This window comes from Oncorhynchus masou, chromosome 2 (genome assembly GCF_036934945.1).
Source record: "Oncorhynchus masou masou isolate Uvic2021 chromosome 2, UVic_Omas_1.1, whole genome shotgun sequence".
NCBI lineage: Eukaryota > Metazoa > Chordata > Actinopteri > Salmoniformes > Salmonidae > Oncorhynchus > Oncorhynchus masou.
In genome coordinates this window covers 25731106-25853001 of record NC_088213.1, presented here as the reverse complement: position 1 = coordinate 25853001, position 121896 = coordinate 25731106, and the positions used below count along the sequence as shown (strand labels likewise).

Below are 121896 nucleotides of genomic sequence, written 5' to 3'. Positions count from 1 at the left end.
TAAGGGTCAAGGGTCAACACACATGGTCAAGTGGGCAGAAGCCATGTTCCCCTGAGTCTATGGTCAGGACCTTCAGACAAACTGAGGCACTAAAGAGCAGACCAGACACTGCATGTGGTCTTGAGGAGAAAGTGTTGTATTAAATATGATATTACTGCTTTATTGCTATGTTATTAATGTCATTATGTCTGCAAATACAACATATCAATTTTTTTAGGTACTGTAGCCCTCAAAATCTAGGAGATATGAGGGGACTTTGTATCTGGATTCTGAGGTGAGATATCACTTGTCACTTACAATCACTTTGGTGTACACTGAACAGACTCATCTTAAACATGTTGTATCACACTGCAGCTGCTGATCACCCACTATGCATGACTCAATTTAATAATTTTGTTTTAATTGTCTCCATTTAAGATTATAATGCTTTTTCTCTGTAAAAAAAGCTGTTAAATGTATTATAGCTCAGTATGCTATCTGTCACACACAGAGTTTCCATGCTTCTGCTGCTGCTCAGGCCATATCCCCTGGATTGCCAACTCACTATAGACCACAGGAAGGTCAGTAGAGTGGCTGGGGGTCAGCAGACGGGAGAAGGGGAGCAGGGAGGGGGTTGTGCTGGGTGGAGTTTTAACATGTGTGTGGTCTGTTTGACATCCCCAAGCGCAGGACGATAGACCTCCCTCATGTGTTTGCAGCCTGAGAATCAATTTTTCACTCGCCTTTATCATCATCTCACGCCGGTTGGCACAGACGGAATCTGAACTGCCAAAGAAGGCATGATCTTGTCTTCCGATCATAACTGTAGCCAATTAGCACCTTCCAGTTCACAGAGGATGCATGTCCTTTCAACTGTACAGGGGAAGTTTATAGTGTCTGCTGCCGTGATGATATTGTTCAACCACAAAGCCATTAAATACAACGCTATTCTATCTCGGGCCATTTAAACATGCAATCAGTCATTGAGGAAGGATGCCCCCCCAGGGGAATCCGATCCGGGTGTAAATCTGTTCACTCACAGGAGAGCAGCAGTGAAAATACGCTGTCCAACACTGGGGAACATGTAGAGGATCAAGCCAGCAGTCAGCAATACATCCCCTTCAACCTCAGTGCTATGAGAAATGAAGAGTGGCTTGGGAAGGGGGGGAGGAGAGGGAGAGGGAGAGGGAGGGAGGGAGGGAGGGGAGAGAGAGAGAGAGAGAGAGAGAGAGAGAGAGAGAGAGAGAGAGAGAGAGAGCAAATGAATGATGGACCAATATTTATAACTGTACTTTGTGGATAGTGTTGATGGACAGGCTAACTGTCGGATGGGGCATTCCTCTCTGGGAGAGAGTTTGTCTCTGTTGGCCCTTTGCGTTTCCAGGAGTCTAGCTGTTTGACCCATGGCTGACCCTGGAGATGACAGTGGAGTAGAGTTACAAAGGCTGCAGCGAGGAGGAGGCCATGGTCTGAGTGATCTCTGAATAGCCCCATGTCGGTGACTGACAGAAGGATAGCTATCTGCCAACTCTCCCTACTATCCCTACCGTTTGGGTATTCTCTTACAGTCTTCTCAACGCCAAAGGGAGGCTGAGCCTTTGCCATGTGCATGTGTAAGCTCACAGAGGACAGGATGAATGTAGACAAAGTGGCTCTTAAGGAGCTGGATTTCCTTCTTTGCGGCTCCTCAGGCAAAGCTGGCTGGTGTAGGGCAGGGTTGGCTGGCGCAGGGTCCTGAGACAGAGAGTGCAGTGATAGCCACTAAGATGCTAATACATCTCTGGCAGCTTTACACAGAGGGCTAGAGTCAACAGAGGATATGCAGGTAGTCAGTAGGGGATGGGAGAGTAACAGACAACCTCTAATCAGACAAATCTGGGTTTTATCCGACATGAACAGAAGCTCATCGAATACACAGCGAGGGAGAGAGAAAACCGTTGTTGATGACATGAGGTCATTGTCTCATTGGCTTCAAGTCTTTCATGAATAATGATGTTATTCTTTTTCTTCTCTACTCTGCTCTTAAGTGGTATCTGTTTCATGTTATCCATGCTGTGGGTGGTGTAGGGCTTTAACTCAGGATGTTCCTGCAGGTTCCTCAAAGGGCAGAGCAGCAGGAGGCTGAAGGAGTGCAGGGTGGGGCCCCAGGCACCTGGGGCTCCTGGGGGCCTTGGTCCTCCTGCTCCCGCTCCTGTGGGGGAGGGGTTCAGGAACAGAACCGACCCTGCCTACCCTCCCACACCCCCTCCATAGGTGCTGTTGCTTACCCCTCCAGGCCAGATGGCCACCACCCCAACCAGAACCCAGGCCATGTAGTGTCTGCCCTAAGACCCACTGTCCCACTGCACCGCACCAACCCTGGGAGACCCCCACCGTCCAACAGAAACACCAGCTTGGCCAGCCGAGGAGAGCTGAGAGACCAGCAGAGAGACAGAGAGGCCAATGCTGGACGCAGGTACAGTATCTATCACACCATACAGACAGGGGCCTGTCTCTGTCTTTCAGTCTGACCTGTGTTTAATGCCCTGCATGTTGAGCAGCCCAGTCTAAAAGTGTCCCTGTGGAGCTCCAGCTCACCCCATGGTCCATTGGACTCCCCTCCAGTGTAAAGCTATTCTTTTATGGATGGAGTCAATGGCTCGGCTTGTGCTTGTCGGGTTTGTGGCCTCCTTCCTGTGAGCTCGAGTTAAAAAGCTTTTAAATAAATAGAGCTGACAGTTGAGTAATGGGGGTTGTTGACGTAGGAATCCAAGTCTCCAGACAAAGCGCTCTCTGCTCGGCGCTTGTTTGCTGATAGTAATATCCATCCGCTTCCATCCGCTGTGTATTTTTGACATTTTGTTTGACAGTCTTTGATAGTCCAGTCAACACATTTTGAATGTAAACAAGTGCCGTAAGTGGAGGTTATTTAGCACAGACAATTGTCTTTACCCGTGTGTGTGTGTGTGTGTGTGTGTGTGTTTTCAGGAAGGGCAGTGACAGTCCCATCATTCCAGGGAAGTATGGCTATGGGAGGATGCCTTATGTTGTGTCTCTCCAGACAGACACAGGCCAGAGGTCTGGGATAGAGACAGGGACTGGTCTCTCCCACAGACAGAGACGCTCCCCACTCTCTGACCCCAGCCCGTCAGCCACCAGGCACGGAGGCCACAGGCCTAACCCCTACCGTCCGCCTTACAACAACCCCCATCTCCACAGCTACAGCCCAGTCCATCACCAGCCCCCAGCCCCCCAACCCAGGTCTAACCCTAACCCAGCCTCCCTTCCCAGGTCTAACCCTAACCCAGCCACCCCTCCCAGGGCTAACCATAACTCTATCTCTAACCCTAACCCAGCCTCCCAGTCCAAGTCTAACCCTAACCCAGCCTCCCCTCCCAGGGCTAACCCTAATCCAGCCTCCCAGCCCAGGGCTAACCCTAACTCTAACCCTAACCCAGCCCCCCAGCATAGGTCTAACCTTAATCCAGCCTCCCAGCGCAGGGCTAACCCTAATCCAGGCTTCCAGCCCAGGGCTAACCCTAACTCTAACCCTAACCCTTACCCAGCCCCCCAGCATAGGTCTAACCCTAATCCAGCCTCCCAGCACAGGGCTAACCCTAACTCTAACCCCAACCCAGCCCCCAGCCCAGGTCTAACCCTGACTCTAACCCCAACCCAGCCCCCCAGCCCAGGTCTAACCCTGACTCTAACCCCAACCCAGCCCCCCAGCCCAGGTCTAACCCTGACTCTAACCCCAACCCAGCCCCCCAGCCCAGGTCTAACCCTGACTCTAACCCCAACCCAGCCCCCCAGCCCAGGTCTAACCCTGACTCTAACCCCAACCCAGCCCCCCAGCCCAGGTCTAACCCACCCTGGTCCTCCTCACTCTACCAGCCCAGCCAGAGGCACCAACCTAGGCAGGAGCAGCAGCACTCATCCAGCCAGGCCTCAGCAGCTCAGCAACCCTTTGGACGGCCCTACAACCCACTGCCCACCTCCTCCTGTGTGGGAGAGCACAACCAGTACAAGATTTGCAACACCGATGTAAGAACAGTTCAGCCATCACTTATGATCATTTATGAATGAATCCCTCACTGTAACCCACAGCTAAACAGCTAAATCAATCATGAAGGGTAAAGCATGGAGGTTATAAAGGAAGATGAGGTCTGATAAGACAGATATAGTGAAGATGTTGCCATGGTTGACAATGCTGGGCTGCGATTGTAAAGACTGGAATTTACCTTGGGGGAGAATGTGGCCATTTCTGGACTTAGTAGGCCGGGGGGACACATATTCACTCTCTATCTGTCTATATGTCTGTCCAGGCCTGTCCTCCAGCCAGCAGACACATCAGAGCGGTGCAGTGTTCTTCCTACAACAACTATCCCTTCATGGGTCGTCTGTACGAGTGGGAGCCTTTCAATGAAGGTATGGGAGGGTCTTGTCATGTTTTTCATATTGCCTTGGTGTTGGACAATATTATCCAAGGTGTGAGGTGATGTAAGCACCACAGTATGTCACCTGTCGCGGCCATTTTGATGAATGTCCTGAGCTGCCAGATGTTGTTTAGCTGTTTAGAGATCTAGGTGTCTTAAGTATCCAAGCAACAGTCAAAAGACCTCAAGGATAAACAATTACTTTCAGGATACTGATTAACATTTGATGTTTTTCTTCTCTCTGTTGGAGTGAATGGTATTTACTGCAGACGTATGACTAGAATAAAGCTCAAATAACTTCACTTTAGTTGATGAGGACAGGTCAAGTTTGCTTGATACCTATCTCAAACACATGAACATGCAATTACAACACTTTTAGCAGTAGCTGTCCTTGTAACCTCATGAGCTAATGGACAAAACATCTGAGTGAAGTCCAAGTGCAGGTGGATTACAAACCTGACGTTACATACACCCCACTGCCTGCCAACTCCCAATGGTTTCCAGGCCTGGAGGGCATCTGCCTCCCTCCCACACAAGAGACAGCACCCAGAGATCTGTGGTTCTAATTACCACTAATGGATCACCAGAGAGGAGCAAATAACCTGTTAACTTCCCTTGATCCCTTGGATTTATTAAGAATTTGGTTAGCTTTCCTTGAATCCCTCGTTGTTGCTTGGCATTACATTTCACAACACAGCATTACTGTAGAAGGCACACTGCAGACATTGATTTACTCATCACTTGTAATCACAGGATAATTGTGAGGACGTGCCAGTATTTAGTCCACTCCATCAGTTGCTAGATGGCAGCATGGCTCAATGGAAGAAAACAACAACTCTGCATCTCTTCACCAATTACTGCACTAGATCACAATTCTAATGCAGCAGTCTACCCAGCTAGTCCACCTACATTGAACAATGTACATTTACAGCCCTGCCAGGCACCCTACCAGAGAGAGATAATGTTTTGTACTCATAAATCAAATCAAATCATTCATTTCTGTGTCTCCTCTGTCACAGTTTCAGGGGACCAGCGTTGTGAGCTCAACTGTCGTGCGATCGGTTTCCGCTTCTACGTGCGTCAGTCGGATAGGGTCATCGATGGGACGCCGTGCGGCCAGAACGAGACTTCCATCTGTGTGGCGGGGAGGTGTCAGGTAGGACGCTTAACTCATTTACCAGTGGCCTGGCCAGGCCTGTGTACTCCAGCCAAACCACTCAGAATAGAACCGAACAGTGACAGGATGGATGGAATCAGAGGAAAGAAAAGCTTAATTCATTGAGATGAAATGTTGACATCATTCCACACAAACCTTCATACACGAGAAAACACGGCCCCAAAAGAGTTCTCAAGATCAACTGCACCCAAATGCAAGATGACAGCACATTTTATTAAAGACATTTAATCAATTATATATAACCAGCAGAGGGCAGCAGAGTATAACACTGTTATCTGTCCATAAGGAGTTAAACAGAGGTCAGCTTGGGGTGATTGGGTTCTGAGTCCAGGATCTGGGATCTCAATGAAGGATTATGATGGACATATTTGTTCCTTTGACTTGATTTTTTATATACATCTCTAAAACACACCTGTGGCCAGAACTTGGAAAGACAACAGTCCCTGTGTAAACCTGTGCTATTGACTGGCCGTGTCCAGTGTGCAGCTGGATACGTTTTACTTCTTATTTCATCAGGATTGAACCCTTAGAGATGTTTTTCCAATATGATTTTAAGCCACAATTCTGAGTGAACCCTTTCCAAGTTGCGCTCTAGGAACTCGTGCTTGCCTTTGAGTCTCCCTTCAACCCAATTTGCTGCGCTCTCAACCACATTTTTTCCCCCATGGAGATCTTTACTATATTAAGATTTAATCAAGATAAAGAGTCCCTCTGATCTCATATTAGCTTTAAGTAATTTCCACTTTTAATACCAGTGAAATTGTGATTTATCACAGGGGCCAGTGTTCTCACCAGACCTCCAGCCCTCCAGCCGATAGATCTCTGGGCAGTGTGGTGACTAGCTGACCCCATGGAGGGAGTGGTCCGCTTTTATATGGCCGGGGTGGGATCTCACTCAGTATTCATGCAGCTGGTCTGTGGGTGTGGTATGGACTGCAGTGTGCACTGTACTGTACTCTACTGTACTGCACTGGACTGAACTGGACTGTACTGAAACTTACACTGTTGTGGTATGGACAGTAGTCTGGACTAGACTTTCTGGACTGGACTGCTCTACTGTATTCTACTGTATTGGACTGTACTCTACTGTAGCTTATACTGCTGTGGTCTGTGGGTGTGGTATGAACTGCAGTGTGTACTGTACTCTACTGTATTGGACTGTACTCTAGCTTATACTGCTGTGGTCTGTGGGTGTGGTATGAACTGCAGTGTGTACTGTACTCTATGTGTCTGGGTCCTTTTTGGCTCTCTGTCTCTGATACCCTGCAGTGAGTTTCCCAGTAGGTTTACTTGTGTATAACACGGTCCATCTCTGTCCAAGGCGGACCCTGGATTTGAACCAACGCCAACGTCAACACCACTTACCCAGAAAGCCTAGGCATTTCCGACAGAGCTTTAGTATTTCCGACAGTAACTTCACCATCTGCTACACATTGTGAGCTAAACCAACCAGGGACCATTCTGTACTCTCTCTCTCTCTCCCTACTAGGGAACGTATTGAGGCCTGATTTCGGTGTATACTCACCTAGGGAATATATTCAGCAGGTCAGAGCACATCCCATAGAAGCAGTGAGATGCTGTCATAAATTATATTGAGGAGACCAAAGTAGACTGATGACATAGACACTGAAACATCTGCTTTTCCTGCCTTGGCCCTTTTTGCTTACGTACAATAAAATCACATCTCCTACTGTAGCTGTAACCAAAGGCTCTGTTTATTCTGCCCTCTGTGTGGAGCTGGAGTCAGTTTGCAGCAGGCATCTCTTTACATTGTATGGTTAAACTTTGACTCTCTTATTTCGCAAGGTGTCTGCAGAGGCTTATGGCTGCATTCTCTTTGAGCTCAATCAGATTTATCCTATCTGAACTCTGTGTTGCTGTGTTTTATAAGCTCAGGGTATGTGTGAGTGTGTATGTGTGTGTGTGCGGATGGGGGTGATTTTCAAATGTGATGAGAGGTTGTGCTGGAGCGAGTAATGCAGAAGTATGTGTGTTTATTTATGTGTACCACACACACAGTAGATAAGTAGAGTTTCCCACTGCAGATCCTGGAGAGCTTGGCATCCTGCACACTCATACCCCTATAGCTCTACAGTCCTAAATACACACTCCAGACACAGACAAGTTTGACCTAAATTAGGCTCAGTGACAATCCCTGTATTATTGCAGTAGATAATTTGTTCTCAATAATTTACCTGGCTAAATACAGGTTGAATAAATAAATATTGATCCTCTACTCTTTCTATTAGTCTGGCTAAACACATGCCTTTTGTGTGGTCCATCCCGGATCAATATGATAAACAACCTAGCTCTCAATCTGACCTCTGACCTAAGGTGTCCCTGCATGCTTCTTGCTTATGTTCCTGACCTACTTTGATGATATATCAGTCAGCCTTTATAGCTCAGTAAACACGGTGACATTTCCTTTAGGTCCATGTCTCAGAGCTCATACTGTTAGTCAGGCAGTGAGTTGAGTATCAGACTATTAGAGAATGTCAGAAAAACGGAACATCTTCTTTCTTCAAAATGGCCCTAGATAGTATAAAAAAAGGATTTGGCAGATATCCAGTAGTCATCGGTTAAAAATGCCAGTCAGCCTGCTTATATTGGTCCCTATTAAGTCCCTGTGCTTACTGTGAGACAGGCAGGCTGCATGCTGAATGTAGGAGAGCTTAGCTGGCTAAACACTTGGTCTGTTCTGTAGTCTCTTTGTGCTCAGAGTCTTGCTTTGTATTAAGATTGGTCTTCCTACAGCTGTGATGCCTTGTCTCCAATGAGCCGCCTCAGGACTGTGGAACTGGGTTATATGCAATGCACTCTTAGTTAAAAAGCTCAACATAACTGTGGAATTGCACTACACACTTGATTAGATAGCTCAACATAAACGGTGAAATGAATGACATTGAATGACTCTTGGCGTGTGGCCCACTGTGATCTCCTAAGGCTCGTAAGAAATTTAACGGAATGGTGCCAGGTTTCATAGCAGCACTAGAACCATCCGGCATGGAGGTATTCTCAGAGCTAGAGAGGTGTCTATCTCTGTCAGTGAGAGAGTAGTAAACCATATTCTACTACCACAGTCTTGTTACAGTCCCGTTAGCTCAGTTGGTAGAGCATGGCGCCAGGATGGTGGGTTTGATTCCCGGTGCCACCCATACATAACATTGTATGCACGCATGACTGTAAGTCGATTTGGATAAAAGGCTTTGCTAAATGCAATAGATGTATTATATACAGTGGGCTCAAATTACTGGCACCCCTGAATGGCAATGCACAAACAATATATATAAACAATATCATTATAGCGATAAACTCAGAATACAAATGTGAGAAATACTGTACTTTATTAATGTTTCAATTAAACCCACCAAAATCATTTATTGATTTCATAAAAAATCTATGTCCTCCAAATCAAGGTTTCACAAAATAAATCACATCTACCAAAATTTAACCAGGAATTAAATTCCTCTTATTTAAGTCATAAGGAACTATATTGAGCCATTACTTCACTTCCTGTTTCACGAGGGTAGATGAGTAGAGATGAGTAATGTAGGGTATGTAAACATGTTAAACAATGCTACTTAATATCATGTTTACATACCCTACATTATCTCATATGTATATACTGTACCCTATATCATCTACTGCATCTTTATGTAATACATGTATAACTAGCCACTTTAAACTATGCCACTTTGTTTACATACCCTACATTACTCATCTCATATGTATATACTGTACTCGATACCATCTTGCCTATGCCATTCTGTACCATCACTCATTCATATATCTTTATGTACATATTCTTTATCCCTTTACACTTGTGTTTTTATGGTAGTAGTTTTGGAATTGTTAGGTTAGATTACTCGTTGGTTATTACTGCATTGTCGGAATTAGAAGCACAAGCATTTCGCTACACTCGCATTAACATCTGCTAACCATATGTATGTGATAAATAAATGTGATTTGTATAAAAATGAGGTAACACGCATGCAATATCCCTTTGTCATCCAACACCATGAAGGAAACAAAATAACTGGCAGTTCAAAAGAGACAGATGGTTGTTATCCCGAACGTCGTCAGGGAAATGACCGGACCAAGGTGCAGCATGGTGAGCGTACATTTCTTTTTAATGTTAGAAATGTCGCTAACAAAAACAAGTAATACCAAAAACGATGCTTACTAGGGCAATACAGGCCACTAACAAAGTCAACTACCCACAACGAAGGTGGAAAAACAGGCTGCCTAAATATGATTCCCAATCAGAGACACCGATAGACAGCTGTCCCTGATTAAGAACCACACCCGGCCATAACATAGAAACAGAAAACATAGAAATAAAGAAACTAGAATGCCCACCCTAGTCACACCCTGGCCTAACCAAAATAGAGAATAAAAGCCTCTCTATGGCCAGGGCGTGACAGTTGTAGACCTTCATAAATCTGGTAATGGCTACAAGAACATCCACAAACGATTGTATATACAATTGAGCACTGTCAGGGCAATTATTATAACATTCAAAAGATATGGAACAGTTGAAAACCTCACGGGTAGAGGACGCAAATGCATTTTTGCCCCCCAGGATAGGGAGGAGGATGGTGAGAGAAGCAACAAAATCCCCAAGAATCACTGTGAAAGAATTGCAGGCCTTGGTGGCGTCTTGGGGTCACCAGGTTTCAAAAAGCACTATCAGACGTCACCTCCACAACCACAGGCTCTTTGGAAGGGTTGACAGAAGAAAGCCCTTTCTGACCCCAAGACACAGACGCAAGCGCTTGGAGTTTGCCAAACGTCATTTAAATTATGACTGGAAGAAGGTGCTCTGGTCAGATGAGACCAAAATTTAACATTTTGGTCAGATACAGCATCAGCATGTTTGGCGTTTGTAACGGTTTTCTTTACTTGAAGGAGAGGAGGATCAAAACGCAGCGTGGTTATATTGATTCATGTTTAATAAAAAACACTACAAACCAATAAACGTGGCAAACCAAAAACAGCCCTATCTGGTGCAGAGACAGGAACAATCACCCACAAATACACAGTGAAACCCAGGCTACCTAAGTATGATTCTCAATCAGAGACAACTAATGACACCTGCCTCTGATTGAGAACCATACTAGGCCGAAACATAGAAATACCCAAATCATAGAAAAACTAACATAGACCGCCCACCCCAACTCACGCCTTGACCATACTAAATAATGACAAAACAAAGGAAATAAAGGTTAGAGCGTGACAGCGTTGAAACAGAGATGCATACAAGGAGAGGCACCTCATACCCACGGTGAAATACGGTGGTGAGTCAGTGATGTTTTGCGGCTGTTTTAATTACAGAGGTCCAGGAGCACTGGTTAAGACTGATGGCATAATGAAATCCACCAAGTATCAGGCAATTTTGGCTGACAATCTGGTTTCCTCTGGCAGACGGCTGGGACTTGGCCGTGTGTGGACTTTCCAACAAAACAATGACCCCAAACATACCTCAAGATCCACACAGAAATGGTTCTGTGACAACAAAATCAATGATCTGCCATGGCCATCTCAGTAGCCAGACCTCAGTCCAATGGAAAACCTGTGGGCTGAGTTGAAGAGGGCAGTTGGTAAGCGCAAAGCCGAGAATGTGAAGGATCTTGAAAGGATCTGCATAGAGGAATGGTCCAAAATCCCTTCAAATGTGTTCCTTAACCTTGTCAAACATTACAGGAAAAGACTCCATGCTGTTATCCTTGCTAAATGAGGAGTGCCAATAATTTTGAAAGTTTGATTTTGGTGAAATGTATTTTGTATTAAATAGTTGTATGATTTTATTTGGTTCCATTGAAACATTAATAAAGTACAGTATTTCTCACATGTTGGTATTTTGAGTTTATCTCTATAATTATAATGTTTATATTTTTTAAAGTATTGTTTGTGTATTGCCAGTCAGGGGTGCCAGTAATTTTGGAGCCCACAGTACATTACTTTAGACTGAGAACACAGTTCTTCTCTCTACACGGGTGCTTTTAGTTGATGCTTTCCATGGGATGCCTTAAATTCCACAGGGCTCACACACATCTCACTCAGATCCATGGGACACATCCTCAAATCCACCATTCTTGTCTCATGGCTTTTTGTTACTGGACACGGTACCCATACGCTCTACTATCTACTCTGGTTGAGTTGATGTGATATTTCTACAGTACACTAGAGGACAATCTTACATAGGGTGTAGGGATATCTCTACAGGTATTGTAAAGTGACAAATGTGTTATTTGGGGTCTTTGATATGAGGAAGCAAAGAGTAAGCAAAGAACAGAGAGAATGAGTTGGAAGCAGCTCTTTTGATCAGCATTACTACTAAAGATGGCAGCTGGAAAACTTTGTGGCTTCTTCTATGGCTTCTTCTATGGCTTCCTGTATTTTCCCTGAAACAGAACAATTTGGTGGGAACTGTTTGAACTTGTCATGAGTGCATGTGCTACTGACTCTACCTACCAAGAAACGTGTTATTTCAGGTGCTGTTTCTCCCCTCTGTATAACACAAAGAGGAAAAGTTACATATTCCTACATATATTATAGTCAGGATATCTCTACTTGTTAACAGATGTTTGTCTTCATAAAAAGCCTTCATCATGAGAGTGAGTACAACAGTGTTAGTGTAGTGTGCACTGTAAAGTGTGTTTGACCGATGCATAGAGACTAAACGAGGTCTCTTTAGGATACCCCTTTGTCTCTTAACAGTGGAAAGACTGAGCCCTACCTATGAATCATGAGCTTAATGTGAAAGGCTTGGACCTTGTCACTGAATACGGTGCGCCTCATACACGATCCAGGTTTTACGCTGAAAGAAGGAAAACCCAGATTTGAGCCACAGAAAACGTTGAATGTGGTTACACATTTCAGATGGATGCTAAAATAAAGCTGATTTTATGGCTGGAATTGCATTGAGCTGCTCTTTCTCTTTACATGACAAGGATAGGCACTTGAGAAGGGTGTGTGTATTTTTGAAGGGCAATCTCTGACCACACACTTTTCTGCTGGCGGGTGACGGTGGGGCTGAAGATCCACCTCAAGGAGGGTGTGTTTTGAGTGCTCTGTGGATAATTAGGAGATAAAGCTTTTACCACATCTACCGTAACAGTAACTTAATGAACCCCCCCGATCCTCAACATCCACTGATGGCCATTCTGGTCAAGACTTTCACATGCATTATACCTCTCTTTTTATTTCACATTTGCTGTGTTTTTATTGAACACTGAGGATAGAGTACTAGCCTAGGCCCTATACCCTTTACATAACAGATGACCCTCCTGTTCCTTCCTTTAAACTTTCTTCACACCAGTTAAAGAAACATTTCCCTGTGAATGTATTCAATAGTACCATATGGTTTCGTATGGTTTCAAACAACAAGAGTATAAGGGTAAAATGACCTCTTAAAGGCTGAAAATAGTGTGGTTTCAACATGTAGGCTAACACAGGTCCCAGTTCTGACAGGGTAAAACCATAGACTCCTACTACTGTAATTCAGCGGTCTCTTCCCCAGAGCCTTGTCTTGGCGGTCCAAGTCAGCTCCTCCACTGGTGTCTTTGCCAGTGCTCTGTCTCTGTTCCATATCTCACTTTCATTATGTGTTTGAGGTGAGATTGTGTGTCTGTGTGAGTCTATGGGTCCGCCCTGCCCTGAGTCCTGGGTCAAGAGCTTGGCTGCCTGGCCGTTGCAGTGGCTCCCTCTCCTCTCCTCCCCAGTGCTGCTGTGGCTGGCCTGCATCCCTCTGCATCCCTCTCTGCCAGGCTCACCCTAACACAGCCAAGTCTCCCGTCACTCCCTGCAAAACTCCTCCACCAACCAAGAGACAGCTGCATCTGTTTTAGGCATTCCCCACGCGGGGAGCGACTGACTTGTTAAAATGGGGATGAGAGGTTCTGAAATACGGCTGGCACAGACTGTCTCTCTCACGACAGGCCCCAACTACAGGCCCCAGCATGTTATCCACCATTTTCTGGGTATGAAGAGGCACTTTAGTCAAAAGAGCCTGGTCTTACATTTACATTTTAGTCATTTAGCAGATGCTTTAATCCACTTTGTACATTCATCTTAAGATAGATAGGTGGGACAACCACATTTCAGTCATAGTATCTACATATTTCCTCAATAAAGTAGCTATCAGCAAAGTCAGAGCTAGTAAGGGGGGAAAAAGTCAAGTGCGAGTGTTAGTTCACGGCTTTTTAATTGTGTATATATATATATATATATATATATATATTATTTACACAAATTGAGGAGGGGTGCGAGTGGGGGTACTGTGGAATTCTTTAAGATACTCTTTGAAGGGGTAGGGTTTCAGATGTTTTTGGAAGATGGGTAGGGACTCTGCTGTCCTAGCTTCAGGGGGAAGATGGGTAGGGACTCTGCTGTCCTTGCTTCAGGGGGAAGATGGGTAGGGACTCTGCTGTCCTAGCTTCAGGGGGAAGATGGGTAGGGACTCTGCTGTCCTTGCTTCAGGGGGAAGATGGGTAGGGACTCTGCTGTCCTAGCTTCAGGGAGAAGATGGGTAGGGACTCTGCTGTCCTAGCTTCAGAGGGAAGATGGGTAGGGACTCTGCTGTCCTAGCTTCAGGGGGAAGATGGGTAGGGACTCTGCTGTCCTAGCTTCAGGGGGAAGATGGGTAGGGACTCTGCTGTCCTAGCTTCAGGGGGAAGATGGGTAGGGACTCTGCTGTCCTAGCTTCAGGGGGAAGCTGGTTCCACCATTGGGGTGCCAGGACAGAGAAGAACTTGGGCTGGGCTGAGGGGGAGCTGCACTGCCCTCTTGTAATGGACCAGAGGTGGCAGAACAGATTGCTTGGGTTGTAGAGTTTGAGCATAGCCTGAAGGTAGGAAGAGGCAGTTCCTCTTGCTGCTCCATAGACAAGTACCAATGTCTTCTAGTGGATGCGAGCTTTGACTGGAAGCCAGAAGTGGGGTAATATGGGAGTATTTAGGAAGGCGGGCTGCAGCCTTTTGGATGAGTTGCAGGCGTTTGATGGCACAAGTGGGGAGACCAACCAACAGCGAGTTGCAGTAGTCCAGATGGCCTGAATTAGGACCTGCGCTGCTTCCTGTGTGAGGTAGGGTCGTACTCTACGGATGTTTTAGAGCATGAACCTGCAGGTACTATTCACTGCTTTGATGTTTGCAGAGAACGACACAGTGTCATCCAGGGTCACGCCAAGGTTCTTTGCGCTCTGGGAGGGGGACACTGTGGCGTTGTCAACTGTATTGGAGAGGACTTTGAGTGGGCAGGCCTTCCCCGGGAGGAAGAGCAGCTCTGTCTCGTTGAGCTTGAGGTGGTGTGCTGACATCCAAGCTAAGATATCTGCCAGGCACGCAGAGTTGCGTGTCTCCACCTGGGTGTCAGAAGTGGGGAAGGAGAAAAGTCATTGAGTGTCATCCACATAGCAATGATAGGAGAGACCATGTCAGGATATGACAGAGTCAAGTGACTTGATGTACAGAGAGAAGAGGAAGGGGTCTAGAACCGAGCCCTGGGGGACACCAGTCGTGAGAATACATGGTGCAGACTCAGATTCTCTCCACGTCACCTGGTAGGAACGACCTGTTAGGTAGGATGCAATCCAAGAGTGTGCAGAGCCTGAGACGCCCAGCCCTGAGAGGGTGGAGAGGAGGATCTGATTGTTTACTGTGTCAAAGGCAGCAGATAGATCTAGGAGGATGAGAACAGAGGAGAGAGAGCCAGCTTTGGCAGTGTGGAGAGCCTCCGTGGCACAGAGAAGAGCAGTCTCAGTTGAGTGACCCGTCTTGAGCGAGAGAGATGGTCAGAGACCGCACACCCAAGTGTTTTGGAAAGAAAAGAAAGGGATACCGGTCTGTAGATTTTGATGTCAGAGGAGTCGAGTGTTGGTTTCTTTAGGATGGAGCGACTCGGGCCATTTTGAAGTCAGAGAGGATGCAGCCAGTAGTTAGGGATGAGTTGATGATGGAAGTGAGGAATGGGAGAAGGCCTCCAGAGATGGTCTGGAGAAAGGAGGAGGGGATCGGGTCGAGCGGGAAAGTTGTCGGGCGGCCGGACCTTACTAGTTGCAGGACTTAATCTGGAGAGAGAGATTAGAAAGATGTCAAGGCGTAGGTTAGTTCTGTGTGGGACCAGTGGACTAAGTAGGCTCAGAGAATGAGGAGCTGATTTTGTCAACCTGGAGGTGGTGGAGGATTAAGGAGGGAGGAGAAGGTGGAAAAGAGTTTCCTAGGGTTAGAGGCAGAAGCTTGAAATTTAGAATGATAGAAAGTGTCTTTAGCAACTGATACAAAGGAAGAGAAGGTAGAAAGGAGGAAGTGAAAGGATGATAGGTCCTCCATTTTCGCTCAGCTGCCCGCAGCCCTGTTCTATAATCTGGCGATGAGTCACGGAGCAGGAGGGTAGGACCGAGCCGGCCGGGAGGAAAGGGGACAGTGCGAGTCATAGGATGTGGAAAGGGAGGAGAGTACGGTCAAATATGCAGAATCAGGAGACAGGAGGGAGAAGGAATTAGCTGAAGGGAGAGATGATAGAATAGAAGAGGAGAGAATAGTGGGAGAGAGAGAGTGAAGATTGCGAGGGCATATTACCATTTGGATAGGGGCTGAGTGGCTAGGGTTGGAGGAGAGGGAGACAGAAAAGGAAACAAAGTAGTGATGAGAGACCTGGAGGGGGGTTGCAGTGAGATTAGTAGGTGAACAGCCTCTAGTAAAGATGAGGTCAAGCATATTCCCTGCCTTGTGAGTGGGAGGCGACTGGAAAAAGGGAAGTTCAAAAGAGGCAAGGAGAGGAAAAGAGAGTTGGAAAGAAATTAATTGAAAGGCAGACATCGGGAGGTTGAAGTCACCAGATATGAAGAGCGGTTAACCATCCTCAGGAAATTAGCTTATCAAGGTGTCAAACTCATTGAGGAGCTCTCCAACGGTATCTGGGGAGTGACAGCCGGTGCCAAAGACCAGGAATTCCACATGGGTTGTGCGTGCAGGATACACTAAATTAGAAGGGTTGCTGTCAAGGGGTGTGGGGCATCTGTAAAGCCTACAGGGAGAGGAGCAAACAGGTATAGAAAACACACACATAGTTGCATGAGCCAAAGGAGATCATCTGAAAATAACTAGGTAAGATACTCAAGTGAGCCTAGTGGTGTGGATCCCTCTCTTTCCTTTCTCAGAACAACTCTGCAGAACCGTTTTTGTTACTGTGACAGCCTTAGTGTGGCAACGAGTCCGCCTCTGTCACGCCGCTTACAGCTGCTGCTGAGAAAACAGGGGAACCGGAAGTACTAATTGCTAATTTCCTTGCAAAGGTGAAGAGCACATCTCTCTGTACTAATTGCTGATTGCCTAGGAAAGCAGAAACTACTCCCCCTCCAATATAGCCATTGATTATCCAAACAACAACAGCCACAAATTGCCCTGCCCCTTAATCCTGGTTGATGCGTCAACAATCATCTGAAAGTTATGAGCGGTCAGCAGTTCACACACTAAGTAGGCTACTGGGAAGACAGACCACACTTAAAGTAGATGGCCCTAGCTAGGAAAAAGACAGTACTAGACAACAGCAGATAAAGACAAAAATCAGGAGTCCTCTAGTTATGGAATGAAGCGCATTGAGAGGGAGCCTGAGAAGCTGGTTATATACTCAGAAAAGAGGTGAAATCACTCCCCCTTCCAATACAGTCACTGATTACCAAAACAACAACAGTCAGTGATTGGGTGAGTTAGTGTATGTGCTGTAATAATTTCCAGTAGGACAGGCAACATGTGTGCATCAGTGAAATACAGCAGGTAGCTTGTTCTTTCACTGTATGCATGTTAAAGTAGAGGTATATGATTTAGGCCAGCCGGATGAGAAGGAGATGATAGACACTTAAATCACATTTTAGTCATGCATTCATGTCAATGGGAGACTAAGTGAACATTTGATTTAAGCAGAAGTTAAGATTCTCCCCTAAGTGTGTCATCTCAGCCTCCCTGGTCCCGTTCAGCCCTGGTCCACCTGTTTCGTACTGGGTGACTGGCCTGTAATGTTCCGGCTGGATCTGTGGGTCAGACTTCTGCTGACCAATTCTCAGGGGTTGAACACAGAGCTCATAAAGGATGTGTCTGGAGACAGGGGAGTCTTTGACCCTCTGAGTAGGGGCACGTTAAATCCTTCACGCTGTGAACAGAAAGTGTCTGCTTTCAATATGACTCAAACTTGATGCATTTCCAACACTCTGTTAGTTCCGGTCTCCACCTCCTGGCTTTTACATTTAGAAAGACTCATTTCCTCTGAATACAATAAATACATTTTTAGCTCTGTGTCTCTGAAGTCTCAGATGTTTTCCCTGTTTGATTATTTGTCTGGTAGATGAAGTGAGACTATTTACTCTAAATACAGTAAGTACACTGTACAAAACGGTGTGCATTTAATATTTCCATCATGATTACATTTTGAAATAAATAATACGGTAATTTACATGTACAGCCAAAGGGCTGAACCATTTGGACTCATCCATTTGCTGACTGCTTACTGTCTGTGACAGCTGCTGATGTTCTGGCTTGACTTTCTAAAAGAGACACAGGCTTCTCCACTGTGTGAAACATCCCCTGGTCTCTATGGCCTTCACTGCCCCCGGACCTCCATGTTCATTTCCTGCCCCTGGTATTCAGCTGAAATATATGTCTCCTTTGTACTATGGGAGCTGTCAGATCCACTGAGCTTGAACAAGCCATACATGAGCGCAAGATAGACCTGAACTATAGTACACCTCTGGGGACAGGTAGTGGAGCAGAACAGAATACTTCCAAGGTAGTGTTAAAGACTCTCTGACTGCTGTTGCTTCCTCTGCCAGGTTGAAACGAGTGCTAAACTGTCTCTTTCGACTGGAACAGTATCTTTACAGTACAGTACTCGGCAGGTCATATACTAATACTCTCTTATCAGTCTTTGTTATGAGTCAATAGAAAAAATCTAACACTCTTTTTTAGTTTTCTGGGAGACTGACCAATGTTGATGAACTCCTCTAGTGATTGGTTTTTGGTATCCTGTGGTGATTGTTGTTCACTATACCATAGCCTAAGTAATATTATAGTTTTGGTAGTATGTGGTTATGGGCCATAGTGCAGTTGTACCTGAGAGATGAACATATATATGAGGAGACCCTGTAGGGTCATACAGTGTTATTCTTTACATTCAGTCAGCAGCCACACACACTGACTGACTGCTGTTGACAGTGATTGGATTGGCTGTTGTCTGGGTGGTTGTCAATGTCAATTGAGGAGCTAGTTGAATGGATTTGAAGCTTCAATAGTTTGTTTGTTTCATCTGAAGGCCATTCAATGAGTGGTCAAGGTTCGCTGAATGGCAGGAATTTATGGTAAATTGAGAGGGAGGCATTGTGTGTTTGTGTGTGTGTGAGCGCACACAAGTGTGAAAGTGCATGTTTGAGCGTGCATGTGTTTGTGTGCTGCATGTGTGTGTGAAAAAGGGGGTAAGTGCATTGGTACATACTTGTCATGTCTAAGTGAATGTGTCATCAGTGCTGCAAGTGGGCTGCCCCCAGAGGTCAACCTGGTCATGAATAATCACCTTATCTGTGTCTCCTAACGACTTCATTACCATCAGGCAATTAGCAGGTGTGTCACGCAGGAAAAAAACACCAGCATAAAAACAGGATCAGTTTTCCCACAGAGCTTATATCCTGTCTGTCTCTCAGCTACATCCCACATGGCACCTTATCCCTATACAGTACCTTCAGAAAGTATTCAGACCCCTTCCCCTTTTCCACATGTTGTTACGTTACAGCCGTATTCTAAAATGGATTAAATAGTTTTATATTTTCATCAATCTAAACACAATAATAATCTACACCCCATAATAACACAGAAAAACCTGCTTTTTAGATTGTTTTGCAAATGTATACACGTTTTAAAACTTAAATATCACATTTACACAAGTGTTCAGGCCCTTTACTCAGTACTTTGTTGAAGCACCGTTGGCAGTGATTACAGCCTCGACTCTTCTTGGGTATGATGCTACAAGCTTGGCACCCATGTATTTGGGAAGTTTCTCCCATTCTTCTCTGCAGATCCTCTCAAGCTCTGTCAGCTTGGATGGGGAGCGTCGCTGCACAGCTATTTTTAGCTCTCTCCAGAGATGTTCGATTGGGTTCTGGGTGGGACACTCAAGGACATTCAGAGACTTGTCCTGAGTGCTCTGGAGCAGGTTTTCATCAAGGAGCTCTCTGTACATTGCTCCGTTCATCTTTCCCTAGATCCTGACTAGTCTCCCAGTCCCTGCCGCTGAACAACATCCCCACAGCATGATGCTGCCACCACCATTCTTCACCATAGGGATGGTGCCAGGTTTCCTCCAGACTTGACGCTTGGCATTCAGGCCATTCTTCCATTTAAGAATGATGGAGGCCACTGTGTTCTTGGGGACCTTCAATGCTGCATACCTTTTTAGGTAACTTTCCCCAGATCTGTGCCTCGACACAATCCTGTCTTGGAGCTCTACGTTCAATTCCTTCGACCTCATGGGTTAGTATTTGCTCTGACATGCACTGTCAACTGTGGGACCTTATATAGACAGGTGTGTGCCTTTCCAAATCATGTCCAATCAATTGAATTTACCACAGGTGGACTCCAATCATGTTGTAGAAACATTTCAAGGATGATTAATGGAAACAGGATGCACCTGAGCTCAATTTCGAGTCTCCTAGCAAAGGGTCTGAATAAATATGTAAATAAGCTATTTCTGTTTTTAATTTTAATACATTTTCTATAATGTCAAAAAAACTGTTTTCGCTTTGTCATTATGCAGTATTATATGTAGATGGATGAGGAAATGTTTTAGTAAGGTTGTAACGCAACAAAATGTGGAAAAAGGCAAGGGGTATGAAAACTTTCAGAATGCACTGTACAGTCGTGGCAAAAAGTTTTGAAAATTACACAAATATTAATTTCCACAAAGTTTGCTGCTTCAGTGTCTTTAGATATTTTTGTCAGATGTTACTCTGGAATACTGAAGTATAATTTCAAGCATTTCACAAGTGTCAAAGGCTTTTATTGACAATTACATGAAGTTGATGCAAAGAGTCAATATTTGCAGTGCTGACACTTCTTTTGTCCAATCCTCCCTGGCATGCTGTCAATTAACTTCTGGGCCACTACTTTTGCATGATGGTGGCCCATTCTTGCATAATCAATGCTCGGAGTTTGTCAGAATTTGTGGGTTTTTGTTTGTCCCCTGCTCTTGAGGATTGACCACAAGTTCTCAAGCGATTAAGTTCTGGAAGTTGATGCCATGAAGTCAAAATTTGAGTGTTGACACTTAGTTTTCAATTGCCTTATGACAAGGTGCTCCATCATGCTGGCATTGCTGTCACCAAACTGGATGGTTGGGCCACATCCTCGGAGGATGGTTGGCACCATTCTTTATTCAATGCTGTGTTTTAGAATTTGTGGGTTTTTGTTTGTCCACCCTTCTCTGAGGATTGACCACCAGTTCTCATGAATGGTCTCAGGATGTTTACTGTTGGCATGACACAGGACTGATGGATGTTTGTCTTCTCCGGACAACTTAGTTTTCACTATTGCCTTATGACAAGGTGCTCCATCATGCTGGAAAATGACTTTACCCCAGTCCAAATCCTGTACATTTTGCCAAAGTCTGGATGTTTTTTGGGAGAAAGTTGCTCTACCCATCTTGACATGGCCATTGGCAACATCTTTATTTTTGGCTTGTTTTTAGGCAAGTCAGTTAAGAACATATTCTTATTTTCAATGAAGGCCTAGGAACATTGGGTTAACTGCCTGTTCAGGAGCAGAACGACAGATTTGTACCTTGTCAGCTCGGGGATTTGAACTTGCAACCTTTCAGTTACGAGTCCAACACTCTAACCACTAGGCTACCCTGCCACCCCTTTGCCTCACTGTGTGTGCAGATGCACTCACACCTGCCTGCTGCCATTCCTGAGCAAGCTCTGTACTGGTGGTGCCCCAATCCCGCAGCCGAATCAACTTTAGGAGACAGTCCTGGCGCTTGCTGGACTGTCTTGGGCGCCCTGAAGCCTTCTTCACAACAATTGAACCTCTCTCCTTGAAATTCTTGATGAGCTGATAAATGGTTGATTTAGGTGCAATGTTACTGGTAGTAATATCCTTGCCTGTGAAGCCCTTTTCATGCAAAGCAATGATGACTGCACGTGTTTCCTTGCAGGTAACCATGGTTGACAGAGGAAGAACAATGATTCCAAGCACCACCCTCCTTTTGAAGCTTCCAGTCTGTTATTCGAACTCAATCAGCATGACAGAGTGATCTCCAGCCTTGTCCTCGTAAACACTTACACCTGTGTTAACGAGAGAATCACTGACATGATGTCAGCTGGTCCTTTTGTGGCAGGGCTGAAATGCAGTGGAAATGTTTTTGGGGGATTCAGTTCATTTGCATGGCAAAGAGGGACTTTGCAATTAATTGCAATTCATCATCACTCTTCATAACATTCTGGAGTATATGCAAATTGGCATCATACAAACTGAGGATGCAGACTTTGTGAAAATTCATATTTGTGTCATTCTCAAAACCTTTGGCCACAACTGTATATCCCTATGGTCTCTGGTGAAAGGTAGTGCACTATAAAGGGAATAGGGTGCCATTTGGGGCACATCGCTCTATCAGTGAGTCAGTCAGTCAGTCAGTCAGTCACAGTCCCATGCCCCACAATGAACCTAATGTAGCATACCGTGGATCTCCATACCACTGTTTTCCCCACAGGATGACCCTGTTATGCACAGACAGCTGGCTTTATGAGCCAAACAGGCCAAAGAATAAATAGTGATTGCAGCTATGTTCCCCGAACCCTAACCTCACCTCCACCACACCCCTCATTATCCTAACACTCTCACCTGTTTTATTCATTAACAACCCACTCTCTCTGCCTTCCTTAGTCAAAGACATTGCTTGAAGGAAACAATCAAGGGACCTACATGCCTGGCCTTGCTGCAGCTAATATGTATCCCAGATGCACAAAAATCTGTTTTTTTCTCTCTTTCTGCTCTACTACTCGATATTCAAACTGTGCTCTTCCTGACACAGTCCACTCCAATAGGTCTTTCTAACGTACAAGCAGTTCATGTTTGGGTTTCGGGTTTGAAATGTATAGTAATATGGAGAAATAATTTTTAAATATACGACATATTGAATTGAAATCCAGAGTAGTGTTTGGTTAGAAAATGGTTTTTGAATATGTCTGCTCAAATTGACAGGATGTGAAAAAAGCAAACATGAATACACCCAGTGTATGAATCCTTTTGTAATGCATCATAATACCATACAGTAATGGTAAGACCAACTGATGCTGTAGGCTAGTGCATGTCTCTGGTGTGTGTGGATGTGTGTGGGTAGGAGACTTCAGGAATCAGACATTGTGAGCCAAGGCTGCTGACCTGACCCATATGTTGAAGGAAACACAACTCCAACCAGAACCAGGCCATGCTTTACTTTTCAGTCTGTCTGATCCAGCAGCCGGTCTCGGGGCGTTAAGCGGTACTGTTCAATATCAGTCCAGATTAGTATACAGTATATCAGGAGAGCATTAGTAGCTGATGTGTCTGAGATAATAGAGATATATATGCTGTTGAAAGCTCTCTTCCCCATACACTACGTTCCCTGTAAACATGTGTGCAGCTGTGTTGCTGCAGAGGCTGCTCACTGCTCACTCACTGGCTGTCAGTCAGTCTGCTTCTGGGAGAGAGAGAGAGAGTGCGAGCGGGGAAATACAAGAGAGTGCCAGTGACTGGGGAAATACAAGAGAGTGCCAGCGTGTGGGGAAAGACAAGAGAGTGCCAGCAGAAGCCAAGCCAAGTCCAGGTGTTGAGACGCCACTATCTAAACTTTCTGGCTTTTTGTCTGTCCATGATGCCTTTGCTTGCCGCTGTGAAAGATTTAAACACAATTGGAGATGTAATGTATAATTAGATGCATTCAATAGGTGCTGATATGACTTGTTATCCTGTTCAGTGTTCTCAGTACTCTCATTCATATTATGCAGTGACTCACTGCTGGCTTTGCTTAACAGGGGCAGGCCATTTTTTGTGCTAAAAAAGCTTATTTTCTCTTAATGGTGTGTAAGCACCTGTGGCCCAAAGAAGAGGGTGTGTTCACTAACAGCCTGCTGGAACCCTCTCTCTCTCTCTCTCTCTCTCTCCCTCTCTCTCTCCCTCTCTCTCTCTCTCTCCCTCTCACTCACTCACTCACTCACTCACTCACTCACTCACTCCTCATAGCCCAGCTGAAATACAGAATTGTAGTGGATACAGTAGTTTGCTGCATGTGCCTGTTTAGGTCTCCCTGTACTGCTTTAAAATCTGAAAATATTGCGTTAAGTGAGGATGGCTGCAAAAATGCTCTTTGTCTACAAATCAAATACAGCCACAATGCCCTGATGCACCCAATATGCTCATATAATTTTATGTGAAAACCAACTGTCATAGTCTGATGAAAAGCGCACTCATAACTACAGTGTGTCCTGATGAATTAGGGTTTAATGTTGTGGAAACAATGGTGCAGAAATAGGAAAACCATATGATGAGTTCAGTCTTTTTGGCTCCGGCTTCTTTACTTCCAGCCTTCCTTGCGACGTGGCTCGCAATTAAGTGCTTGAGTATGCTTGTATAAGAGAGAGTGCAAAGGGATCGTATTGTTGCAGAGTTTGTGGTTTCTCCATGTTTAAGAACATGAAATGCCGTCCGTAGTCTGTCTATTTCAGTGTTAGAATGTCCACTTGACCACAACGTGTTTTGGGCTGTTATGTTACTTTACTTTGGCTGTCTGCTGTGTTCCATTGTCAGTGGTCTAGATTACATTGCAATGGTATTCCATCAAGTCCGATTAAATAATGATTAGCAAAGGTATTCAGTTGAGTTGTCTCACCAACACCTGTCCATTGTTGACTACACAGTAGGAGGCTTCATGTTCCACCATTCATAAATAATAAATACTCTTCCTCTTCCCTTCCCAAATATTTCCTTTTTCTTTTAAACATCTCTCCACTAATCTTCTTTCTTCTCAGATATACCTTTCTCTCTCTCTCTGTCTCTCTCCCTCCCCCCTCCCGGCCCTAACTTTTCCTCTTAAATGCCCCAGCCTCCCCAGCTGCGCCTCCTCCAGCTCAGTTTACAAGGCTGTGCATAAAGATCAGCAGAGTAGTGGTTTTGGCGTTCACTGCACTACAGGGGCAAGGCGAAACAGCCAGGAGCAGCTACCGTTTTCTACTGGACCTGTCTGAATGCATGACTGAGAGCTGCTGGTCAATAGTTCTTGGCCACATGAGAGAATGCTATCAGGTCTGGCTCTTCTGCTGCTTGTCTGCCTCCTCCACATGTTGGTGACTGCGCAGGGGAACCCGTGGTCACAGGTAAGATTTAAACCATACCATGGTCTTACTATGGACCCTCTCTCTGCTTTTCCACAGGTTGGGCTGAGACTGACCGTCTGGGACTGGCTACTCATCGCTCCCAGTCCCAGCACCTTTACACGTCCCAAACAGACACAAGAGGGACTCCCTCTAAAACTATGTCCTGTATAAATCTGTATTATGAATGTAATTATCCTGTTTAGCCCGGTGCTCTTCTTAAGTAATTCTCGAGCTGCTGAACTGTAAGTTGATAGTCTGATTCTAATAGATAGGTTTAATTCTAAGTTAGTTCATGCCTTGGCTATGACTGCAGACTATAGATCATGAGGAGGAAGTAGGGATCAGATTAGGTATTTACTGTGTGACTATTTTCACTGTTAAGCAGCTTTGGCAGTCTGTGCTGTTGACTCTTTAGCACATATAAGGCAGGCTGTTATATAGTTATAAAGGACAGTGTCCTTCAAAGTTGTACTTAGTATAACTGTGGAAACTCTAAAGGGGATGTCTGGCTTGTAATAGGGCATAGATTGGCACAGCTCCATGTGTGTGTGTAGATGATTGACTACATGGCTGTGACATCACTGTGATACTGCTGCAGACAGGTGATGTACAGTCATGAAATAGAATGTCTCATTCTAGTGTGTACAGAATCCTGGTTGGATCTGTTCATCAAGGTCATATGCCTTAATGAAGTTAATTGTGACCAAAATATTACATGTGAATGAATGGAGTCCATGAAACCGGTTTGCTTTGTCTTCTGCTAAACATCTAAAATGTGTGACGTCAGGCGAAGCTGCAGTTGGTCATTTGGCAGGAGTTGAGATTGGTGTCTTAGAGAATGATTGTATAGGATTACGTGCTCCCTCTATAATACTCTCACTATAGGGCACCTTTCATTTCCACATGTAAACATGTAGGTGTGTCCTTAAGTTGTCCCTCACCCTGTATTTAGGCACTTTTTTAAAATATCCATTCATTATGTTCCCAACACAGAATCTCTACAAACAGATACTGATGATAGAGGAAACCCTCAGTGTTTTAAAGACTGTAGAATCAACACGGTTTGTGCTATTTCAGAGACGTTTACAAGCAGTGGGCATTTATGAGGCTGCTGTGCCCTTGACCTGAGGCCTGAGGCTGGGAGAGAGGTTTGAGAAGTTTGTGGGGTATGTGAGAAAACATCCCCCAGTCATGACCAGTATATATCACTGTACTCTTCACTGTTGAGGACCCCTCTCTTATCTAGGAGGGGTCCTCAACAAGTATTGACTTACTATAGCTTGTTGCCATACTATTATCATGTTATTGCCACTTTATCCTGTATTGTATCCTGTGCTGATGTGACGTGCTACAGTGTAGGGGGTGTCTTTAAAAGGGATGGAGGAGCCCAATAGCCCTACTCCTCTCAGTGGGAAGAGTTATCCCCACAGTTCAGTCATTATTCCTGGTTGTTTTGGATACCCACTTGGGGTTTGAACCATGTAATGATTGATTTTGGGAAATGTAAACACTTCTTTTAGTGGTTACAAGCTCAGATTATTGCCTTGGTTGACTTCCCAACACATCCCTCAGAGCCTGGTTCCTCTCTAGGTTTCTTAGCCATCGTGCTTCTATATCTGGGGCGGCAGGTAGCCTAGTGGTTAGAGCATTGGGCTAGTAACCAAAAGGTTGTTGGATCAAATCCCTGAGCTGACAAGATAAAAATCTGTCGTTCTGCCCCTGAACAAGGCAGTTAACCCACTGTTCCCCGGTAAGCCGTCATTGTAAATAAACATTTGTTCTTAACTGACTTGCCTAGTTAAATAAAGGTTCAAATAAAAAATCTACATTGCTTGTTGTTTGGGGTTTTAGGCTGGGTTTCTGTAGGGCACTTTGAGACATCGGCTGATGTTTTATAAATACATTTGATTGATACAAGTTCCAGGGATGAAACCAGAGGAAAAGTCTGTGATTCTTGAAAGTATGTCTTCCATTTACAGACAGATTGTGACAGATTGTGATGGTCCATTTGTCTATTTAATTTTGTGAAGCAACATTTTTTTTAAGTGCACATGCATGGAAAGGTTATAGGACATAAATAGATTTTCTAGTTCTTTGTTGAAGGCTGCCAATTTTCCCTCTATTCTGTCATAGCAGTCAGAACGTCCATATTTCCTAATCTCCTTTTAATGCTGCAATCTGATATGGAAATGTCAATTGGTATTGGAAGTTGTACAGTACCACAGCAGGTCTAGCACTACTATGGGAGCTGCCCTTCAATGTCTGATGGATGTAGTTTACAAAGTGACTTCATTATACTGTACGCAAGTGAAAATCACCTTTCACCTTGTGATCACTGAGCAGTCCCCAGCATTACAGTAGCCTACCTCCACCACAGCTGCAGATGTGTTTCCAGTGCTGACGGTGTTGAAGGCAGTGTGTGTTGTTAGCGACCTCACCCTCATTAAACACTGTTCTGATAAAGGAGCCTCTAAAGGGAAGGTAGAAAGGAACACAGCATCTCACCATGTGGGAGACAGATGCTTGTGGCCTACGCCCCTGCCAACGGTCGGCCACATGCACTTCACATGGACCGACCAACTGAGCGGAGGGGGTGGGTTGTCATGCCATACTATGACGTTATACTGGATTCTGTGTGAGAAATGAAATAGGAATCAGTGGTAAAACACAAACAGACACTATTATATGGGACATGTGGCTCTGTATTTTCTAATGATATACAGGATGCCAGTATGGTCCTATTCTAAAAGCTGCCCAGTGTTTCAAATCAGCAGGTCCAATATTCAGTGTTCACAGGGTTTGCATTTGTCCTAGCCTTGGTAACAATTTAAAAGCTGATGGAATTTATCATTTTGTTATTTTCTAAATAATCACCTTTACTTTATACCTGTATTGTGAATACTATTCAACAACAGCAGCAGCATAGAGGGGTTTGGTTAAATGTGGAAGACACATTTAAGCTGAATGCATTGTACAACTGACTAGGTATTTATCCCCCTTTCCCATTAGAGCACCTTTAGCCTTCAGTCAGAAGTTGAGCTCATCAGACAGTAATGAGCATAGTAGAGTGAGCCTCTGTCCTGAATCCCTGCTTGCCTGCCTGCCTGCCTGCCTGCCTGCTTGCTTGCCTGCCTGCCTGCCTGCTTACCTGCCTGCCTGCCTGCTTGCCTGCCTGCCTGCCTGCTTACCTGCCTGCCTGCCTGCCTGCCTGCCTGCCTGCCTGCCTGTCTGCCTGCCTGCCTGCTTGCTTGCCTGCCTGCCTGCCTGCCTGCTGTGGCAGAGAGCACCTCCACCTCATTGTGCTGTAGTGTTAAAACAGACAGGAAGGAAAGCGTACATGGACGGAGATTAAATTAATGGAATGACTGACGCATAGCTGAGGTTTGCTGCCCGCTCCAAAGCCAAGCCACACCGCTTCCTGACATCCTGTAGCTGGCTGGCGTACCATACATACACCAACCCCAGGCTGCCTGCCTGGGAGACTCAGCGGTAGCTGGCTGGCGTACCATACATACACCAACCCCAGGCTGCCTGCCTGGGAGACTCAGCGGTAGCTGGCTGGCGTACCATACATACACCAACCCCAGGCTGCCTGCCTGGGAGACTCAGCGGTAGCTGGCTGGCGTACCATACATACACCAACCCCAGGCTGCCTGCCTGGGGGAGACTCAACCCCAGGCTGCCTGCCTGGGAGACTCAGCGGTAGCTGGCTGGGCGACCATACATACACCAACCCCAGGCTGCCTGCCTGGGAGACTCAGCGGTAGCTGGCTGGCGTACCATACATACACCAACCCCAGGCTGCCTGCCTGGGAGACTCAGCGGTAGCTGGCTGGCGTACCATACATACACCAACCCCAGGCTGCCTGCCTGGGAGACTCAGCGGTAGCTGGCTGGCGTACCATACATACACCAACCCCAGGCTGCCTGCCTGGGAGACTCAGCGGTAGCTGGCTGGCGTACCATACATACACCAACCCCAGGCTGCCTGCCTGGGAGACTCAGCGGTAGCTGGCTGGCGTAGCTGGCCATACATACACCAACCCCAGGCTGCCTGCCTGGGAGACTCAGCGGTAGCTGGCTGGCGTACCATACATACACCAACCCCAGGCTGCCTGCCTGGGAGACTCAGCGGTAGCTGGCTGGCGTACCATACATACACCAACCCCAGGCTGCCTGCCTGGGAGACTCAGCGGTAGCTGGCTGGCGTACCATACATACACCAACCCCAGGCTGCCTGCCTGGGAGACTCAGCGGTAGCTGGCTGGCGTACCATACATACACCAACCCCAGGCTGCCTGCCTGGGAGACTCAGCGGTAGCTGGCTGGCGTACCATACATACACCAACCCCAGGCTGCCTGCCTGGGAGACTCAGCGGTAGCTGGCTGGCGCTACATACACCAACCCCAGGCTGCCTGCCTGGGAGACCAGGCGGTAGCTGGCTGGCGTACCATACATACACCAACCCCAGGCTGCCTGCCTGGGAGACTCAGCGGTAGCTGGCTGGCGTACCATACATACACCAACCCCAGGCTGCCTGCCTGGGAGACTCAGCGGTAGCTGGCTGGCGTACCATACATACACCAACCCCAGGCTGCCTGCCTGGGAGACTCAGCGGTAGCTGGCTGGCGTACCATACATACACCAACCCCAGGCTGCCTGCCTGGGAGACTCAGCGGTAGCTGGCTGGCGTACCATACATACACCAACCCCAGGCTGCCTGCCTGGGAGACTCAGCGGTAGCTGGCTGGCGTACCATACATACACCAACCCCAGGCTGCCTGCCTGGGAGACTCTGGCTGGCGTACCATACATACACCAACCCCAGGCTGCCTGCCTGGGAGGCTGGCGTACCATACATACACCAACCCCAGGCTGCCTGCCTGGGAGACTCAGCGGTAGCTGGCTGGCGTACCATACATACACCAACCCCAGGCTGCCTGCCTGGGAGACTCAGCGGTAGCTGGCTGGCGTACCATACATACACCAACCCCAGGCTGCCTGCCTGGGAGACTCAGCGGTAGCTGGCTGGCATACCATACTTACACCAACCCCAGGCTGCCTGCCTGGGAGACTCAGCGGTAGCTGGCTGGCATACCATACATACACCAACCCCAGGCTCCCTGCCTGGGAGACTCAGCGGTAGCTGGCTGGCGTACCATACTTACACCAACCCCAGGCTGCCTGCCTGGGAGACTCAGCGGTAGCTGGCTGGCGTACCATACATACATCAACCCCAGGCTGCCTGCCTGGGAGACTCAGCGGTAGCTGGCTGGCTTACCATACATACACCAACCCCAGGCTGCCTGCCTGGGAGACTCAGCGGTAGCTGGCTGGCGTACCATACATACACCAACCCCAGATGATACCACTATGGCATGTCTAACTTCAAGTCTACACCAAACCCTTATGATACTGTACCACTATCACAAGTCTAGCTTGGGAGACTGACAGGATGTCAGGGTGAGAGCACTTCTAGCCGTTCACATCACAGTCAAGGAAGGTTACAGGAAGGTCTGGTTAATTTCCTTGACCACAGTGCCAAAGTGCTCTGTGATTTCAAACCAGGCAGACAGCGAAGGCATCCTCAGTGAGTGGGAATATAGATAGAAAACCATAATCAGTCTCAGAGGGGATGTTATTTTGGCATTTCTATAGATCTATACCTTCGTCTTTCCAACCCAGTCAGCAATAGTCAACTATGTTTATTGAATGTAAGTATTATTTTGTGCATTGGGGAGTCAAACTGAAAGAGTTTAAGTTGGCCCAACTGATGTAGGATTATGTAGACATAATTTCTTGCATTTGGTTTGATTTTAAACACTTAGAACCCACATATTTCTCATTGCCTGCACTTCTAATACGTATACAGTATGACCCAGTTTACTATTTACTACTACAATTTCTTCCAGAGCAATGAGTAACATTTTTGATAAAACAGACAATGATCCCCACTCATCTTTTTTTAATGTTGAGATTGTGGTCAGTCATTGAGTTTTCTATAGATTTCAGCATAATGTCATTTCCATTCGGTGGACATCTTGCTGTAAGGTCACCTCCGCTATGAATTATTATCTGGTATGACATTGCCTCAGAATTCTCAGCTTGGAAGCCCAGTAATGTAAATATTACATTTCCAGATGAGCTGGCATATCATTGCAAGCCAAGTCTTGATAACAGCAATGGCAATGCTCCAGCAGAACTCTCTGCTGGCTGTACAGCAAGTGAAGAGTTAAAAATGTTCTCATAATGTTCACGAAACAACGTTTGTTACTCTTTGGTCGTAAATTTGGTCGACAGGGTGTGCGTGTTTTTTTTAAATGTCAAAGTGGAGTGTTATCATTTGAAAATAAAGGGAGAATTCCTTTAATCTGAAGATATTCTCATTAGAATTTAAGTTGAATCAAATGTCATTGGTGAAGCGAGGCCAAACCATTGAGCTGATACTTCATTCCAGAGCCTGTTATTGTTATTAATATGTATTCCATTAATGCAGCATTCATTTAGTTTGTTGTAATTTGATAAACATGTTGTGACAACATGTTAGGTGTTAAAATATTAGATGTCATGTTAAATAATATGCAAGATTTCAACCTTGGAACATTAAACAAAAACTTTTAGTATCGGTGCCCAGATACAGCTGGATGCATAGTTTGTGCACTCCAAGTTTATGTACCCTGTAATCGTGTTAAGTGTGTTAATATATTCAAATTCAATCTTTATAAACTCAGCAAAAAAAGAAACGTCCTCTCACTGTTAACTGCATTTATTTTCAGCAAACTTAACATGTGCAAATATTTGTATGAACATAACAAGAGGACCTGCAACAACTGAAACATAAACTGAACAAGTTCCACAGACATGTGACGAACAGAAATTGAATAATGTGTCCCTGAACAGGGGGGGGGGGGTCAAAATCAAAAGTAACAGTCAGTATCTGGTGTGGCCGCCAGTTTCATTAAGTACTGCACTGCATCTCCTCCTCATGGACTGCACCAGATTTGCCAGTTCTTGCTGTGAGATGTTACCCCACTCGTCCACCAAGGCACCTGCAACTTCCCAGACATTTCTGGGGGGAATGGCCCTAGCCCTCACCCTCCAATCCAACAGGTCCCAGACGTGCTCAATGGGATTGAGATCCGGGCTCTTCACTGGCCATGGCAGAACACTGACATCAGTGTCTTGCAGGAAATCACGTACAGAACGAGCAGTATGGCTGGTGGCATTGTCATGCCGGAGGGTTGTGTCAGGATGAGCCTGCAGGAAGGGCACCACATGAGGGAGGAGGATGTCTTCCCTGTAACGCACAGCGTTGAGATTGCCTGCAATGACAACAAGCTCAGTCCGATGATGCTGTGACACACCGCTCCAGACCATGACAGACACTCCACATCTAAATTGATCCTGCTCCAGAGTACAGGCCACGGTGTAACACTCATTCCTTCGACAATAAACACAAATCCGACCATCACCGCTGATGAGAGAGAACCGTGACTCCTCAGTGAAGAACACTTTTTGCCAGTCCTGTCTGGTCTAGCGATGGTGGGTTTGTGCCCATAGGAGACGTTGTTGCCGGTGATGTCTGTTGTGGACCTGCCTTACAACAGGCCTACAAGCCCCCAGTCCAGCCTCTCTCAGCCTATTGCGGACTGTCTGAGCACTGATGGAAGGTTTGTGCGCTCCTGGTGTAACTCGGGCAGTTGTTGTTGCCATCCTGTACCTGTCCCCCAGGTGTGACGTTTGGATGTACCTATTCTGTGCATGTGTTGTTACACGTGGTCTGCAACTGCGAGGACGATCAGCTGTCCAACTTGGTCTCCCTGTAGCTCTGTCTTAGGCATCTCACCGAACGGACATAGCAATTCATTGCCCTGGCCACATCTGCTGTCCTCATGCCTCCTTGCAGCACGTTCACTCAGATGAGCAGGGACCCTGGGCATCTTTCTTTTGGTGTTTTTCAGAGTCAGTAGAAAGGCCAATTTAGTGTCCTAAGCTTTCATAACTGTGACCTTTTTTGACCAACCATCTGTAAGCTGTTAGTATCTTAATGACCATTCTAAGGGTGCAGGTTCATTAATTGTTTATGGTTCATTGAACAAGCATGAGAAACAGTGTTTAAACCCTTTACAATGAAGATCTGTGAAGTTATTTGGATTTTTACGAATTATCTTTGAAAGACAGGGTCCTGAAAAAGGGACGTTTCTTTTGTTGCTGAGTTTAGGATCATGTATACAGTGAGCAGTCTTGGTGCTCTCTCAGGAACTCATTGAGCGATCTACCTTCCTGACTCCCTGGTAGTTTCTAGGCTGGTGGGTCTGGCATGGCACCCAGAGTATAATATCATGGGAACCCCTAGTCTAAGCTCTGACAAGACCCAAGTACATTCTGACCTCAAGCCATGGACATGGCAGAGATCAGAGATCAGAAGAGTTATGGTCTAGGATCAGTTACAGCAATGACTGAATAAAAGTGTCTGGAGTCCCTGATATGCAGAGTGTGTGGTTGATAATGGATCATTTGTGTAGATGGGGCTCCTGAAACAGCTGCATGAATCTGGATGTATTTGTGCACCATAGTGCTCCCTGATAGGCCTATACAGTACAGCCGTCTGCACATGTTAATGTCAATCACTCGTTAGCTTAAATCTCCTTGTCATTAGTGTATTTCTCTGTCTAAACATCCACTCACAAACAGTCTCCATTTAAACCCAGGGTCACAGTCCCACGCATGTGAGAAACCTGAGCAGTCAGTCCACTGATGACTTTTCCCACAACATCTATAACTTCCTTTACAGAAGATGGGGTGGATGAAGGTCTCGATTCAGTCAGAACTAGTGTTAACCGGCATTGGCAGACATACGCATAGCAGATGTTTTGGTGGTGTTGGAGGTGTAACTGTGGTGTGAGCTGACAAATAGGTGAGTGGCTGATCTTGTGTCACAAACCACTCCCTTCCTTATTATCCCCACTGCATTAGAAGTTCAAAACGGCGATAGAAACTGTAGGCTTCTAATGCATGTTTTCAATTGAATTTGAATGGGGGGGTTTATAGTCTATCCGTCTAATCGAGGTGTAGACAAAACAACATCACACATTTGAGTGTTAGAACTTGTAATGTGGCTGCATGCGATTTGGCGGATTATAAAATTGGGTGATTTTGTTGCCACGATAAGCTAACGCAAGGAGCCGCTTGTGGATCTGACAGCTCTAACGTGTTTCTATCAACAACACCGCCAAAACAATCGCTATGCGGGTGTTGACTAGCGCAGATCTAATAGAATCTAGCCCGAAGTCTTTACAGTCAAAGAAGGTGGGGGCTGGTCGACTTAAGGACTGTAAGATGTTTCTAACATTCCTGTTGACTCCAGCATAAAGTCACTGTGACCACTCATTTTATATTCATATTCATTCCTTGTGGGAAACCACAAACCAAGGTCCCCCACACAGTTAAAAGAAACATTATTTCAAGGCAAGTGTAACCTGCGCCAAGCCTGTGGGAAAAGGATCAAGTGACATGGAGTGTCTTTGCAACTGTTTATTGACAGTTTGTGCATGTTTGTAATGAAATAAATGTTGGTTTTCATTCCTTCTTTACCCACTCAATTAAAGTGCATTAGGCACTTATTTTAAAGCTCCCAAACCTTGATTTCTGAGAAGAGGCGCCTCTGTGCACAGCTGAGGACATGCTTGAAATTGGGATAGCTTTACCATCATAGTGAGACAGTAGTTTAAGGGTATCTAATAACCTTATAAATGCAAACTCAAACATTTGTTATAAAGTGGTTACTGGTATGATGGAAAGAGACCGATAGTCTGCTGGTTCAGTTGTGTAGAATTTCATAAATTCAATTCAATTAAACTCAACAAGGGATTATTATCCCTATCATGACAAGCCAATTCCTAAAAGCACAAGACCTTACATCTATTGTATCTGGAAAAGTACTGCTGGGGTTTATTGGAAGGCTAAAGTTGTTTTCATCCGACGTTCCTCACTTTGACTGGAAGTTGACTACTATCCTGACACGTCTAACCATTTCCAGATGAGGTGGATTTTAGTGACATTTAAAGGACCATTATAGTCCTACTGAAAGGGGATGTCGTCCAGTGCCAAGCATAATTATAAACCACCCACAGAGAGCAGATTAGAAAAATGCAATGATGTGGTCTCTTAATAAATTGAGTACTTAAACGCTGTGAATCTCCTTGAAAGGGAAAAACTAGGATTCCTCCAAACTTGGTTCAGTGGGACACCTCGTTTGGATGGATTCGTGATGCAGGACCTTTTATATTTGATATATCAAGGACAGCCTGGATGACTGTTTTCAGGTTTGGGAGACAAATGACTGCTGGCTTCACTGTTTTGCATGGGCTATCATCTGTTCTCCAAAGTCTGTTTTGACAGTTTATGATTTGAAAGATATACTGTACATTAACAGTGAAACTATTTGATATCAAATAATACCATATTAAAAGGCTTGGAAAACCTTATTGCACAATGTTTCTAAAAACACTACTGACGCCTCTTAGTCACATGATATTTCATACATTGACGGATGACTCAGATTACGGGTAATACATTATGTGACTCTATATTCATACGTTAACACACAGTGATTCAGAGCTTTTCTCTGGAAAATGGCCACAGACAGCCATTACTCGCCAAGCTTGTCAAGCTGTAGTTTATGAGGGGAAGGAAGGAACAGTTTTCTTTCTCCTGGGATTAAGGCTAAACATTGAAATGATATCTGTGATAATGTTGTTGCTTAAAGTCAGGGTGTTTTATGGTGAAAATTGAGGAGACCGATACCACTCACTTAGTATCCCAATTTTTTTGTGATAGCCTTGCATACTGTATATGTGATGTATGAAAATAAAATGTGTAAACTCATATGGAACAATCTGGTTTTCATCATATACCATTCTTACATTTGAGTGCCTATAGGCTACAGTATGTATCCATAATTCCACATAGGCTAATATAACATTTACCCTGTTTGGTCATTTCTCAGGGCTCTTAGTTTGCTATTCCCTCTCTCATCGCTTATTTCCTGTGTAGAAGGAGGTGGTGTGTATTTGTTTTGGCCTGGGTGGAGTGTTGGCCCAATGCAGACCTCGCTGCAATGGGTGGGCGAGTGCCAGGCTTCTGTCTCCTGAGCCTACCCCAATCTCCTCAGTCCACCCCTAGCCCTGGCCTGGCTACCATCTCCCCTGTTCCAGCCACATGTCCCAGCCTGCATCCAGCCTGCAGCTGACTGTCTTCCTGCAGCTCCAGGAAGAACTAAGTCCGCTGAGAGAGCATGAATCTACAGCAAAACCCTTTTTAATTACCACTGTAGACTGCTCTTCATTTGTTTGTGTGATTATTCTATGTAAGTCTAGTTATGTCCCGTGCTTAAGGGCCACACACAAAATGTTGTGTAATATTTTTTATGAATGTTGGGACTTAATATATACAGTTGGTCTGAGAAAATACGCCGGTTTAGCAAGGCAAGATCCCCATTAGTCCTGGTTTGGGATTGGGATGAAATTGTTTGTGACAGGGTTTTGTCTAAGAATGGGGGGGATTATTGACTGGACTGCTGAATGTAACGTTCCCTGAGAGATACTGACTGACTAAAGACTAACATTGGCAACCGTCCAATCACAGAGGAGCTTTGTGTCATTAAAACAAAACAGTTTTTTTGTCCCCTGCTGACCCCTCCCTTGGTCGTTCGGTTCGAGGTTCGAGTGGTGACTCTCCACTGCCCAGGGGTCTGCAATTATAGAAATACGGTGGCCTGCTGGGATCAGTCCCAACCAGGCCCCTGCCTGCAGCACATGTTCACACAGCGAGCTACTTTTATGTCTGGATTGGCTGGATTTATCGACTGCTGATTTGAGTGTTCTATACTAACTTTATCCAGGCTTCCTGTAATTTATGAGTGCCAATGTGACAGAGAAAGCTAACACCCTCGAGGATTTGCTTTGGGAGCCATTACTACTCTAGCATCATGCCAAGAATATGCCTGTTGTTGGAATGAAGCCGGCTCAGGCTAATTGGTTGTTGTGTTATGGTAGTTAATTATGTGCAGCAGGTCAGGGAGTTAGAGAGGTGAAATAACATGGGTTTGTTTATGAATATGCTGGATAGGCTTTGGTTTATTATCTCTCATTCTCCCCTCTTTACTTGATTAATGAGGTTGCTCATGTTATTTACTTTTCCATGCACTTCAGTGGTAAAACAGTTGCCTGTTAAAACAGATGTCTCAGTAGCTCAACAGTTGAACATTGCTTCACCTCAAAAATCCTACAGTGCCTCTGCTTACAACAAAAAGCGTACAGTACTGTTTGTAATGTACTGGTATTGATTAGTGAGGTGCAATACATGTCTTCTGTCCCCTCCTTTAACCTCCTCTCTCTCTGACAGAGTCTGGGCTGCGATGAGTACCTGGGCTCAGGCAAGGTGATGGACAAGTGTGGGGTGTGTGGCGGGGACAGCACGGCCTGTAAGCTGGTGTCAGGGCTCTTCCAGCAGCACAGCCTGAACAAGGTGGGCTACCACAAGATAGTGGAGATCCCAGAGGGAGCCACCAAGATCAATGTCACTGAGACGTTGAAGAGCAGGAATTACCTGGGTGAGTAGGACTGTGACTGCCCAGTGTTTTAAACCGGGTCAGAATGTGTTAGCCTGCTGAGCTAAAGCCTAGACATTACCCACTGGGTACAGATGTCAATTCAATGTCTATTCCAAGTTGGTTCAATGTAATTTCATTGAAATGATGAGGAAACAACGTTGATATGCCCAGTGGGTAGCTTGGGAGTCTTCATGTCTGAGGCAAGGTTACTCAACACACAAGCATGGTTCCAAACCACCTCTGTTTAACTACAGAGTTACCAGCTCTTTATCCACTGCCCCTTAAGGCTCCATACATCTCTGTCTGAATCAGACCCATGAGCTATGACACATGCACTAACAATTTTAGGTTTTCCCTTCGACCACGTTAGATTATGTTTCATATTACATTAACAGTACTAATAAAAAGTCACAATTTAAAGATAAGCTTCAGGTTATAAAACATCTGACAGCAGTAGCTATTTTTGAAATATAATTTAGGTCATGTCTTGCTACATCCGTGCTGTGAGCCTGGTATCAGGCAGCAGGGAACAGCTGCTTCTTAAATTGATTTGATTCATTTAATTAAAAGGCAGCTCAAATACAGAGCAGGAGGGATTTTTCTGGAATTTTGGATGTGAGCATTTCTATGTTGTCAGTAGTAAGTAACCACACAGTGTACTTCTGGTTACAATCTGTTATTTAATTAATTGAATAAATAATATCTTGTCTTTATATGAGATCATAACAGTGTGACACAGCAGTGGGTCTATTGTGTTTTATTGTTGGAGACATTGGTATATAGATAAAGAGAGAGAGAGAGAGAGAGAGAGAGAGAGAGAGAGAGAGAGAGAGAGAGAGAGAGAGAGAGAGAGAGAGAGAGAGAGAGAGAGAGAGAGAGAGAGAGAGAGAGAGAGAGAGAGAGAGAGAGAGAGAGAGAGAGAGAGAGAGAGAGAGAGAGAGAGAGAGAGAGAGAGAGAGAGAGAGAGAGAGAGAGAGAGAGAGAGAGAGAGAGAGAGAGAGAGAGAGAGAGAGAGACTCACTTACTTCCCCTGGCCTGGCTGCTCCCCTCAGGGGTAAGTATATAAACACACTTTCATTAGAGGACCTTTTCCTCTAGCCTTCCCATCCTTTTTAATTAAGGTGAGGAATTTCACTGCTGCCTAGAAAACCACCACTACTGACTGAACACAGCGATGAAACCTACTTTGAAACTACCTTTCTAAGTCAAAACTACTAACTGGAAGTGCCAAGTTATGCCTTGCTTTTTTAATATGAGTCCCCACTCAACCCCTACACAATACTTACTCAGTGAGTAAGCACCTAAGCAGGAAATGTAGAGTATGCGTGAACAATGGCTCCTTTCTGTGACTGCTGTTCCTGCGTCGCCTGGCGTTGTTGTTGGAAGAGTTCATATATCAGTGGGTAAAAGCGTGCTGTGATGCAACATCCTGGGGATAAACAGGACTGAGGATTCTTCCACGGAACTACTTATCATTACCCTTATCCCCTGATGTTTGCCCCACTCTCCTCAACAGACTTCTGTTCTAGTTTATTTCTGCATGCCTAATATGTTCTTTAAGTTGTCCAAACACTCTTATATTCAGTAGTCTTAATGTTACTTGTCTAATGTTCAGCATTTAAAGAAAAATAGCTCACTCCTTTCAAAATACAGAAATCCTCAGAAAAAAAAGCTGTGTCTTTTGTAAATGAGCAAACCTGTTAGTAAAGAGCTGGCAAAGCTTTATGTTCATTGTGTAGCTGAATCTCTCTACAGCCAGTTTGGAGAATTCCATGGTTAGGGCAACAGGCCATCTGAAAAACATTACAGAAAAGTTACATATCTGAAAACTTGAGTGCTGGCAAGCAAAACATTTTGGGACAATGTCAACAATGGACTAATGAAACAAATACCAAAATATTGTTTTTGGGGGCAGTTTTATTAACGGTCAACCATCAACTCATGGTCTGTCTGCAGCTCTGAAAAGCCGCTCAGGTCGCTCCATCATCAATGGGAACTGGGCCATTGACCGGCCAGGGGAGTATGAGGGGGTGGGCACCATGTTCACCTACCGACGACCCAATGAGGTCACCAGCACCGCCGGGGAGTCCTTCCTGGCTGAGGGGCCAACCAATGAGATCCTGGATGTTTATGTATGTAATCAGTCAACTTGTATGTACAGTAAAATGTAGCTCATATTGGCACATATTTCTCTGGCAGTTTACACTGGCACATTAAGTTGTAATTAACTTGTTCACTGAATAATTTTTTTGTCCTCAGGTGATCTACCAGCAGCCCAACCCAGGAGTGAGCTATGAATTCATCCTTCCCTCTGACAACCCTCCACAGCACCCCGACCACAGACCTGGAGGTGAGGCTCCGCATAGTTACTGATGCATCTGACTGGGACTGTATGGCCTAAATTAACTCTTAGTCCACAAAGGGAGGGGGTCGACAAGCATCTCAATGACTGAGATTTCCCCTGTTTTTTTTTGGCTGAAATACCATGTTCGATCTCTCAGGGAACACTCTGTATGGGCAAAGTGGGAATGATCACCGGGGCAACCCCAACCAGGATGGGTACGATCCAGCAGGAGGGGGCAATTACCCTCCCCAGGTACCCAACAACCAGGTACCAGCAGTCCTGCCACCCAGACGTCAGAGAGAATACAACTGGAAACTGTCTGGGGCAACAGAATGTAGCGCCTCCTGTGGCAGAGGTAAGACATGGCATGTATCTTTGTCTGAACTGAAGCCCCAAAAGGTCTCAACCTCTGATGCTATGATTGATACTAGTTGATCAACTAGGTTTAACAGATTCCCTCAGTGAGTAGTGACGATGCAGTATTGAGGCATGAACATCTAACGCTCTTCTGTGTATTGGTTTTCAGGTAGCAGGTACACCATCTTCCGCTGTGTCCACAGACTGAGCCATGAGCAGGTACCAGAGAACCAGTGTGACAGCAGCACCAGGCCCAGTTCACAGGAAGAGCCCTGCAACCTTCAGTCCTGCCCTGCCTTGTGAGAGACCCCTCTATCTCAACCACACTTACATTACATACAGGGCTCTTAGACATTACACACACTGGTTCAATACATACACGGAGCTTTAGCAGAACTCATAGGACCCAGATTTCTATATTCTTCATGAAAAGTTCCTGACCCGTCCTCTTTATAGTCTAATAATTAGATCATAATTAGAATCTAATTGGACAATTGACCATGTTTTATTAGCTATGTTGGTACCACATAGCTATTGTGTCCCTCTGAATGTGGGGCCTTGTGTGTCCTACTGTGCAGCTGGGACATTGGTGAGTGGTCGGAGTGCAGTAAGACATGTGGCCTGGGTATGCAGCACCGCCAGGTCTTGTGCAGGCAGGTGTATGCCAACCGGACCCTCAACGTCCACACCAGCCGCTGCCGCCACCTGGAGCAGCCCGAGACCACAAGTACCTGCCAGCTGAAAATCTGCAGCGAGTGGCAGATACAAACTGAGTGGAGCGCAGTGAGTGAACGCTGTCAATCAATATGCTTCAAATAGTATTTGTTTCAAATACTTTAGCTGCACTTGTTTGAGCTTGCTCGGCGCATGGAACTATTAGAATAGTCTTAAAAGTGTAAACCTACCCCACCCACCTGAGGCAGGCTCAATCAAACGTTCAAAGTACTCAGACAAGATTTAACCTACTGTATTAGAAGAATGTATCAGAAAGTACATGAACCCCAATTAGATAAATGTTATCATTCCTCTAAAGTTGCTAACATTCCTTATCATAAATGAAATCCAAGCAAGTATTCTATGGAGCTTTTTCCTAGTTGTTTTCACAGACAACAGGTTACATTCATCAGAGAGAACTGACCATTATTTACACTGTGAGATGACCTGAAAACTACCCCTATAGTATTTTTACTGCCCCTCCTGTGTTTCCCCAGTGCTCTGTTCCCTGTGGCGTGGGCCAGAGGACCAGGGACGTGCACTGTGTCAGCAATGTGGGAGACTTTGTGTCGGACGAGGAGTGCAACATGAAGCTGCGACCCAGTGACAATGAGAACTGTGACATGGGGCCCTGTGCTAAAAGTTGGTTCTTCACCGAGTGGGGGAATAAGGTATGTATGTGTAGGACTGAGGACATGGACTCTCAAGATCACCGTCTAACACTTTTCTAACCTAATACTGTAGTAATTGTTGAACTTGATTGGATTGCATCTACTACAGTATTATAGATGCAAGATTATAATTGAATACAAATTGACTTGATGCTAGTGTTAAAAATGGGGGTGATACATTACATTACATTTACATTTAAGTCATTTAGCAGACGCTCTTATCCAGAGCGACTTACAAATTGGTGAATTCACCTTCTGACATCCAGAAAAACTAAGGCCGGGATTCAATCAGTTGGCGTTTTGTCAGCTTTTGTCAGCTTTGCACCTTTTAAAGGCAATGTTCCACATTCACAGTAAACGCTGCATATGCCGGCTCAATTGGAAATTACCTTTGAATGTCAAGTGCACTATACACGGATCTGCCGCTGATCGGATTGAATCACGGCATAGGTCAACTGTTTGTATTGCCACTTACCATGTCTTTGCTCTCTGCAGTGTTCTGCTGAGTGTGGGATGGGCATCCGGACCCGTGGCGTTCTGTGCCTGACCAATCACATCAGCAGCTTGCCTCTGGAGGGGTGTGGCCATGAGCGCCCCACTGACTCTCAGGTCTGTAATCACGGCCCCTGTGAGAGTCGCATCGAGTGGTTTACAGCCCCCTGGAGTCAGGTAAGACAGGACAACACGGGGTCAAACTGGGCTTGTAGGGACACATCATCTGGGAAAAGATTAGGATGAGGATTTGCTGCTGATTTTACAGATGTCTCCTATCCATTTCTTACATTTTTGCTGATGTCTCATGTCAGTGTTGTAAAGAGGAACACTCAGATGTTACAAATCCATTGTCCATTATTTCCATTTGAAATAGCTTTTTAGTTCAAGACTAGGCTTAATCTCTGTCCGGGAAACCAGCCCTGTAAGTAAGGTGTACCTTCTATAACTCAGGTCGGCCAATCAACTGAGCCAATGATGCCTTTTTCTTTTTTTAAATAAAAAAACAAAACATGTTGAAACAGTTCAGATGCCTCATGTCATGCCCATGTGTAGTACTACCTATGGTATTTTCTCCTTCCCCCAGTGTTCAACGGAGTGTGGCTCGGGCAGCCAGCAGAGGGCAGTGGTGTGTCTGATGAAGACTGACGAGGGGTTCAATGTAATGCCGCCCTACGAATGTTCTTCTCTAGACAAGCCTCTTAATCAGCAGAGCTGCCACCTAAAGTCCTGCGGGGCCAAGTGGTACCACACAGACTGGAGCGCTGTGAGTAACTGTACACACACATGCCCACACATGCATGCACTCACACATGCTTTTATGTGGAGTTGTGAAATACACTCTCTTGAAAGTGTAATTGAAGAAAGGGAGAATGAGGTTTGAACTGTATTCTCTGTCCCTGCAGTGTTCTAAGACGTGTGAGGGGGGCTTCCGTGTGAGGGAGGTGCGCTGTCTGTCTGATGACATGCTTTCCGGTGAGGGCTGTGAAGAGGAGCTGAAACCAGTGGAGAGAGAGGAGTGCAACCCAGAGCCCTGCGTCCCACACATAGGTCAGTTACTACTGTGTAGTAAACATGGATCTGGGGCCAAGGCACCTCCACTGGAATGTCATACAGTTGGATTGGTTAATGATGGCTGGTCTGGTCCTAACTACTGCCAGACAGTTTTAATGAGGATTAGAGGGGATTTTAGTCTGAAATGGTTCAACATTTATGAAGATCTTATTCCATACAGAAAACTTGTGAAAATACTTGAAGTTTTCTAAAACTTAAAATCACTGATCATCACTGACTTTCGATGTTATGATTGTTTTTCAGACGAGAACTGTCGAGACAAGTATTTCAACTGCAATGTGGTGGTCCAGGCACGTCTCTGTGTGTACGACTACTACAAGACAACCTGCTGTGCCTCCTGCACACGAGTGGCCCACAGACAGTCACAACACAGGGCACTCAGCTAGCCCCCTCTCCCCAGGCCTCAGACCTCTAGGGGGCCTGACAAAGCGCCCCGAGCAGGCCCTCAGTCCCTGGGCCAAACACACTGACCCACAGTGGAGAGGACAGCCTAGAACCTGACTCTGGGTGGACACTGACTGGACACTATAATATGAGTGCTGAAAAACTGAAAGACTGCAAAGAAAGGAAGTGAAAGCCCAACTTGTTTTTGGCATGTGAGGAGATTGCCAATGGGCAATTCGTGAAACCGAATGGTTCATGGAGGATGGTTTTGAAGGACACGTTTAACAGGGCTATGAGTGGAGGAGCTCTGGTGAGGCGAGATGATAGACAGGACACCAAACCGAAGAATCTGGAACCACTTTATGGACTGTAACCAGAATCCCCTCCAATAAAATTTCCCGTCTGGGTTTATATTGTGTTTCATGGGAAGCAGTTTACCGCTGCCATTCACCTGAATGGATTAAGGTCTTGAAAAAGGTCTTTGGCCGAAACGTTGACAGAATAAACTGCTACCGCATCTGTGATGAGACTCTTGACTACCATGGCTCTCTTGGATTACATTAAAAGAGAGGAAGCTACAGTATGAAAGGAAAGCAAGATTGTTTGTTTTGCATAATGTATAGACTGTACACATTTTAATAAGCTTCTTTACGCTCTAAAATCCACCATATTTATGATCTAATTAACTACATGTAGTATTAAGTTGCCCAAGCTTGCTCTTAAATCATCCCCAATTACGTATCATGAGGGCTCTATTCAATACTCTCCTACACAGCAGTTTAGTTGACCAAAGATTTCACTATTTCACAGGAGGACGTGTCAAACAGTAATTGCTCAGTCCAGATCTATGGCTCTATTTAATCTGTACCGGTGAAGCGTTACAGATGGAGCAATATAACTGTTAAGGTCATTTCTGATTGAGCCAACATATGCAGTGTTTACCGTGATGCAGTCTCTGCTAATACGGAACATTGCCTTTAGATTTCAATCACGCTGTAACGCTGAACTTCTGCGATACGGATTGAATAGAGCCCCAAGTTATGGTGCTATGACAACTTAAGTTGTAAAGTGTTTTTAAGTGACAGCTCACCAGTTTTACACAGCAACCCTCTAACAAATTAAGCTCTAAAATGTTATGTGTTGTTGTAGTGTATCATATATTTTGCATCACTGCTGCGTGTATGTACTGTGTATATACAGAACCAGTCAAAAGTTGACACACCTACTCATTCAAGGGTTTTTTATTTTTACTATTTGACACTGTAGAATAATAGGGAAGACATCAAAACTATGAAATAACAAGGAATCTTGTAGTAACCCAAAAAAGGTTAAACAAATCAAAATACATTTTAGATTCTTCAAACAGCCACACTTTGCCTTGATGACAGCTTTGCATTCTTGGTATTCTCTCAACCAGCTTCACCTGGAATGCTTTTCCAACACTCTTGAAGGAGTTCCCACATATGCTGAGCACTTGTTGGTTGCTTTTCCTTCACTCTGCGGTCCAACTCATCCCAAACTATCTCAATTGGGTTGCTTGTGGAGGCCAGGTCATCTGATGCAGCACTCCATCACTCTCCTTCTTGGTAAAATAGCCCTTACACAGCCTGGAGGTGTGTTGGGTCATTGTCCTGTTGTAAAAAAAGATAGTTCCACTAAGCGCAAACCAGATGAGATAGTGTATCGCTGCAGAATGCTGTGGTAACCATGCTGGTTAAGTGTGCCTTGAATTCTAAATAAATCACAGTGTCACCAGCAAAGCACCCCCACACCTCCTCCTCCATGCTTCACGGTGGCAACCACACATGCGGTAATCATTCGTTCACCTACTCCGCATTTCAAAATTACTCATCAGATCAAAGCACAGATTTCCACCAGTCTAATGTCCATTGCTTGTGTCTCTTGGCCCAAGCAAATTTCTTCTATTGGTGTCTTTTAGTAGTGGTTTCTTTGCAGCAATTACACCATGAAGGCCTGATTCACGCAGTCTCCTCTGATGTTGAGATGTGTCTGTTACTTGAACTCTGTGAAGCATTTATTTGGGCTGCAATTTCTGAGGCTGGTAACTCTAATGAACTTATCCTCTGCAGCAGAGGTAACACTGGGTTAACAGTTACTGGGTTACTGGGTTTTGGTTACTGCATGATTTGATATGTGTTGTTTTGATGTCTTCACTATTATTCAACAATGTAGAAAATAGTAAAAATAAAGAAAAACCCTGGAATGAGTAGGTGTGTACAAACATTTGACTGATACTATATATATGTGATTGAGTGAGTGAGTGAAGTTGCTGAACTGAAGGAAATTCAGCAGGTCCTCCCAGTGACTGAACAGAGCAGAAAGCCCTCTATTTATTTATTGGGGTCCCCAGGGAGGGCACCAGTGGCCCCTTTTGGCTGCAGGGTTAAAACGTCTGTTACCTCTCCACCAATCGCTGCCTAGGAAAGGGATGTAGGCATTCCAGAGCCCACTGGATGGTTAAAGCAGATGGTTAGAAATTCTAGAACACTATACTTCTTAAAGAGAAGGTAAAATAACTACTACATTTGCGTGAGATAAAAAGATTACACCATTGTACATTTCTATGCTCATGGGAAAATTGAAACATTAATTCACTAAAAGGATACTGGATTATTCATGACACTTTATAACTGCAGTAATGTACCACAATTTTCACAAATAATTTTAAAAAAAAGTACATTTGATTAAATTGAACCGGTTACTCATGTAGGCCTGGTGAACATCTAAACAAAGGTGATAAATTGACCAGGCCAGTAAAGTATTATGCCCCACTAGTTTGTCCTTTATCCTGTATTGTACCTCAAGAGCAAGGAGTTCCCTTTTGATTGCATCCATCCTAGTAACATTCACTGTAAGAAAAGGTTTTGAGGATTCTCATCCTGTATGTATTGTATGTGTAATCAGATGCAATGTCTGGGATGGACTCAATAGCTAAAAACATGAAAATACAGTGTATTCAATGCAACTTTGAGTTAAAGGGAATTAACGGAATTTGCCAAATGCCAAGTATTTAAGTTTAATGATTTAACACCATCTTTCTCTCTTTTTTTATTATTAAATCAGACACATGGTGTATGACTGAAATGCTATACTTTAGTATTTGGAATTCTAATGCAAACATCTGCAATGTACACTACTTCAGAATTGAAATGGGAAAGGTTTGACTGACACAGTTTGAGAGAATAGGTAAATAAGTGTTTATACTTATTTAGTGCATATTTGTAGTCATTCCATTTATTTGAACACCAGTTCACTGGTGGTGTGAATCAAATCTGTAACAAATAAGGGCATCGATACAAGGAAACACTTCTTACCAGAGCTACATGAACTTTACAATGACTTAAGGACCCCATCTAGTGAAGACTGGCAGTATTACTACACAGTTGTAGTAAACCAACCCACTGTTCCATGACACTATGATCACTGGCATTTACAACTGGAAGCACACTCTACAAATGTCACAGAACGCAAAACTGCAAGTTGAGGGGTTTATTTACTTCAATTGCACTGTATTTTATGAGAATTGTATAAACGTCCAAGAAAATAAAGTCTCTATTACGCACAATCATAAAGCAATTAACTCGGCACTGAAATATTGTCAACCGTCAACACTGTTTTTACGTGGCAAGATGGCCACAGCAATTTAATTCACTGCATTTTCACAATAATCATCTTTATCACTAAGAGCTTCAAATAGTATAGGTAGTTTAACCTGCATTTGTTTATTAGTGTGTTATGCTAATGATACTGCATTCACTGAGATTAAACAGACACCTTTCTAGATTGAAAAGTTCTGCATCTAATGCATCCATTATTGATTATATATGGCATTATGTAGACTGGCAAGATATCATTAGAGAAACTGCATCTCTTACATCAGAAAACAGATATTCTCTCCACAATTAGGACTGAAAATACCATTTGGTTAGATCAGCTTGGATATGAGCAACGTTATTTAGAAGGATTTTCCACGGTCGGCCATGAAAGCCTCAATCTCCTCCACTGTACGAGGGACACAGGTGAGCAGCTCCATTCCGCTGGCAGTCACTGCAATGTCGTCCTCAATACGCACCTGGAGAGAGGAGGAAATATCCAGGAAGACGCATGAGGGTCAGAGCCAAGGTTAATAATCAACAGCAAATAATAATCAGGGGAAGCAGTTATAGCAGAAGACTTAACAGAACAGCATAATGTGTATATTATTTGCTGCCATGGATTAGATTGAGACAAATGGGTTTCTATGTGCAATCTTTGGGTAGTTGACATAGACCATAAAACCAGCACACTAATGAGTACAAACTGTCTGTGGATAGGTAAACGTACCCCTCCAAAGCTGCGGAAGCGGGTCAGCACTTCATTGTTGATGAAGCAGCTCTGGGCTGGGTTGGCCAAGGCCTGGTCCAGCAGGTGGTTGATGAAGTAGATACCAGGCTCCACAGTCAGGACCATGCGTTCCTGCACCAGACGGCCCATCCTCAAGCTCTTCAGACCGGGCTCGTTGACCCGCTCAATACCCTGTGTAACCAAGAACAAGCGGCATGACACGGACGTTAGCTTTGTTGTTAGAACTTTCTGTAGCACTGATCATTGATGAATAGAATACTGTATCCATCTCTCTGGTACTGACCTCTGGGTATCCGCCCACGTCGTGCACGTCGATGCCCAGCAGGTGTCCCAGGCCGTGGGGCATGAAGACAGAGCCCATGTGGACCTTCAGCATGTCCTCCACATTCCCACGCAGGATCCCAATCTTCACCAGCTCCTCGAGGTGAACCCGGTCAGCCAGACGGTGCATCTCTGTCCACTTGACCTCTGAAACACAAGACCACCTTCAGTCAGGTTTTTAAATCGGATGTTAAAAGTTTCAAAGCAGCATAGTATGCAGGTGATAATGACCGGTGGTGAGGATATGGCATGTTCTGTGGTAGTCTTCAGTCTTCAACAACTCCCTATTAGTCAAACCATGGAACAAATTAATATATTAAAGGTATAATCCTTCCTTGTGCCCAAGCTAAGTATGTACTGTATGTTTAGTGAATGCTTCCGCTGTCCTGCCTGTGTACAGTAGGATCATACCTGGTTTAATGGCAGCCATGACAGCCCGTGATGACTTGAGCACAGCCTCATAAATGGCCTTCTGGTCTGGAGTGAACTTTCCATTGGCTGGGAAGGAGCAGGTGATGTCAGAGGAGTAGCAGTAGTATTCTCCACCCATGTCAAACAGACTGCAAGGAAAAACCACACGTCACAGTTAGATCAGTGTTACTGCTCACCCAAAGGGCTCTACAGCCATTCCGGCATCATTATTTCCAAACATAAATCAGAGAAATTGTTCACAGCATGTACATCAGAATGAATACAACTTTTGCCTTTCAAAGGTACTCATGTTATGTCACCATGGGCTCTCCACACAGCCACTTTAAATCTCCATCAGTAGCCCTATGCACACAGCAGCCTGACTTATGTTCAAAGCCAGTCCAAGCTGTTCTCCGTCTATGAGTAAACCCATGGGAGAGCCACTCAGTGGATCCAGCTGACAGCGAGAACCAAACAACACCCTACTATACTAATGACAGCAGGGGAGGTGTAGCTCGCTGAGATGTACAGTATTCCATTAAACAAAACAGATCACTGCAAGTGTTTTTGATATACAAATTCAAGACAAAATTAAAACACAGAATATAATAAAACCAAGCAAACAACCCCAAAAGGACAATTGAGGAGTGGAATAACTTCACATGTGAAATGATCGCCGACTTACCACATGTCTCCGTCATCGATGGTCTTGTCATTGGGAGCTCCTGCATGGCCGTAGTGCAGGACTGAGCCGTTGTTTCCACTGATGAAGATTTAAGCATACGAGTAAGTCATTATAGAGGCACTGAACACACGTCAGATAGAACAATAGCACCTCATTTCTGCATGTCAAAATGTAACACGGATGATGTCACGCATTTCAGATATGTTCTCCATTAAATTAAGTGAGTGCCTTACGTTCCACAGATACAGGTGTAGGAGGTGTGACGCATTCCCCCATGAGAGTAGCAGTAGTGCTGGAACAGGCTGCAACAGAAAAGCACTGACATGAGCGACCGTACAGTTCTAACAATGAAGTGTAATCAAAGGTTAACCTCCTTTTTGATATTGATTAGCCTAGAAGACAAGAAAAGAGTCATCTAAACCTCCCACCTTGAAGATCTCCATCGCCTGATACTTAACTGGAGGATAGTATAATAAAAGCATTTGGACTCATCTTCATTATTGGTTTATTCACTGGAGACTTAAGTCAGTGATGACATTTTCTCTGCTGCACGTTCTTGCTGCAGTCAATTAGTCAGATAGTGGGCTGGCGAGGGGCACTGCTATAGTAGCTCAGATTATTTACATTCTTCAGCCACCCAGATGAAGGTTTAATTCAAAACACAAAAAGCTGCCAGCTAGAAACAGGAAATTGATTTGGCTCAGTGAGTGGCTGTTACTTCATCGTAAAATACACTCCCCTCCATATGTATTTGGACAGTGAAGCCATTTTTTCCATTTGGCTCTATACTCTAGCATTTTAGGTTTGAGATCAAATGTTTCACACGAGGTGACAGTACAGAATGTCACCTTTTATTTGAGGGTATTTTCATGCATACTGTATCTGTTTAACCATTTAGAAATGAAAGCAGTTCATGTATTGTCCCCCCCATGTGAAGAAGTCATAAGTATTTGGACAAATGTGCTTAGTGTATCAAAGTAGTCAAAAGTTTAGTATTTGGTCCCATATTCCTTGCACACAATGACTACATCAAACTTGTGACTCTACAAATTCATTGGATGCATTTGTAGTTTGTTTTGGATTATGTTTTGCCCAATAGTAACAGAAAGAAAATGATCAGTCATCATTCATAGTGAGTAGATAAAGATATTTCTTATAAATAACACTTCTAAATAAATCCTCATAACACCATGATTAAGAAAAATCATGAATGAATAATGATCAGTGAGATGCTGTTCAGAGGCTACAAAACAACATGCTAACCCCTCACCATTACCAGTAACAAGGTTAAAAATGGGGGGGGGGGGTGATATTTTTGCCTCTAACCTTTTCTCGATTCATTCATGATGGTCGATTATCCTGGTAGCATTCACATGAATATAGAAGTGTTCAGAGGCATCTATTCTTACTTATAATAAATGCATTCAACACGTTTTTAGTCACAAGCTTGATGTCGTCATTGTATGCAAGGAATATGGGACCAAATACTACACTTTTGACTACTTGAAAACACTATGTGAATTTGTCCAAATATACTTATGACTTCAGTAGTGATCAGATCAGACGTGCTGTGAGTGTAGTTTATCCAGAGGAACACACCTTGATAGATAAGGAACGTACTGTTTTACCGTCACCTTTATGGTCAGACGGGACATAGTACACCACCTAGCCTTTTGTCATACAATATGCCTTCATACGGTACAAACAGTTCAATATAGCTGGCAAACCCTTCATGATAAAAAGCTCCACTCACCTCTCCATTTCATATTCTTTCTGTCCAGGTCTCACATGCTTCATGATCTGAGGAGAAAGACAACAGCACTTCAGGTTGGCTATACCTGTGATATACAAGGCTGCAAGTGGGCAATAATGACTATGTATGTATTATTTTAGCTTTGTGATTATATTCATATATTAATCATGATATAACAACATGGTGAGCTCCAAAAGTATTGGGACATTGACACATTTTGGTTGTTTTGGCTGTGTACTCCAGCACTTTGGTTAAAGTGCAGACTCCCAGCTTTAATTTGAGGGTATTTCCATCCATATCAGGTGAACTGTTTAGAAATTACAGAACTTTATGTACATAGTCTCCCCCCCGTCCCCCCCATTTTATTTGGACAAATGAACTCATATATACTGTACATGTGTTCTAAAGAAGTCAAATTCAGTATTTGGTCTCATATTCCTAGTACGCAATGATTACATGAAGCTTGTGGCTCTAGAAACTCATTGGATGCATTTGCTGTTTGTTTTGGTTGTGTTTCAGATTATGTGGTGCCCAATATAAATTAATGGTAAATAAAGTAGTGTCATTTTGGAGTCACTTTTATTGTAAATAAGAAGAGAATATGTTATTAAACACTTTTACATTCATGTGGATGCTACCATGACTACGGATAGTCCTGAATGAATTGTGAATAATGATGTGTAAGAAAGTTACACACAAATATCATACCCCCAAGACATGCTAACCTCCCAACATTAAAATAACAGGGGAGGTTAGCAGTTTTTGGGAGGTATGATAGATGTGCGTCCAACTTTCTCACAATTGATTCAGGACTACTCATAATCATGGTCGCATCCACATGAATGTAGAAGTGTGTAGAAACATTTTCTTATTTACAATAAAAGTGACTCCAAAATAACACAATACATTATTTACCATTACTTTATATTGGGCACAAAATCATCTGAAACTCAACCAAAACAAACAGCAAATGCATCCAACAAGTTTGAAGAGTCACACGCTTGATGTAGTTATTGTGTGCTAGGAATATGGGACCAAATACTAAACTTTGGACTACTTTAATACATATAAGTGAATTTGTCCCAATACTTTCGGTCCCCTAAAATCCAAAATGCACAGATCAAATGAGATGAGTCAGAATCTGGAGCTCCTTCTCCCCCTGTGGCAGGTATGTCTGTCTGTCCTGCAGGATTTTACCTCTTTATGGGCTTCACTGGAAATCCGGTTAGTGTATCGCAGAACCTCCAGCTCCATGTCAGTCTTAGTCAGCCGGCTGCAGGAAGAGAAGGAACAAGGAGTCAAGTGCCTCTTAGATCAATAGGCCAGGTGTATATCTCTATATTATAAATTGGGTGGTTTGAGCCCTGAATGCTGATTGGCTGAAAGCCGTGGTATGTCAGACCATATACCACGGGTATGACAAAACATTACTTTTTACTGTTCAATAACGTTGGTAACCAGCTTAAATAGTAATAAGGCACATCAGGGTTTGTGGTAATATAATATACACAATCTGTGTTCTGTCCACGCCAATATACCATAGCTGAGGGGTGTATTCAGACACTCCACATTGTGGCGTGCATAAGAACAGCCCTTAGCCGTGGTATATTGGTCATATACCGCACCCCCTCAGGCATTTTTGCTTAATTTCATCATGCACAAACACGTACTAGGCTTGGCTTATAGCACCCAGCCAGAAACAAAAGATTGATGATCAAAGCTAAAGCTCTGTGTTTATGTGTGTGCTTTATATTTGGTAGCTCATAATGAATGCAGAAATAATACCTGTATTACTCATCCATTCCACACTGCCGGAGGAGCCTTACACTCCCCTCTCTATCTTTCAGGAAAATCAGCTTCTTACCATATTGTTAGTGAGGTGTTTTTCTGATTCTATTCTTGGTTATGGTTTCTAGCACCATTTATGTCTTAATGATTCTCTTCACATTAGACATGCAGTCACCACCTCAGATGACTCCGTGTGAAACAGGCACAGACTAATACGTTTTCACAAAAATAGTTCCACACAACAGAAAAGCAGCAGCAAACAATGGTTACGAGCTGGATATAGTATCATACAGTACTTACCATTCCACAATGACTGGATGCAGAAGAGTGTTGTTCACTTGGAATCTGAAATATCATATCATATTTATCAAGGTAAAACATTCAAATAAATTAGAAATACAAAGTTTCAAATGGACATCAATTGATGCCAATTAAACGTACTGGCTGATTCCTTCAAAGGAGGCTTCGCGGCAAGTACTCCCACTATCTGTGTTCTGTCCACGCTGGAAGAAACATGATATACTTATCAGGCCCACTTTCACGTCTCTTTTAAAATGATACTTTATCTAATGAATTTCTACTGTAAACCATTATCATAGCATCAACAGAATATATTAAGGACATACCAAAGTGAGAAGAGCTCCAAGCTTCATCTTGGAGAAGACATCAGCAATCTGTAAGAGTTCAGACAGAAAGGCAGAATTGTCGATGGATCAGAGAGCTGACACTATCAAATAGAGGGAAACGAGTGAAGCTACAAGATCACAAGCTAAGCTACAACACTACAAAGATGGGTAAGGTGTACAGTATGTGCATGCAAACGCGCCACACTAACTTACATCACAGGTGTATTGCACCTCATCGACTGCGTATTTCTCCTTGAAGTATTCCCGCGGATGGATCCTGTCAATAGACAATGACACAATCGGTTTTAATGAGAAGGCCTAAGGAGTATTCTTAGAGTGTCTTTGTGAGTCCATGATGCTGAAAGTGGTAGGCTGTCTCCTGAGGCTGATCACATTCACATATAGTTTGAGTTACAGTCACTGACTCACTCTCCCATCCAGGTTGCATAGCTCTCAGGCAGCTTGGGGACAAAGAGGATGGATTTTCCTGTGTCCACATCGATGGCTCCGTAGCAGTCGGCTTCAGTCACTCCAAAAGCCCAATGGAAGAAGGACTCCTACAGAACAGAACCACGAGTCAAAAGAGTCAGCCAGGGTCTGCTCAGTCACACCTCTATCCATCTCATCAATGTGTGATCCTATGTGGCTCAGCTGGTAGAGAAATGCTAGGATTGTGGATTCAATTCTCGCTGGGGTCATCAATATAAAAAAGGTATGCACTTATTACTGCATGTCGCTTTAGGATAAAACAATTGCATATCTGTAACGGACTGTTAGGGCTAGGCCCCTTTTTTCTCCACTTCCTGCCTGAATGACGTGCCCAAAGCAAACTGCCTGTAGCTAAGGCCCTGAAGCCAGGATATGCATATAATTGGTACCATTGGAATGAAAACACTTTGACGTTTGTGTAAAAATGTTAAAATAATGTAGGAGAATATAACAGATATGGTAGGAGAAAATCCAAAGAAAAACCAAACAGAATTTTGTTTTTTTTGGAGAGACCATCCTCTTAGAAATGCAAGAGAAAGGTCATATTGAAAATTAGCTCCCTGGATGCAATTCCCATGGCTTCCACAGAGTGACAGCAGTCTATGTTCAAGGTTTCAGGCGTGTAACTTTAAAAACAAATAAGAAATAACAGTTTTAGGAGAGGGACACAGTCTTGGAAATTCATGCTTGCGTGCGTCATGAAGCCATTACGCATCTGCTAAAATCGCTTTCCTATTGAACATACTTCTTTCCAAAATAAATATTATAGTTTGATTATATTTTAGGGTATCTGAGGAGTAAATAGAAACGTATTTTGACTTGTTGAAACAAAGTTTAGGGGTAGATTTTCGGATTAATTTCTCTGCAAATTGAAAGAGTGGATTACTCAAATCGATGGCGCCAACTCAACAGACTTTTTGGCATATAAAGAAGGACTTTATCTAACAAAACTACACTACATGTTATAGCTGGGACCCTTTGGATTGCAAATCAGAGGAAGATTTTCAAAAAGTGTGTGAATATTTAATCATTATATGTGAATTTATGAAACCTGTGACGGTGGAAAAATATTTTTTGGGGAGCCATCCTCAAACAATCACACGGCATGTTTTCACTATAATAGCTACTGTAAATCAGACAACGCAGTTAGATTAACAAGAATTTAAACTTTCAGCCAATATAAAGACAAATGTTTCAAATCCATATTTATGATTATTTGAATTTTGCGCGCCCTCCATTTTCACTGGAAGTTGTCCCGCTAGCGGGACACCGATCCTTACATGTACCTGTCTGAAGAGCATGTCTGTATCGGTGCAGTATCTCTGCTTCTGCTCCCCTCCCTGCAGCACGACTACAGACTTGGGGGCCACCCCATCCGTGGCCTTCATGCCTTGGCACAGCCGCCGCCGGTTCTCAGCAAACAGGGCTGCTGACACTCTCAGGGTGTCTTTACCCAGCCAATACACAGGTCTACAGAAAGACAGCATTGGGAAATGGGTTAATATGTTGTACATTACTGTCTAGTACTTTTTTATTTTCAGTTAGCTAACCCAATTGCCTGCCTTTGTTTCAGTTCGGCTGATTCTATCTAAAACAAATCAATAAAAATACTTAAACCCCTTAGTAAATATACAATGTAAAAAAACAAATCATTGTTTATCATTATACTGCACAGTTATGAAAGTTACATTTTTAGTGAAACTTTAGCAGAAGTGGTGAGGACATAGACGTTGACCATTTTTAGGACTCAGAGTTTTACACTCAACAAAAAATATGATTTTGCACAAACTGTAGAACAGTACTGCCCTAAATGGATCTGGTTTCAATGATCCCCAGTGTGTGGTAAAGATAACACTTGATCTCTGGAGAGTGCTCCCTTCCTTGTGTGATTTAGTAACAACAAAGACCGATGTACATGATCAAAGGTCACTAAACTTAGAGTTGTTGATCACCAACCTGCCTCAGATTTTGTCAACTCGACAATAAGATGTCTAAACACTTCTGTGATCATGTGAGTGGGTTTCAATGTGCACTTCCTGTTTTAGAGATGTAGTACATTTAAACAAGAAACACGAGCTATGATAGGAGGATAGAGTATAATGCATCATATCACCTCTATATTAATTAATAACAATTGGAGCATTGACATATTGTAGGGATGGGGAAATCGATACAGTAGAGCAGTGGTCACCAACCAGTCGATCTTCTACGCATTCCTAGTTGATCACCAAACATAACATATCTGTAGAAAAGCCAACGATAAAGGCTTGCGCTCCTTTATTTATTTGACTTTGCGCTTTTGGCGGAAGGTGCACTTGATTCAGAAGCCCTGCATGCCAGGTAGGCAAACTGTTCTGAACCATTTCAAACTCCACCTACCCAGCGGACCAGAAGGGCTGACGTTAAATCAAGTATATCAGAATACCGAAAAGCATTGCTGTTTTTATGAGTGAGTTTGTTTAAAAAAAAATGGCAGCACTGTCAACACTTTTACAAAACGCGCTTCTCCCTACTTCCTCACGTGCCACAGCTGCAATGAATTAGTAGCTAAGTGTATCGATAGGCCTGCATTTTTATTATTAGCAGCTCGTCATGTCTATTTTAATGTTGAGGAATATTTCACTTTCTCTAGTCATACAGTAGGAACATGAATTTGTGCATGAGGCAAAAACAATGCATTGCGACTCAAGTTTTGCGAGTCCAGTAAAATAAAAAAGCCAAAGTTCTTCAACTTATGCTTAGCTATGCCTCGCAAGTGGTACAACTGATCTATTTTGTTATCAAAGCTCGAGTTTTTAAATATAATATGGTCTTATAAGAACAATATTGCCAGGCCAAGCACATATACTGTAGCCAATATGATGCGATAACGTTTCTGGCCTACTGCACAAACTTAATTCCTACAGAACTGTTTTTATTAATGTTGAATAGGCTTACATGTTTTTAAAATAATCTGAGTGGTAGATCTCAGCTTGTTTTTTGACTGCAAAAGTGATCAAAAGTGCTACTACCAATCGTGATAACATCGTATCGTGAGGTCCCTGGCAATTATTCCGGAAACAACCCGTCTGTAGAGATACTAGCTAATATTATCCACAAACTGGAGCTGTAACCACCTGTTTTTCCCTATTATGCGAATAAATGTAGTCATACAGGTATAGTTAGTTAATGGCAACGTTGCTCATTGATGTCTGAGTGCCAGCCTGCAAAAACTACGCCGCTATTTTCTTGTGCTTGACAGCTAGCTCCGGTAACGAGAGTTACCTTAATTGATCAGGTTTATGCAGATAGCAAGCAAACAATTCGTGCATTATAATTTGTTTAATTCAGAATCAGTGGCCAAGTACGCTTAACAGAAAGATAAATCACAGAAATAATACAAAATAGAATATACTTACTCCTGTCGTGCAGCCATGTTGCTCAAGACTGGAGGTGTCATGTGACAGTGGCTTCGCTTGTGAAACCGATCAGCTGATTATGGCTGAACAAAATGTATGTCGGCAGTATGAAATATCAAGCGGCAAACCGAATGATGCTTGAAATAGTATGGCCATTTATTTGATCCACTAACTTGAAATATGTGTTAGGGTTGTATTGCATGGCAAGGTCTTTATAACTGTCTTTCAGAAAACCCCCGGGGAGTTGTTTCAGTTACAAATCCACTTTTTTTTTAAATCAGTAAACGTCACACAATATTTAAATGTTTGTGTTGGATATATACCTAGTGTTCAGATTTTAGTTTTTATTATGAACCAACTTTTGAGGTGTTATTTCATTCTTAATTTCATTGTCACTCTTCAGTGAATATTCTTGACATATTTTCTCACTGATAACTTCTACAGAAGTCTGTGATCGCACACAAGTTATGTAACTTATTATGGCCTTTCTTTTTATCAGAAGCAGCAATTATTTCAACACTTAGTTCAAGGTTCAATAAAGCATTTGCAGATACTGTGTGACTCAGGCTGCATTTACACAGGCAGCCCAATTCTGATCTTTGCCAAAAGATCTGATCTGATTGGTCAAAATACCCATTAGTGGCAAAAAGATCTGCATTTGGCTGCCTGACTGTCATAAATTGAAAATGCATCCCAGCCCTAACAGTATTGACTATGATGGACATGCCCCACTTGGATTAGGAGGGCAGTGGGGTGAATTTGTTTCAACTGCACAGATTCATGTAACCCATTTCAGAGACCTTATTACAGTGTAATTATAATGCAATAACCCATGTTAATGTGTACTAGGTAGATAAGTACATGCAGTAAAGTTGTACTTTCCACCGCTAAATTCAGTACTGTACTCCGTACAGCATGTACTTCCTAGCCAGTGTAAATGCATAGATTATTCTCCTGACAAGGACCCCGCTCCACATCCTGACCAACACCAGACATACACCATTAGAACTACTGCTATAATATAGAAATATAATTAACATATCAATGAGTTGCTGGTGCTTGTACTCTGCCTGGATGCTACAGAGTACAGATAAATGACAGACTGCACCTTTAATTGAGACTCTAATTAACCTGTGCCTGCAGTCCAAACACTTAAAAGACACACCCTATGCCCTCAGCCCTCAAATTAAGTGGACACTTCTGAAGACGTATCATGACGTCTGACGAGTATACACTTGCAGGGAAAGGGGCGAGGAGGAAGGAATGATTTTTAAATGAACCCTGAACCCTGATCATCCCCTGATGATTGTGTTTTCAGGCACCGGTAGCTTTATATGCACTACAGTCAATTATGAGTATGTCTACTTATATTAAATATATCATTATTAATAAACACCTACTGTATGATAGCTAACAAATTCATTTGCTTACTAACGTTAGCCTGCCTAGCTGGAACTTCTGAAGAAGGAAAATGTTTTATTTCTACAATTTCCAAAAGATAACCAAACAAAAACATATTTACTTTTTACGAGATGTGGTTTTGCCATCAAGGGCATTAGTAGCACAATCTCTAACTTTTCTTAGCAGATGTACAATAGTTGCGTATTGAATTACAGTGCCTTGCAAAAGTATTCATCCCCCGTGGCGTTTTTCCTATTTTGTTGCATTACAACCTGTAATTTAAATGGATTTTTATTTGAATGTCATGTAATGGACATACACAAAATAGTCCAACTTGGTGAAGTAATATTTTAAAAATGACTTGTTTCAAAAAATTATAAAAAATAAACAGAAAAGTGGTGCGTACATATGTATTCATGCTCTTTGCTATAAAGCCCCTAAATAAGATCTGCTGCAACCAATTACCTTCAGAAGTCACATAATTAGTTAAATAAAGTCCACCTGTGTGCAATGTAATTGTCACAGGATCTCAGTATATGTATATACACCTGTTCTGAAAGGTCCCAGAGTCTGCAACACCACTAAGCAAGCAGCACCACCAAGCAAGTGGCACTATGAAGACCAATGAGCTCTCCAAACAGGTCAGGGACAAAGTTGTGGAGAAGTACAGATCAAGGCTGGGTTATAAAAAATATCAGAAACTTTGAACATCCCACGGAGCACCATTAAATCTGTTATAAAAAAATGGAAAGAACATGGCACCACAACAAAGAGAGGGCTGCCCACCAAAGAGAGGGCTGCCCACCAAAGAGAGGGCTGCCCACCAAAGAGAGGGCTGCCCACCAAAGAGAGGGCTTCCCACCAAAGAGAGGGCTGCCCACCAAAGAGAGGGCTGCCCACCAAAGAGAGGGCTGCCCACCAAAGAGAGGGCTTCCCACCAAAGAGAGGGCTGCCCACCAAAGAGAGGGCTGCCCACCAGCTGCCCACCAAAAGAGGGCTTCCCACCAGGGCTGCCCACCAAAGAGAGGGCTAAGGGCTGCCCACCAAAGAGAGGGCTGCCCACCAAAGAGAGGGCTTCCCACCAAAGAGAGGGCTGCCCACCAAAGAGAGGGCTTCCCACCAAAATTCAGGGACCAGGCAAAGAGGGCATTAATCAGAGAGGCATCAAAGAGACCAAAGATAACTCTGAAGGAGCTGCAAAGCTCCACAGCGGAAATTGGAGTATCTGTCCATAGGACCACTAAGCCATACACTCCACAGAGCTGGGCTTTACAGACGAGTGGCCAAAAAAAGCCATTGTTTAAAGAAAAAAATAAGCAAACACATTTGGTGTGTGGGAGATTCCCCAAACATGTGAAAGAATGTACTCTGGTCAGATGAGACTCAAATTTAGCTTTTTGGCCATTAAGGAAACGCTATGTCTGGCGCAAACCCAACACCTCTCATCACCCCGAGAACACCATCCACACAGGGAAGCATGCATTGAGCATTGAGACTGGGACGGAGGTTCACCTTCCAGCAGGACAATGACCCTAAGCATACTACTAAAGCAACACTAGAGTGGTTTAAGGGGAAACATTAAAATGACTTGGAATGGCCTAGTCAAAGCCCAGACCTCAATCCAATTGAAAATCTGTGGTAAGACTTAAATATTGCTGTACACCAGCAGAACCTATCCAACTTGAAGGAGCTGGAGCAGTTTTGCCTTGAAGGATGGGCAAAAGTCCCAGTGGCTAGATGTGCCAAGCTTATAGAGACAAACACCAAGAGACTTGCAGCTGTAATTGATGCAAAAGGTGTCTCTACAAAGTATTGACATCGGGGGGATGAATAGTTATGCACGCTCAAGTTTTCTTTTTTTTGGTCTTATTTCTTGTTTGTTTCATAATAAAAAATATTTTGCACCTTCAAAGTGGTATGTTGTGTAAATCAAACGATACAAATCCCCCCAAAATCCGTTTTAATTCCAGGTTGTAAGGCAACAAAATAAGAAAAATGCCAAGGGGGATGAATACTTTCGCAAGCCACTGTATGCGGAGTTTCAGGCCCCAGAGTGAACATAATTGTACACTTGCAAAGCCAACTAAAAACAAGGGCAGAGGGGTTTACGTTGCAAACTTCCCTTGCTTGGCTAATCATTTGGACCGCCCTCCAAGATGGCAACGGGGATTCCCCCAAGGGCATAAGGCGAGTGTAAGTGGACAAGGGTGTGTCTTTTAAGTGTTTGGACCACAGTCAGTGTCTCACCCTGGATGGTTCAGGAAGTACTGACATCTGGGTAGCTGCCCACTTCATGCACGTCGATGCCCAGCAGGTGTTCCAGGCCATGGGACATGAAGACAGAGCCCATGTGGACCTTCAGCATGAACTGCACACTCCTACGCAGGATCCCAATCTTCACCAGCTCCTGACAAACCCGGTCAGCCAGAAGGTGCATCTCTGTCTACTTGACCTCTGAAACACAAGACTCATCCAGGCACGTTTTGTGGACTGGATCTAGTATTTACTATTAAAGGCATAGCCCATTTTATTTGCTCACTAGCATATATGAATGAAGAGAGTTGACACTTGATTTAGACATATTTATAAGTATGCATGTGTTTTGGGTGGGTTGAGTCACTGATGTGATCTTCCTGTCTGGGCTGGCGCCCCGCCTTGGGTTGTGCCGTGGTGGAGATCTTTGTGGTCTATACTCAGCCTTGTCTCAGGATGGTAAGATGGTGGTTGAAGATATCCCTCTAGTGGTGTGGGGTCTGTGCTTTGGCAAAGTGGGTGGGGTTATATCCTTCCTGTTTGGCCCTGTATGGGGGTATCATCGGATGGGGACACAGTGTCTCCTGACCCCTCCGGTCTCAGCCTCCAGTATTTATGCTGCAGTAGTTTATGTGTCGGGGGGCTAGGGTCAGTTTGTTATATCTGTAGTACTTCTCCTGTCTTATCAAGTGTCCTGTGTGAATTTAAGTATGCTCTCTAATTCTCTATTTCTCTCCATCTCAGAGGACCTAAGTCCTAGGACCATGCCTCAGGACTACCTGGCATGATGACTCCTTTCTGTCCCCAGAACACATGGCTGTGCTGCTTCTCCAGTTTCAACTGTTCTGCCTGCGGCTATGGAATCCTGACCTGTTCACCGGACGTGCTACCTGTCCCAGACCTATTATTTGACCATGCTGGTCATTTATGAACATTTGAACATCTTGGTCATGTGCTGTTATAATCTCCACCCGGCACAGCCAGAAGATAACTGGCCACCCCTCATAGCCTGGTTCCTCTCTAGGTTTCTTTCTAGGTTTTGGCCTTTTCTTGGGAGTTTTTCCTATCCAACGTGCTTCAACACCTGCATTGCTTGCTGTTTGGGGTTTTAGGCTGGGTTTCTGTACAGCACTTTGAGATATCAGCTGATGTACGAAGGGCTATATAAATAAATTTGATTTGATTTAATGACCTGGTTTAATGAGAGCCATGATGGTCCATGATGACTTCAGCAAAGCCTCATAGAGTGCTTTCTCCACCCATGTCAAACAGACAATAAATTGTTCCCAGCATGCACATCAGAATGGATAAAAGTTTTGAGTGGAGGAGGTTTGCCTTTCAAAGGTGCTCATGTTGTGCCACCATGGGCGCTCCAAACAGCCACTTTAAATCTCCATCAGTATCCCTATGCACACAGCAGCCTGCCTCAGGTTCAAATACAGTCAAGCTGTGCTATGTTTATGAATAAACTCATGGGAGAGCCACTTAGTGATATAAGACTCTAAAGGATCCATCTTCTATCAAAATTTTAAACCTGCTCAAATTTCAACCTCTAAGACAAACGTTCAATAAGAATCCAGTGGGTATATTAAAGAGGCTTTCCAAGAGTTCCCCTTTCAAGCACCATCGTCTTTTTAATACCCTCTTAGATGTTTAGTCTTTCAGTGGTTCTGGACCAGTTCCGACTGACAAATAATGCCAAAAAGCCTGGACTGGATCTAGTATTCACCCAATAAATATTTTGATTGGTACCATATGTAGAAAGAATTTCAGTCATTTCAAGTGCTATTGCCCCACTTTTGTGAAATAGGAAAAAAATAAAACCATATAGACTGAACAAAAATATAAACACAACATCCAACAATTTCAAAGATTTTACAGAGCTGCTGTTCACATAAGGAAATCAGTCAATTTAAATTAATTAATCAAGCTCTAATATATGGATTTCACATGACTGGGAATACAGATTGGCCACAGATACATTAAAAAAGGTAGGAGCATGCATCAGAAACCAGTCAGTATCTGGTGGGACCAACATTTCCCTCATGCTGCGAGGCACATCTCCTTCGCATAGAGTTGATCAGGCTGTTGATTGTGGCCTGTGAAATGTTGTCCCACTCTTCAGTGGCTGTGCGAAGTTGCTGGATATGGGCAGGAACTGGAACCCGCTATTGTACACATTGATCCAGAGCATCCCAAACATGTTCAATGGGTGACATGTCTGGTGAGTATGCAGGCCATGGAAGAACTGGGACATTTTCAGCTTCCAGGAATTGTGTACAGATCCTTGCGACATGGGGCTGTACATTATCATGCTGAAACATGAGGTGATGGCGTGACAATTGGCCTCGGGATCTCGTCACGGTATTTCTGTGCACTCAAATTGCCATTGATAAAATGCAATTGTGTTCGATGTCTGTAGCTTACGCCTGCCCATGCCATAACCCCACCGCCACGATGGGATACTGTTCACAATGTTGACTTCGGCAAACCGCTCACCCTCACAATGCCATACATGCTGTCTGCCATCTGCCCGGTACAGTTGAAACTGAGATTCATCCATGAAGAGCACACTTCTCCATTGTGCCAGTGGCCATCGAAGGTGAGCATTTAACCACTGCAGTAGGTTATGATGCCGAATTTCAGTCAGGTCAAGACCCTGGTGAGGACGGCGAGCATGCAGATGAGCTTCCCTGAGACGGTTTCTGACAATTTGTGCAGAAATCCTTCAGATGTGCGAACCCACAGTTACATCAGCTGTCCGGGTGACTGGTCACAGATGATCCCGCAGGTGAAGCAGCCGGATGTGAAGGTCCTGGGCTGGTGTGGTTATACGTGGTCTGTGGTGTTGAGGCCGGTTGGACGTATTACCAAATTCTCTAAAATTATGTTGGAGGTAGCTTATGATAAAGAAATTAACATGACATTATCTGGCAATAGCTCTGGTGGGCATTCCTGCGTGTTGTGTGACAGAACTATAAATTGTAGAGTGGCCTTTTATTCTCCCAATGCATCTGTGTAATGATCATGCTGTTTAATCAGTTTCTTCATATGCCACACCTGCCATTTCTGGGATCTTTTATTTCAGCTCATGAAATATTGGACCAACACTTACATGTTGCGTTTATATTTTTGTTCAATATAAAATCACATTTTCATATTTTCATAATATTTGTACTTGAGCTTATGTTCTCAAAAGTGAGTACACCTCAGCCAACTATTTTACCATAAAGATGAGTTCCAGACATTTCTAAAACTATGCAACATTACCAGTTATTGTTTATGGCCATCTCGTGTAAAATAATTATGTTTGGGTATGTTTATTTTGGCACAAATCTAAATGTTGCCCCATCATTCAACTGATATTAAAGCTGCCACTTTGTCACATAAAACTAATCTAATAGTGTTTATGTAATAATAGCTCATAATAAATATATAATGAAACATCTTACAGCTTCAATTACACTCTAGGGTTAGGCTATATGATGACTGAATCTAGGGTCAGATCACATCAGGGACAGCACTGCATCCATCATGTTTCCTAAAATAACAGGGGAAAACTACAGTAAGACACCACTATAGTATGGACAGCAGGGGGAGGTGTGCCTCTCTTTGACTGTACAGTACTGTATCCAAACTAAAACTGAGAAACAATGGATCTCTGAGAGTATTTCTTGATACCAAAGGTAGCTAAACTACATGAACACCCCAGAATATTTTGATTGTGGGTACAGCAGTGGATCCCAACCTTTACTGTACCACCAACTGAATTTGACTCTTTATTGATTTCATTTCACCTTCAATTAACCAGGTAGGCCAGTTGAGAACAAATTCTCATTTACAACTGCGACCTGGCCAAGATAAAGCAAAGCAGTGCAACAAAAACAACACAGATTTACACATAAACAAGCGTACAGTCAATAACACAATAGAAAAATCTATACACATTGTGTGCAAATGTAGTAAAATTAGGGAGGTAGTAAGGCAATAAATAGGCCATAGTGGCAAAATAATTACAATTAAACATTTAAGTGATAGATGTACAGATGATGATGTGCAAGTAGAGAAACTGGGGTGCAAAAGAGCAAAAAATAAATAACAATAAGGGGATGAGGTAGTTGGGTGGGCTATTTACAGATGGGCTGTGTACAGGTGCAGTGATCGGTAAGCTGCTCTGACAGCTGATGCTTAAAGTTAGTGAGGGAGATATAAGTCTCTAGCTTCTGTGATTTTTGCAATTCGTTCCAGTCATTGACAGCAGAGAACTGGAAGGAAAGGCAACTAAAGGAGGAGTTGGCTTTGGGGATGACCAGTGAAACATACCTGCTGGAGCGCGTGCTACTCGTGGGTGTTGCTATGCTGACCAGTGAGCTGAGATAAGGCAGGGCTTTACCTAGCAAGCACTTATAGATGACCTGGAGTCAGCGGGTTTGGCGCCGAATATGAAGCGATGGCAGTGGTGGGTAGTATATGGGGCTTTGGTGACAAAATGGATGGCACTGTGATAGACTACATCCAATTTGCTGAGTAGAGTGTTGGAGGCTATTTTGTAAATGACATCGCCGAAGTCAAGGATTGTTAAAATTGTCTGTTTTACGAGGGTATGTTTAGCAGCATAAGTGAAGGAGGCTGTGTTGCGAAATCGGAAGCAGATTCTAGATTTAATTTTGGATTGGAGATGCTTAATGTGAGTCTGTAAGGAGAGTTTACAGTCTATCCAGACACCGAGGTATTTGTAGTTGTCCACATATTCTAAGTCAGAACCATCCAGAGTGGTGATGCTAGACTGGCGGTCTCGAGCGCGGGCGGGTACGGGCGGGTGCGGGCAGCAATCGGTTGAAGAGCATGCATTTAGTTTTACTAGCATTTAAAAGCAGTGTTGTATGGAATTGAAGCTCGTCTGGAGGTTTGTTAACACAGAGTCCAAAGAAGGGCCAGAAGTACCACTGAAGTACCCCCTCGTGCATTTTACCAGTAGGCCTATGGTCTCATGAGTCTTTCAAATACCCCCTGTGGTCGTAGTAACCCTGGTTGGAAACAACTGAGGTACAGCATATACAGTGATTGCTGATTCACCATGTATCATCCACTATAGACTTGTCATTGGGAGCTCCTAGATGACCATAGTACAGAGATGAGTTGTGTCCTCTGTTGAATATATAAAACATTTATCATCATCAACACAGTGGGCATGTGGGTCAAATAATAGAATAGAACCACATTTGTGCAAGATTGCAAAATTACCTTCTTTTTTCTTAAGATAAAGAGAAGCTCATTATAACAACAGTTTACAGGCCAAACTGTAATCATCATAATTACTTAAAAACATTTCATCCAAAATAGACTGATGTTGTTCACCACCAGCAGTAGCAGTCCTGGACCAGCAGAGAGGAACTGGATCTGCCAGTAGCACAAACAGTACAGTAAAGCTTGGGCTCCAAAATGTCAAGACACCCCGATCCCTGCATACAGTGCCAGTTCCCCTGAATCCTAAATGTTATCTCTACTGCCAGCTGCATGTTCTGATGATACAGTTGAACTGTAGAGCTTTGAACTGAAAACCTGAGGGCTTGGGACCATTACAGTGGCTTGAAGGATGTCCTAGAAGAAAGCAATGCTGTAACTTGTAGTAAACAAAATGGAGAAAGACATAAAACACACTAGCTGGGATGTCGCTTTGTAAAGAAAGCCGAGGCGACTTCAAAACGGAACAGTGGTCATAGCTATCACCATTTCCAATGGCCCATTGAAGTGGTAAAAGATGAATTATAGATTATGTTCACCATAAATTCAATTCTGTAGTGAGGGGGAAGTGCCTTGCGTTCCACAGATACAGGTGTAGGAGGTGTGACACATTCCCCCACGAGAGTAGCAGTAGTGTTACAGGCTGCAACAGAAAAGCACTGACGTGAGGATCACACACAACTACAGATTTAGCAATGAACCCATTGGTAGGACATTATCCTCTTTACCCCTTTACATACAGAACAGAAGAAGAAGATCTCAGAAATTAGATGAAAACATAAACCTCCCACCTTGAAAATCTCAATCTATACTTATGTTTTTATCTTGAGACTGAAAGTGTGATTATTCACCAATCAACTGGCTGAAATTCAAGTTGATATGAACAGAAGAGTAAACGTTTTCACAGCAGGTCATCTATTGTCTAGTAACTAAACCTGAGCCAACAACTACAGATAATGTAACTGCCAAAATAAAGGAAACACTTCAGTAAATTAGGGATATAAAGTATATTGAAAGCAGATTCTTGAGGTGTGGTTAATTAAGCATGAACAAACATCCCATCATACTTAGGGTCATGTATAAGTATGCCCAGTATTTTGGCTAACATGGCTAGAAGAAGACATCTCAGTGACCTTGAAAAGAGGGGTCTCAAAGTAGCATAGGGGGTGTCTCAGTCACCGCTCCCCGTGCTCCCAGGTCTCCAACCTGACTCCGCCACACTCCCAATGTCCCCCCCCCAAAAAAAAAAAAAAAAAAAAAAAAAAAAATTATGTTTGGGGCTGCCTCTCGTGCTTGCGCTGCTGTGCCAACTCCTCGTAGTGTTGCCACTCAGCCTTAGCTGCCTCCAGTTCCTCCTGTGGACGGCGATACTCTCCAGCCTGCCTCCAGTTCCTCCTGTGGACGGTGATACTCTCCAGCCTGCCTCCAGTTCCTCCTGTGGACGGCGATACTCTCCAGCCTGCCTCCAGTTCCTCCTGTGGACGGCGATACTCTCCAGCCTGCCTCCAGTTCCTCCTGTGGACGGTGATACTCTCCAGCCTGCCTCCAGTTCCTCCTGTGGACGGTGATACTCTCCAGCCTGCCTCCAGTTCCTCCTGTGGAAGGCGATACTCTCCAGCCTGCCTCCAGGATCCCTTCCCATCTTGGATCTCCTCCCATGTCCAGGAGTCCATTAACCCATGCTGCTTGGTCCTTTGGTGGTGGGTAGTTCTGTAATGGCCGTTGGTGGAAGAAGGTGAGGACCAAGGTGCAGCGTGGTACGTATTCATCTTTTTAAAATTTAAACTGAACTCTATACAACAAGCAACAACAACAAAAACACCCGAAACAGCTCCTTTAGGTGCAAACCACTACACAGAAATTAACTACCCACACCACACAGGTAGGAAAAAGCTACTTAAGTATGGTTCTCAATCAGAGACAACGATAGACAGCTGCCTCTGATTGAGAACCACACCCGGCCAAACAACACAAAAATCCAAAACATATAAAATGATCATAGAATGCCCACCCTAATCAGGGCGTGACACAGAAAGCCAGCAGCCTACAGCTACAGTAGGAGAGAGGGAGAGGAGAAAGTGAGAGAAAGGAAAAAAAAGAGAATGGCAAACCAAAGCAAACCAGGGGAGGCGTTGCTCTGGAGACATGGTGCAGTCAATTATGCAGAGAGTTGGGTGGCGAGCGGCGCTGCTATCATAACTCAGATTATTTACACAATTCAGCCACACAGATGAAAGTTTAATTAAAACAGAAAAAGCTGCCAGCAAGAGAGAAACAGGATATAGATGCTGCTGAGTGGGTGGCGGCTGCTGCAACACCTTCAGGTGAATATATCTCCAGATGATCACAGCATCAGAAGCTTTCAAGGAGATGCAGTGGAAGAAAGGATAGAAATAAGTGGGGGTTTTGAGAAGAATGATTTGTACCCCAAAATGGAACACAATTGTTATCCGTTTTATATTTACTATACTTTAATCAATTCTGACTGTACTACTATAATATATATATAAATATTTTGCACACACTGTATATAGACTTTTCTATTGTGTTATTGACTGTATGTTTGTTAATTCCATGTGTAACTCTGTGTTGTTTGTGTCTCACTGCTTTGCTTTATCTTTGCCAGGTCGCAGTCGTAAAGGAGAACTTGTTCTCAACTGGCCTACCTGGTTAAATAAAGGTGAAATAAAATAAATATCAGGCCTACACCTGCCTCCTTCAGTGAGATAGCCTGGTCCTTATTTGGCCTCAAACTTCACTAGCATCAACCAACAGTGTTTTTATCCGAATAAAATGTGTCTAGAATACTTTTACCACAAACTAAAGTTGGCCGGCGTCCAGACATTTCAAACAAAAACTCATCAGAGATCAGACAAATGCTGGTCAGCTCAAAATGGTTTTCCAAACAGCAGTTCAAACACTTCTGTCCTCTTCCAGACCTGCTGTTTTAAGAAGTCCTCATGCGTTCCTCTAATCATCATACCAGGAGACAGATCAAACAGCTCTGCAGCTCTATCCGCTCTATATTAACATTAGAATGAACGGTATCCAAGGCGATGGGGAAGAACTCTATAGCTGTCTCCACTCACAGTGGCAACAGAGAATCACATAGATGATTCATAATTGATGAGACTCAACAAGTATGTTTGTGAAAGAAACAAACACAATCATAGCTAATAGGGTGGGTTCAACAGTTATTAGTGTTGTTGGAGTGATTGCCCATGCTCATGTTTTATCATAAGACTAAAGTTCTCTACAAACCCTGTCATCTACATCAAAGGGCTGATCCAAAACACTGATCCGAGCCATTCCGCTTGGTTTGATCAACATAATGCAGTCCCGACCTGCTTGCAAACTTGTCAAAACATTTACTAGCAAACTCAGAGTTTATTACACTGAAAAGAAAGCTCTGACTAAAGCAACTCAGCAGGAGATCTATTTGAGGCGATGTTTGCCTGATTAGTTATGCCTAATGCAGACGAGGAGGCTAATAATTATTACATTTAACCTCCCACTGCATTCTTGTAATGAATAAAGCTATTGCTGTTCTGGCGAAGACTAATATCGCTCTGAATCCATCCTATTACTGCTGTTTGAATAGTTCCACTGAGACATACATGTGTCAGCCATCCTGTGGTCATGTTCACCATAATGCACACCTGTCATAATGTACATGTCACAAAATGTACACATACAGTACATGCATGTTCACAGAGACACACACGCTCACACACACACATGCACACAAAGGAAAAGACTGAGGTGGAAAATAAAGTCTTGAACTTCACAAAACGAAACTTAACTCACAGATTCAAATAAAGGGAACTTCTTTATTTTGGATGTAAATGGCATGTGATAGAAGAGTCCAGACACTTTTTTTTTTAACTTACCCCAACCAGCAATACACTTCCCCATACTCGTTTTGCAGTGCCAGGGCTTAGATAAAACAATGTTATATTCCATTTTGTGCGACTAAAGCGTTTCCGCTATCCAGCTGTGATATTTCTATGTGTACATAGACACGGAAAAGCATGGCCCGAGTCGCACAAAATGGAATATAACATTGCAGATAAAGTTCAGAATGACACAATTTCATGTTTACAACATCTAAAGACCCGCATCACTATACTGAGAGTGTTGCAATTTCTAACAGTATGTATTTTGGGGTTTTATCTAGCTTTAGTTCATGTTTTATCTAAGCCCTGGCACTGAGACACACATGGGTCAGGCACTGGAGAATGATCATGAGGAGGTGTGTCGCTGGTTGGGCTAAGTTTCTCAAAACCAAGTAAAAAAGTGTCTGGACTCTTCTTTAACATGCCGTTTACATCCAAAATACAGATATGGTCCAAATAAAGTGAACTTCTTCTTTAATGCTGTCTTTGCTTTAAACAACACTTTCATCGTTGAGTTAAACCAAGTCGATCCATCTGTCCTCTGGGGTGCCCCCAGGGCACTCTACTGTTGGCACAAACACCATGTGCCAATTCCTCCCTCTTCCACAGATGGTAGGCTAGGATATGGATTTTCCACCCAGAACCGGTTCTGCTTGTTTCCATCTTGTTAATATCCCTGTGAGAGGCAGAGGCAAGCCAGGATGCCCACTCTGGGGACTAGCTCTGGAGACTTGGACAAGATAAACATGGTTTGTCGAAGGCAGGGGGACCTTCGGAGCTAGCGTAAATAACCTTGCATCTTCCTGAGGAGAGTCTGGGGCTGGGCACAGTGGCTGTCTTGGTAACTATCTGGCATCAGACAGACTGCTGCTGATTAATGCCCAGGCCAGCACTGTCCTGCACTGCGGTCTCTACAGCTGCAACGCTACTGTAGGGTACAGTACATAATGTAGCACACTGACGGACAGTTTCCTGGATACATATTTAGCCTTTGACTAAAAGGCATGTTCATTGCAAATTCTCAGTCCAGGACTAGGCTTATCAAGTGTCCGTGGGCTGGTGTACGTGAAACCAGCCCTAGTATCGTCGACTAACTTTGTTTATCCTGGGTCATCATTTGCCTGTGTTGCCTGTGCTCATTCTGGATCAATTACCATTCAGTGCAGTTCCTTTTGTAAAACATCAGCATCTCCCTACTCAACATTTGATGGATGAGGTGTATAAATGTGAGAATGTTATAAACACTTTATAACAACCGCTGCTTGAACATGATCAATAGTTTTGGCAGCAGTGATGTCCTTTTGTAAAGAGAGTACTCACAGTGCCATTTCAGTACCATTTCAGAGTGACAATCTTCACTCCAAGCCATTAGCAGGAGAGTGCCAGGATGCTTGGATTGACTTTATATAATTCCACTACAGCAAATAGTTACTAGCAGCACCCTGTCCTTACGGGCGGCAAATCATTGTAAATTAATCATTTGATTCAATGCAATTCCCACTTCAATTCCCACTTTATTTGAACTAAATGTATGATATCTGGCAGTTCATTTGTGCCAATTAGAAAAATTCCTTGTCAATAACCTGGAAAGTTTCTGGGAAATATGTCTTGAATCTTACCTGGTTCAGTCACTGATCATAGTACTTGAACACCCCTGTTTTTACGGATCCACCCAGAGAGCCAGGCCACTATAGTGTGTAGCAGCCAGCTAACTCCATATTTCCTGTGGGATCATTGCATTTGCATTCTCTTGGAAATTCAATTGTTGAGATCAAATTTCATCGTCTCCAGTCTGGGTTGACTAATCTACCAGCTCACATTTGTTGCCTATGTTTTAGACCTAGTGCTTATTTGAGTCATTATGAACCTTGCTTTATTTGAAAGGATTTGAGGGTTAGTTTAAAAGTAGGGGAAAACAGGCCAGCAGGCCATGAGATATGCAGTTGTTCATATGTGAGGGGAGACCTTTCCCCTCCAGATCCATACACGTTGGTCATCAATGTTTTTCGCATAAACTTAAGATTTTGTCATTTAATAGGATCTCTATGGTTTTTACCAAAAGCATTATGCTGCATACATTATGAGGCATTTACATGACATCACATAATGAAATTGAAACAGAAGGAATGATGGGTAAATTTAGTGATTCTACAGGTTCCAAATTGGCTTACAAATGCATAGAATTAGGAATTGGAATACTAATTTAATAGTATCTCTATGCACAAATGAATACATTATATGCATTGTGACAGCACAATATTACCAGGGATACCGACACTCCAAAACACAACAGCCGGGAAAAGAAACAGCGGAATATAAAGGTACCATTGACATGTAAAAGGACAGCTCGCTTCTTTCGGGCCAAAAATTAAGAAAATCTGCACAAAATTATAGGAGGAGATCCTGACGCAGTTTTGTGGCTAAGAGTATTATAACACCTTTTCGTTGATGGGTATAGTCAACACAGACAACAAGGATTTATAGGGATATATCAACATAGGCCTATTCAGATTTCTCTCTCAACATTTCAGTCAGAGGCTTTCAGTATTATTCATGATGTGTAATTCTTTCCTGCTGAATGTAACAAACTATATCGTTGGCGCAAATATAATGAAACATTTGACCTTGCTAGAGCAGGTTCAGTAACCTAATGGGACGCAATTTAAATGAAGTAGCTAATACCCTCAATTCAATGAATGGACCACAGGGACGGAATACAATATGACATGTTATTAAATAGTTTGGGGAATGGCCTTGTCTCCGAGGGAAGATCCTTTGAGCCAGATGGTGTGATGACAGGTAGCCCTATGCGGGGCAGCTGGCATCAAGACCCCCTGCTGGGAGAAAAGAGTTCCAGTTAGGGCCTTATAAGGTTATTATAGCTGGTGGAGAGGTTGAGTTGTCTGAAACCTTTTAGAACATGGGTAAGGTTGATTCAGTGGTACTCAGGGATGTGTTGTGTTGGATTTGCCCCAAACGTAACGCTTTGTATTCAGGACGTAAAGTTAATTTCTTTTCCACATTTTTTGCAGTTTCACTAGTGCCTTATTGCAAACAGGATTCATGTTTTGGAATATTTTATATTCTGTACAGGCTTCCTTCTTTTCACTCTTGCAATTAGCTTATTGCTGTGGAGTAACTACAGTGTTGTTGATCCATTCTCAGTTTTCTCCTTTCACAGCCAGTAAACTCTGTAACTGTTGGCCTCATGGTGAAATCCCTGAGCGGTTTCCTCCCTCTCCAGCAACTGAGTTAGGAAGGACACCTTTATCTTTGTAGTGACTGGGTGTATTGATACACCATCCAAAGTGTAATTAACTTCACCACGTTCTTTTTTTATTATACCCATCTACCAATAGGTGCCCTTCTTTGCAGTGCATTGGAAAACCTCCCTGATCTTTGTGGTTGAATCTGTGTTTGAAATGTACTGCTCGACTGAGGGACCTAACAGATAATTACATGTGTAGGGTACACAGATGAGGTAGTCATTCAGAAATCATGTTAAGCACTATTATTGCACACAGAGTGCGCCCATGCAACTTATTATGTGACTTGTTAAGCACATTTTTACTCCTGAACGTATTTAGGCTTCCCATAACAAAGGGGTTCAATATTGATTGACTCAAGACATTTCAGCTTTTCATTTTTTATTAATTTGTAAAAATGTTTAGACCCCTTGACAAGATGGGATATTGTGTGTAGTCCACTGACACACAACTTGAACATTGAATTCCTGTATTTAGTTAAAGTGAGCATTCAGACCAGCCTTACTAATTGAGCTTTCGTAAACTACATTACATGTGTTAAAGAGATCAATGGAACACAGACCATGGGGCATAGAAAAAGACAATGATATGAACATGTATTGGGGTTGACATCCATACCAGCATTATACTCAGATTTTGACCCCAATGAGGAGATTCTTGATCCATCCCCTACAAGGGGACGCATGTGTGGCGTTTCCATGGCATTTCCATTGTTTTGGTCAAGTTTGATTAATCTCTACTGCATGTATAAGAATGCTTCCGATTCTAGAATGTAATGCTATTCATTCCAAAGCTGTTCTGAAGTCTTTAGTGACAGCGGGACTCATTGGAATGCTACAAAAAGACCTTGACCTTCATCCATTACACTCTGAATCACATACAGTCATTAGTATGCATCACAAGTACCAGCAATATTATACAGGCTAAGCCAATTAATCTACTCATCTGGTGACCAGAATGGACATAATTTATGCCCTGAAAAGTGACTAAAGGCAACATGAGGGGACCAAATGTTTGTCCATTTTCTAATACTCTGTTTGGACTCACACATGTAATTAAAAAAGAAAAACCGGCCAAAGTGATGCAAATATGGCAGATGGTTTGGAAAAAGATCAGGATAGTCAGTGCAATCTGGACAGAGCAGAAATCCTGATCAAAGCCCTCTTTGCAACGTCAGGTTAAGCAACAGCCACATCCATAACCCAGGACAGCTGTTTATTACGGAGGGGATTTGGTTTATGGGACAAGCACTCATATTTCATCTGGATTTATTCCTTGTCAGTTAAAAAAATGGATTGTGCTAAATCCACTCAGTTTAGCTGCTAAATCATTTCAATTATTATGCAACTACTTCTCAGCAGAGGTCGCTTGTGACGGAGGGATACTGAGTGTTCAGACAGATCAGACAGAACAACCACACCTTCAACCGACCTTCAGATGTAATACTTCAGACAGATCTATCATTACAAACAACCACACCTTCAACCGACCTTCAGATGTAATACTTCAGACAGATCTATCATTACAAACAACCACACCTTCAACAGACCTTCAGATGTAATACTTCAGACAGATCTATCATTACAAACAACCACACCTTCAACTGACCTTCAGATGTAATACTTCAGACAGATCTATCATTACAAACAACCACACCTTCAACAGACCTTCAGATGTAATACTTCAGACAGATCTATCATTACAAACACCCACACCTTCAAACTGACCTTCAGATTTAACTTCAGACAGATCTATCATTACAAACAACCACACCTTAGACCTTCAGATGTAATACTTCAGACAGATCTATCATTACAAACAACCACACCTTCAACCGACCTTCAGATGTAATACTTCAGACAGATCTATCATTACAAACACCCACACCTTCAACCGACCTTCAGATTTAATACTTCAGACAGATCTATCATTACAAACACCCACACTTTCAACCGACCTTCAGATTTAATACTCCAGACAGATCTATCATTACAAACACCCACACCTTCAACCGACCTTCAGATGTAATACTTCAGACAGATCTATCATTACAAACACCCACACCTTCAACCGACCTTCAGATGTAATACTTCAGACAGATCTATCATTACAAACACCCACACCTTCAACAGACCTTCAGATTTAATACTTCAGACAGATCTATCATTACAAACAACCACACCTTCAACAGACCTTCAGATGTAATACTTCAGACAGATCTATCATTACAAAAACCCACACCTTCAACCGACCTTCAGATGTAATACTTCAGACAGATCTATCATTACAAACAACCACACCTTCAACCGACCTTCAGATGTAATACTTCAGACAGATCTATCATTACAAACACCCACACCTTCAACAGACCTTCAGATTTAATACTTCAGGCAGATAAAGACAGTACAGTATTGTCTTTCATTGCCACTGTGTCAGCCACAATTCTATTGACATGGAGTCATTTTATCTAAATCGATTACAGAGGATTGCTGCTATTTCCTATGTTTTGTGACAGTTATAGAAATCACACATTTCGTCGTTAGTCTAAGTAGCTACAGCACTACCAACTCAGGATCCTCTCATCTTCTATCACTTGGTGTTTGGCTGCAGGGGGAACATTGTCTTTGTCTGGGAGCAGAAACATCCAACAGATTACTCTAGTTGAATAGTTTGGCTTTCTCTGTGCATCTCCAGCAGACTGTTCTGGTCTACTGCCTACCCCATGGACCAATCCACGGGGGGCCAGACAGAGAGACTGGACTCCAGGTCCCAGATTCATAAAACCTTCTTGAGAAGAAATTCATTTTAAGTGCCCTTTTTTCCTTAACTGTATACTTAAGAAGAAACTTACGAAAGTTGCTATTCCTCAATACATTCCGCCATGTCCTGGTTGCTAAAATTCTAATCGTTCAGCTAATTTCTGTACAGCTGGTGTACTAACCGAAAGTAAAAGACACAAAAACTAAACTTAAACACTGGAAGCATAGAATTTACGCACATAGAACAGATATACCGCTTCTTAGTCTTGCATTCAATAAGAATGTCAGATCTATAACTACATTTCTATGTGAATTATGTCAGGTCGCCCAAAAAGTAACATATTGCAGCTTTAAGTTTCTTCCTATGTTTCTGTCTAAGAAAATAGTTAAAGAAGAAATTACATTCTTGAAAATAAAGTTATTGGATTTCTTTTTGGATTCCAAGACCCTTGTCTTAAACTCATAGAAGTGAGAAAATAATCTCATGAAAGCTATTGAACATGTTTAATTAACTCACAAACGTCTGAAAGTTTCAGTACTGATTGCTTTAAATCCCCCCCAAAAATGTAGACCAGCAATCTCAGAAAGAAATATGCTCTTGTAAGCGAATAGGTTCATTTAGTGTGCACTGCACTATCACGCACTGATTTTTATCTGCAACACATGCACAACAAGTCCGTTTGGTGGAGACACACTGGTGGGAAATTGTGCATATTTATTCTAGAATAGCTCTCTCTCTCTCTCTCTCTCTCTCTCTCTCTCTCTCTCTCTCTCTCTCTCTCTCTCTCTCTCTCTCTCTCTCTCTCTCTCTCTCTCTCTCTCTCTCTCTCTCTCTCTCTCTCTCTCTCTCTCTCTCTCTCTCTCTCTCTCTCTGTCTCTCTCTCTCTCTCTCTCTCTCTCTCTCTCTCTCTCTCTCTCTCTCTCTCTCTCTCTATCTCTCTCTCTCTCTCTCTCTCTCTCTTTCTCTCTCTCTCCCTCCCCTCTATCTCCCTCCCACAATTTTTTTCATGAACATTGCAAATACACAGGGAGATCATTCCAATTAGTGAACCGGAGGACATCCAGCACCTTCATCTGTATTTCACAGGCCTGCTCCTCTAATTACACACAAATATTCACTCTAAAGGGCCCCTTTACCAGACATCCTCATGTTCACACAAACAGCAATTAAACACAGTAAAGGATAGAAGATTAAAAGAAAGCAAGCTGGTCACCCACTCCTTTTACTCTAATGACTGAGAGCAATTGGTTGAAAAGTTGAGCTGAGAGTATCAGAGGTATTGTTTACAGCAAAGAATTTGGATCGATTACTCAAGAAGGCTACAGAGTGGTGCTGGATCATAAATAACCACAAGGTGAACACGTAGAGAACGAGGTTAGACAGGCAGATTCATATGAATAAAGAACCCTATGTATCAGCCATAAAAACAGGTTTGGTTTTAAAAGGGCCTTCAATGCAGAGAAAGGCCTATTAATAGATATTGGCTGTAAATGCTGTGTGTGACCAGGTTGTGGAGTTACTGCTGCTGCTATGTGGAAGTAAATACCTACAACGTGTCTACAATGTGTCTACAATGTGCTCCGATAACACTATGATATTAAAATAATGATCAGTTTATCCGTAGGTCTGTGTATTTCTTAGGATGCACTATATTAAAGCCTCAGATCTAACTGTGCCGTTTATTTCATCTGAAGGGCATCATTACCAGGTGAGCCTTATTCCCTGATTGATAGCTAGCTGCTCCTATGATGCTAACAACCCGTTCATAACCCATTCACAGGCTCTGATGTTTGAAACTGTCGCTTTTCTATGGGCCTCTTATTTCTACAGTCAGAATTGTAATTACATCAACGTGACATCACTAGGAAAAACCACATGGAATACATGTAGCTACCCAGTGGACAAGACTGGTGGAAATTATGTAATTACAATCAGATTACAATGGTATTAAACTGTTTTTTTTACATGTCATCAGCTTTGCCCACTTGGTAGTACCATGTCATCTACTTTTTCTATACAGGATCAGTGGGGTGCTTCTGAATGTCAGGATGAGAATGGATGAAGGTTTTGTCATTTGACAGGTGACTCGCTTAGAAAAGGTCAGAATTGTAACAGTACAATAATTACACTTCTCGTAGATATAATAAAACCCAAGGAAAATATATGATGCGACAACAGGGCAGAACACAGAGAGAGAGAGAAAAGAGAGAGAGAATCCCTCACATCCCTCAGCTAATCCTATTAGGAGATATTGCGAGGCCGATTAGGATTTTCAGAATGTATAATCTATTTCACACAACTAAATACTTCAAAGTTTGTGGAAAACACAAAATGGTCATTTTAGTCACCAGTTATAAGGGTATGAGAAAAATAATCACTTGAAACTTGAAAGTGCATCTCCAGGACTCCTTGAGCTATTCTTCAGAGGAGAATAAGAAACTCTGTCATTTCTTTCTGCTTTCAATTACAGATTAAGAAACAAGGCTTATAATCAGTTTCATAGATCATTTACACAGAGCTAAAAAAAAGTATTGTCTTCCAAATATTGTTTTAAAAAATGCAGTTAAAAAAGTATTGTCTTCCAAATATTGTTTTAAAAAATGCAGTTAAAAAAAGTATTGTCTTCCAAATCTTGTTATAAAAAATGCAGTTTTATGAGCTCAATATTTCTACATAACTATTTCCATTCTGCAGTACTACATAAAGTAAAGCCCAAGCACAGATAGGAGATCTTATTATACAACTTATGTAATACAACTAATTATATCAGCTAAATACAATTTGAGGGCAACTCAAAGTGAACAGAAGAGAGGGAGAATCTTATCTCAGGGGTATAGCCAGAGAAATATAGATGTAGTTAATGTGGAATGAGTGTGGGGGTGGAACCCCTTCAGTACTACAGCCCAGAACAGAACAGAACAGCTCCGACTTTCCCATTAATCATCAAAGCCCAACACACTCCATTCAGCTCGCTATCCAATACAGTATATGGCCCCATACGGCAGGTCCACAAAGGATAACTTCTTAGTAAAGCCCAGCACATTGCTATCTCTGTGACTCTGCATGACAGGTATTCAGTATATAGGTGTAACGTGATCAGTGTGCTGCTAACAGCTAAGCTTCCTCCACTGTACGACTGACCCATACCAGGCTGGAACCCGTGATCCTCTGCTTAGCAACACATTTGACCGCCCTCCTTGACAATGTTCCAACGTGCTGAGCCACCCAAAAGGTACCAATTGGATGGCTTCATCCGTGACATTTCAAGCTAGCTGTGGCGTAAGCTAACGGTACATTTCCACTACCATCACATAGGCACACACTATAGCTTGCTATCTCAAAGGAGCATATAACCTCTGGGCAAAGCCTGGCACACTGATCACTATGGGTTAGGGTTAGGGTTAGGGTTAGGGTTAGGGTTAGGGTTAGGGTTAGGGTTAGTGACCACTCTATGTGACCCCACAAGACAAGTACTTCTAAGAACCAACAACTCTAGTGATGGTCCATACCTGCATGTAAGGAAGAACATTGTAACCTACAAAAAAGTAAAATGTGACTTCTATGCATGGGTGCATATGGAGTGCATAACTTATCCTGTAAAAACATGTTTTCAGGTTTACAGCAATCTAATACATGACTTAAACACTTCTAAAACACTTTGAAACCCACTGATCACAAACAAGCCTGTTTCTGGAAGGCTGCAGTGCAGACTCAAAGCGAGAGAACGAAGGAGGAAGGGGTGAGGGGAGTAGTATGGCTTCTGACTGGGAAATCATGTGGCCCGTCTTATCTCACCACCCACCCTCACCATCATTACAGAGGCTCCATTTCTGATGACACCCACCACCCAAGGGCGCAACGCAATGCCACACTGATCAGCCTTTTGAATGCCCTTGCTGGCTGGCATGATTTTACTTTCCTGCGGACCTCCAGATGCAGGATCTTAATTTGATCACTGTATTTGCTTCGTGATTTACATAAATTCACTGAAAACTTACACTAACACACAGTTAAAAATAACAGAATTGCACTTTTTATGTAGCCAACTTTTGGCCAGCTAATAATATCCTAACCATCAATCAAACTATATTATGGACTAAAATCCTGTTGCTGCAGGATTAAATTATATATTATATATATATATATATACACCTAGGTCAAATTAAGGTCCTACATCTGTATCAGTAAGTGCCGTGGCATGCCACAAATCAAAAGAAAAGCCACGACTTGTTATCTTCTTGCAGCTTTTCCCGGCCTTTGCTGTTGGAGCCATATCTCCCTGCGCTTTGAAGTCGGAGCCACTGGCAATGTCTCAAGCGCTGCTGCCATCAAGCGAGCGCCTCTTCATTAAATCCTCGAGCTGCTTCTAATTACTCAGTGTGATGGAAGCGCCTGGCTGGGTAGAGAACATTGTGCATGGCACAAATGCCAAACACCATGAAGATGGGCACACCGACCAGTGACCACAGAAGATATAGAAAGTGCTACATTTCAATCAAATTCACAAGATAATCTTTAGTGCTCATGATCAACCTTGAGATGCCATTTTTTTTAATGAAGGTTGATCATGAGCACTAAAGATTATCTTGTGAATTTGATTGAAATGTAGCACTTTCTATATCTTCTGTGGTCACTGGTCGGTATGCCCATCTTCATGGTGTTTGACATTTGTGGAGATTCTTGAAGGTTGGATTACGTAAATTTCTTTTCAGACCATTCAAGTTAATATTCAGGACTGCTGCTAGGTGGGCCACTATACACACAGTATTCTATCTAATGAATGCAAGAGAGTGATTTTACTTGCCTGGTGTCAGAACCACGGCTGACTGAATGCTTCCCATCAAGTTTGGTGAGTTACTGCAATGAATTCTGGTACGGAACTGAGCAGAGCCTTTCATCCCGAAACTCTCTCAGTCCCCCCTGCACCATCTCCCAGCCACTCTATTTATAACTTGTAACCATAACAACTGCTGTATTCCTTAGTTCATCTGAGAGAATTCCTGTCACTATGTGTCTTTTGTTCCTGGGGGAACAAGCTCACCTTGTTACATGTTTACAGAGCGTTTTTCAGTGTTGTCAAAGAGACAACGAGAAGGAAACATTTTAAATATAATTCAACTGTATACAAGAGAAACTCTGAGCAGGATTCCAAGATTGTAATATTTGTTATCAAGAGGCTGAAATCACGTGTACAAACCTTCGGCAGAACGGTTTTTATTCTGCACAATTAATAAAACGACTGGGCTATAGGGTGGGTGGGAAAATAATAGTAGATTGCACAATTTGACATTTTTACATTTATAGTACATGTGCAGTTTTCCTCTTCTTATGTCAGTCACTGAAACACCTTAGTTTGAGCTATTATTTACCTGTCATTCAATTTCCTGTAGATCAACTATCCTAGTATGTCAGCCAAAGTTTTTTAGCTTGGTAAGTACAGATGTAGGATCTTAATTTGATCACCTTGGTGCAGGATGCAGGAAATGTCAATCTTGTAGTGTATTTGATGTTTAAAAAGGTTTCTGAAGTTTGTAATTTCCACTTTGAAATTTCAGACTTGAATGTATCAACGGCTTTAAAGATGTCAATGAGTTATTATCCACATAATAATTCACATTTCCTGTTGCACCAGGATTATTTTCCTGCTGCAGCAAACTGGCTCAAATTAAGATCCTACATGTGTAAGTTAACTAGCTATTTAAACCTTGTAGTTCGCATGGACAGATTACGTACCAAGGTGTTTTTTATTTTGTTGTAATGTTCAAGAGCATGCTGTGTCTGAACCGATGGCGGGTAAAACACAAAAACCTCAGAAGAACAGGGTCTAAGCTATACCATATGAGAATATGAAAAAGGTTAAGGTTAAAATATTTCAATTTTTACTAAAAAAACATTTATTTCAAGAAATTCTAAAATAGTTTGACAACCCTGTTTGTAACTTTTAAATGACATTAATGTTTTCCAGTATTGAAGACATGGATGTCTCAGGTATGGTGAAGAATGCAGAATAGGTCAACACTGAGCACCTTTCTCTTTTCAATGTTTTGGCATTCAGGTCTAAAAAGTCCCTTTCTGAGCATTTCTACAATGGACAAATATGTATGTAAGGTTTTGTTCAAATTGAATGGGTCAAAAAAGGGGGAGTGAAGCGGCATGGGGGTGAAGCGGCATGGGGGTGCGGCATGGGGGTGAAGCGGCATGGGGGTGAAGCGGCATGGGGTGAAGCGGCATGGGGTGAAGCGGCATGGGAGTGAAGCGGCATGGGGGTGAAGCGGCATGGGGGTGAAGCGGCATGGGTGTGAAGCGGTATGGGGGTGAAGCGGCATGGGAGTGAAGCGGCATGAAGCGGGGGTGAAGCGGCATGAAGCGGCATGGGGTGAAGCGGCATGAAGCGGCATGGGGTGAAGCGGCGGCATGGCGGGGTGAAGCGGCATGGGGTGAAGCGTCATGGGGTGAAGCGGCATGGGGTGGCGGCGGCATGGCATGGGGTGAAGCGGCATGGGAGTGGCGGCATGGGGGTGGCGGCATGGGGTGAAGCGGCATGGGGGTGAAGCGGCGCGGCATGGGGTGAAGCGGCATGGGAGTGAAGCGGCATGGGGGTGAAGCGGCATGGGAGTGAAGCGGCATGGGGTGAAGCGGCATGGGGTGAAGCGGCATGGGGTGAAGCGGCATGGGTGTGAAGCGGCATGGGGTGAAGCGGCATGGGAGTGAAGCGGCATGGGAGTGAAGCGGCATGGGGGTGAAGCGGCATGGGTGTGAAGCGGCATGGGGGTGAAGCGGCATGGGGTGTGAAGCGGCATGGGGGTGAAGCGGCATGGGGGTGAAGCATTGCAAGTTTAAGGCCATGTTTAGCAATTGTTCTCTCCCTTACATCTGGTCTTCACAAGAGATGGTCACACAGCCTCATTCCAACTTGGTTCTGATCTGATATTTGCACAACGCAGGAGTGATAATCCTTCTGTGGGGAGTTTAGGGACCAAAACAATTTATTCTCCAGCCAATGAGATTGATCAAAACTAAATTAACAAATACAGTATATATTTGTTTTGTGTTACAACAGAGCGGGATGAAAAATGATTATCAGAATCCTATTATTTATTAATTTTCTCTTGACCTTGTTAAAATGCAATTTGGAGCGCCTTAAAAGATTATGACGAGTTGAGTCACATACGAGTGCTTAGCAGAAAGACATGGTAGAGCATAATGGTCCATTGAGAGTGAAGGACATGAGGATGATGTCCTGAAAATAACTTTCCAATCCCTTTCAATGGCTTTCCAAGGTTTTGTGACTATTTCAAAAGTACTCTTACAGAGTCTTGTGTCCAAACATCCTGTTTTCCTCCTTAATAATGAATTAGCATGCAATGTCAATAGATATTTATTTGTTTTGTGCATTTCCAAAAGCTATTGCCTGGGAAGGAGAGACCAATGTGAGTTATTCATTAGCGTACACATGCTTTGTCCTTCCATATCCCTGGTGATCTAAACAGCAGGGGACAACTTTCGCTAAATTCACAAGGGCTTTATTTAATACGAGCAAAAATCCCTTCAAGGCCACCTGTGCTGTCCAGCCGAGGGGAAGAGGAGAGAGGTTAGCTCTATGGTTGGTCAGCCTCTCTACCCTTAGGCATGGAGAAAGGAGAGAGGATAGCTCTATGGTGGGTTAGCCTCTCTACCCTTAGGCATGGGGAAAGGAGAGAGGATAGCTCTATGGTTGGTCAGCCTCTCTACCCTTAGGCATGGGGAAAGGAGAGAGGATAGCTCTATGGTTGGTCAGCCTCTCTACCCTTAGGCATGGGGAAAGGAGAGAGGATAGCTCTATGGTTGGTCAGCCTCTCTACCCTTAGGCATGGGGAAAGGAGAGAGGATAGCTCTATGGTTGGTCAGCCTCTCTACCCTTAGGCATGGGGAAAGGAGAGAGGATAGCTCTATGGTGGGTTAGCCTCTCTACCCTTAGGCATGGGGAAAGGAGAGAGGATAGCTCTATGGTGGTTAGCCTCTCTACCCTGAGGCATGGGAAAGGAGAGAGGATAGCTCTATGGTCAGTTAGCCTAGGCTCTACCCTAGGCATGGGGAAAGGAGAGAGGATAGCTCTATGGTTGGTCAGCCTCTCTACCCTGAGGCATGGGGAAAGGAGAGAGTATAGCTCTATGGTGAGTTAGCCCCTCTACCCTTAGGCATGGGGAAAGGAGAGAGGACAGCTCTATGGTGAGTTAGCCTCTCTACCCTGAGGCATGGAGAAAGGAGAGAGGATAGCTCTATGGTGAGTTAGCCTCTCTACCCTTAGGCATGGGGAAAGAAGAGAGGATAGCTCTATGGTAGGTCAGCCTCTCTACCCTTATGCATGGAGACAGGAGAGAGGATAGCTCTATGGTGAGTTAGTCTCTCTACCCTGAGGCATGGAGAAAGGAGAGAGGATAGCTCTATGGTGAGTTAACCTCTCTACCCGTAGGCATGGAGAAAGGAGAGAGGATAGCTCTATGGTGAGTTAGCCTCTCTACCCTTAGGCATGGGGAAAGGAGAGAGGATAGCTCTATGGTGAGTTAGCCTCTCTACCCGTAGGCATGGAGAAAGGAGAGAGGATAGCTCTATGGTGAGTTAGCCTCTCTACTCTTAGGTATGGAGGAAGGAGAGAGGATAGCTCTATGGTGAGTTAGCCTCTCTACCCTTAGGTATGGAGGAAGGAGAGAGGATAGCTCTATGGTGAGTTAGCCTCTCTACACTTAGGCTTGGAGAAAGGAGAGAGGCTAGCTCTATGGTGAGTTAGCCTCTCTACCCGTAGGCATGGAGAAAGGAGAGAGGATAGCTCTATGGTGAGTTAGCCTCTCTACCCTTAGGTATGGAGGAAGGAGAGAGGATAGCTCTATGGTGAGTTAGCCTCTCTACCCTTAGGTATGGAGGAAGGAGAGAGGATAGCTCTATGGTGAGTTAGCCTCTCTACACTTAGGCATGGAGAAAGGAGAGAGGCTAGCTCTATGGTGAGTTAGCCTCTCTACCCTTAGGCATGGGGAAAGGAGAGAGGATAGCTCTATGGTGAGTTAGCCTCTCTACCCTTAGGCATGGAGAAAGGAGAGAGGATAGCTCTATGGTGAGTTAGCCTCTCTACCCTTAGGTATGGAGGAAGGAGAGAGGATAGCTCTATGGTGAGTTAGCCTCTCTACCCTTAGGTATGGAGGAAGGAGAGAGGATAGCTCTATGGTGAGTTAGCCTCTCTACCCTTAGGTATGGAGGAAGGAGAGAGGATAGCTCTATGGTGAGTTAGCCTCTCTACCCTTAGGCATGGAGAAAGGAGCTCTATGAGGCTTAGCTCTATGGTGAGTTAGCCTCTCTACCCTTAGGTATGGAGGAAGGAGAGAGGATAGCTCTATAGTGAGTTAGCCTCTCTACCCTTATGCATGGAGAAAGGAGAGAGGATAGCTCTATGGTGAGTTAGCCTCTTTCTCTCTCTACCTCCAGGCTCATGGCTGCCTCCCTAACTGGAGATCTGACACTGTTCTTTCTTTGAGACAGAAGTGGTCTAACAGCAGTAGTATGAGAGAGAGACCTATTCTACTTTTTACTTTCTCCCCTTTTTCTTTCATTCTAGAAGTATTTATCACTGGTATGAATAAGCACAGTGTCACGTTCTGACCATAGTTCTTGTGTGTTTTCCTTGTTTTAGTGTTGGTCAGGACGTGAGCTGGGTGGGCATTCTATGTTGTGTGTCTAGTTTGTCTGTTTCTGTGGTTGGCCTGATATGGTTCTCAATCAGAGGCAGGTGTTAGTCATTGTCTCTGATTGGGAACCATATTTAGGTAGCTTGTTTTGTGTTGGGGTTTGTGGGTGATTATTTCTGTGTCTGTTTCACCACACAGGACTATTTTTGGGTTTCACATTTATTGTTTTGTATATTTGTGGTGGTTTCTCGGTATTCGTCTTTATTAAAGATGTTTAACCCTAACCACGCTGCGTTTTGGTCTGCCTCTCCTTCCCAGGAAGAAAGCCGTTACACACAGGGGTACTTATGCCGCAGTTTAGCTTCTCAGTGAAAGCAAGACCAAAATCTATTAAGTGTAGATTTTAGTAATAAAAGCCAAAAATAGCAGGGTTGTTTTCCCCTGAGAGAATCAATACTCTGAAATATTAGTTTTTTCAACTCTAAGCTTAAAACCCAGATATTTGTCTGCATACCAGTATTTAGGTTATAGTTCTATGATACAAAACATATAACTGAAACTTTTCTTAGTTTGAAAATATTCTGATGGACACTAAGTCCCAACATTGAGTAAATCAAGTCGTCTTATTGGCTTTGCATACCATCTGCTAGCACTGTGAGTACCTGACAAAAAGTGAATGACACAATTAAATTAAAAAAGTAGATAAAGTAATCTTAAAAGTTAATCAACCTCACAATTAAAAAGTTTCAGACAACATCACTAACTAATCCTTTGTAAAAAATAAAGAAATAAAATGCTTAGCGAGCTGACAAAAAGCAACAGAATCTTCCCCCGTATTTTGTACTGCAATGAGAGTGCTCAACTCTTATCTTCATTGTCTTTCAGCTCCAGCTCTTCTGCCCTTCACCACCCATCATGCATCTCTTCCTAAGCCCCCGGGCTGCGTACTGACCGTGATCACCAACCTCATGACATCCCTCCCTGAGCCAGACCCTGACACGCATCATCACCCTACTGCCACCACACACACCACAGAGGAGCTGTGCTCTATTACTGTGTCCCCTACACGCCATTCACCTCTTCCCAAATCACTGTTCTGTGGAGAGATAAATACACCAGAGGAGGCTGGTGGGAGGAGCTATAGGAGTACAAACTCATTGTCATGGATAGAATAAATGGAACAGAGTCAAACATGTGGTTCCCATATGTTTGATGTGTTTTATACCGTTCCGTTTATTCCATTCCAGCCATTACAATACCACTGCATAGATACTGGAAGACGGGTTTGATTTAAAGATGGATAACATGTCACTAATAAAACTCAAACTTCAGGCAAAGACACCAGAACTGTCTGCACAGGGGGAATCCAATTTAGGGGTAATAGTTATTCAAAACCATCCTTCACAACAGTACTGAAATAAATAATTACTTTCAAAATAATTACATTTGCAGCGTTGTTGGCTGTTAAGAGCCTCTGGCTGTGATCACTCACTGCAACAGAACTCAATTAATAAAATTGCTCACTAATCCTGACAGATTGAATCCCAATGGATAATACACCTCCCACCACTCCCCACCATGCAAAAACTATATTAAAACATATTCATTCATTACTTACAATGAATACTTTATTATCTTGTTAATTAATTAATTACAGTATCTAGGCCTCTATAAAAAGGTTTTCAAATTTGCAGAGTGCTGTTTGTTTGTCGACATATTGCAGACATATTGCCATCATTATCCTTGTGGAGGATTCTAGAGGCTACTTCTGTCGCAGTAGCCTGTGAATGCAGCGGTGGACTCTGCAATAACTCCAGACGTTTTTGTGTAGAAGGTGGAGGCCAGATGGGATGGGGAGGAGGTATGTGAGAGTGGGTGATGGTGTGTGGACACTGTGAGTGTTGGGTCACTGGCTCTTTCCCTCTGTCACTGAGCATTCCTCAGTGATAGAGCCTTGCGTGACCTCTCTGCCAGCCCTGTAGCCAAAGCAGCCTTGCCTTGATGTGTTTAGACACAATACCTCCTCCTTCTCCACTACCTGCACCTGTTCTGTCAGATCCTCTCACTGTACTGATTAGTGCACAGACATTAGAGAAGCATCCCCCATCTAAAGTTAATATGATGATGTCATGGAGGCTGAGAGTGAGACTGATGAGAGGACTAGGATGCTAGGAGTACGGTCAGCAGAGCCAGTGTCTCATATAAACATCACAGACCCTCAAGCCAAAGTACTCAGGAGAAGCTGTTGCTGTCCCCAGCCAGACCAAACAGTGGACAGGTAGATGGGCATAGTGCTAGAGAAAGGGATTTGGTCATAGGAACAATCATATTTTTACATACTCCAACACACACACCTACACACACACAGCCCAAGCTTTCCTTTCCCCAGACTGACTGGAATCTTCAAGAATAATGTCCAGAAGAAAAGCAGGTCAGTCTCCCAGCAGTGAGATGAGACTGAGTGGTCTGGTCAGCAGTGTAGTCAGACAGGACACCTACACAACTATGTACTATAAACTCCCACTTGTGTTCTGCAGCAGCTCAAACTCAGCCCAGGGTTGCGTCCAAAATGGTATATTGTTCCTTATGTAGTGTACTACTTTTGACAAGGGTCCATAGCACTATATGGGGAATAGGGTGCCATTTCGGACACAACCTGGCATTTCTATCTCTTTTCCTTTGACAGTGTCAAGAATCTGAAGAATTCCATCAAGATGAAACACAAAGCACCACGGCTTATCTCAGCCGAACCCTCTGGTCAAACAATATCATTTTCTTAACAGTGTATTGTCACACTAAGATGTGTTTAAAGAAGTATATATCACAGTACATGGTACTGTACACACTGTGACATATACAGACAACATATTCTCACCTCTCCATTTCATATTCTTTCTGTCCATGTCTCACATGCTTCATTATCTGAAGAGAAATGACAACAGCACTTTATTGTGTCTGTTTGTGAAAAATTGTAGAGAACTACATGTTGTTCTCTTTAAAGTAATTGCTGCTGTGGTTTAAGGCTAATCGTGCACATTTTGTATTCACTGTTGTAATTTATCCATCCTACACTGTGGGAGGTGAGGGCGGTTGTGGGAGTGTTTCATTCTGGATTGGAAAATGAGGTGCAATAGCCTGCAAATGACATGCTATTGAGTCCCTGTGATAAGATAAGTGTCATCTACTCAAGTCCAAACAAACTCACTGTCTGACAGAAAGGAAAATTATGCTTCAGGGACAAGGGGGATTATTCACAATTGAAGGCGATTTGAACAGTTATGGAGTAACTCATGGAGTAAGCATCTTAGCCAAGATAGTAGCAAGTTATAATAGGAACTGTGGGTCAAGATGACACTTGGTATGATGTGGCAGTGCAATGTGTACTGCTGTACAACTGGTATAGTTAGTTCTCAGGCATTTTACCTTCCAAATGGGAGAAATACTCTATTTGCCAGGGACTAGACAAAATGCTACAGGCCAATACCGTAGAGACTGTCAAGACAAATACTATGTGTGCCACTCTAACTCAAGCCCTCAAGACATCATGAGGAATGAAGACAAACACAAATTACCAATGTGTACTTGTAGTCTCAGTAGACACGAAATTCAATATCAGCTCAATTGTTTTGTTTCATTTGAAAGTTGGAAATGTTGTGTTGTCCCCTCTGACATAGTCTGCAGTGTAACACAGCTAAAAGGTTACAGTGTTTCAGTTCAATAGGAACACGTTTCACTAAATGCCTCAGCCGGGTAGCAGAAAGAAACACTTGCCATGCACATACATAGAACACGAGAACAAATCTGCAGTCCACGTACTCAGGGCCATGCTTAAGAAAACTATAACACATTGTAGCGACCCGCACAGACAGCTGTGTGTTATGTGTTATGCTGTTCGTTGGCTTTGTTGTACTTACCAGTACCCAGTGTTCACGGGGTCCGACATGCCAGTCAACCTGCTATCTGCCAACCACAGAATTCCATGTTTAGCTATTGTTCTCTCTCTCTTACATCTGGTCTTCACAAGAGAAGGTCACAGATGTTTTATAGGGGTATCCTTCATTTATTTGGCATGGGCCACGGCCAAACAGTAGCCTGTGTGGAGTTGGGTTAATAAACCGTGAATTCGTAAACTCAACCCTCTGTCTGGACAATTGTTCCTTTACGATCTAGCCACGTCATTACAATATGTTTCTTACTGGACATTTTCAGATAGTACCTCCCTGCTTCACTACGTTTTCTTCCATTTCGTGCCTACTGAACACAACCTATCTGTGATATGGTACTATAATAATCTAGGGCAAGCGCTGCAATGATCTGGAAAGGGCCAGTTTTATTTGGCCGTCTGACACAGCCAACCAGATCTCTCCATAGACTCCACAACACTGACGGACCAGCCTCTGGAGAAACTTTTGATTTCAATTTGAGTCAGGGCCAAGGAACGAGGACATCACATCATAGAGCAGGGAGTCAGGGAGGGACGTGACCAGAGGCGTCAAAGAGGCTCAGGTGCTGGGAACAGAAATTTAATGACGTCCCAGGAGGAAGACAGTGCTCAGGAAGGCTGACCCTGTCAAGTCCAACTGAAGCCAGTCACCTTGGCAGAGCAGGCAGAGCAGGCAGAGCAGAGAAGCATACTAGTACATGTAAATGTGTTTTCTTCCACCCTTCTCACACTTTGACATTTTCATCCCAAGAAATAATTTGCCTCATTAAACAGTTATGCCAGTGAAGGAAGGAAGTTTATTGCTTAATTATGCACAAATAGTTTGTCTGCCTTCAGGTGTCCAAAAGGATAAAAGACAGGGAAGATTATACAAAGAAAACTATAACTTAAAAAAAATGATGTTGACATGCGGCAGCGCTCTTATCATTGAGCTGGAGTAGCTTCTTCTATGATGACAAATTACATCATCAGAGCGAGCAGTGGAATGGGAAAACTGCAGCCAAACGTGTCACCGAATCCTCCTAGCTCCATCCATATTGACTTAGTGCAAGAGCTCCAAGTGGAGGTGGGACAATCCTGTTATAATACACTACATCAAGTTAATACAGTGTCAGTATTCCCCAGCCCAGAGCCTTTAACATCTTTCTGCACACCGCCTTCTCATCAAGCAGGACCAAGGATCAAACGGCTGCACAGCCCTCCTCTAGTCAGATTGATAAGACTGAGGAGGCCTTGGGACAGAGCACACATCATCCCTCAGCTGGAGACAGAATATAGGGGCTCCAGAGTAAAACATCCTCCCTGTTGGCCAATAGATGGGACATCAGTGCATTTTGTTACATTGTTCAATTTCAACAGTGGTATCTTGGTTTCACCTGAATAACCTGCATGGTAGACACACTGAATGTCCAAATGCTGTATGTCATGTGAATAGTAAAAGAAGACCTGTGCCTTTCCTTCTTTAAAAAACATCATATTGCTCTGTTACACATCGTTTTAACATTCATGACTAGAAGAGTAGTATACAATAATTCACATCGCATTCCAAGACTATAACAGTATAATTAATATACAGTATAGGGGCAAGGAAGCTGATTAACTCCTTCCAGTTAGTTATATTTAGTTGTTTACCCAGAATTCTCAATTGCTTTTGTTCTCTGTGAAACTTAATGTTCAATTTAACATACAGGCAGATTTAGGCTAAGTAATTAAGTGGAAATATTACACATTTCTAATATGGTTATTTAATTAAGTATGATGCAACGAGAGAGACCAATTCGAGGAGGGGGCATATTATTGTGGCCCTGGTGGCACAAAATCAAAGGTCTGACTGCACAGAGATACACACTCACACTTAACAAATATTGTGGTTAAACTCAAATATACTAATTGTCACACCCTGACCATAGTAAGCTGTTTATTCTCTATGTTGGTTGGGGCGTGATAGTGACTAGGGTGGGTCATCTAGGTTTTTTGTATGTCTATGTTGTCCTGATATGGTTCCCAATCAGAGATAGCTCTTTATTGTTGTCTATGATTGGGGATTATATTTAGGCAGCCATTTCTCATTTGTGTTTGTGAGATCTTGTCTACGGATAGTTGCCTGTGTGCACCAGTAGCGTTTCGTTTGTGCTTGTTTGTTTTGATTTATTACAAATATGTGGAACTCTACTCACGCTGCGCCTTGGTCTACTCATTACGACGATCGTGACACTAATTTATTTAAAAACATATTTTTTTATTAGTTTTTTTAAAAGGTATAATTTTTGTAAATTGTCATTAATAGGACTGGTGGAGTTATGTCACACATGCAGCTAACACAGACATATGAAAGTGTCTGGAAATTACAACCAACTAATTGCAGCATTACCACAAAAATGGAAGAGACAAGTAGAAGGGGGGAAAAGTAAGGAACTTGTCTGTCGGCCCTGCATTAAAGACCATAAATGGTTAAAGAAAATTGTGGTGAATAAAAACATATACCAATTTCATTTAAGGTGTTGGGAAGAGATTTTCGATGTACCGATTCCATGGCACATCCTTTATGAATTGATACGCAAAACAATGCCAGATTCAAAACTTCACATTTTTTTATTAAAATTATTATACAAAATTCTTGCAACCAATAGAATGTCATATATATGGGGGATACAATCTTCCCAGCTCTGCAGATTTTGCTGCAAGGAGGCAGAATCATGAGATCATTTATTTTGGTATTGTCCATATGTAGCTTGTTGAAACATTTACCTAGAACTAATGCTGCAGATAGCAATATTGGGTGATTTAAAAAGTCATAGTCAATTAATCAATAATATAGAAATTATTTTCGCAAAAATGTTTATCTTTAATTTAATATCTTTATGTACATATTCTTTATCCCCTTACACTGTGTATTAGAAATTAGTTTTGGAATTGTTAGTTAGATTACTTGTTGGTTATTACTGCATTGTCGGAACTGGAAGCACAAGCATTTCACTACACTCACATTAACATCTGCTAACCATGTGTATGTGACAAATAAAATTTGATTTGATTTGATTTAATATCTGTAGAAGCTATGAGAATATAAAGTTGCAGTACTTTTGTGAAGCATCACAGCACAGTTGAAAAATATATGGCAAATAGAAATCCAAAATGGATGGTGTAAAGAGATAGTTGGGAGGGGTTGAATGGAGCTGAAGAGTGTGACTAATAACAACAAGATAAACCATGTAAAACATACAGGGTCTGTAAAATGTATATAGGTTCAGAACTTTTGTGAAATAGCACAGTAACAAATAGAAATCAAACTGGATGGACATCAGAAATAGAGGAAGGACTAAAAACAAACTAAATATAACTATTGTAAAATAGATTGTGTCTGTAAAATGTGTATAATATGTATAAACTGAAGGTAGAAGCCTAAGTGATATTGTTTATTAGTTTACTCCAATTGGGGGAGGGGAGGTAGGGTTTGTGGGGAATAATAAAGGTATATTCTAAAGAATGTGTGTATATGTACAGTTGAAATCGGAAGTTTACATACACTTAGGTTGTAGTTATTAAAACTCATTTTTCAACCACTCCACAAATGTCTTGTTAACAAACTATTGTTTTTGCAAGACGGTTAGGTCATCTACTTTGTTCATGACAAAAGTAATTTTACCAACAATTGTTTACAGACAGATTATTTCACTTATAATTCACTGTATCACAATTCCAGTTTGTCAGAGGTTTACATACACTAAGTTGACTGTGCCTTTAAACAGCTTGGAAAATTCCAGAAAATTATGTCATGGCTTTAGAAGCTTCTGAGTGGCTAATTTACACCACTTGATGTAGGTGTACCTGTGGATGTATTTCAAGGCCTACCTTCAAACGCAGGGCCTCTTTGCTTGACATCATGGGAAAATCAAAAGAAATTAGCCAAGACTTCAGAATAAAATTGTAGACCTCCACAAGCCTGGTTCATCCTAGGGAGCAATTTCCAAACGCCTGAAGATACCATGTTTATCTGTACAAACAATAGTACGCAAGTATAAACACCATGGGACCACGCAGCCGTCATACCTCTCAGGAAGGAGAAGCTTTCTGTCTCCTAGAGATGAATGTACTTTGGTGCAAAAAGTGCAAATCAATCCCAGAACAACAGCAAAGGACCTTGTGAAGATGCTGGAGGAAACAACTACAAAAGTATCTATATCACAGTACAACGAGTCCTATATCGACATAACCTGAAAGGCCGCTCAGTAAGGAAGAAGCCACTGCTCCAAAAGCACCATAAAAAAGCCAGACTATGGTTTGCAACTGCACATGGGGACAAAGATCGTACTCTGGTACAATGGAAATGTACTCTGGTCTGATGAAGCAAAAATAGAACTGTTTGGTCACAATGACCATTATTGGAGGAAAAAGGGGGAGTCTTGCAAGCCGAAGAACACCATCCCAACCGTGAAGCATGGGGGTGGCAGCATCATGTTGAGGGGGTGCTTTGCTGGGACTGGTGCACTTCACAAAAGGGACTGGTGCACTTCACAAAATAGATGGCTTCATGAGGCAGGAAAATTATGTGGATATATTGAAGCAACATCTCAAGACATCAGTCAGGAAGTTAAAGCTTGGTCGCAAATGGGTCTTCCAAATGGACAATGACCCCAAGCACACTTCCAAAGTTGTGGAAAAATGGCTTAAGGACAACAAAGTCAAGGTATTGGAGTGGCCATCACAAAGCCCTGACCTCAATCCTATAGAAAATGTGTGGGTAGATCTGAAAAAGCGTGTATGAGAAAGGAGGCCTACAAACCTGACACAGGTACACCAGCTCTATCGGGAGGAATGGACATAATTCACCTAACTTATTGTGGGAAGCTTGTGAAAGGCTCCCCAAAAATTTGACCCAAGTTATACAATTTGAAGGCAATGCTACCAAATACTAATTGAGTGTATGTAAACTTCTGACCCACTGGGAATGTGATGAAAGAAATTAAAGCTGAAATAAATCATTCTCTCTACTATTATTCTGACATTTCACATTCTTAAAATAAAGTGGCGATCCTAACTGACCTAAGACAGGGAAGTTTTACGAGGATTAAATGTCAGGAATTGTGAAATGTATTTGGCTAAGGTGTACGTAAACATCCGACTTCATCTGTATGTATGTAAGTAAGACGTAAGATGCAACGAGAGAGACCAATAGGTATGATGTTAATGACTTAATATGACTGCATGAATTAATGCCTAAGACCTGGCCTTTACCCATCGGCATGCTGCATCTTAACAAAGCTCTGTCAGGTTTTTATTTTCACTCAGATTTCCCCTGTTGGATTTAGTGCTAATTCTCTAGAGCAGTTTCCTTGCATGACCAGTTCTGCTGAAATTATACGAACCTAATATCATCGGCACTCGGTAAGCCATGCCCCTGTATTGAACCCATAACACTATTGGATTTTTAAATTAATTTCTGCATTCAGTATCCATTTGTTTTAACTTCATTGTTGCCTCCAGAGTCCTGTACCTCTCAGAGGGTTTGCAGCAATAAAGGAGAGAACAGCGGCCGGCAGGAAAGCAGAGGTATTTGTCTTTATAAGTCCTTCGTGATACTGCCACTTATGAAGACCAATGTCGGTTAATATACGTACATCAATGGCTTTATTGCAGAAAATGAGACCACAGGCAGGTTCAGCGCCTCAGGCTGCTCAAGGTCGGGCAAACCTGGAGCAGCGATTGGCCTTGTCTGTCAAGGACACCCCTACACGTGATGGGGCAGTGGAAACATTTCCTACAGTGCAAGGGAATACTTTTGGGGTATATCCAGCACGTATTAGGACATGGAGACTGGAAGAAAATTATACTTTAACTTTACTGTCTAAAAATGGATTTTTTCCCCCTTGTTATTATTTTTAGAATATACTATGGATATTGCATTCTGATATAATTGAGATAATTAATGAAATATTCTTCAAGTATTTCATCCATTGTGGGAAATACTACCTAGAGATTTCAACATCAAATTTTTTCATCAGGCTCAATTTGTTTTTGTTATTGTGGAGCCAAGATGACAACCCAACTCAATATCTATTTGTCATCACATTCGTAATTTATTTTGCCAATAAAAAGTCAGCAAGTGCATTAATATTGCATTTCCTAGAAGAAACCCCTTTCATATTTTATTTCACTACTAGCAATTATTTTCTTTCCATTACAGTATGTGACCATCAATCTGGATTAGTCAATTACTCTAAAGCTTCCAAAGGCACATTTCACTTCTGCTCCTTGACTGCACTGCACTTCTCTGAGAAAACCTTTTAAGACAAGACTTTTAAGTATGGCTAACAGGAGAGAGTGTATGGAGGGTAGAGCTTTGAACCCCAACCATTCTAGGCACTTTTTTCTTAATGGGACCAGGGTTTGCCCAGCTTGACTGTTAGGAGGGACTGTATGAATCATCCCCATTGTAGTGTTTACTTTCATTACTATGAGCCTGTGTAGAATGGGAGATAATACCGTGATCCTGCCATGTTGCATGGCAGGGTAGCCTAGTGGTTAGAATGTTGGACTAGTAACCGGAAGGTTGCAAGTTCAAACCCCCAAGCTGACAAGGTACAAATCTTACGTTCTGCCCCTGAACAGGCAGTTAACCCACTGTTCCTAGGCTGTCATTGAAAATAAAAATTTGTTCTTAACTGACTTGCCTAGTAAAATAAATATGGGATGGCTAAGCCTTTTAGGTCCACACTATAGTGCCTGGTGGTTGGTGGTTGGTGTTGCAAGGTGAGAATTGATGCCTAGGATCTGTAACTATGTAGGCTATCTTTGTAGTTTACAGTAATTTGTGTTTACAGTCCTAGTACATAGAATCAATGTAATCTGTATAGAGTAGCATCAAGACGCTATAGTGGGTTCACATCTGTTTACATTGCTAGCAGGCTGTAAACTTTCTTCTGCATTTAGAACATATTCATACGCTGAATGCTGCACCTCAGAAGATCCTGGCATTCCATTTCCAAAATGCACAGATCACCTCCCTTTGAAAATGAGATGAGCCAGAATCTGGAGCTCCTTCTCCCCCTGTGGCAGGTATGTCTGTCTGTCCTGCAGGATTTTACCTCTTTATGGGCTTCACTGGAAATCCGGTTAGTGTATCGCAGAACCTCCAGCTCCATGTCAGTCTTAGTCAGCCGGCTGCAGGAAGAGAAGGAACAAGGAGTCAAGGGCCTCTTCTCTATGTTCATTAGATTAGATCAACTGCTTAACGTTAGCATGCCAGGTGTAGATTACTATATTTTATCATGCAAAAACACACATTATCTAGGTCTACTGTATAGCACCCAGCCAGAGGTAACAGTACCACCAAGAAATTCAAAGCAGTGTGTGTGTGTGTGTGTGTGTGTGTGTGTGTGTGTGTGTGTGTGTGTGTGTGTGTGTGTGTGTGTGTGTGTGTGTGTGTGTGTGTGTGTGTGTGTGTGTGTGTGTGTGTATGTGTGTGTGTGTTAGGGTGCTGGGCTGTGATAGAAAAAGTGATACGAAAGCCCATCTGTTCACCTCATTGGAAGTTAATCTATGTCGATGTTGAGGTGAAACTTCAATAAACAGGTGTATAATGAATTCAGCTAACACTCACATTACTCATCCTTTCCACACTGCTGATACACACACACACACACACACACACACACACACACACACACACACACACACACACACACACACACACACACACACACACACACACACACACACACACACACACACACACACACACACACAGGGAAATCAGCTTCTTACCATATTGTTAGTGAGGTGTTTTTCTGATTCTATTCTTGGTTATGGTTTCTACCACCATTTATGTCTTAATGATTCTCTTCACATTAGAGATGCAGTTACCACCTCAGATGACTCAGTGTGAAACCGCCACAGTAGACTATTAAGACTTTACAAAAATAGTTCCAAATAAGAAAATAAGTAGTAACCAATGGTTACGGGTGGATATTCTACAGAGCACTGTGACAGAACTATTCTAATGGGGTGTTACATTTCAGGGGTCCTCAATCAACCCCTCAAACTAACACACATCATAATGGTAAATATACATTACCTCTAAAAGGCCTGGTTACAAGACTCTCATGCCTAAAAATATGATTTCTATCATTCCCCACTAGGAGACGTGCCCGAATGGTGATTTAGCTCATTTGAGAAAATGTCAGTTCATCAGGACGTTAAGGCCCTTGAACTCTCTTTGGTAAATCTTTGGTAATAAGCAAGGAGTGAAAGAAATGGAAAGTTTGCAGCAGAGAGGAGTGTAGCCATAATGAACCGTCTTCCTATAGAGGTAAAGGTCTGAGCCTAATGCCAGGGGCAGCCAGGCAAGCACGAAGACTATTACAGCTGAGAAGACTGGCTTAGGGCTATGCCTGGGAGGCCATAAACAGCCCAGGGAAAAGCACTGGTTCTGACAGCATAAACACAATTACCTCAGGAGGCTGATGCTGCAATAGCTGCGGTCTCACTGGTGGGTCTGAGAGTAAAGATGCTCTAGAACTAACACTATGTTTTTATTGACTTAAACTATAGTGGTTATAAAAAAAAGTGACATTTAGATGTCATTTCGGTTAATTTCCTGTTCAACAGAGAGACATTTTGGTAAAACTGCCAAATCAAATGAAATTGTATTGTAAAATGCGCCGAACACAACAGGTGTACCTTCCCGTGAAATGTGTACTTACAAGCTCTTAAACTTCTTACAGATCATTGGGACGCTAGAGTCTCACCTCAACAACATTCGGTGAAATTGCAGAGCGCGAAATTCAAATGACAGAAATCGTAATATTAAACATTCATGAAAGTGTCATACATCATTTAAAAGCTTAACTTCTTGTTAATCCAGCCCCGGTGTCAGATTTCAAAAAGGCATTACGGCGAAAGCACACCATGCTATTAACTAAGGAGAGTGCCCCGCTCACAAAAGCATTACATACATTTTCTATCCAAGCAGAGGCGTTACGAAAGTCGGAAATAGAGATAAAATAAATCACTTACCTTTGAAGATCTTCATCTGGTTGCAATCACAAGGGTCCCAGCTACATAACAAATGGTCCTTTTGTTCGATAAAGTCCTTCTTTATATCCCAAAAAGGTCAGTTTCATTGGCACGCTAGACTCAGTAATCCACCCTCGTTTCCCTCGTTCAAAATGCATACAAATGAAACGTTAGAGTGTTTTCTATCCAATGCTACCAATTATTTTTTATCTTTATTTTACTAGGCAAGTCAGTTAAGAACAAATTCTTATTTTCAATGATGGCCTAGGAACAGTGGGTTAACTGCCTGTTCAGGGGCAGAACGGCAGATTTGTACCTTGTCAGCTCGGGGATTCAAACTTGCAACCTTTCGGTTACTAGTCCAACGCTCTAACCACTAGGCTACCCTGCCGCCCCAATTATTAGCATACCATAATTTCTGGGCCTAAGTAATAGGCAGTTTACTTTGAGCACCTCATTAATCCAAACTTCCGAATACTGCCCCCTAGCCCGAAGAAGTTAACCAAAGAAGCAGTTCAAGAACTAGAGTTAAAAAAATACTTACTAAATAAACTAAAGTAAAATATTAAATGAAAAGTAACAATCAAATTACATAACAATAACGAGTCAATGTACTGGGGTGCAGGTTAGTCAAGGTAATTTGTACATGTAGGTAGGGGTAGAGGGACTATGCATAGACATCAAAGCATTGGTTACAAAATAACATGTTTTAGAGGGAATGGGGAGAAAAGCTGACACTTTAAAATCAGAACTTCAGTTTTGGGCCATCTAAATTCATAGAAGGAGCACCAACACAAATGACCAGAACCCATTTTTACAGTTCAAGGGGTGCAATCAAGAGCCGTATGGACTGAGATTTTCTACAGTATATGGAATAAAATAATATGCACCAAATGGGATGTAGAAAGTCATTTGAAATGGCAGTGAGGCGTAAGAGGAAAATGGAGATGTTTCATAGCTTGACCATTAACTCTTCCTTATAATTTGCCTGGCCTTTGATCACACACAACCTACTGTATCTAACACGCCATGAAAATAAACATGAAAGGGTGCTAGGCGCCTGCAGATTCAAACTACTTTACTGATCAAATTTAGCAAAAAAAATTCTAAACGTCTCCAAAATGCAGCTGCTCCTCCTGATTGTCTGGAATCTGGATGTCTGAAAGATGAAAGCTTTTCAATTGATCCCCAACAGTTCAGAAATAGGTCTTGAATGTCTTTCACAAATACTTTTTTCAAAGAAAACTTCTCAAATAGTGGTAGCCAATATAAAATATGATCTATAACAGGATGGATGTGTTCTGATGGAAAACTACCTTCTACAAAACATTATTATGTCAAATCAGTGAGAAAGGTAACATGTGAGCTGAAAGAGAGTTGAATGATGCAGTTACTCTATTATACTTCATTATATCAAAATACAGAACCTCCCACTCTTTCCAGAATTACACAGAGGGTCCAAAGAGATTAAACTTCTCTATGAAGTTTCAATTAACAAGAATTCATTATTGTTCATTTAATCTTTTATCAAAGCGGAACTTCAGAATTTTATGAAAGCAATATTTTGATTTGACTTAGTTTCGAGTTTGATGGATCATTTTTTTATTCAATTTCTGTAAAACAATCAAGACCTTAATTGATTGATCAGAGATAATGAGCATGTCTATCATTTCAGAAGTGTTTCAATCTTCAATTTGACAAAAATCACAGTTCACACTGCAGAATCTCAGAGTGAAAGTGCAGCAAACAGAAACAAGTTGCAACCATTCCTACAATGACTGGATGCAGAACAATGTCGTTCACTTGGAGTCTGAAATATCAGACACAAGGTTGTGTTGTTGATCAAGGTACACAACCAAGATACTACAATTAGAAATACAACAGAAATGCCTTTGAAGTTTTTAAGACAGATTTCGAGAAGTGCAGGAATATGCTTCCAAGCTCACATAGATCACTGTGCATTACATAGATTATCTTAAGAATGTATAGCTTAAGGGTAAAAGTTAGAGTATTTCAAATCCTCTTGGATGTAGACATTAACACCAAAGGCCTCTTATATTAAAATGAGGCTTCTATTCAAACTTGCAGATATTATCACAACTGTGCTAACAGCATTAACAGTTGACTGTTAAGTGCCACACTTCTATTTGGCTTCCATTAATGAAGATGTCAAGAGTTAGATGTCAAAAATTAAGGCCAACAGAACAGAAAATAATGTTGCTGCCATGAATTAATAACTCACAAGCAAGGAACAAGATCTCAGTGTCAACCGAATTAGTTCCAGAATTAAACGAATCAGCAACCAATCTGTATGCAGGAGCATTCACTGCATGCCGGTAATGAAACTCTGTCGACCTCGCTGAACAATGTACAATTACACTAATGAATAATTGATGCCAATTAAACGTACTGGCTGATTCCTTCAAAGGAGGCTTTGCGGCAGGTACTCCCACTATCTGTGTTCTGTCCACGCTGGAAGAAACATGATATACTTATCAGGCCCACTTTCACGTCTCAGTCTACTGCAGGAGTAGAACACTGTGTAAACAATTACTGTCTGTCTGGGTCTAAAAGGAAAATGAACTCATCCCAAATCATGGCAACAAGTTTAGAGAGAAACGCCAATAGAATAACATTGATGCAGATTGTAGAGAGAGTGTTTAAACAACAAAATATGGGTCTTACATGTTGGACCTGCAGTTCATTAAGACAAAGATATTTGTATGTTAATACTGAATGACACACCCAGTATATTGAAAAGTGAACGTGTGCAGCATGTAGGTAAGAGATACAGCATGATGACAGTTAACTCTGTTTGCTCGTTTCTGATCTAACAGACCCACATTGATTGAATTCACAGCATCTACATGCCACAAAGGGATTAGTTGATGGTGGAGGCATACCAAGGCAAAACATTATGTTGCAAATGATGACAATGACTGTGTGTATAATAACCAAAATCATATAATTTAACTACTGCTATGCATTGCTGCCTTACATATCTAACACAGTGTCAAGACAATTTAAGTATCAACTATTGCATTGAGTGTTACCAAAGTTAATAGAACTCCCAGCTTTATTTTGGAAATTAAATCAAGGGACTCTGTAGCTCAGTTGGTAGAGCATGGCTGTTGCAATGCCTGTATAGAGGGTTTGATTCCTGGTACCACCCATACGTAAAAAAAAAATATATATATATACATAAGCACAAATTATTGTGTCACTTTGGATAAAAGTGTCTAAATGGCATATATTATCAGCAATCTATATGAGGAGCATTGACAAAGGATCACTGTGATGATCAATCATCTAATTGGGAGAAACAAAAGCTCATGTTTTCTTACTGTCCTAAACTGCTGACAGGAAGGTCTCCCTCATAAGCAGTGATGTGGTACTATGGCTCCCCTGGTACTAAACACATTAAATGGCAAAGCTCAAACGAGCTTAACACAGTTTATTACTCCTCTGCAAACAGCTTAAATGTCAGGCAACATGGCCCTGACTTGATAGTGTTTATAGAGAACATTAATAAATGTAGAGAACTACCATTGATTTTCACAGAGGATACACAACAGCATAAGAAAACATAACAAGCAGCCACTGAGTTGGAGAACTATTAGTTTTAACATCAGTAATGTCTCTGACACTATACTGTGATAAAGTAAGGTGATAAAGTAAAACATTTAACAAAGCTACCAGCTGGGTAAGTGAGTATTTTCTTTTATCTACCACCCCACGCAAAATTATAAAAGCTTATAAAAGCTAGGAAATATACATATATCCATACTGTATATCTGAGTGATGTGACAGCTGAAATCAGGCAGTAAGTGAGGGAAGTGTTTATTGAGTTTAGTTGAAGGATCTACTTCATCATGCTTCACACCCGTAGCAAATACAGCAGAAAAACATGTAGCGTGACTTTTTATTTGGAATTAATGAGCCCAGAAAGAAGACTCTGATTAATGACACAAAATCAGAGGATGATGTTCCGCATACAACAAATTATAAACATGCTGTGAGCAATATAAAAACCATACAACTTTAACTCTCATTTTAGGGGATGATGGATTAGAGAGAACTACTTTAATGTTTGCAAGGCTCACTATGGGAAAACATCTCACCCTGACCCCTACTCAAACAGATGTCCATGTGTCCAGCATTATGATCAAGTCTAAAGAGACCATGTTGACTCCCTGAGGGCACTGTTATTCTAAACAGCAATGATTCCCTGGGCACCATTTCAGCATTCACACCGTGTTGAAGCCATACTAAAGTACTGTCCTTGTTCGCCAGTAAAAATAGCAGAAGCTTGGCATAATGAACAGTGTACCAACGTCATACTTCCTTACCAGTCAGAGAAGACCAAAGACCCAAATTGACAGTCGAAACACTCCTGCTGTGCTGAAGAAAATGGTAAAAAGCTACAACCCACTGGCCACACACTGGTTGAGTCAGTGATGTTTCAACATCATTTCTCAATGTATTGTGACATGGAATCAACGTGGAAAATACATCGTATTTCAAAAAAGTCATCAACCAGTACTGTAATTTCAACCAGAATCGTTGTAAACATTGAAATTAGGGTAAAACTTCAACTTACAGACATTGACTTAAACTAACTAACAGATTGTTACATCAATATACATTTAACCTAATCATCAGAACAATATACATTGAGATGATTCTACAACTTGATTGGAGTCCACCTGTGGTAAATTCAATTGATTGAGCATGATTTGGAAAGGCACACGCCTGTCTATATAAGGTCACACAGTTGACAGTGCATGTCAGAGCAAAAACCAAGCCACGAAGTCGAAGGAATTGTCCGTAGAGCTCCGTAGAGCTGTCAAGGCACAGATCTGGGGAAGGGTACCAAAAATGTCTTTAGCATTGAAGGTCCCCAAGAACACAGTGGGCTCCATCATTCTTAAATGGAAGAAGTTTGGAACCACCAAGACTCTTCCTAGAGCTGGCCGCCCAGCCAAACTGAGCAATCCGGGGAGAAGGTCCTTGGTCAGGGAGGTGTTAGGTGCCTCCTAAGAGGAGGTAGGTGCAGGAGTCAGGAGCAGGAGAGCAAGGAATTCCAGTTTGCACAGTCGTTAATTATAAGTCCCAACCCACCAACAACAGGCAGGGAAAATCACGAAACACATGGAGGAGAAACATCTACTCCTACACAGTACCAACGGTACAACGACTGTGAAGGAAAGTACACTGTGGCGCAAACACACACCCCTAACAGAGCTCACACAGCAAAATAATCCCGCACATGGACTAGCAGGCAACCCAACAAAATGAACTAATCAGACACAGGTGATAACAACAACAGACAGACACAAACGAAAAGGAAAAATGGATCGGTGGCAGCTAGTAGGCCGGCGATGACGACCGCCGAGCAACACAGCTTTGCACACTCTTGGCATTATCTCAACCAGCTTCATGAGGTAGTCACCTGGAATGCATTTCAGTTAACAGGTGTGCCTTGTTAAAAGTTAATTTGTGGAATTTCTATCCTTCTTAATCCATTTGAGTCAATCAGTTGTTTTGTTACAAGGTAGGGGGTGTCATGACGTTGGCCTGGGGGGTAGGTTTATGACAGTCATAAATACCTCTTCCCCCATTTTTCCTCTCTCTACCCTACTGAGGTTACATTTAAAAACCCCTTGGTTAACATAGAGATTCTGGGAATATCAGTATGTGGGGGGAAATTAACTATATTCTGGTAATCCGTACAATTGAACATATGCGGTGGTACTTAATGAATATAATGTCAGTTTGGTTGTCATCTGAGACATTCTCATCAATGATAAGATGACATAAACTCTACAGTGGAAAGTCTACACATCAGAGTTATCGGATTCACATGGAATTGTTGTTCAATTTAAATGTTTGAATATGAAATTATTCGTGATGGGATGAAATGTGATTTTAGCTTCTAAAATGTGAGATTTGGGTTTTCATAAGATAGGGCTCTGCTCAATCAGTGGCCCGCCCCTGTGAAGGGACATGGGCTATAAAACTTTTCAAACACGCCCTCCTCTCCCATCCTATATAAGCCCTTGATGACAATATAACCTCCTGTTCCGAGGACGTGAGGACGACGGTCTGATGTCAGAATGGTTGAGATAATAACTACAGAACGAAGCCAACATCAGCGTGAGCTTTGGTTGTGAATGGTATGAACTTTGAACTCTTATTCACTACAGAAGTGATACCTCCTAGCCATTGAGTTAGCAACAGCCGCTGCAAACGAGGGTTAGGAAGGAACAGACCGAGTATCCCGTCTATCACCTAACAACGTTACTACAACGTATTCAATTTACCAGCAGAGACATTCTTCAAAGGATAAAGGACTCGGTTGGGCAACACGGCCTTCCATCTACCACCAACCTACCGAAGCGCAGCTCAGAGTAAATATTTATTGCATGTTCATTTTCCTTTTCCAAATGGGCGGTAATTTAGAATGCATAAGATGCTGTACGATAGCACAGCTTCGCCCTTTGTTTCTCAGTCTTCCCGCTCTTTCACTCAAACCCAGCCCCTTTTCTTTTGTGTAACCAGCTGTCATATCTATTCCGCCCGCTAGGGACGTTTTCCTTTATGACGTCATTTGTTATCAAGTTATGATTTAAATATGTGTATGTGTAATTCTGTGTGATTAGTTAGGTATTTAGTAAATAACTAATTAAACCCAATTTTGTATTGCTGATTCAACTGATTCAGCAAGCCAGGGTTCTTGCAGATAACCAAGAGTTTACAACTTTCAGATGAGACTGAATGTGTCACTTTTTGACCTTAGTTCCTTTGTTTTGTTTTTGTTTAGTATGGTGAGGGCGTGAGTTGGGGTGGGCAGTCTGTTTTTCTATGTTGGTTTCTGTGTTCGGCCTAGTATGGTTCTCAATCAGAGGCAGGTGTCGTTTAGTTGTCTCTGATTGAGAATCATACATAGGTACCTTTTTTCCACCTGCGTTTCGTGGGTGTTTGTCTTCTGTGTCAGTGTTTGTCTCCACACGGGACTGTTTCGTTGATGCACGTTATTTTGTTTTGTTCCAGAGTTCTGTTGTTTTTATTAAACATTATGGACACTTACCACTCTGCGTTTTGGTCCTCCGATCTCTTGCTACTCCTCCTCAGAAGAGGAGGACAAGATTCGTGACAAAAACACCCACCACAAATGGACCAAGCAGCGTGGTAACGGGTAGCAGCAGCAGAAGCAGCGATCGCAGGACTCCTGGACATGGGAGGACATTCTGGATGGCAAGGGACCCTGGTTACAGGCTGGAGAATATCGCCGCCCCATGGCTGAGCTGGAGGCAGCGAAAGTCGAGAGGCGGTGGTATGAGGAGGCAGGACGGCAGCGCGGCTGGAAGCCCGAGAGGCAGCCCCAAAAATGTATTGGTGGAGGCACACAGGGAGTGTGGCAAAGGCAGGTAGGAAACCTGCGCCAACTTCCCGTGCTTACCGGAGAGATAGAGGGACATGGCAGGAACCGCGTTATGCCGTGAGGCGCACGGTGTCCCCGGTGCGTGTGCATAGCCCAGTGCGGTACATCCCAGCTCCTCGTATCGGCCGGGCTAGAGTTGGCATCGAGCCAGGTGCCATGAAGCTGGCTCAGCGTATCTAGTCTCCAGCGCGTCTCCTCGGGCCGATGTACATAGCCCCAGCCTTACGCATGGTGTCCCCGGCCCAGTGCGGGCTATTACACCTCGCTGCACTGACCTGGCTACGGGGAGCATTCAACCAGGTAAGGTTGGGCAGGCTCGGTGCTTGAGACCTCCTGTGCGCCTTCACGATCCGGTCTATCCGGAGCCACCTCTACGTACCAGCCCTCCGGTGGCAGCCCCCCGCACCAGGCTGTCTCTCCATCTTCTCCCTACAGGTGCTCCCTTCTGTTCAGTGCCGTCAGATCCTTCCTCCTCTCCAGCGCTGCCAGAGTCTCCCGTCTGTCCTGAGCTGCCAGAGTCTCCCATCTGTCCTGAGCTGCCGGAGTCTCCCGTCTGTCCTGAGCTGCCGGGGTCTCCCGTCTGTCCTGAGCTGCCAGAGTCTCCCGTCTGTCCTGAGCTGCCAGAGTCTCCCGTCTGTCCTGAGCTGCCAGAGCCGCCAGTCTGTCCTGAGCTGCCAGAGCCGCCAGTCTGTCCTGAGCCGTCAGTCAGCCAGGACCTGCCAGAGTCGTCAGTAAGCCAGGACCTGCCAGAGCCATCAGTCAGCCAGGAGCTGCCAGAGCCGTCGGTCAGCCAGGAGCTGCCAGAGCCGTCGGTCAGCATGGAGCTGCCAGAGCCGTCGGTCAGCCAGGAGCTGCCAGAGCCGTCGGTCAGCCAGGAGCTGCCAGAGCCGTCGGTCAGCCAGGAGCTGCCAGAGCCGTCGGTCAGCCAGGAGCTGCCAGAGCCGTCGGTCAGCCAGGAGCTGCCAGAGCCGTCGGTCAGCCAGGAGCTGTCAGAGCGGCCTGTCACGCCGGCGATGCCAGAATCGCCCTTCACTCCGGAGCTGCCGGAGTCTCCTGCCTGTCCGGCGCTGCCGGAATCTCCCGTCCATTCGGGACCCATTGCTAGGGTCCCCAGTCTGAGGTCAGCGGCGAGGGTCGCCGCTAGTAAAAGGCCATGGGGGCGGTTGAGGAGGCGGACAAAAACTATGGTGAAGTGGGGTTCACTTCCCGTGCCAGAGCCGCCCCCCCGGACAGACGCCCACCCAGACCTTTCGGGGGGGTACTGTCACTTTCTGACCTTAATTCCTTTGTTTTGTCTTTGTTTAGTATGGTCAGGGCGTGATTGGGGGGGCAGTCTATGTTTGTTATTCTATGTTGGTTTCTGTGTTCGGCCTAGTATGGTTCTCCATCAGAGGCAGATGTCGTTAGTTGTCTCTGATTGAGAATCATACTTAGGTAGCCTTTTTTCCACCTGTGTTTCGTGGGTGTTTGTCTTCGGTGTCAGTGTTTTTTCGCCACACGGGACTATTTCGTTGATGCACGTTATTTTGTTTTGTTCCAGAGTTCTGTTGTTTGTATTAAACATTATGGACACTTACCACGCTGCGTTTTGGTCCTCCGATCCTTCTCGCCACTCCTCCTCAGAAGAGGAGGACGAGATCCGTGACAGAATTAAGATGACGATTAATATTGACTGCTTTTTATGTAAAATATTACTAAGTCTTTAAGAGTTTATTCGGAAGATAACAGCTCTATAAATATTATTCAGGTAATATTAATTAAGGATAAATTATTTTATATAATAGCATGTCATATCATTTAATCCGGCATACCCAAAGACACGACACCGGAGAGGAAGGAAACCGCTCAGGGATTTCACCTTCAGGTCAAAGGTGACTTTAAAACATTAAAACAGTTACAGAGTTTAATGGCTGTGATAGGAGGAAACTGAGGATGGATCACCAACATTGTAGTTACTCCACAATACTAACGTAAATGAAGCCTGTACAGAAAAATGCATCCTGTTTGCAATAAGGCACGAAAGTGAAACTGCATAGAAATTGGCAGAGAAATTAACTTTACGTCCTGAATACATAGCATTATGTTTGGGGTAAATCCAACACAAAACATCACTATGTACCACACTTCATATTATCAAGCATGGTGGAGGTTGCATCATGTTATGGGTATGCTTCTCATCAATTAGGGAGTTTTTAAAAATCCAATTGGTAGTTACAGTCGTGTCCCATTGCTGCAACTCCTGTACAGACTCGGGAGAGGGAAAGGTCGAGAACCATGCGTCCCTCGAAACACAACTGTGCCAAGCTGCACTGCTTCTTGACACACTGCTCACTTAACCCGGAAGCAAGCCACACCAATGTGTCGGATATCCTTTGGGTGGTGGACCATTCTAAAGCATGATAAACCCAGCAGCTTTGCAGTTCTTGACACAAACTGGTGCGCCTGGCACCTACTACCATACTCCATTCAAAGGCATTTACATTTTTTGTCTTGACCATTCATCCTTCTGAATAACACACTTACACAATCCATGTCTCAATTATCTCAAGGCTTCTTTAACCTGTCTCCTCCCCTTTATCTACACTGATTGAAGTGGATATCAATAAGGGATCATAGCTTTCCCCTGGATCCACCTGGTCAGTTTATGTCATGGAAACATTTTTTAAATTTCTGTGAAATATTCTACGCAATTTTAATGTACACATAGTGATTATTTTGAAACTCCATTGATGTAACAACCTGTTGACAAATCACGTTTGAAATAATATTGATTCAACCAGTGTGTTCCCAGTGGCAAACCACTAGAGAGGAAAGTCAGATTTTGAGTAAAAACGGGTCTTGGATGTGATACATGCTGCAGCATGGCTATGAAACAGGCTGAGGAATGGGAAGCTCTGGGAGCTTCGGCTGCTGAGGTTACATATATGAGCATAAGGTTGAGCAGAATGCACACTGGATCAAGGTCAATCACTGTTATCAGGCAATCTGACAAGTTATAGAAGACGAAAACAAGTCTCTATCTCTCCCAATGTACAGAGAGAGACAGTGTCATGGCGAGCCTAAGAGGACAAGATAGATAGGATCTTGTTCAAAACAGCCCCATTAGGAGACTGAGACTGAGGACTGAGGCCAGAAACAGAATGTGTCAGAGCAGTGTGTTGCTGCTAACATTCACATGACGAGTAGCTGGAAAAGCTCGCACATAATATGGTCAGGCACGGTTTCATGTGAAAAACAGCTGCGATACTATAATGAATACAGACACTGACAAAAGTAGCCAGTGTAATATTTCACTGGCAATGATAAAGGTGTAAACATGACAATTGAGCAAATATGAATCTGAGAGACTATGTTGAGTGAATAGGTTGAGCGACTGGCTGAAAAAATCTGTGTTATTAAGCTGATGTATAGGGCACTGATTTAATTAAATGAATATTAAACAACCCAGAGAGAGCCCAGCATAACCCATCATCTCATCATGACCACTCTCATGTCCAGCACAAAAGAAGTGCTGTGCAGCTAGAATGGGACTTTTCAAATTGTACATTTTATTCAATTGTTTAATGTCAGAATACAACCAGAGTGTTTTTTCCAAACAGTATAATTCTCCAAACAATACATGTTTACTGCAGAGTTGAATGGAGAGTTTACTATGTCAAACATCCCAGATGAATATGGCTTTGTCTTGTTAGATTTTCCTGGCTCAATTTACAGTAAGCAGATTTCAATGATAAGAACACACTATTTAGCGACGAGTCTGTAATCTATAATTTGTCATTGGATCCAGAGCCAATGACAATTTTCGGTAAGTGGGGAATTATGATCATTATGGCGATCAAGATTGGCTTGTTTGCTTATTGCGGGGAAGTCACGCAGCTTTAATTACAAGCATTTCACTACATCGGCAATAACATCTGCAAAAGATTTGTATGCGACCAATACAATTTGATTTGATTTGATTACTGAGTTGGGCACAAGGGGCCTTTCCATAGTGATTAACATGCACCCCCAAATGGCATCCTATTCCCTATATAGTGCACTACTTTTGACCAGACCATATGGTGGTGCTCTATATAGGAAATAGGGTGTGATTTAGGACACACTATATATGTAATGGATGTGGAGGAACTCAAACAAGGCCCCTTAATGACAGAGCAATGGGATGGGATCTAAGGGTCTGCCTGAAGAATACACATTGTTGCATTACATTGGGATAGAGGGGCACCAAACAGTCAGGGATCCCACTCTCCAAATGAGGTCTCAGTCACATCCAATCTCCCTGCAGTCTACCAAGTATTCCACCAGGCTGTTTTGTCTTTCTGTTTGTTGTGGTTGTTTCTGTTTATGTAATGACAGCTATTCTCTTTATTCGCAGCACTACACCTTGACTATTGGCAAATGCTTTCTGAAAGCAGTGTGTGTGTGTGAGTGTGTGTGAGTGTGAGTGAGTGAGTGAGTGAGATAGAGAGAGAGGGTGCCTGAGATTGGAACCTACAATTATCAAGGCTTTATTGATATTGTAGGGCAGGGGTAAAATCCACTTCACATCAGCTTGTTGGCAGAATGGATTATATTTCAGTGTTTACTCTCCAATTTATGTTGTTTCTTAAGATTACCCATCTCAAGCTTGTTGATGTTTTTCTTCACTATTTGCTCCTTCAAATTATTTGTTTGAGAAGCGCTAAAAGCTGCTTCCAGAGACATGGGTTTGCACTTCCTGGAAGCTTGAATTGAAGCGAGTGATCCTCCCTCACCTCAATCTCATTTAAATGTTGTTATTGATGCCTAGACATGATGGGCCGCTCACTCTCTTTTTGTTTACTGGCTTTGCTCCTTAGGGACAACAGTACCCACTGGGCACAGATGTCAGTTCAACGTCTAGTTTGGATTTACATTTGGTTGAGTTGTCAACTAACGTGAATTCAACGTGACATCAACAAAGCATTTGTTGGGTGAAAAAAATATGAAATGCCCTTTCTTAGATGACTTTTTGCAAATCCAATTCGTTTTCCAAGTTATTTCAACGGCATCACATAGATTTTTTGGGGTTGAAATGACGTCGAAACAACGTTGATTCAACCAGTTTTTGCCCAGTGTGTAATGCGTGTATATGGGAGGCGAAGTCAAGTGCAGGAGAGCGGAGTATAATAAACAGGCGCACTTTAATACCGGTTACCAAGTGACAGCACATAACACATACTAGTGCCAAAAACATGGTCCGAAACAAAAGTGCAACGCCTGACAATTATCCATGTAACAAATAACAATCACTCACAAATACAACAAATACAACATGGTTAAGTAATAAACAAATAATTGGCGAGAGAAGCCAGGTATGATAAGACAAAGACAGAACAAATGGAAAATGAAAAGTGGATCGGAGGTGGCTAGAAAGCCGGTGACGTCGATCACCGAACACCGCCCGAACAAGGAGAGGGACCAACTTCGGATGAAGTTGTGACTGTACCCCCCACCCTTGACGCTGCTTCAGCAGCGCACAGACACCGACCTCAGGGGCCGACCCAGAGGACGAGGCGCATGGCGATCCAGATGGAGATGGTGGAAATCCCGCAGCAACAAAGGGTCCAGGACATCCTCCACCGGCACTCAGCATCTCTCCTCTGGACTGTACCCCTCCCACTCCACGAGGTACTGAACGCCCCTCGCCCGACGCCTCGAGTCCAGGATGGCTCGAACAGCATACGCCGGGGCCCCCTCGATGTCCAGAGGGGGCGGAGGAACCTCCCGCTCCTCAGCTCATGGAGTGGACCAGCCACCACCGGCCTGAGGAGAGACGCATGGAACGAGGGATTAATGCGATAATCTGGGGGAAGCTATCATCTATTGCATACCTCTTTCAGTCTCCTCAAGACTTTAAATGGCCCCACAAACCACGGACCCAGCTTCCGGCAGGGCAGGCGGAGGGGCAGGTTTCGGGTCGAGAGCCAGACCCTGTCCCCCGGTGCAAACACCAGGGCCTTGCTGCGGTGACGGTCAGCGCTCGCTTTTTGCACATAACACATACTGTACAAGTGCCAAAAACACGGTCCAAAACAAAAGTGCAGCGCCTAACAATTAACCATGTAAAAAATAACAATCACTCACAAATACAACATGGGGAACAGAAGGTTAAATAATAATGGATGAGTGAAGCCAGGTGTGATAAGACAAAGACAGAACAAATGGAAAATCAAAAGTGGATCGGCGGTGGCTAGAAAGCCGGTGATGGCGACCGCCGAACGCCACCCAAACAAGGAGAGGGACCGACTTCAGCGGAAGTCGTGACACAGGGGGTAGCCATGAAACACTGTGTCTATATACTTAGAGACATGATGTCAAACAGCATCTATGGTGATGGACCTTTGGAAAAAGAATCATGATTGAAATTCAAATTCAAATGGCATGCATTTTAAATACGATTTCTAATTTAAATGTAGATTTTAAAAGACATCAAAACAGCGTATTAACAAACTAAGGCTACCTCAAAGTTCTATGTTCTCAACCTGCCTACTCCGTATTCAAATTTCCAATATCACTTACTCAACTCTACTGTATGTCAAATGTCCAAGGGTACAGTACACAGTGAAATGGGTTTACACTTGGGCAGGGCTGGTCAGTCACCTTCCCTGCCAGCAGCACTCTCATCCATAATCCTGACACTCAGTCTGACAGTATGTCACACTCACACATGATGAACTGCACAGGATCAGCATGCATTTGCCTCAATCCTCCAAACAAGAGAAGAGACATGTTTCACCTACAAGGAATAATGGTTTGAAAATCAAATAATTTGTACAATGTTATGAAGGGATTAATATGGTAGTAGTCTATGAAACATATTCAAATTCCATCTTCAAAGACGTGCACGTGTAACAGTATAGACTTTACGGCCGTAGAGTACACCATGACATATGGGATTCATTCTTCAAAGTAGGTAGATGGGGCTTCTCAAGTCAAATCAAATTTGATTGGTCACATACAGATGGTGAGCAGATGTTAATATGAGTGTAGCGAAATGCTTGTGCTTCTAGTTCTGACAGTGCAGTAATATCTTACAAGTAATCTAACAATTCCCCAACAACTACCTAATACACACACATCTAAAGGGGTGAATGAGAATGTGTACATATAAGTATATGGATGAGCAATGGCCGAGCGGCATAGGCTAGGTGCAATAGAGGGTATAAAATACAGTATATACAGTGGGGCAAAAAAGTATTTAGTCAGCCACCAATTGTGCAAGTTCTCCCACTTAAAAAGATGAGAGAGGCCTGTAATTTTCATCATAGGTACACTTCAACTATGACAGACAAAATGAGGGAAAAAATCCAGAAAATCACATTGTAGGATTTTTTATGAATTTGCAAATTACGGTGGAAAATAAGTATTTGGTCACCTACAAACAAGCAAGAATTCTGGCTCTCACAGACCTGTAACTTCTTCTTTGAGAGGCTCCTCTGTCCTCCACTCGTTACCTGTATTAATGGCACCTGTTTGAACTTGTTATCAGTATAAAAGACACCTGTCCACAACCTCAAACAGTCACACTCCAAACTCCACTATGGCCAAGACAAAAGAGCTGTCAAAGGACACCAGAAACAAAATTGTAGACCTACACCAGGCTGGGAAGACTGCATCTGCAATAGCTAAGCAGCTTGGTTTGAAGAAATCAACTGTGGGAGCAATTATTAGGAAATGGAAGACATACAAGACCACTGATAATCTCCCTCGATCTGGGGCTCCACGCAAGATCTCACCCCGTGGGGTCAAAATGATCACAAGAACGGTGAGTAAAAATCCCAGAACCACACGGCGGGACCTAGTGAATGACTTGCAAAGAGCTGGGACCAAAGTAACAAAGCCTACCATCAGTAACACACTACGCCGCCAGGGACTCAAATCCTGCAGTGCCAGACGTGTCCCTCTGCTTAAGCCAGTACATGTCCAGGCCCGTCTGAAGTTTGCTAGAGAGCATTTGGATGATCCAGAAGAAGATTGAGAGAATGTCATATGTTCAGATGAAACCAAAATATAACTTTTTGGTAAAAACTCAACTCGTCGTGTTTGGAGGACAAATAATGCTGAGTTGCATCCAAAGAACACCATACCTACTGTGAAGCATGGAGGTGGAAACATCATGCTTTGGGGCTGTTTTTCTGCAAAGGGACCAGGACGACTGATCTGTGTAAAGGAAAGAATGAATGGGGCCATGTATCGTGAGATTTTGAGTGAAAACCTCCTTCCATCAGCAAGGGCATTGCAGATGAAACGTGGCTGGGTCTTTCAGCATGACAATGATCCCAAACACACCGCCCGGGCAACGAAGGAGTGGCTTCGTAAGAAGCATTGCAAGGTCCTGGAGTGACCTAGCCAGTCTCCAGATCTCAACCCCATAGAAAATCTTTGGAGGGAGTTGAAAGTCGGTGTTGCCCAGCAACAGCCCCAAAACATCACTGCTCTAGAGGAGATCTGCATGGAGTAATGGGCCAAAATACCAGCAACAGTGTGTGAAAACCTTGTGAAGACTTACAGAAAACATTTGACCTCTGTCATTGCCAACAAAGGGTATATAACAAAGTATTGAGATAAACTTTTGTTATTGACCAAATACTTATTTTCCACCATAATTTGCAAATAAATTCATAAAAAATCCTACAATGTGATTTTTGGGATTTTCTTTTCTAATTTTGTCTGTCATAGTTGAAGTGTACCTATGATGAAAATTACAGGCCTCTCTCATATTTTTAAGTGGGAGAATTTGCACAATTGTTGGCTGGCCCCACTGTACCTCTTGTGTCTGAGCCGTTGAATTGCGACTCTCTTTGTCTCTATACTGATGCTTAGCTTGTTTGATTGCCTTGCGGAGGGAATAGCTACACTGTTTGTATTCGGTCATGTTTCCGGTCACTTTGCCCTAGTTAAAAGCAGTGGTTCGCGCTTTCAGTTTCGTGCGAATGCTGCCATCAATCCACGGTTTCTGGTTTGGGAATGTTTTAATAGTTGCTCTGGGTACGACATCGCCGATGCACTTGCTAATGACCTTGAGTGAGGCAATTCATCCTAATTGATCCAGGGTCACTGTTGATAATGGAAGACCCTGGCCATGACCTCACACTCAGAAAATGTCTCAGGGAGAGAAAGATATGCAAAAAACACATTTCCGATTCACACAAATGAAATAGGACACATATGAGCACCCACCAAATGATTATGTTTTGTATCACACTATGAATGAATGAAACCATCATTGGTTTTCTTATACCTCTGCCCATTGGTTCAGTTTCCAGTATGAATCTCTGCATCCTGACCAGGCTTTCAACCTAAATAACATAAGACACATCTTCTGCATTGTTACTCAAAAAACAGACTTAAAAAGAACACTAGCTTGCATCACAGGTGTATTGCACCTCACCGACAACGCATTTCTCCTTGAAGTATTCTCAGGGATGGATCTCGTCAATAGACACAAACACAATCTGTTTTAATGAGTAGGCCTTAAGAAGCAGGATAACACACACACACACACACACACACACACACACACACACACACACACACACACACACACACACACACACACACACACACACACACACACACACACACACACACACACACACACACACACACACACACACACACACACGGTGCAGTACAATAATACAGGATTCTTAGTGTCTTGAGTCCATATTGTCTCCTGAGGCTGATCATATTCACATATAATCTGAGTCACAGTGACAATGGTGCCAAGGTCACCCAAATGAGTCAGATGCATCACAGCATAGATACAACAAATAATTACTTTCATCCACCTATCAGCTTCTGACAAAGGTTGGTTGAGTGAGGTGACAGGTGTTTACCCATCTGCCACCCCTGGTTTCAACTGTCTAAAACATCTACACATGGCACATGATTAAGAATAAAGTACAGTATGGGGCAAGTTGTTTTTTTGTTAAATCCCCATATTTTGCACTGTCAAAATATCAGCCACAGTGTGCTAATGGCAATGTTGTAAACACTCGATTTAAGAACAAATAAAGTGTTTTTCTCAGGCAATTTAGCACAATACCGTTCTAGCGGCTGTGACATCTAAGGAAACATACAGACAGAGCTTAATAGATGAGAGAGAGAGAGAGAGAGAGAGAGAGAGAGAGAGAGAGAGAGAGAGAGAGAGAGAGAGAGAGAGAGAGAGAGAGAGAGAGAGAGATGGACTAATTAGTCCGAGGCAAGGCTAGGAGCTGAGTAAATACACATACATGTAAGTCAACAGTAAAGAAATATGGTAATCTAATATTCCATCCATTGTGTTTCAGAGACTTCAAACTGAAACAGTCTGCAGAAGCACTATTGTCTGAGAAGAGGGCCTTTTAGATAAGCTGGATGCATCTACTGAATTTGCTGATTAAAGCAATACTAGGCTGCAATACTCCTGACTCTGTCTGCTGAGCTCGAGAGATAAAGGTTTGAAGTCTATGGAATCCATTTAAAAATAATATCTCCTTTCGAGAAACCAAAGGGCTAGATATGCAATAACAGGCAGCCAAACACATTCATTCTGAAAATGATCTCATTTATAAATAAAACCTCTCTCTCCTCTTCGCTCTCTCCCTCTATCCCTCTCTCTCCTGTAACTGAGCTGAAAGGCGTTGCCAGTGACGCAATCTCCCATCCAGGTTGCATAGCTCTCAGGCAGCTTTGGGACAAAGAGGATGGATTTTCCTGTGTCCACATCGATGACTCCTAGCAGTCAGATTCAGTCACTCCAAAAAGCCAATGGAAAAAGGACTCCTAGAGAACCAAACCACATGAGTAAAAAGAGTCAGCCAGGGTCCTCAGTCACATCTCCATCCATCTCTGTAATTGACTTTTCATGTTCAGCCTCTGAACTGAGATGCACATTCTGGAGCCATTTCCCAGGTGCAGTATGGGACAGTAAGAGCCTCTCAACGATGCATTGAAGCAATATGGAATTATGCAAACCACAATCTCTCTCAACATGGGTGTAGGAATAAATGGGTGGTAAAAGTGAAACCACAAACAGACACAAACAGTTGATCAATAAAAGTATGATACTATCAGAAGGTGGAAACAGCATTTTCTAAGATAGCAGCAACAAAAAAGACAACATGACAGGAGTGAGGCAACTCTTTCAATGAGAAGGTATATTTTCTGTGGCTAGGCCTTCACAGACCACAGATCATTATTATAGAGCGAGTGCCCCTAAAAAACAACTAATCCAGTGTTTCCCAAACTTGGTCCTGTGGACCCCAAGGGGTGCTACTACACCGCTGATTCAAGTAATCAAAGTTTGATGATTAGTTGATTATTTGAATCAGCTGTGTACTGTTGGGGCAAAAGCTAAAACGTGCACCCTTTGGGGTCCCGATATGATTCATAAAATGATTATATTGTCAAAATGTAATACAAAGTATAAATAGGATAATTTTTGTCATAAAGTCTGTCTCGTCTAAAACAGAGTGCGTCACAACATGTATATTCAATTTGGGTTTGGATTACAATTACGTCAACAAATCATGGACCCCTTTGCCAAGCTCCACGTGCAAATCGCCCCTCCACCCACTTACTTTCCCTTCGTTGAATGGGGCTCCGTTGTTTCCTCACCCTCAACCAACACGTTCAAAGGATTACGGCCATTTGGAAATTTGATAAAGAAGGATTACCAGGAAGCATACTTCATACTTCAGTGTCGTCACTGACATGTTCAACCTCTCCCTGACCCAGTCTGTAATACCTACATGTTTCAAGCAGATCACCATAGTCCCTGTGCCCAAGAACACCAGGGTAACCTGTCTAAATGATTACCACCCTGTACCACTCACATCTGTATCCATGAAATGCTTTGAAAGGCTGGTCATGGCTAACATCAACATCATCCCAAACACACTGGACCCACGGGTTCCTCGTGTCCACATCACTAAGGACCTATCATGGTCCAAACACAACAACACAGTTGTGAAGAGGACACGACAACTCCTCTTCCCTCTCAGGAGGCTGAAAAGATTTGGCATGGGCCCTCAGATCCTCAAAAAGTTCTACAGCTGCAACATTGAGAGCATCTTGACTGGCTTGGTACAGTATGGCAACTGCTTGGCATCCGACCGCAAGGGGCTACAGAGGGTAGTGCGTATGGTCCAGTATATCACTGGGGCCCAGGTCCCTGCCATCCAGGACCTCTATAGGAAGGCCCTAAAAATTGTCAAAGACTCCAGCCACCCAAGACATGCACTGTTCTCTCTGCTAGCGCAAGGTAAGCGGTACCAGAGCACCAAGTCTGGGACCACAAGGCTCCTGAACAGTTCATCAAATGGCTACCTGAACTATTTGCATTGACCCCCCTTTCATTTATAGATTTTTTACTTTTTTCCTTGCACTGGCTCTATGCACACACACACGCACACACACACACACACACACACACACACACACACACACACACACACACACACACACACACACACACACACACACACACACACACACACACGCACACACAGACACATGCATATTAACGCCACACACACACTCACACGTAGATGCAGTTGAAGTCATAAGGTGAATTCACCAATTTGTAAGTCGCTCTGGATAAGAGCGTCTGCCAAATGACTTAAATGTAAATGTAAGTCGGAAGTTTACATACAGCTTGGTTGGAGTTATTAAAACTAATTTTTCAACCACTCCACAAATTTCTTGTTAACAAACTATTGTTTTGGCAAGTTGGTTAGGACATCTACTTTGTGCATGACACAAGTAATTTTTCCAACAATTGTTTACAGACAGTTTACATACACTAAGTTGACTGTGCCTTTAAACAGCTTGGAAATTCCAGAAAATTATGGCATGGCTTTAGAAGCTTCTTGACATCATTTGAGTCAATTGGAGGTGTACCCGTGGATGTATTTCAAGGCCTACCTTCAAACTCAGTGCCTCTTTGCTTGACATCATGGGAAAATCAAAATAAATCAGCCAAGACCTCAGAAAAAGAATTGTAGACCTCCGCAAGTCTGGTTCATCCTTGGGAGCAATTTCCAAACGCCTGAAGGTATCACGTTCATCTGTACAAACAATAGTACGCAAGTTTAAACACCATGGGACCATGCAGCCGTCATACAGCTTAGGAAGAAGACGCTTTCTGTGTCCTAGAGATGAACGTACTTTGGTGCAAAAAGTGCAAATCAATCCCAGAACAACAGCAAAGGACCTTGTGAAGATGCTGGAGGAAACAGGAACAAAAGTATCTATATCCACAGTAAAACGAGTCCTATATCGATATAACCTGAAAGGCCACTCAGCAAGGAAGAAGCCACTGCTCCAAATCCGGCATTAAAAAAAGCCAGACTATGGTTTGCAACTGCACATCGGGACAAAGATTGTACTTTTTGGAGAAATATCCTCTGGTCTGATGAAACAAAAATAGAACTGTTTGGTCATAATGACCATCGTTATGTTTGGAGGAAAAGGGGGATGCTTGCAAGCTGAAGAACACCATCCCAACCGTGAAGCACGGGTGTGGCAGCATCATGTTGAGGGGGTGCTTTGCTGCAGGAGGGACTGGTGCACTTCACAAAATAGATGGCTTCATGAGGCAGGAAAATTATGTGGATATATTGAAGCAACATCTCAAGACATCAGTCAGGAAGTTAAAGCTTGGTCGCAATTTGGTCTTCCAAATGGACAATGACCCCAAGCATACTTCCAAAGTTGTGGCAAAATGGCTTACGGACAACAAAGTCAAGGTATTGGAGTGGCCATCACAAAGCCTGGACCTCAATTCTATAGAAAATGTGTGGGCGGAACTAAAAAAGCATGTGGAAGCAAAGAGGCCTACAAACCTGACTCAGTTACACCAGCTCTGTCAGGAAGAATGGGCGAATATTCACCCAACTTATTATGGGAAGCTTGTGGAAGACTACTGACTAATGACTAATGTGATGAAATAAATAAAAGCTGAAATAAATCATTCTCTCTACTGACATTTCACATTCTTAAAATAAAGTGGTGATCCGAACTGACCTGAAACAGGGAATTTTTCCAAGGATTAAATGTCAGGAATTGTGAAAAACTGAGTTTTAAATGTATTTGTCTAAGGTGTATGCAAACTTTCGACTTCAACTGTACACGTTCACACGCTTTATTTACGACCCGCACAGACAGCTGTGTGTTATGTGTTAGGCTATTAGTGGGTTGTGTTGTACTTACCCGTGTTCGCGGGGTCCGACATGCCAATCAACCTGCTATCTGCCAATCACGGGAATGCCTGGAATGTTCTGATGCCGTCATCGTGGACGGGGGTTGGAGCATTGGAAGTTAAGACCACGTTTAGCCATTGTTCTCTCTTACATCTGGCCTTCACAATTGAAGCTCACGGTTGGTTTTTGGGGTATCTTTCATTTATTTGGCGTGGGCTATGGCCAAACAGTAGCCTGTGTAAAGTTGGGTTAATAAACCGTCAATTCGTAAACTCAATCCTCAGTCTGACAGTATGATCTAGTCAGTTCATTACAATACGCTGCCGCTACTCTGTTTTATCTTTTTTTTTAATTAAAATTGTCTTACTTTTTAACGGCATTGTTGGGGAAAAAATCTCGTATGTAAGCATTTCACATTAAAGTCTACAGCTGTTGTAATTCCGTGCATGTGACAATTACAGTTGGACTTGATTTGAAAGGCCCTATACGGATTGACCATGAAATGCATGCTTCCAGCAGGATGCACAGACAACAACTATAGTTTGCATGCCCTGCCGAAAGATCCTTTCATGCGGAATAAATGGTTGGAATTTGTTGGTCCCCAGTGGTGGTGAGTATACTGGCAGGTAGACAATAGACTGCTGGTTATGTATCCGCTTATGTATATTTTGATAATCATTATCACAATCATCACTAGCATAGCTGACGTTAGCTAGCTAGCTAGCTAGCTACCAACTAGCTATCTCGCTAGCTGGCTGGCTAACTTTAGCCTACTTCAATACAACTCAGTTTTTACTTGGAAACACAACATTTCAAAAGAAGGCAAGTCATTTGTAGGAAAACCGTTTGTCATGAGTGTGATGTCGCCAGATTGACTTTAGAAACAGTTTAACTTTAGCAAATTAACTAAGATTGAGGGCACCACCCTATTTACCTAGCTAAAATTAGCATTGCAAGCTATTGTTTGACTAACCTTGCTAGTAACTGTAATGGATGCAGCAATGGTGGTACTAGCTAGCTCATGTCTGACTACAACAGTGTACGAACTAGCAGCAACAAACTCAAACCAACCCAGGGCCATAGCAAAACATATCACAATTAGTTGCATACATTGTAGTGTAACGGCGTCACCGGCCTGAATCTAATCCAATCTGGAGCAAGTCAGTCAACAGAATTGTCTTCCAAACAAGATTATGTTATATCCTTGAGCTATGTTTATAATTGAGGATTTGATGACAACTCATTGACTCTGTTTTTTTGAGACAAAGTGCCTAGTTGGGCCAGACCGACGCCCGGTTGGGCCAGACCGACGCCCGGTTGGGCCAGACCGACGCCCGGTTGGGCCAGACCGACGCCCGGTT

General features: G+C 43.2%; 2 protein-coding genes and 1 long non-coding RNA gene across 5 annotated transcripts; 2 read left to right on the top strand and 1 right to left on the bottom strand.

Moving 5' to 3' along the window:
- The first annotated feature begins 221 nt into the window (after nt 1-221).
- Nucleotides 222-47537, top strand: LOC135557493 (thrombospondin type-1 domain-containing protein 4-like). 2 transcript variants are annotated; one of them, XM_064990799.1, is made up of 18 exons: nt 222-274; nt 491-560; nt 2073-2434; nt 2947-3219; nt 3777-4002; nt 4284-4386; nt 5414-5550; nt 37371-37578; nt 39535-39710; nt 39838-39928; nt 40080-40277; nt 40449-40578; nt 40858-41062; nt 41491-41664; nt 42160-42333; nt 42743-42922; nt 43062-43206; nt 43474-47537. In XM_064990799.1, exons 1-18 carry the CDS (start codon nt 246-248, stop codon nt 43614-43616), a joined length of 3024 nt encoding a protein of 1007 aa, XP_064846871.1. In that variant the 5' UTR covers nt 222-245; the 3' UTR covers nt 43617-47537. The 2 variants fall into 2 exon arrangements, with proteins under 2 accessions (XP_064846871.1, XP_064846863.1); XM_064990791.1 differs by lacking the exons at nt 222-274; nt 491-560; nt 2073-2434; ... (2 more) ...; nt 4284-4386; nt 5414-5550 and adding an exon at nt 24728-24964.
- Nucleotides 47110-57556, bottom strand: pepd (peptidase D). Its single transcript, XM_064990810.1, has 15 exons — nt 57451-57556; nt 55339-55522; nt 53993-54120; nt 53777-53840; nt 53564-53611; nt 53379-53440; nt 53238-53282; nt 52347-52422; nt 51150-51196; nt 49630-49698; nt 49397-49474; nt 48712-48860; nt 48263-48447; nt 47959-48150; nt 47110-47707 (listed from the first exon to the last, which is right to left on the bottom strand). The coding sequence occupies exons 1-15, from the start codon at nt 57489-57491 to the stop codon at nt 47591-47593; spliced, it is 1485 nt and encodes a 494-aa protein (XP_064846882.1). The 5' UTR covers nt 57492-57556; the 3' UTR covers nt 47110-47590.
- LOC135557515 (uncharacterized) lies at nt 56133-62388 on the top strand. Of its 2 annotated transcripts, none has more exons than XR_010458219.1 (3): nt 56133-56392; nt 61166-61282; nt 61849-62388. It is a non-coding gene; the product is annotated as an uncharacterized LOC135557515 (long non-coding RNA). The 2 variants fall into 2 exon arrangements; XR_010458218.1 differs by having other exon boundaries at nt 56133-56501.
- The last annotated feature ends 59508 nt before the right edge of the window (nt 62389-121896 follow it).

Bases quoted from the DNA above. Each gene is read 5' to 3' on its own strand.
- LOC135557493 (XM_064990799.1), top strand. From the start codon at position 246: ATGAGGGGACTTTGTATCTGGATTCTGAG. The intron at 40,579-40,857 runs GTGAGAGACCCC...CCTACTGTGCAG, and splicing joins CTTCAGTCCTGCCCTGCCTT to CTGGGACATTGGTGAGTGGT. The intron at 41,665-42,159 runs GTATGTATGTGT...TGCTCTCTGCAG, and splicing joins TCACCGAGTGGGGGAATAAG to TGTTCTGCTGAGTGTGGGAT.
- pepd (XM_064990810.1), bottom strand. From the start codon at position 57,491: ATGACACCTCCAGTCTTGAGCAACATGGCTGCACGACAGGA. The intron at 48,861-49,396 runs GTAAGTCGGCGA...TTTTCCTTGCAG, and splicing joins ATCGATGACGGAGACATGTG to TCTGTTTGACATGGGTGGAG. The intron at 48,151-48,262 runs GTCAGTACCAGA...TTGGTTACACAG, and splicing joins ACGTGGGCGGATACCCAGAG to GGTATTGAGCGGGTCAACGA.